The sequence below is a fragment of the Chenopodium quinoa genome, unplaced genomic scaffold (assembly GCF_001683475.1).
Source record: "Chenopodium quinoa cultivar QQ74 unplaced genomic scaffold, ASM168347v1, whole genome shotgun sequence".
Lineage (NCBI taxonomy): Eukaryota > Viridiplantae > Streptophyta > Magnoliopsida > Caryophyllales > Amaranthaceae > Chenopodium > Chenopodium quinoa.
Genome location: NW_018742484.1, coordinates 1,664,980 through 1,803,636, shown reverse-complemented (window position 1 = coordinate 1,803,636; position 138,657 = coordinate 1,664,980). Strand labels below are relative to the sequence as shown.

The 138,657-nt window shown below is 36.4% G+C and overlaps 8 protein-coding genes across 11 annotated transcripts; 5 read left to right on the top strand and 3 right to left on the bottom strand.

The window, feature by feature from the left end:
* The first annotated feature begins 24,432 nt into the window (after positions 1-24,432).
* On the top strand, positions 24,433-25,341 carry LOC110719738. The gene is made up of 2 exons (XM_021898728.1): positions 24,433-24,780; positions 24,880-25,341. Exons 1-2 carry the CDS (start codon positions 24,433-24,435, stop codon positions 25,339-25,341), a joined length of 810 nt encoding a protein of 269 aa, XP_021754420.1.
* A 23,508-nt stretch (positions 25,342-48,849) lies between these two features.
* Positions 48,850-50,776, bottom strand: LOC110719353 (serine/threonine-protein kinase TIO-like). Of its 2 annotated transcripts, XM_021898266.1 has the most exons (5): positions 50,549-50,776; positions 50,215-50,441; positions 49,782-49,874; positions 49,277-49,340; positions 48,850-48,994 (listed from the first exon to the last, which is right to left on the bottom strand). In XM_021898266.1, exons 2-5 carry the CDS (start codon positions 50,239-50,241, stop codon positions 48,912-48,914), a joined length of 267 nt encoding a protein of 88 aa, XP_021753958.1. In that variant the 5' UTR covers positions 50,242-50,441; positions 50,549-50,776; the 3' UTR covers positions 48,850-48,911. The 2 variants fall into 2 exon arrangements, 1 of the variants encoding a protein (XP_021753958.1); XR_002511080.1 differs by lacking the exon at positions 49,782-49,874 and having other exon boundaries at positions 50,549-50,770.
* Positions 50,777-63,139: 12,363 nt separating this feature from the next.
* LOC110719256 (NDR1/HIN1-like protein 12) lies at positions 63,140-64,906 on the bottom strand. Its single transcript, XM_021898152.1, has one exon. It carries the CDS (start codon positions 64,265-64,267, stop codon positions 63,653-63,655), a length of 615 nt encoding a protein of 204 aa, XP_021753844.1. The 5' UTR covers positions 64,268-64,906; the 3' UTR covers positions 63,140-63,652.
* Positions 64,907-75,945: 11,039 nt separating this feature from the next.
* LOC110719352 (pentatricopeptide repeat-containing protein At1g77360, mitochondrial-like) lies at positions 75,946-78,414 on the bottom strand. The gene has a single exon (XM_021898265.1). It carries the CDS (start codon positions 77,724-77,726, stop codon positions 76,242-76,244), a length of 1,485 nt encoding a protein of 494 aa, XP_021753957.1. The 5' UTR covers positions 77,727-78,414; the 3' UTR covers positions 75,946-76,241.
* A 6,610-nt stretch (positions 78,415-85,024) lies between these two features.
* On the top strand, positions 85,025-91,357 carry LOC110719351 (probable anion transporter 3, chloroplastic). Its single transcript, XM_021898264.1, has 8 exons — positions 85,025-86,231; positions 88,145-88,371; positions 88,869-89,226; positions 89,319-89,363; positions 89,454-89,600; positions 89,719-89,856; positions 90,923-90,956; positions 91,045-91,357. Exons 1-8 carry the CDS (start codon positions 85,809-85,811, stop codon positions 91,212-91,214), a joined length of 1,542 nt encoding a protein of 513 aa, XP_021753956.1. The 5' UTR covers positions 85,025-85,808; the 3' UTR covers positions 91,215-91,357.
* Positions 91,358-92,500: 1,143 nt separating this feature from the next.
* On the top strand, positions 92,501-98,589 carry LOC110719350. The gene is made up of 5 exons (XM_021898263.1): positions 92,501-93,104; positions 95,426-95,503; positions 96,013-96,094; positions 97,280-97,422; positions 98,015-98,589. Exons 1-5 carry the CDS (start codon positions 92,823-92,825, stop codon positions 98,222-98,224), a joined length of 795 nt encoding a protein of 264 aa, XP_021753955.1. The 5' UTR covers positions 92,501-92,822; the 3' UTR covers positions 98,225-98,589.
* A 21,336-nt stretch (positions 98,590-119,925) lies between these two features.
* On the top strand, positions 119,926-120,831 carry LOC110719737. The gene has a single exon (XM_021898727.1). The coding sequence runs from the start codon at positions 119,926-119,928 to the stop codon at positions 120,829-120,831; it is 906 nt and encodes a 301-aa protein (XP_021754419.1).
* A 3,864-nt stretch (positions 120,832-124,695) lies between these two features.
* LOC110719349 lies at positions 124,696-131,497 on the top strand. 3 transcript variants are annotated; one of them, XR_002511079.1, is made up of 7 exons: positions 124,696-125,085; positions 126,851-126,895; positions 127,777-127,967; positions 128,058-128,171; positions 128,383-129,170; positions 129,275-129,391; positions 130,984-131,497. XR_002511079.1 is itself a non-coding variant. In XM_021898261.1 (3 exons), the coding sequence occupies exons 1-2, from the start codon at positions 127,550-127,552 to the stop codon at positions 128,159-128,161; spliced, it is 522 nt and encodes a 173-aa protein (XP_021753953.1). In that variant the 5' UTR covers positions 127,541-127,549; the 3' UTR covers positions 128,162-128,171; positions 128,423-128,834. The 3 variants fall into 3 exon arrangements, 2 of the variants coding, with proteins under 2 accessions (XP_021753953.1, XP_021753952.1); XM_021898261.1 differs by lacking the exons at positions 124,696-125,085; positions 126,851-126,895; positions 129,275-129,391; positions 130,984-131,497 and having other exon boundaries at positions 127,541-127,967; positions 128,423-128,834; XM_021898260.1 differs by lacking the exons at positions 124,696-125,085; positions 126,851-126,895; positions 129,275-129,391; positions 130,984-131,497 and having other exon boundaries at positions 127,541-127,967; positions 128,383-128,834.
* Positions 131,498-138,657: the final 7,160 nt, after the last annotated feature.

Below are 138,657 nucleotides of genomic sequence, written 5' to 3'. Positions count from 1 at the left end.
AAAAAGCTCATTTACCTTCTCTACATTCCAAGTAGCCGTCGGAAGATGAATTAAATCACAGAATCGCAACTCTTCCTATGCATTACCCCTAGGCGAGATAATATTTCTCGATTGAGTACCGAGAATCCAAGTACTTTGCCAAACCGATATGTTCATACCATCTCCCACTCTCCACCGCATTCCCTTTTGTATCACCCACCTTACCCCCCAAATCCCACGCCAAGAATAGCTTAGAGCATTTCCCAACACCGAGCTCAAGTAATCGCCATGGGCAAAAGTACTTCGCCTTCAAGACACGAGCCACCAAGCTAGTAGGGTATCGTAAAAGCCGCCAAGCCTGCTTACCCAATATAGCCGAATTGAAAAACTTAAAGTCTCGAATTCCGAGCCCCCCTAAGCTTTAGGTTCACATAATTTCTTCCAAGCCACCCAATGAATTTTACGTTCACCCTTCTTCTTGCCCCACTAAAAATAGCCATCAACAATCGCAATTCATCACAAAAAGAGGAGGGAAATTTGAACACACTGATCGCATAGGTCGAGATAGATTGGGGCACTGCCTTAATTAACACCTCCCAACCCGCCTTAGATAAAAATCTCCCCTTCCATTGGAGTCTATTCCACAACTTATGTCTGACTCCTTTAGTAAGTACCTTTTTGATCCACCTATAACCTTAGATAAACCAAGATACTTATCATGCACATCAACCACCTTCACACCTAGCAAATTCGCCAACTCCACTCTTCTCTCCATCGGGAACCTCTACTAAATGCCATAGTAGTCTTTCCTAGATTCACCATTTGACCCGACGCAACCTCATAAGTGTGCAAAATCTCTCTAATCGTACCCACCTCTGCCGCACTAGCCTTAGCAAAAATCACACTATCATCCGCAAATAATAAATGAGAGATGGTGGGAGCCATCGGAGCCACTCTAATACAATGCAACCGTCCCGAGTCAATCGCCTTTGTCAGAAGACCCGACAAAGCCTCAGCACATAAAATGAAAAGATATGATAGTATTAAATATATGTATAACTAAAGAAAATATATAATTAATTAAAAATAATTACAAAACTATAATACTACCTCCGATTCTTGTTACTTGCAACAATTTCCTAAAACGGATGGTTCACATTACTTGCAACAATTTTTTTCTTTCCTTTTTTAGTAAGTTTTTGGGTGGAAATTGACCAAAATACCCTTACTTTTTTTTAAACAACCTTATTAAACTACAAATTTGATTTCATTAGATTAAACCTCAAGCTTAATTAATTTCACCCTCATCCCCATTATTTTTCTCTCTCCTCCTCCAACCCCATTCCCATGGTGACTTCGTGGGTTAAGAGCGATGAGTTCGACGGTTGTGGGTTAAGAGCAGTGAATTCGACGGTGAGTTCGACGGTGGTGGGTTAAGAGCGGTGAGTTCGACGTTGGTTTGTGGGTTCGTGGTTGGCGGCTTGTGGGTGCTTTATTCCAGATTTGTTGGTTGTAGATCGTCAGTGGTAGGTGGTAGGTTGTGGTTTTAGATTGTGGGTGGTAGGTCGTAGGTTATAGGTTGTAGATCGTGGGTGCGAGATCGTCGGTGGTAGGTTGTGGGTTACAGTTCGTCGGTTGCAAATCGTGGGTTGCGGTGGGTGGTGGGTTCTTGGGTTCGTGGGTGCGGTGGTGGGTGGTTTCGTGGGTTTGGTGGTGGTTTCATGGGTGTAGTGGTGGTTTCGTGGTTGGTGGGTTGTTTCGGTGCTGCAGGGTGGTGCTAGTTAGGGGTGTCAAAAACTTACCCGACCCGAAAGGTTTACCTGAAACCGAACTGTTTTCGAACTAGTTGGACTCAGGTATTTTTTATCCGAATTCAATTTGGAGTCGACCCGACGTTATCTTGAAACTGACTCCATCCGGTAATTTATGATCCAAACCCAACTTGGAATCGACTCATATTTAATCCAAAACCAATAAGACCCAATGATATTAAATCGAATTCGATCTAGCCCGAAACAAAATCTACCTAAAACCATTTAGACTTGAACAATACCTCTTTTTACCCGACCTTTACTACCCTATTTGAAACTTCCCATGACCCAATTAAAACCGACCCGAAATTACTCATGATCCAATTAAACCCGACATATTATTAACCTTACTAAAATTTTCCATGACAATAACCCGACATGACTAAGGTAATTGGTAATAGGGCACCAGTAATAACTCATGATCCAAGTTGTGAATTGTAGAGAGAACAAAGAAGGGAGACAGAGAATGGAATGGTAATTAGTAATAAAATGGTATTAAAACTTTAATGTATAGTAAACATTGAGATACTATAGAGTTAAAGAGTGGTGTGACAAAGCAATAAGAGTGTTTGAATGGAGTCAACATTATAGGGACGGTACAATGACCGATATATTAGTCCATGATTTTAGTACTCTAAAGTCAAACAATCCTAAATTATCATTATACCATAGAATATAAGTTCCTAAAATGTATAAAATTTGAAATAAGTTCCTAGAATGTATAAAATATGAAATTTATAACATAAATATGTATATATGATATATTAATGTGATTAGGTGTGTTATATTCACCTAATTTTGACGAATCTGAATCTATTTCAACTTAATTGAACTTATATGAATTTATATAAACAATTCTAAATTTATCTGATTTTATATAAACATATTTGAATTTATCTGAACTCATATCAATCTGAACCTATGTGAATTTATTTGAATTTATCTGAACTTAGTTGAATTTAAAAGAAAATATCTGAATAATCTGAAATAATTTGAACTTATATTAATTTATCTGTACTTATCCAAATTTATTTGAAATTATTTGAACTTATATTAATTTATCATTAATTATCTGAACTAATCTGAATATTTCAAAAATTATCTGAACTTTTCAAAATGTATCTGAACTTATTTGAACTAATTTGAATTTATCTGAACTAATCTGAATTTGTATAAACCTATCTAAAATTATATGATATTATCTGAACTTATAGTCTTGAAATAAGAGAAAATAAGGTAAATTGAACAAATCCTTATTTGAACATACTTTAACTTTTTTTTTGAATGGAATAGGGAGAGGTGATTTCATTCAATAATAATAGTCATTCGGCACTTACAATCATCCCTTAAGAGATCTAAATTCTCAATAACTTACTTTAACTTATTAGACCGTAATATAGCTTATTTTAGTTGTAATTTATTTAAATTCGGATAAGCTTTATTAAAACTTAATTTAGTTATACATCAAACTCAAGTAACATTTATTCATTGTTGACCCTTAGTAATGTGGCCTTACCAAATAAGGTGTTAGAATTAGTATGAAACCAACATATAATAAATGTGTTGCGATTATTACGAAATGGAGCGGTATAACTTCATTAACAATAACAAAATTCAAACATTACTAAAATTTTAAAATCTTGTATTCTTAATCACGATTTAGATGATAATATATAATAAACAATCTTAATACTTATAATAATCAAGTTGCCAATGAATTGACAATGATAAATAGCCGCAAAGACGATGATAAACGCAAAATAGTAAGGAAAAAGACATTTTACAATGATGTGATAATCACCCGATCAAGGCGATAAATAGTCATTTTCTGTAATAACTTGAGTTGTCAATCTTAAAACAATTCTAATAAGCCAATATGAAACTTAATTAAATGAAACCCAACAGACTATATATGAATGAAAATCTCCAATAACAAAATGACATGGCGTGTATTTTAATATAGCTAAAACGACTTAAACTGAGATTGACCCGAATTCAAGTTAGTCGACTCAAAACCGAAACTAGCTAAAGTAAATTTAACTGAGAATGAGGTAATAATCGAAGTAACCATATTCAAATTTTAACCGGAACTGAATTAATTTGAACCGAGATCTAATCGAATTCAAAATGACCCGATCCAAAGTCAAATAATTCCAAACCCTAATAAACCCGATAAAATACGGATGCAACTTCATCTTAACTCGATATGACTCGACCCGAATTTGACTTGACCTAAGTTCGATATTTATCCGACTATGCCTAAACTCAACTTTAACCCGAATCTGATTAAGCTCGACCAGATTTGATTTGGTTTGTTAGATTAAAATGACCCATCATTACCCGACCCTAACATCCTGACCCATTGTGTGTCAACCCGAATTCCATCTGGGTACCTGATTTAACACCTCTAGTGCTAGTAGTAGTGGGTTATTAGTTTAATTTTGGTTATTTTTTTTTTTAAATTTTTTTTTGGGTTGGATTTATACTTAAGTATATGCCCCTATTTTTCACTAACTATGCTTTTGATATTTTGCCTAAGAATCCGCAAAAACACCTCTTTGTTGCGAGTAACAAGAAGCGGAGGTAGTAATAGTAATAATAGAGATATTCACATTGACGATCACGTGATATTGCTCACTTTTCTAATAATAAACAATTCTAAAATTTCTTTAACTTAGTGATCGTAAAATAGAAACTTAGCCGCATTTCATATAATTAAGGCTTAATTTATGTAATTAAGTATTAATTTATGTAATTAAGGCTTCCGTAGACACCTGATTGTGTCTCTCCAAAAACCGAACCCGGTAATGAGTATCTTTCACGTCTTTGATTATCGAGTTAGGTGAAGAGTTGAAGAGTCTTGTGAAGTTCCCTTTAGCCTTGACCATTTCTAACCTTTCTTTAAATGCTTTAAACCCAAAATCATTTATTTCGTGCCTTTAAACCCAAAATCATTTATTTCGTGTCCCTTCAAATCATTCATTTTGTGTCATCTTTATAAAACGTCCAAACTAGTTTATTTTGGTCGATAATCTGGGTCAATAGTTTTGTATTTGGATGTGTCTTGAAAAGAGCTTTCCAACGATATATTATAAGCCCAAATCCGGGTTATAACGAGAAAATTATGGCCAAAATACTAAACCGAGCCCAAACCGACCCTTACCTACGACCCAATGACCATGTGGAGGGTCCATTAACCTTTAACGTCATTCCTAAATCCCTTAGGATTTATTATTAGCTTCTAGAATCCTCTAGAAGGTTATAATTTATCCTGTTTTTGAAAAGATAAAAATTTTAGAATTTTACTTCGGATAAAACGCTTGTTTTTCAATAGATTTAATTTTGATAAAACTAGAATACGTACGGAAATACGATTAACCCAATTTGATTGGAACTCGAATCCCTTATGGATTCTATCTTCCAAAAGTATCGCTGAACGTTGCTAATATCGCGCAGCGATATAAGTATCGTGCCGCGATATAACAGGCATTTCGCGATACGATGAGTTTTATTCCGAGTCGAATTTTGACTCTTTTTCTGATCTTTTCCTCGTTTTTCTCTGTAATTAGAGGTCGTTTTCCTTCGTTTTGATTCACGAACAATCATCATTTTAATCCCTCTCTAAGCTATAAGCTTCTCTCTCTCTCTCTCGTTTTTAGCCTTAGCCTAAACAGACCCCCAACACCATACATCCTTTGCGAGACTTGAATACTCCAAGTCCTTCTCGTAGTTGCCTTCGACCTCGACGTGAAAGGTTGATATTTCTGAGGGTTTTGTCCCAAATCTATATTCTTATTTGATTTATTTGCTTGATTGATTACTTTCTTGAAGTTACTAACGTGTTTATTGTTTTGATAGAAAGAGATACGAGGCATCAAAGTGAGTAGATCTACTATCCTTATTCCTCGTTTTTGATATAGAAATCATGCTTAGAATATTATTTTAATTCTTAGTATCATGTTAGGATGCTTTTTTTATTTCTAGTACCATGTCAGGATACTTTTATGATTTCTAGTATCATGTTAGGGTGTTATTTTTAATATTCCTAATATCATGCTTCCTAGTATCATGTTTAGGCTAATGCTTTGATTATGATTTTTATTAGTGACATGCTAGGGGTTTGTTATTAATCTGTATAGTATCATGCCTAGGATCTTGGTAATATTATTTTGGAGATATTGGTATTATGATGATTATGATGATGATTTGTTATGTCAATTAATAATTATTACATTCCTTGATTATATATGTTGCTTCATTGTTATTGCTTGATCATGCCCTTTCATGTAGGTTTTAAATGGAATTTGTACTTGAAATCACGTCCAATAAGATAATTAATAATTTGATTTTAGGCTTAACATGATTTTAATTCAAGTGATCGCCAATAATATTTGTGCATTAATAATCAACCAACGTAGATTAAACAGATTTATGATTAATTTATTGTATGTATGTTAATCGGAAAGCGCACATGAATATCATAAGAATTAAGTAGAGGCCGATTTAGGGTGAGTTCAATCTCTTTTAGGTTGGATTCGAACCATCATCCCCGAATATCCAGTCATGGTTCCGGACCACTATGGAGTTAGCGATCTCTGTGATCGTGAATGGGGTGGAACCTTCACACCCATGAACGGTTTACAAGTTCCTAAAACTTGTTGGCAACTCTTTTATCTCTAGCTTCTTTCCCTTTGGACGCCAACATGCTTAAATGCATGATCACAGTGGGGCTTAAAGTTGATGTTTGAAATATTCCCTACAGTTTTATGGCGACTCCACTAGGGAGGATTTCTAATTTTGATTCCTAAAATTTATTTGGCAATTGACTTTAGAGTTTTTGAGTGGATGAGACTTAAAAAATTCTAGATATTCATTGTGCGTAATTTTGATTAACATTGTGGCATAAGCATAAAAAGGTCCGCATTGGAAATACCATCCGAGATGCGTCAAAAACATAGGAGTTTTACATGTAGGAAAAGTCGGAAATATCTTTCACAACTAGAATCGAAAAAATACTACGAAAATCGAAAAATCCGAAGAACACAGAAAATTGCCTCGAAGCGTAGGAAATGTCGCGAGGTGATAGGATCCATCGCCATGTGACAGTTATATCGCGAAGCGATATTTCTTTCGTTGTGCGATGGCTGCTGTTTTCTCGCGCCGAGTTCTTCCGACATTGTGCTAGGAGTCTGCCTTCTTGTTTTGATCGATTCTAGTATTGTTTCCCCGATTCTACTTCTTGATTGAGTTTTTCTTTCTTTTTTGAACCCATATGTGTTCTACATATGGTTTTAGCCCCTGGGAATTCAGGCTCCATCTACCCAATCGAACGCTCCATGAAACGTTGGGTACATCCGAGTTTGTGAATTCACCAAACCATGGAAGCAAGCCTAACTTGCGGGGTCCCATCCATATGCGCCAACCCTTCCAAAGATAAGGCTTTCGCGCGATGCATTCGGACTTATAACCACGGACCCTCTTTGACTACCATAATTCTTGAACTTTAGAGAACTAGAGCCATGGTTAGGTTGCAAACTCATTGCATCATGTTGTGATTATTTGACTAGTTGTGCATTCCTTACTTGTGCATATCTTGCTTATGATTAAACTAACCTTTTGTGTTAACTTGTATTTATAAAGTCTTCATAAACTAATTAATGATTAAAAGGGACTTTGCTTAATTAATTAATTAATTACATTCGATTAATAAAGTCTAAACATATCAACCTACTAAGACTATAGGCTTTCCTTTTGAAAGAATTACCGAAAACAAGTTAAACTGACGTTCCAGTTCTGTCGCGAAAGTTTGGCTTGTAGCGCAGAACGTTAGTTCCATCGCGACGCGATATTTATATCGCGATGCGATAGTTCCATCGTTTCACGACGGTTCAGTTTTCCTTTCTAAGTCTTCACGTTGAGTCTAAACCTTTTTTGATTAATTAATTTAATAACCAAGGTCTTAATTTGGTTTTTGATTGAGCCTAATCACATAGTCCCATGGTCATTACACGAGTCTTGAGCATGTCACTTTCACTCACTAGTCAATGCACACACTTTGTATTTGTCTTTCACCATGACCATGTCTAGAGTCTTGTGTACGCTTTTCTGTCATCTTTTTTAGGGGGGTAAGTCGGATATTATACTCCCAACATAAACCATGTTGCTTAAAATTTGATAAAATCCCCATACTTGATTCCCAAAATATGCACCCATTTTTTGCTTTTTCAACCTAATAGAAAATAAAAGTCAATTCGAGTCAAGTCATTAAAAGAGTAAATGGTTTTATTTACAGCACTTGGTCAAGGAGAGAAGGGCGTTTAATCAAAGACAACACCTTTGTTCAAGTACTACTCTTCGTGAAATCGATTCAACGCAGAAAAAAGTTCGTAATAATGGCCAATCAAGAAGAAGTCGACCAACTTAAACAAATCGTCAATGGATTCGGCGAGATTCTTAAAGGGCTTACCACCCAAGTCAACGACCTTAATAAGCAAGTGCCAGTCGAAACCATCAAGAGTATGGAGGATAGCTTGAGTCAAATCTCTAATGACTATAAGTACCTTGGAATTAGTTCCAAAGGGGTCTCAGTAGACAAGGATCTTCTTCAGCAAAAGTTGTCTGCTAATGACATCCCTAAGTTCAAACCCATCGACAATCCTTACTTTCATTTGAGGGCTTTCGAAACAATCATGGAAATCAAGGGGATCGACTAGAAGGTTTTCCCTTCACTATTCTCACTTTCTCTTAAACCCTTGTGCCAATAATGGTTCTTCTCCATGGACAACCAGAAGACCGCTACTTGGGAATCTATCACGCATGCTTACATTGATAGATATAAATGTAATATTCAAGTAGAAGCTGATCATAGGGAACTTGAAATGCTAAAACAGAAGGAGAATGAAGGTTTTACTGCTTTCTATAATAAGTGGAAGGAAACTTCTGCTAGAATGATTGAAGTTCCTAATGAGAAAGAATCTGTAAGGATGTTCATTAAGAACCTCCAAGACAAATATCAAAAGCATTTAAAATATCAATGCAATCTAAACACTTTCAAGGCTATCTACAATATAGGCATTGAAATTGAAGATGATCTTGCAAAACCAAAAGCTGCTAACAATAGTAACAACAGTGGCTGGAAAGGAAAGAAGAATGACAATCCTTCTTCTTCCAAAAACACCACTCTAGTAACAATGTTAGTACCTTTGATCTAAACCATGTCCTAGCCATGAACAATCAAGGACAGAAGAACTAATTTAGAAGAGAGTTCACTCCCATTGGGATGAGCTACGACACCGCCTTTGATCGTCTTCATGCAAAGGGACTTATTACTCCTATTGGACCCATTCAAGATCCTGCACCTGAAAAGAGGTCACCCAATTGGAATCCAAATGCACACTTTAAGTATCATCAAGGCAGGGGCCACTCTACTGAAAGTTGTTGGAAATTGAAGGAAGCTATCCAACACTTGATTGATAACAACAAACTTCCAGTGCCTCCTGCTAGCAAGAAGCCAAGCATCAACAATTCTCCACTTTCTGATTCCTTGGCAATTTCTAATGAATAAGGTCCAATAGATCCCTCACTCCTCATTAAACCAGTCGAAAATCCTCCCATGGAAGAAGTTCATGCTATTGAAGAAGAAGGGGAGATTTTCTTAGGTGCCATGAGTGATTTCCAAGAAGAAGCTACTAATAAGAATGTTGGTAGCCAAGGTCCTACTAGGGCGGAAGTTTATGTCCTAATTAATACTCTACAAGAAATAACTCTTGAACTTCAAGTTCTTTACAAGAGGATAGTGAAAATTGAAAATAAGCATACTCTTGAAAAAGAGAGTGATGTTTCTCCTTCAGACACCGTTGGAATAAAGCCCTTTACTTTCAACGTTGTTAAACCACCCACGAAAAGGAGTAACAAAGCTTACACCCATAGGCACTACTTATGAAAGAGCCTTTGACATGCTCTTTGAAAGAGGCATGGTCAAGCCTCGCGAACCAAAACCATTCGAGTCCCTTAAAAGAATGGACAAACTCTACCGCAAGTACCACTAAGCTAGAGGTCACACAATCGAAGGATGTTTCGGATTCAAAGACTATATCCAAGGACTTATAGATGATGGGAAACTTTTCATCAACCTTTCAAAAGTGGATGCTAGTAAAATTTGGGACAATGACACCAACATCTATGGGATTTGGGACAATGATGATGAGTATGTATACCTCAAAGACATGGAAGAGCCACCACTTGCCGCACTCTACCCAGTTGACGACATTTGGGATGAGGAGGAAGAATCCCCAATCACTGTGCTTACAAGGTCCGAAAGGTTGCAACCACCAGTCACGAATGCGTCTATCCCTACAACTCAACCAATCCTAACACCTCTCATAGAAGATAATGACATTGTCAAAAAACTCAAGAAGAATAAGGTTGAGATGAATGTTTGGAAACTCCTAGCCTCGTCTCGTGAACACCGAGTCGCAGAAATAGATGCTCTAGCAAAATTAGGGATAGATTCTGAAACTACTCCAGAGGGGTTAGCCAATTTCCTTACAAGTGACCTCCCTAGCCCTATCAACTTGATCATCTTTTCTGACAAGTATTAACTCCCGGAAGATGATAAACACAATAAAGCCTTGAATCTCACAGTAGTTGCAAAAGAATGAATGTGCCCATGACCCTTATAGATAATGGTTCAGCAATTAATGTATGCCCACTTCGTACTGCAAGAATATTGGGAATAAAGGATAAGGACTTGTCTCCATCCACACAAGGTATAACGGCTTACAAAAATACTCGTCGCCAAGCTCTTGGAACCATCACCATGAAAGTCACTACAGGAGTCATTGAACATAGCACTACTTTTCAAGTAGTAGACATTTACGACTTCATTCAACTTATTGTTGGGACGCCCTTGGTTTCATGACCTTAAGGTTGTTCCTCCATCCCTCCACCAACAAGTAAAGGCAATAGTTGGAGGAATCCCTGTCACAATCGATGCTTCCCCTATGAGGATCAAAGCGATTGATAAACCCATCATTAATGTGCAGCATGATGAAAACGATGAAGATTTATGGGGCTTTATCGTCGAAGAGGTCTCTTTTATTGAGGAAGATGAAAAGACCCCTCTTGACTATAATCCCCACTCAAATCATGTGGTCAACGCTATCCTTAAAAGATAAGGATACTTTCCTGGAATGACTTTAGGAAAGAAGAAAGGAATAGCTAAGCAAATGGGACTACTTGGCCTCCCAAAAATGGATAATTTTGGACTTGGTTTCGAACCAACTCTAGAAGACCTTAAGCGAGCCCGAGAAAAGTCTAATGCACGAAGGAAAGCTCTCACCCAGAAAAATGCAATGCCAATGGAATATACCCTCTCACCTTAAATGGACAATTCATAAAAGAAGAGGAAGATTATCCATGCTATGAATTCCCAGAGCCATTTGTTAGAAATGGGATACGCCAGCCTGGTTTCGAAATTTTCCTGGATTGCAATTTTCTAGACAAGATCCCATCTCATGTTTACAAGGAACAAGCACCTCCATGCTTTGACTTTAATGTCATGGGACTCCTACTTGGGTATGAGAAGAATGAGCCTAAGAGTGTTGACGACAACTCCGCGCTTATCCAAACAGTGCTACAAAGTGAAAACTTTGACCCCTCCAAGCTCATCACCCTGGTAGAAAGACTAATTAAGGATGGCGCAAGACCGTGAAGGTGACTACACCAAGTGGAAGGAAGATATCCATAACCATACGAGAAGGACCCATGTTTGATGAGTCTGATTCGTCCGAGTCAGAATCTGTGTTTGAGTCCGAGTCTTCCGTCGATAAGTCTCATAAGTCTTTAGCAGTTGCACCTTCTTCTATTCCACCTAGTTTAGCACCTGCTCCTAGAATAGTTAATAGTCAAGTCCCAACAAACCTGTCTCTTTTTAACGTAATTGAAGGTTCAATGGGCACTCAAGAGGGGGGTGAATTGAGTGTTAAGTAATCGTTAGCGATTTTTGCTTCTTTTCGGATTATGTGTAAGGAACCAGTTGTGCTGGTTCCCTTATGCAGCGGAATAAAACAAAGCAATAAAGAACACCACAGATTTAACGAGGTTCAGCCAACTCTGGCCTACGTCCTCCTATCCTAAGTCCTTTATTAATCTACTCCGAAAAATAAAGACAAAGAACACTCTACTGTTTCCCTACTCCGGGAACCAGTAAACCCCACACTCTACTCCGAATGTGCTCTAAACTTACCCTCGTAAGTTCCTAGTGTGTTTGAACTCACAAACACTCACCAAGTCTTCAACCCCTCTGTCAAAGACTTAATACAAGATCAAGAACTCTCTAATGATCTAACTCTCAAAAGTCAAATAGAGAAAAACGTTAAAACACTATTATGCTCTTATGTATCACTTAATAATTGAATTAGTGCTTTTAGCTCTCAAAAATAAAACTCTATTAAAATGCGTGAGAGCCGTATCTGATTATTCAGAATAAGATGTATTTTATAGGTTAGTTAGCTAAACCCTAGTTACCTTAAATCATGCATATAAGATATATACGATTTATGGTAAGTATTTATCTTAATTGATTTGATCACAAGATAAAATCAATTTAAGATAAAATACTTCCTAGTTTTTAGCTAACCAAAAATATCATCTTTATTCTTAGCTGCTTGGATATATTTTAAATCAATATTTTTCGGAAAATATCTTTTTATAAAATCTTTGTAAAAACGGCAGCTTGAATAATCTGTTCAGTTAACCTGGTTCCCTGGCCTGGTTCCCTGAACTGAATATGTTATGAAATTTGTTCCAAACCTTGTACCAAATTTCATAACGATATTTAATATACTAAAAGCACTTTATATACTCAATTATATAAGTTATACTACGGAGCATTTACATGAAGTTCCTAAATAACTCTTTGAGTGTAGTCTTCCTTCATGCATTCGTTAAGTCTTGAAAGCTTCCATGAATGAACTCAATTATTGACCAAAGGACCTTCCTTTAAGTTGATCGAAAATTCTTTCAAGCTTCCAGTCTTAGAAATCAACTTAGATACTGCACATTCAACAAAGTTAATGTACAATACTAAATAAGTAACTGCCTTTCATAAAAGCAGTTTGAGAAAACAGTTTATACTGGTTTCCTACCAGTGCATAGCTCATTCATCATCTAAGTGTTCCCTGTATAAAGATAAGTTAGTTCAACAAATATCTCATATAAGTAATAACTTATCTAGGGAAACAATGTTCTATTTTAGCTGGTTCCCCCAACTGTATTGAACACTTTCAAATACCTGTTTCCCTTAGCTGTTTGTCATCATTCAAAACTATCAATCAAAACCTAAGGGACTCAACAAATTCCCCCTTTTTGATGATGACAAACATTTGAAGTTTCTGCACCTGTGAACATACTCAAAAGAAAGTAGTCAAAAACTTCAAGGACTCAAGACTCAATGGAACAAGTCAGTTAAGCCAACTGGTTCCCTAAACAGAAACAGAAAATAAAATAAAGTCAAAGTAAAAGTGAAAAGACTCAAAAACGACTCAATCTAAACTAGTAAAGACTATAGGCTTCAACTTCAACTATTTTCCCCCTTTTGGCATCATTAAAAAGATATGCAAAAGTAGCCTCTTATGCATAAAGTAACGTGCTAAACCATCCAATGGCATCAACCATTATACAAATAAAGTGCTGCAAAAGAAGGTCAGATTAGTCAAAGTAAAGCCATGCCAACAATAAAGATCATAGTTTAATACAAACCATCAAAAGTAAACGATAGAGCCCAAATCCATATCAAAACAAATTCATGGATTGGGAGGAATAAAAACAGTCCAACAGAATCAGTTATTCAGAATATAATATAATAAAGGTAGGCTAAATGAAAAAGAAAACAGATTCAATCATCATCATCATTTTCATCATCTTCTTCCTCTTCTTCAGTGTCAGCCTCCTCAACTGCTTCATCCTGATTCTCCTCCTCTTCATTGTCATCTTCCTGCTGGTCTGTTTGCTGGTCCTCCTCAACTTGTTCCTTCTCAATTCCAGAACTACTAGCAACCTGTTTCTCTAACTTGCTCATCCTCATAATAAACGAAGTAGATAAACTTTCCACTAAGGTCACTAACTTGCTAAGTTGATCCCCTACAGCACTCATCTTCTCTTCCTGACTCTCCAGCCTCTTAAGAATAACCTTCTGACCTGCTGGTTCCTCTGCCTTCTGTTTCTTCTTGGCAGGCTTAGGAGTCTCTACTGGTTCCTCCTCCCTAAACTTCAACACCCCAGCACTTATGATCAACCCCTTTTGTTTCAGAATACCTTTGGTAAACACTATTACAGGAGTAGTTGATCCACTAAGAGAAACATTATTCTCTTTAAGAAGCTTAGTTATGTAAGAACCATAAGGAAGAGAATGGTGGGAGGAATTATAGCAATTCAACATATGGTTTATCATTAGGGAAGGGAGATTTATCTTAATCTTATTCATCAGCAAATATATAAGCACCATTTCCATGATGCGCACAAAACCCCTACCTTGTGCTCGAGGAATAATCATCTTGTTACACAGAGAATGAAGAACCAGCATCACTGGTTCCTTCAAGCTACCAGTTTTAAAAGTTCCAGCTTTCTTTGAAACTTTCCCTCCAAACACAAAGTCATGCACTTCATCTGGACTGACCCCAATAAGTGTGGGCCATCCATCTCCAGAATACTCATCAAAACCATCTCTGGGTATATTCAACAACCCAGCCAAACTTGCAACAGACACATTTACTTCAACATCATTCACAGCTGATCCTAACGACCTATCCACCATTTGTTTCAAATTTATATAAAACTTTCTAACACCATCAATATTAGCATCACAGACATCAAACAAAGCCATCCAACCTTGATATTCTAACAACTCTTTCACATCACTTAAGGCACTTTCATCAAAATAACCAACTTCTGTTTTACAACCAGATAGCACAACCCTAGAACCTAAATCAGTCATACCAACAGATGGAGATTCTACTGACATACCTCTTGTAGACTTCTGTGCTGTTCTCTTTCGTTTGGTACCAGCAGAATCCATCGATTGTTCCTCCACTACTACTTCGCCAATGTTTTTCAGGGAATACCTAGTCACTCTGCTGTGAACCAAGGGTTTTGAAGTCCCCTTTTTCTGCCCAATAATCTGTAGATCCGCTTCTTCACTTCTAACTTCCTCCTCTTCCCTTTCTCCAACAGTATTCAAGAATTCTTCAGCGCTTTTGGGCTGGTCCCCCTGAGATGAGGCAGGTTCTTTGATGATGGAATCATCAGCCTCAGGGGTTTTGGGTAAAGGTGCATTTTTGGGAGGTGAAGGTGAGGGAGATTTAGAAGATGGAGACGGAGTTGGTGATGGGTTCTTTGTGGTAGTAGGAAGTGAATTGCTCGATAAAGTCGGAGCAGGGTTAGTTTCAGTGATGGTGGTCTCCTTCAATTGAGTGGACTCACTTGCTTGAGTCTTCTCCTTTCCTTTCTTAGCTGAAGCCTTGGCTGATTTCCTTACCATTGTAGCAAACAAGCTTCAAAATTTAGTAGGAATTTGAGAGAGATGAAAACGGAGTGAACAGTGATTAGGGTACCACTGTTGAACGAGAGAGAGGATGAATTCAATGATGATGTGATGTGAAACTGTATCAATGTGTTAGTGTGTATTTATATTAATTGCACAACATATGAATTCCAAAAACTAGCCGGTTGAGAATCAAAATAAACGGAAAAGATAATTTCAAAAATTGAAAATTTAAAATATGGTAATTATCTTTTTACCAAAAAAAAATCAACCAACTATAAATTAGGCAATTAAATATATTTGCCTCTTTGTAGGATAAGAATAACTGAAATAAGATAATTCTTTGCAAAAAGAAATTATCTTATAGTAGTCTTCCAAAAATAAAATATTTTCGGATGACATATCAGAGCTGAACTGCTGTTTCCTCTTGCTGGTACCTGTACTGAACCAATCATTCTATTCTCAGCATGTTTCAAAATAACTTCTCCTGTTCTTATACAACAATAATCCACTTAGGTTATTTACACAATATTTGTAAGTAAGCAACATAGTTATATACACAATCAGTACAAAAGCATACCTATTCTAGCCAATCATTGAATGAAATAATTGAAGCCAACTCCTAAAATCTAACTAGACCTAAAAGGACTCTTAACCTACAAAAGGACTCTCTACGTAAAGGCTTTGTGAAGATATCAGCTATTTGATCTTCACTTTTACAAAACAACATCTCCACCAATCCTTTTTCCACATTGTCTCTTAGAAAATGGTGTCTTATCTCAATGTGTTTGGTCTTGGAGTGTTGCACGGGGTTCTTTGAAATATTGATTGCACTAGTGTTATCACAAAAAATAGGAACACTTTTATAAATAACACCAAAATCTTTCAGCTGGTTCCTTATCCACAGTAGCTGGGAACAGCATGAAGCTGCAGCTATATATTCTGACTCTGCTATGGATAGGGCCACTGAATTTTGCTTTTTAGAACCCCATGATATAAGACAAGAGCCAAGGAAGTGAGCCATACCTGATGTGCTCTTTCTATCAACTAGGAAACCAGCATAATCTGCATCTGTATATCCAATGAGATCAATGGTACTGCCTTTGGGGTACCACAAAAACAGATCTGCTGTTCCCACAAGATACCTAAGTATCCTTCTAACAGCCTTCAAGTGAGATTCCTTTGGATTGCTTTGAAACCTAGCACACAAACCAACAGAAAACACAATGTCAGGTCTACTAGCTGTTAGGTAAAGTAGAGAACCAATCATTCCTCTATAAAGCGTAGCTTCAACATTTTTTCCCTTAAGATCAGCATCCAACTTTGTGGATGTGGGAACAGGTGTATCATAAGCTTTGCTGTTCTCCATGCCAAACTTTTTCAGCAGCTCTTTTAAGTACTTTTGTTGATGAATCATTATACCATCATTTGTTTGCTTAATCTGCAGCCCTAGGAAGAACCCTAGTTCTCCCATCATACTCATTTCGAATTCACTCTGCATAAGATTTGCAAATTCATCACACAAAGTTTGATTAGTAGCACCAAATAAAATATCATCAACATAAATTTGTACTACAATCAAGTGTTTCCCCCTGGTTTTTATGAACAAGGTCTTGTCTACTGTTCCCCTCTTGTAATCATTTGCCATCAAGAAATTGGACAGTCTTTCATACCAAGCCCTTGGAGCTTGTTTTAAGCCATATAATGCTTTATCCAACTTGTATACATGCTGGGGAAACAGTGCATCTTCAAAACCAGGTGGCTGCTCCACATATACTTCTTCCTTCAAATAGCCATTAAGGAAGGCAGTCTTCACATCCATCTGAAACAGCTTAAAATTCATGTGAGCAGCATAAGCAATTAAAATCCTAATAGCCTCTAGCCTAGCTACTGGTGCAAACGTCTCATCATAGTCAATTCCTTCTTGTTGATTGTACCCTTGCACCACTAGCCTTGCTTTGTTTCTGACTATAGTACCAAGGTCATCTAACTTGTTTCTAAAGACCCATCTAGTACCAATGACTGATCTTTCCTTTGGACGGGGAACCAGGTGCCAAACCTGGTTCCTCTGAAACTGATTTAGCTCATCTTGCATAGCTAGTACCCAATCAGGATCAGTCAATGCCATTTTATAGTCAGTAGGCTCTACATTAGACAGGAAAGAATAGAAGGCACAAAAGTTTTGAAAAACACTTCTTCTCGTTTGAATCCCCTTATTTATATCACTAATTATTTGATCAGTGGGATGAGAAGATTTATATCTAAAACTTTTGAAATTAAGATTGTTTTGTGCTTTCTCATTAAGTTGGGAACCAGCATGTTCATGAATCTCTTCTTCTTCTGAGGAGCCAGGAGGATTCACATTCATGTTGTTTCCTCTATCATTACTTACCTCAGGTTCAGGGGTGGTACCTTCTTCTGTTCCCCCTGAACTCATTACTTGTCTATTATTTGAGGAACCATCAGGACTTGGTTCCCCTTCAGAGTCCTCATTATCTTCATTTTCTTCTCTAGGCACTTCATCATTATCATCTGGTGGAGTATTTGGTAGGCCTAGATCTGCTTGCACTTCATCTGTGGGACCAGTATACTGGTTCCCCGTGAAATCCATAAATCCAATCACTTCATCAGGTTGTACCTGCGCAATCTCAGAAGACATGTTAAATTCATCAAAAATGACATGGACACTCTCCTCAACACAAAGAGTCCTTTTATTGAAGACTCTATATGCTTTGCTGTGAGAAGAGTATCCAAGAAAGATTCCCTCATCACTTCTAGGATCAAACTTATCAAGTTAATTCTTCCCATTATTATGCACATAAGATTTACATCCAAAGACACGAAAGTATGTGATGTTGGGCTTTCGACCTTTAAGAAGTTCATAGGGAGTCTTATTTAACTTTGGTCTAATGAGACCTCTATTCAATATATAGCAAGCAGTGTCAACAGCTTCTCCCCAAAAACTCTTTGGGAGACCACTCTCAATGAGCATCGTCCTCGCCATCTCCTCAAGAGTTCTATTCTTCCTTTCTACAACACCATTTTGTTGAGGTGTTCTAGGGGCTGAGAAGTTGTGATTAACTCCATGTTCCCTACAATAATCAATAAAGTTAGCATTATCAAATTCAGTACCATGGTCTGATCTTACCGAGACTAGCTTGTGGGTGAGCTGGTTCTCCACTTGTTTCACCAATGTTACCCATTCTTCAAACGTTTCATCCTTTGTGTGTAACATCATTACCCAAGTGTACCTGGAATAATCATCAACCATAACACAGACATATCTATGACCTCTTCGACTTTGTACTCTCATGGGACCACACAAGTCAATGTGTACAAGTTTGAAGGGTCTGCTGGTACTCAAAACAGTTTTAGGCTTAAAAGAGATTTTGACCTGTTTCCCCCTTACACATTCAGAACAAACTTTATCAGCTTCATACTTAATGTTAGGAAGACCTACCACTAAGTCATGTGCTTTAAGTTTGTTTAGAAGTGTTAGGCTAGCATGTCCAAACCTCTTATGCCAAATCCATTGATTATTGTCAGAAACAGCTCTCAAACAGATGGACTTGTCTTGAGGGATTTTATCTAAGAAGGTGATGTAGACATCATGCTTCCTGGTTCCCTCACATACAAGTTCTCCTGTTTGTGAGTTAACTATGTGACATAGGTTGGCTTGAAACTCAACTCTATTACCTTTGTCACATAATTGAGAAATACTCAAGAGATTATGTTGCAAGCCTTCAACATAATAAACATCATTTATTGCGTTAGAAAGTGTCTTACCAACCTTACCTAAACCAGTGATGGTTCCCTTGCTGTTATCCCCAAAGGTGACACTTCCTCCATCAAAGGCCACTAGTGAAAGGAATTGATCTTTATCCCCGGACATGTGTCTTGAGCAACCACTGTCCAAATACCAATAGGTGTCTCCCTTCACTCTAGCCTGCAAGAGTAAATCAAACATTAGTTTTAGGAACCCAAACACACTTGGGTCTCTTTTCAACAATATTAACATCTTGTTGATCCTTTCTTCTCCACACATACATTACACTCTTGCTGTTCTTATTAGCACTAATTTTCTTAGCTGGACATTCATGTATCTTATGTCCATTCTTACCACAATGAAAACACACGTGCATCTCTTTAGTCATGACATACTTACCTCGCTGATATTCTTTGATCCAGGTGGTTTCTCTGGGAGACCAGTTAGTCCTGGTTCTCTGTCTAGTATAACCAAGACCAAATTTTCCTTTGTTTCCTCCTGATGAAGTCAGATGGTCCAAGGTTCTTTGTGCATTCAGTAGCTTATCCACATGTCTATGACTGTCATGCAATTCCCTTTCTTTTGTTTCAAGTGTCTTAACTAACAACTCGTTTTTCTCTTTCAAAAACTCAAAGTTACTTTTTAAAGTTGCAAGTTGTAAGTTAAGATCTAAAACCATAGGGTCATTAGACATGTCAATGACTACTGATTGCTTTTCACTTTTTAGTTGATTAAATTCAGCATGTAACTTACAGATAGTACTTTCATATTCATTAATCATACTGCTGACTTCAATGCTGGTTCCAGTAGGAGAACCAGGGGGCTGAACAGCTTTAAGTGAAGCAATTTCTTTGTGAGAATTTTCTAAGTTGAAAGCCAATGTTTCAAAGGCCTTCAACAGAGAAGTTCTATTGCAAGAATTTGCTTTACTTATGACTGTTGAAAAATCAAGGACTTCACTAGTAGTGGATAAGTCTCTGGGGAACCAGGAGATCAAATCTTCTTCACCATCACTCGGATAGTCAAGTTCAGAAGATCTTGCCCTTCCTAGTTCTACCTTGCACTTGTCCAATTCAACTTCTAGTTCAGCAACTTGATTTTTCAAGTTATGGCAAACCATCTCTAGGTGATCACAACTAGCAATAGCAATTTTACATTCATTACGTTTTTCTTTTAATTCTCTTTTGCCAATTATATAAGTTTCACCTAATTTATAGCATTCATCCAATAAAGAATCTATACAAGCGAGCATATTTTCTCTATCATATTCATGCATATCTATTCTAATTTGTTCAAGGTTTACCTTATGTTTTTGTAGTACATCCTTCTTAGCCATCAAGCATTTCTTGAATGTACTGGTTCCCCCTCTGGTTCCCGGACCAGTGCTGTTCTCCTTGATGTTTGTGAAAGCAGTTAAGCAAACATCAGAACTAGGTGTATCTTCCTCTTCATCAGATCCTGAGTCAGATTCTCCCCACATAGATGCTATCATGGCATTCTTGAAAGCCCTCTTATCTCCAGATTGAGATTGCTTGTCCTTCCATTTTGGACAATCACGAATGATGTGTCCTTTCTCACCACACTTGAAGCAACCTGAAGGTGAGGAAGAGTTAGATTTTTTTGTATTTTTGAAATTCTTACCTTTGAAATTCCTCTTTTGATCACGAAGAGATCTTTCAAATCTTTTTGCAATCATGCTGATCTCATCTTCTTCTTCTTCTACTGTTCCCTTCAGTGCCATGCCTCTGGCTGGTTCCTTGTCAGACTTAGAGTCAATCAGCATCTCATGAGTCATAAGGGAACCAATAAGCTGTTCCAAAGACAAGGTTGACAGATCCTTTGCTTCATATACTGCTGTTACCTTAGCTGTCCATGTATCTGTTAAACTACGCAAAATTTTTCTCACAAGATCCTCATCAGAAATTTTTTTACCAAGTGATCTAAGATCATTAACAATAGTCATAAACCTACGAAAGCAATCATTGATTTTTTCATTTTTATTCATGGCAAACAATTCGTATTTAGACATGATTAAATCAATTTTAGATCGTTTTACCTCACTGGTTCCCTCAAACGCAAGTTCAAGGGTGTCCCATATCTCCTTAGCACTACTGAAACCAGAGATACGATTTGTTTCGGTCTCACCTATTGCTTGTTGTAGAATTGACATTGCCTTAGCATTTTTCTCTAGCAACTTGTAATCAGCAGTGACCAATTCGCTATCCTTCTTGGGAACCTGTTTCCTATCAGCTTCTGTCTTGAGAATGATATTAGGACCATTTTTAACTACGAGCCAGCATTCATAATCAATACCCATGATAACATTCTGGATCCTGTTCTTCCACCAAGCATAATTATTTCCATTAAACTTTGGTGTCTTGTTGTCATAACCAATTGCACTTAATTCTTGAGTACTCATTCTTAACTCCTCTAGATGTTACTCTTTCGAGAAGCTTAGGCTCTGATACCAATTGAAGGTTCAATGGGCACTCAAGAGGGGGGGTGAATTGAGTGTTAAGTAATCGTTAGCGATTTTTGCTTCTTTTCGGATTATGTGTAAGGAACCAGTTGTGCTGGTTCCCTTATGCAGCGGAATAAAACAAAGCAATAAGAACACCACAGATTTAACGAGGTTCAGCCAACTCTGGCCTACGTCCTCCTATCCTAAGTCCTTTATTAATCTACTCCGAAAAATAAAGACAAAGAACACTCTACTGTTTCCCTACTCCGGGAACCAGTAAACCCCACACTCTACTCCGAATGTGCTCTAAACTTACCCTCGTAAGTTCCTAGTGTGTTTGAACTCACAAACACTCACCAAGTCTTCAACCCCTCTGTCAAAGACTTAATACAAGATCAAGAACTCTCTAATGATCTAACTCTCAAAAGTCAAATAGAGAAAAACGTTAAAACACTATTATGCTCTTATGTATCACTTAATAATTGAATTAGTGCTTTTAGCTCTCAAAAATAAAACTCTATTAAAATGCGTGAGAGCCGTATCTGATTATTCAGAATAAGATGTATTTTATAGGTTAGTTAGCTAAACCCTAGTTACCTTAAATCATGCATATAAGATATATACGATTTATGGTAAGTATTTATCTTAATTGATTTGATCACAAGATAAAATCAATTTAAGATAAAATACTTCCTAGTTTTTAGCTAACCAAAAATATCATCTTTATTCTTAGCTGCTTGGATATATTTTAAATCAATATTTTTCGGAAAATATCTTTTTATAAAATCTTTGTAAAAACGGCAGCTTGAATAATCTGTTCAGTTAACCTGGTTCCCTGGCCTGGTTCCCTGAACTGAATATGTTATGAAATTTGTTCCAAACCTTGTACCAAATTTCATAACGATATTTAATATACTAAAAGCACTTTATATACTCAATTATATAAGTTATACTACGGAGCATTTACATGAAGTTCCTAAATAACTCTTTGAGTGTAGTCTTCCTTCATGCATTCGTTAAGTCTTGAAAGCTTCCATGAATGAACTCAATTATTGACCAAAGGACCTTCCTTTAAGTTGATCGAAAATTCTTTCAAGCTTCCAGTCTTAGAAATCAACTTAGATATTGCACATTCAACAAAGTTAATGTACAATACTAAATAAGTAACTGCCTTTCATAAAAGCAGTTTGAGAAAACAGTTTATACTGGTTTCCTACCAGTGCATAGCTCATTCATCATCTAACTGTTCCCTGTATAAAGATAAGTTAGTTCAACAAATATCTCATATAAGTAATAACTTATCTAGGGAAACAGTGTTCTATTTTAGCTGGTTCCCCCAACTGTATTGAACACTTTCAAAGACCTGTTTCCCTTAGCTGTTTGTCATCATTCAAAACTATCAATCAAAACCTAAGGGACTCAACAGTAATGGTTTAAGAATTTAATAATATGTCTTCTTCCTCTTACTCCTCGTGCTATTCCCTTACCCAAGATAACGAGCAATGCTTTGATAATAATGAAAATGACAAAGAAATAATTAAAGCTATGGAAACACTTGAGAATAAAACAACAATAATTGAGGAAACTGAAACAGTTAACAACTCAAAGGATCCTACCATTGAAAGAGAAGTTAAAATTGGCTTAACTCTAAATCAAGAAGAGAGAACTCAATTAATAAACTTACTTAAAGAATTCATCGATGTTTTCGCTTGGTCTTACGAAGATATGCCAGGAATAAATAGAGAAATTGTTCAACACACTATACCACTAATTTGTGGAATGAAACTTGTAAAATAAAAGTTGCGCCGAATGAAACCCGACGTAGCTCTTAAAATAAAAGAAGAAGTTCAAAAACAAATAACAGCAGGTTTTATAAAGGTATCTAAATACCCAAAATGGGTCGCCAATGTGGTACCAGTTCCCAAGTAGGATGGTAGAGTAAGAATGTGCGTCGACTATAGAGATCTTAAAAAGGCAAGTCCAAAGGACGACTTCCCTTAACCACACATCAACATCTTAGTAAATAATACAGCTAATCATGCACTTTTCTTGTTTATGGATGGGTGCGCAGGTTACGACTAGATTCTCATGGCGGAAGAAGACATGGAGAAAACAACCTTCATAACACCATGGGGCACTTACTGCTACACGGTGATATCGTTCGGATTAAAAAACGCGGGCGCCACTTACTAAAGAGAAGCAATTGCCTTACTCCATGACATGATGCAAAAAGAGGTCGAAGTCTATGTAGACGACATGATGCTCCGGACACCAAGTAGCCTTAAGAAAATTCTTCGAAAGGCTCCAAAAATATAACACGAGGCTAAATCCTGCCAAGTGTGCATTTGGGGTTACCTCAGGAAAGCTCTTAGGCTATGTCATTAGCTCTAGAGGAATAGAGATAGTTCCCACTAAAATTAAGGATATCATGTCCATGACATCGCCCAAAATTGAGAAGCAAATTCGAGGAGTTATTGGTCGGTTACTATATATTAGTAGGTTCATATCAAAGCTCATCACGATATGTGAACCAATTTTCAAGAAACTCAAGAAAAATGTACCAGTAATATGGGACGATGAATGTCAAGAAGCCTTTGATAGGATCAAATCCTACCTTGAGAATCCTCCTGTATTAGCACCAGCACTACCAGGAATTCCTCTTCATCTATACTTGAAGTCACCAAGGAAACAATGGGGGCTATGCTCGCACAAGAAGTAGAAGGAAAGGAAAACACCATCTAATACCTAAGTAAAAAGATTCTTGAATAAGAAGTTCACTACACACCACTTGAAATAGCTGTGCCTCGCACTCGTGTGGGCCACAACCAAGTTAAGATATTACATGCTCGTCCATATAGTCTATATGGTATCTAGAATGGATCCCCTTAAGTATCTCTTTGAGAAATCCACATTCAATGGAAGAATATCCAGATGGATAGTAAACTTAGTTCAATTCGACCTAAGATTCATGCCCCAAAAGGCCATCAAAGGATCTGCGGTCTCGGATTTCTTAGCAGACTTTCCAATTGAGGATTCAACACCAGCACAAGGGTATGACTTCCCAAATGAAGAGTTGATGGTCACTGAGGATGATACTTGGACATTATACTTTGACGGCGCATCCAACCAGAAAGGGTGTGGCATAGGAGTCTTATTAGTATCACCTAAGGAAGAACATGTCCCAATCTCAATCAAGCTTGACTTCGACGTTACCAACAATGCTGTGGAATATGAAGCATGTGTGGTAGGCCTCGACACAACCTTAGCATTGGGAGTGAAGAAACTTCGAATATTTGGGGATTCATCCTTTGTTATCAACCAGATTTCCAAAAGATGGAAAATAAGAAGTGAAAGTCTAGCTCCCTATCAAACCTATTTGAAAACATTTACTGACCAACTCGAAAAGGTAGAATACACATATCAACCAAGAGAAGAAAACCAGTTAGCTGATGTTTTGGCAAGACTAGCCTCAATAGTTAGGATTCCTAAGGAAATTGAGCAAATACCTTTAACTACAGAAAAAAGGCATAAGCCTGCTTATATTCAGGCTATTGAGGATGAAGAAGTAACCCAAGAAGAAGAAGAAGAAGAAGAAGAAGAAAAACCTTGGTATATAGACATCCTCAATTATGTCACCAAAGGGGAATATCCACGTATTGCTGACAAAAGTGCAAAGCGTGCTTTAAGACTCTTAGCCTCACAGTATGTGCTCATAAATGATGAACTCCATAAAAGAGTACCTAAAGGCAGAGCTCTCCTATGTTTAGGCAAAAAGGAAGCTTAAAGAGTGAAGAGAATCATCCATGAAGGAGCATGTGGGACACACATGAATGGCAAAATGCTAGTTCAGAAAATCATGCGTCAAGGTTATTACTGGACTACCATGCAAAAAGATTACCATCAATATGTGAAAATATGTGCAAAATGTCAATTATATGCCAATTTACAACATGTTCCACCATCACTCTTCTACACTTATACATCTCTATGGCCATTCTCAACTTGGGGAATAGATATCATCGGAAAAATCACCCCCCTGGAACGGGAGGTCATGAATACATTCTCGTTGCTATTGATTATTTCACCAAATGGGTTAAAGTAGCGTCCTATGCAAAACTCACCGTAAAACATGTGGCACTCTTTATTGAAAGGAACATCATATGTAGATACGGAGTCCCACATGAAATGATAAGTGACAATGGAACTCACTTTCAAGCGGAGTGTGAAGACCTGCTTAAAAAGTATGGAATTTAAATTATGGAATTCAACATCACCACTCCTCTCCATATAGGCCTCAAGCAAATGGTGCAGTCGAAGCAGCCAATAAGAATTTAACAACGATCATAAAAAAGATGACAAAAAACTACAAGGATTGGCCTGACAAACTCCACTTTGCTCTTTGGGGTTATTGCATGTTAATCCGATTATCCACAGGAACTACGCCGTTCTCTCTAGTTTATGGAATGGACGTCGTACAACCTGTAAAGCTAGAAATACCTTCTTTGCGCATAGCACTAGAAAGTAAGCTTGGCGAGGTCAAATGGACAAGGGCACGATATGAAGAGCTAATTCTACTCGATGAAAAACGACTAGAAGCCTTACATCATGACCAATGCTACCAAACCTGCATGGCAAGACACTTTAACAAAAAGGTCAAGACAAGAAACATCAAGGAAGGAGACTTGGTGTTAAAAGAACTTAGAAAGCATGTTCTAGACCCAAGAGGCAAGTTTACGCCTAATTGGTCTGAACCACACATTGTAAAAACTATCCTATCTGGAGGTGCAACTAAACTCACAAACATGGATGGTGATGAATTTTCGAATATGTCAAACCTTGACCAACTCAAAAAGTTCTACCCATGATTTAATTGAGTTTTATACTCAAGAGAGCTACGTCTGGTCTGATTCCTTAAAAAAGGATACGTATGCAACCCTTTTAAAGGGTGCGGCCACTTTAATTTTTCAAAATCCCGCCTTTTTACGACAACACTTCAACTCAGTATCGCAAAAGTCAAGTATCGTAGCCAATCAGGAACCAACGTGCCATGATAACACCATCGCGCCGCGTCAGCAATATCGTGCCGCGATGGATATATCGCACTGCGATGGAAGCCGATTTTTTGTCGTTTCAAAGCTGCGATTAATCACAACTGTTTCAGATACTTCAGAGATTTTCCGACTTCCGTACTCGGATTATTTTCGAAATTACTCAAGTTGTTTTCATTGCTTAAAATTGTTTCTAATAATAAAGGAATATTGAAGACAAGAAGTTAATTTTAAGCTAAAATTGCATTAATAATTGGAATAAAGAAAAATTACATTATTGATGAAATAAAAGCTTAAAAAATAAAATTAACTTGAAATTTAAAATTGTTTAATAAATTGAAAGCAAAGCAATGCTTTAATTTGTCTTCTCCTTTCTATCTCTCTTCCAATTATTGTCTGTATCTTCTTCATCTTCTAGCTCCTTTACCAATAAGAAACCATTAGATGATCTAATTGAACCTTAGAAGAAACAGTTTCCCCTTCAGCAATAACGCTAACTTTCTTTTCAATCCAAGCCTTCTTTTCCTTAGAGTCAGCCTTCCTTTTCCCTTTACCCTCCGCAAAATTTTTCTTCTTAGGCATGATAGGAGTCTTGAATTCAACTCTCAAACCCAGACGTTCTTTAGGAGGAGCCTTCTTTTTACCTAAGCGATCTTTTACGTTAGTCTTCTCTGCACCCTCGAAGCTTGTGTTTCGAACCTTGTTCTTATCCTTTTGGTTTTGACCAAGTAACCATTGTTTAAATTCCCTAGACAATGGAAGAGGAACCCTATTAGAGACAACATTCCATAAGGGTCTAGCACACCAATAATCATCAAATCGTTCAACATTCTTTGATACAGGGTACTCCTATGGTCGACGATGATCTCCAGAAGGAATGGTTTGAGCAAGACCATATTGTCTCATCACCCTAAAAGGGTAGTAAAAAGTTAACTTGGACAAGCTTGGAATACGGCAGGAAGGTTGAGTGTTGACCCCAACCATCTTCTCAATTTTCCACCAAGGAATGACCCACTTGATGGAGAAGTCGCGAGTTTCAAAAATTCTACTCCACTCCCGGCGTCCCATCTTTAAAGAAAATCGCTTCTTCCTTCTTACAAGGCAATTTGGAGTATACTTCTCAATATTGTCAGGAGGACTGATTAATCCAAGTCTTTCCATTAGCCAAATCTGCAAGAATAGAAACAAATTATTATTACCTTACTAATTAAATATATTTTTGATTTCTGTGATTAAGAGTATTAATTTTCTACCTATAATAATATCGGAGATCCTCGAAGTGGTGCTTTGGGATCCTTCTTTAGTTCATCTAAACTTAGCATTGTTTCTCCAACAATTAATGGCATTGGGTTTCTCCCAGCGTCAATTTGTTCCATGACAAATGCTAAAATAGCTTGACCCATATGCATAATACCACTAGTAAGCTGAAATTGGCTAAACATGCAATAAAGAAAGGCTCTTCTTCTATATATGTGGAATGAGTCAGACTTAGGTCTATTAAAATAAAAAGATGCAAATTTTCTAAGATCAACTTCACTACCATCAACTATAGTTTTCAAATCATTTTCCCTTAGATTATAATAGCGCTCAAAATCTTTGTAGTAATATTCAAGCACCGTGGGAATTACTACAAGGTCTACAGAGGGAAAACCAAGAATAGCACCAAATTCTTCCGGCAGGGGGCTAATTTCATAATTACTTAGCCAAAAGCAATGGGTGTTGCGGTCCCAATATTCTATGGCGGTCTGAATAAATTCACTATCAAAATCTACCCCTTTAATGCTAAATAAACCCCTCATATGAAGAAAGTCAAGCTCTTTTCTCTCCTTAGCGGTCAAAGACCGACACCACTCACGAGTTGTGTCACAAAAATTCCTAGACATGATGACTAATTTGATGAGAATGGAAAATTTAGAAGCTAATGACTCGAATTATGCTGATTATAGCGTATTTGGGGGCTTTTTATATGCAAAATCGAAGCAGAAATTGAGTCCCATTCAGACTCGGTTTTCCCGGATCCGTCGCACCGCAATAATTTCTAGCGCTGGAGATATAAAAGCGCATTGATTTGATTTTGACTCGGATTTGTACTTTGATTTTTTCCGAATTTCACTTAATCTTAACCTTTTTCACTTTTTTCACCCTTTCCTACAAAAATTCAACCCTTTTAGCTAAATCCTAATTGATTTGGGGAATTTCTTTTTAAAGGAATTTCAAAATTAAATAATTAAACTTATTTTTACCTTATTTTCTTCTTTTCATTTTTTCTTTATGGGGGAGAAAGTCAGATACCCTCCAATGATAACAAAAATGATGGAATTTTTGCGCAAAAATTCAAACTCATGCACATAAATAAATGCAAGAAATAAAAAGACTAAAAAATGTACATAAAAGTCTAGTGTATACACATAAGTCTAATAAAAGAGTTAATAAAATATACAAAATATGAGCAAAGTCCTAGAAAGTAAAAAAAACTACATGCAGGAGCAACTATGGCGCTGGAGGACGTAAATACCAAGGAATACCAAAAGTATCATAGAACTCTGCGCCACGTGGAGTCCACGCCGATCAGTATCAGCACCACCAGTCGTCGGGATCGTGATGGTAGGACCTGTCCACTAAGTACCTTTGTGTGGCTCGTACTGCTGAAAACTCCCGCCAGCAAAAGGAGTAGGCTCTGGCTGCTGCGACGACGAGCCAACCTCATACGTCCCACCACCGGGCCGAGATGACAGACCAGCCACAAAAGCACTCGGGGACTGGTGAGGACAGAGCACTTGAGTACCATAACCAAGTGGCCTCGCATTCCCTGACGATGAGCTGCTACAATCCTCAACCACGGCCTAGCTGCGTGCTTCCTCCCCACCTGGGATCTCCAAAATGGTGTGCCGACGCCTCGATTCCCCTCGCTCCATCGAGCTCTCTGGCCTCGAACGAGTGCGAGGCTGAGGAGCAGGATGAAATAAAAACAACAAAACAAGTCAGGCGTAAAAAGGCAACAATGAACAAATAAAAGCAAATGCACAAAGGCGTACCAACACAACGTCATCCGTACATCGACACGACGCTCGGCGAATCCATCTCACCAGCTGGTACCAGAAGGCATCCATGGTTGCTTCCATCCGCGTTTCCACCTCGCAAGAGAACTGCAAAAATAGACAAAGTCAGGGAAACACAAAATATATACATGTACACCGAATAAGCTGAATAGTGAGAGCTCACCCAGGTCAGGTGACGAGGAATAGACTAGGACACTAATCGCCACTCCTCAGGGGCCGGAGGAATCATCTCCTCAACAGGTCCATAGGTCACCTAATAAGTGATGGACATGCGGGGAGACACAAACTCCGCAAGCTCCTCCGACTCCTGCAAAAAGTAAAGTCCAATGGTAAGACATCGTTGGGGGCTACAAAAAAGATGAAATGGATAGTTAAGAATGACAAACCTCCTCCTCGCGGTAAGGTGGTGGAGCTAGCCGAGGAAGCAACACCTCAGCGTAAGGACGGTTGGGGTAACTATATATCAGCCAGTCCTCACCAATCGCTCCGGTGGCAGCATGAATCCAGAGCCGCTTCTGACTCATCATCTAAGCAGGAGGATCAACATGAACTACATGAACAGTCCAGGAGTGCTGAATGGCCACCCTCTCACCTAGGTACCATACTACATCGTAGGTACCCTAGAAAAAACGCCTCTCAACAGAGAAGCCAACATGAAATCGCCCAAATCAGCCCATGGGCGATACTGAACATCAGGGTGCTACAACAAAGGAAATAAGTTATGAACTCACGATGAAATCCTAAGAAACAATAAAACAAAAGATAGAATCTTTACCTTAAGAATCGCAGCCCTAACAAAAGCAGTAGTAACTAAGCCAGCACGACGTCCTTACCAGCTGGCGGTGATTGGGAGCCCTCTAGCTTGAGGCCTCGCCAAAGAAGAGAAGTACTCGTAGAGTCAGATTTGCAAGGAGATAGAAAACCTAAGACTCGATAAATTTCGAGAAGAAAACTAAAACTCACCAAAATAGAAGGACACATACCTCTACGATCTTCCAGAAACTAGAATGAGTAATCATTGAACTACACTGTCGCTGACGACAGTCCAACCGCAATCCCAAAAGCAAGTCGACATAGCTAAGGCTAGCCCAGTCGTACGTGCTGATCAGCTGAAGATCGCACACGGAGGAAAGATAATGCAACAAGACACGACTTCCCCTGTTAGGAGAGAAAGTCACCGACAGGAGAATGAGAACAAAGATACGCACCCGCTGCTCCTGGGTGGTTGCATCATCATCAAAAGCCTTCGCAAGTAGTGCCCTACGGGCTGACCTCATGCTGGTGTTTAAATTCTGAGCCTCAGCAGCGGATCGGTGGACAATAGGGCCTAGCAGCTCCGCAGTCTCGAGAGAAATTAGACTATGCATCCCGTCTGTTGGAAGTGGAGTGGGTCGAAACTCTAGGCCAGTGATAATAGTGAAGTCGTGGGGAGTGATAGTCATTTCACCCCATGGGAAATGAAAAGTGTTCGTGGTGTCCCAGAAAAACTCCACAACACCCCGAACAATACGACATCTCTCCCGCCAAGGATGAACAACCATAGCGACCCGAAAAAGGGGAGTCAACCCGCATGACTCCTGAAGAGCCCTCACCGCCTCATTTCTCTCAATGTAATTGCGATAGATGTACAAAATGGTATCGTTGCCTGAGCCGTGACAACGAACGTTTACATCGGTGATACCCAGTCGGACGCGCTGGGAAATGTGATAAACTGGCTGAAAAGCAGGGTGTTCTCGTCCCACTCAGGGAACGACCACCCTCGGCTGGTAGAAGCACCGTCAACGTCGCCTACGGGTTCGTCCTCTCGGTGGGACGAGCGAGAACGTGAGCCAGAGACTCGACGTTGGGCCAAACTAATTGTTGTTGACATAAAAAAAGTAAATTAAAGGTTCTATAGTATCTAAGTTTGCCTAGCCGCTTGATACTATGTTCATCAAAAACAGAGTAAAAAGTACAAAAACAGACCATGATTTTGATCCGCATAATAACAAAAATTTTGAGCAACAAAACAATTTCTTGCAAGTTTATGAAATTTTTTGCAACAAATTAAGTATAAAGAGCAAGAAAAATCATGAAGAACAAGCTACATTGTACTCACGAACCTCGAATGTTCAACAATGGAAAAATACTCGTTTCTTCACCAAATCTAGTAATTCTGGTCTCAAATTACTCACAAAGCAATAAAAAAACATATACAAGCATTTAATTGGCAAAAGATTCAACCAAAATGAAACAAAGAAGCACAAACATGTTCGAATTTCCCGAAAAATCGCACATAAAACGCTCGGAATTTACCAAAATAAAGAGGAGTTTGAGCGAAACTTACATAAATCGGTAAATTAGAGTAAAAATGAAAAGATTTGAAAAATATTTGAATGAATTTGGTCAATAAACGAGCAAGAACATACAACTTGAAGTTCCGCGAGCGAACGAACAAAATGGAAGCAGTAAAGGGAAAAAGGAAGAAGAAAGGGTTTAAATCCGGAAAATGCGAATTTATTGCGACGCGATATGCATATCGCAAGGCGATACTCCCAACGCGGCACGATACAAACTGGCGTTGCGTGATGCGTTTGTTGTTGTCCGCGTTGGACTTTGTGAGTCTCATAGGCTGACTTTGTGGACCACATTTATCCGTTTGAGCTCTATGGCGCACCATTTAGTCTCTAAGCAGTTGATTTGATTGATGTTCGGCCCGATTACGGTGATATTTGATTGATGATCGGCCTAATCACGATTATATTGATTGATTGAGCACAACATATCATTTGAGTAGTGATTGCTCATAATCAAGAATTTCCTAAAATGGAAGATTTTTACGGAAATTGATTTAAGCTTGGTAAAATCTTGAGGAGTAAGGTTTTACGGTAGGTTTTCCAATGCGTGACAAGTTATCACTTCCAAGGCGTGAAGACAAGAGAATTTGAGAAGATGGCTCGAGGCGTAGTGGTCTTTGATAGTGCTCCCAGAGAATGTGGAGGTTTTCAAAACAAAACAACTAGATTCACTACATCGCAAGTTTCTCGTGGCATAGAGACACGTAATTACTAGATAAGTTATCCCAAGGTGTGGAAAATTGTAGATCATTGTGCACTTATCAAGGCATAGAAGACGGCGAATGTACCCCAAGGCGTGGATGCTTAGTGTTATTCCCGGAGTATGGAATTTCACTTGTGAATTGCTCAAGGCGTAGGAGTTCACGATAGGGCACTCAAGGCATGGAGACTGTCCCGGATTAGACTTCCCGAGGCGTGGAAAATAATCATTCAATAGGTTGCTCGAGGCGTAGGAATCTACGACATGTGGCCCGAAGAGCGGAAACTTGTTATCTTTCACTTGTGAGTTGCTCGAAGTGTAGTGATTCACGATGGGGTTCCCGAAGCGTGAAATATATCTCATATCAGTCTTTCTAAGGTGTGGAAGATTATCATCCAAGGATTCACTCGAGATGTAGTGGTTCACGGTAGGATTCCCGAGGCATTGAAAATTATCATCCGGTGGATTTCACAAGGCGTGGAAAGCTTCCAAAAGTGTTTGCTACCGATACATTGGTGTCAGATACGCTTTTTATTTCCTTAAACTCCTTTATTTGTAGAACGGACGGTTTTTGTAGGTATCGGCGTTAAAAAGAGTGATTTAGGATCGCAGAACGTTCTGAATCATTCTTTGTCCCTATCGATCTACTTTGACTTTTGTTTTCAAAACTTACGTTTCTCCAAACTTAGTTAAAGTGGGGGATTCTGTAGTCACCTGATTGTGTCTCACCAAAAACCGAACCCAGTGATGAGTACCTTTCACGTCTTTGATTATCGAGTTAGGTGAAAAGTTGAAGAGTCTCGTAAAGTTCACTTTAGCCTTTACGATTTCTAACCTTTCATTAAATTCTTTAAACCTAAAATCATTTATTTCATGCCTTTAAACCCAAAATCATTTATTTCGTGTCCCTTAATATAATTCATTTCGTGTCATCTTTATAAAACGTCTAAACCAGTTTATTTTGGTCCATAATATGGGTCCAATAACTATGTATTTAGATAGGGCTTGAAAATAGCTTTCCAACGATATATTATAAGCCCAAATCCGGGTTATAACGAGGAAGTTATGGCCAAAATACTGAATCGAGCCCAAACCCGAACCTTACCTACGACCCAATGACCATGTGGAGGGTCCATTAATCTTTAATGTCATTCCTAAATCCCTTAGGATTAATTATTAGCTTCTAGAATCCTCTAGAAAGTTCTAATTTATCCTGTTTTTGAAAAGATAAAAATTTAAGAATTTTAATTTACTTCAAATTTTAATTTACTTCGGATAAAAGCTTGTTTTTCAATAGATTTAATTTTGATATAACTAGAATATGTACGGAAATACGATTAACCCAATTTGATTGAAATCCAAATTCCGTACGGATTCTATCTTCCAAAAGTATCGCTGAACGCTGCTAATATCGCGTAGCGATACAAGTATCGCGCCGCGATATAGCTGGCGTTTCGCGAGACGATCAATTTTATTTTGAGTCGAATTTTGACTCTTTTTCTTATCTTTTACCTCGTTTCTCTCTATAAATAGAGATCATTTTCCTCCGTTTTGATTCACCAACAATCATCATCTTAATCTCTCTCTAAGCTATAAGCTTCTCTCTCTCTCTTTCTTAGCCTTAGCTTAAACACACCCCAACACCATACGTCCTCTGTGAGACTTGAATACTCCATGCCCTTCTCGTAGATGTCTTCGACCTCGATGTGAAAGGTTGATATTTTTGAGAGTTTAGTCCCAAATCTATATTCTTATTTGATTTATTTGATTGATTTATTTCTTTCTTGAAGTTACTAACGTGTTTATTGTTTTGATAGAAAGAGATAAGAGGCATCAAAGTGAGTAGATCTACCATCCTTATTTCTCGTTTTTGATATAGAAATCATGCTTAGAATATTATTTTAATTCCTAGTATCATGTTAGGATGCTTTTTTGATTTCTAGTATCATGTCAGGATGCTTTTATGATTTTTAGTATCTGTTAGGGTGTTATTTTTAATATTCCTAATATCATGCTTCTTAGTATCATGTTTTGGCTAATGCTTTGATTATGATTTTTATTAGTGACATGCTAGGATTTGTTATTAATCTGTTTAGTATCACGGCTATGATCTTGCTAATATTATTTTGGAGATATTGGTATTATGATGATTATGATAATAATTTGTTGTGTCAATTAATAATTATTACAATGCTATTGATTATGTTTAAATGCATGATCACAGTGGGGTTCAAAGTTGATGTTTGAAATATTCTTTACAGTTTCTCGTGGAGAAGCATTTGGGGAGCTTTTAACCTCTTTAGGGAAGGTAGCCAGTGGAAGGTAGGTAATGGTAGGCCGTCGTCGAGCTTACCAAAGAGAAAAACCTAACTTGGTCTCTCTATTGGGTAGAAAGGGCACGTAAGGGTTGAACCCACAAGGACTAATAAGGAGAGCACTAACAAAAATCGATTTTTGATAAGCTAAGTCAAGTCTTTTTTTGGGTTAATAGTTATAAAGAAAAGTTACAAATGATAATAAAAAGGATCTTGGTAAGGTATCCACCCATCAAGTCATTCACAAACTACAATTTAACATACAGCGTATAGCAATTTGGGGATAAATTAGGGGAAGTCAACTAAGGCACCCAATGACAGGAATGGTGTCCTTCGAACAAGTGTATTATTCTGATAGAGAGTTCGGAATTAATTAGAAAGCTAATTATTCAGTGAGGTCAAGTGATCGAAATGCCTAGCTGGAGGCCGCTTTCGATCAATAATATTAATGCATAATTAATATTACAGCTTAATCTTGACTGAACCCCTCGGATCACACCCAATCGTGTGGCCGAACCAAAACGACGAATTAATCCGAATGATTAAATGAGTCAATAGAGTATTTACGAACAAATACGTCGGATTCCGAACTTGGAACGTCGAAACCGAGCGTCGTAAGTCGAGTCGAATTTAGGAATCGACGAGACACAAAAATCGACCAAACGAAAAGTCCTTGCTAGGGAAAGATGGATAGCATGGCTAGCCAAGGGCCACTGCTGCAAGGAAATGCTCAGCCGCAAGCTCAGCATGCCTAGCATGGCCGAGCATGCCCTGCGCTCATCGCAAGGCCAGCATGGCTGGTTGCGCTTGCTAGGCAAGCTAGCAGCCAGCCCCGCACCATCGCAAGGTCTGCAGCAAGCAAATGCTCGTTGTGCCTCGCGCATGGTTGCATTAACTAGCTGGGCACAACCTAGCACAAGCAATGCAACAACAATAACAGCCCGCGTTGCGTACGTGGCCTGCTGGCTGTGTGTGCGTGCATGCGGGCTAGTTGGCAGGCCCAGCCATGGCTTTAGGCGCCAGCTAGCGTATGCTCATTGGCTTTCTTTGATTGTTGGGATTGCTTGGGGAGCAAGGGGTGGATGGTCCTCCCATGTGGTCCTCACCTAACCACTTGCTCTCCCCTTGCCACTTGTCGTTTGGTGATTCATTTCGATATTTAATTTAATTTAAAATTAAATTAAATTCCATTTTGCACTTTTTCCAACTCTCCCACATTGATGGGAGATGATATTTCAAGGGCTCATTTCCCTATAAATACCAATCATTTGGCATTGAGAAAGAGCACTTAAGTTGTGAACTTTAAGGGATCTCCAAGAAGATAAAACCTTTGTTCTAATACTCCTAAGTTATTTTTGGCCTAGCCCCGACTAAGCTTCGGGGTAAGGGTCGGGTCAGTTCAGGGAGTGAGGGTGTTAGCCGTCGGAGGTTCGCGCATTTGCGGGACTCTACGCTTTCAAGTCTGAGGTCTGAGTAAGAGCGAAGCACGCTTCAAGAGTAATGATTCTTTCTCTCTCCTCTTGTTAATTATGTGATTATGGTTTTAATACATGCTTATTTACTTTAATTTGTGTGCGGATTTTGGGCGGGTTTCCTTCCACGTGGTGTTAGACATCACGAAACCCAACAGCGGTATCGGAGCCGCGTGCATTTAGTTATTGTAACTAATATATCAATTTAGATGATTTAAATGGATTTAAATTTCTTGTCTTGCTTTCTAATTGGATTAGAGGCTCGTTTAAATTAGTTTTAATCTCGTATTTATACTATTTTAGCTAAAGAAGCCAGATTTCGACCCAAAACAAGTGAATTTTGGGTGGAATCGATGTTTTTAATTGTTTTTTATTCACTGTGTGGGTGCTCCAGAAGCCAAAATCCACCCAGAAACATGTTTTTCGAGGGGTTCTCGTTTTTGACGAAAAATTTTAAATCTTTAAACCTTGATTAATTATTGCATGTTAATGTTAGATTGGTGTTTGGTTACACCATTAATATACTACAATAATAACCCTTATTAAGCATATTTACGAAGTCATAATTGGTGCTTAATTTGGTGAGTTCATTTTTTACATAAACTTGCAATTACACATTTTTGCAAATTAATTTCTTCAACTGTGAATGTTTATGGTGAATTTCTATTTTTGAAGCCCCTAAAATGTTAAAAATCCAATCTTTAATTGTTTATTTGGTTGAAACTTAACTTTCTAAATTCCATGTTGAACTAAATTTTGATTTTAATTAGTTTTGAGTTGATTAAAGTCTTAAAAATTCAAACTTGTGATTGAAATTTGATTACTCTTCATATTGGAAGGATGTAACTTTTCAAGTTTACACAAGTTAGTGTTGGAAAAATTTTCATTGGATGATTGTGTTTAATTTTTCCAACTCCTTTTATTTTGTCAAATCTCATTATTAATTTATGTTTGGCTAAATTAATTGTGAGAATAGCCATCAATTTTTGTAGAATCAAGTTGAGCCAAAAATAATTTAAAGAATGGTTCTTGAATTAATTTTGGTTTGTGCACTAAAAATTGAATTTATTTAAGTTGGACTTGTTTTATTTTTAATTTGCTCAATATCGATTCTAAAAATAATTTAGAATTAATTTTATGTCACATAAAGAAATCGGGATAAAATCTCGAGGCACAAGCACGCAAATCGAGGCACGAAGTCTCGAGCACATCTCTCGGCCAGCTAGGCTGCTTGCGCAGCCCGCATGTGGCTGCCGAGGAGTGCGAGGCTTGTGCATCGATGTGTGCGTGAGTGTGTGTGTGTGCAAGCATTGGTGCGCTGCTTGGTGCTGCATTGGTGCGATGCGTGGGCTGCGACGTGTGACTGGGGCCAGCACTGCATTGGTGCGATGCCTGGGCTGCGTGGCTGGGGCCCCCACTTGATGGCGTTGCAAGCGTGCTGTTGTGGCCAGCATAACGCACATAGTGCGATGCTGTCAGCCACAAGCAGGCTACTTGGCGCAGTAAGTGGCTGTGCAGGGGCAGCAGCCACGCAAGGCAGCTGAGGCTCAGGCCTAGCAAACCAAGCCTCGTTGCTTTGTGCTAGGCACTCGAGCATCGTAGGGCTATGCGATTTTGCGATTTTTGCCGTTTTAATTATTTTATTTAATTAATAAAACGAGGCTAGGCCTCGGGTTTTCCCGGCACTTGCAAAATAATTTTTGGCAAAATTTGAGTAAACCAGCTTAATTAAATTAATTGGATTAATTATATTTAAGTTGGATGCGGAATTTAGTGGGAGCTTCATTAATTATTTGAGCTAATTTTATTGCGTTTAATCACATAATCTATTAACAACTTTGATTAGTTTAATTAGGCGCATTAATTGGATTAACCACCTTAGTTAGTTACTAGTTTGCACGTGTTTTGCTTTATTGCTTGTTTTTCTTTGTAAAATGCATGGGTCATTCACGTTAGTGAATGGATGAATGGAATAGATATTGTAATGCAGGTTTTACAAAATGGCAACTAGTGGAGCCCGACTAGGATATAAATACGGACAACATCCCGTTTTGTATTTTTGTAAATCTAAATATGTTCTGCGTATCGTTGTGTATTTTTGTACCTTAATATTTAGATTAGTCCTAGTCTTAATTTCTAGTAGTTGCATAATTGATGGTGATGTCTCGAAGATGGCGTTTCTAAGAAGATGAGCCAAGATGATGCTACGAAGGCCCTTGAAGAATTGAAGACTCAAGTTCAAAGGGTCATGCTTGTTGCCAAATGCATCTTTAATATGCTTTATATATTTTTCTTATATAATTGCGATGTTAGATGCTTGTTTAGGATTTCGAATTTTGAGATGATTAGTTTAGTTCACTTAAATCAACCAACATAGAAACCCTAAGTCCCAAAGAAAATTGAGTTAAATTTGTCATTCCAAAATGACACTTACGGAACTAATGAGAATAGTAATGGGTTGTGTCAAAGAACATCATTACTACTTTCCTAGGGAAGTGAGGTATGTTGGTGCGCTTTCCAAAGCAAGGCATCGCATACACGTTAGTTTTGGTTAGACTCATCGATATCAGTAAGGAGTCCTTAGATGTCGTGGCAACGGAGATAAAACGTCAAGAAAACATTAGATGCGACGTTTTATCGAACCAAGAGTAGCTTAGAGCTATTAGCAATTGAATTGCTTACCTTAAAATATTAAGTGTTAAGACAAGCCAAAGCTTGCTTAATCAATTTTTGAATTTCGGGGTCTTGGAATCATTTTATTCTCGCCTAAATGAGACAATTTTAAATGTGTGGATAAAACGCTCAATAAGATTGAAAATTTTTGCATGTATGCTTTAAATTTCAAACTTATTGGTTTTATGAATGGTTTTTCATTGCAAATTCTTTCAATTGTGGAATCATGTCTGCAACTAATAACAACAACAGCTTAATGTGCCTGGAACTCCCCGACAAGTTGTCTTTTAGCCTAAACTTGGTCAACTTCAAGGAATGGGAAGAGGAACTCCAAAAAACTCTTTGGAATTGTTCCATGGAGTACATTCTTGATACTCCCATTCCAAGCTTCTTCTCGAAGGGAATCATGAGTGATAAAGCTCATGATGCATGGTCTTCCGATTGCAAGAAAGTCTCATGACTAATGGATAATTCCATCTCGGAAGAATGGAAGGAAAAGTTATCCTCCTATTTTCCGAACATGTTCCTCAAAGCACTTGAGGGCATTATCAATGTGAGAGTCAACAAGAGTCTCAATGGAAACTATGATGGACTTGTGTTTGATGTGACTAGGTAACTGTCAAACATGAAGATAAAGCCACCAAAAGAGGGTTGCCTAGCTAAGGAGAGGTACTGGCTTTGGTCGAAGGTCTGCAATACCAAATTGAGACCCGGTATGCCTCTACAACCTCATGTGCTTAGAATGACTAGACTCTTCAGGCACATGGAGCTTCTCGGAATCCCATTGGAGGATGAGATGGCGGGTCATATCTTGCTTGCCTCACTCCACTCAGGCTATGATGCACTTAGGATGCATATAGCTGCGGGAAAGGAGTCACACTCTTTGAGAGATGGGTGCAACTACTTTGCAAGGCCAACTCCTATGGAGCAACCAAAATGCCCTTGAGAGCAAAGAAGAAGGAGTTCAAGAACAAAGCGAAGATGCGATGCTTCTATTGCGGTGGGCAAGGCCACTACAAGAGGGAATGCAAGATCTTCCAAAGGGATGAGGACAAGAAGAATGTTTCATCTACCTCAGGTATCTTCATTAACACTTGTGTATAAGCTATTCATAGGCATTGGATACCATGTATCACTCACTTTATGCTTCCATTTTCAGGGACCAAGTGAGAGGGCTTCACAAGTCAATGTGCAACTACAAGCGGATAATGAAGATGGACTTTTCCGTCATGCTTGTAGGCACATCATTTTTCTTTGGCTTGTTATAGAACTAATTCTTGTTTTATTATGTTTTGAACATATTTTAATCAATGGCGTTGGACACTGGGTTATTTGATCACAAGACTATAACAATGGTTGTTTTTTAATGTCTTGCTTATATGTTTTATGAGATCACACATTTAATACGTGACTAGACAAATGTTAATGATACCACAAAACGAGCTAAGACCATTGAGTCGAATCAAACCTACCAGTGGCATTGTCGTCTTGGCCACATTAACATCAAACGCATCAAGAAACTTCTTCATGAAGGGATTCTCGATTCATTCGACTTAGAGTCGTTTGAAAATTGCGATGAATGCTTACTAGACCAGATGATAAAGTAGCCATTCTCCAAGTTGGGAGAAAAGGCTAGTGACTTATTGGGTCTTATACACACAGATGTATGTGGACCAATGAGCACAACCGCAAGAAATGGTTATCGCTATTTTATCACTTTCACGGACGACTTTAGTAGATATGGCTATGTCTACCATATGTCGCACAAATCTAAATCTTTTGAGAAATTCAAAGAGTTTTAGAGTGAAGTGGAAAATTAGGTTGGCAAGAAAATCAAAGCACTTCGATCGGATCGAGGTGGCGAGTATTTGAGCTATGAATTCGACGATCATCTGAAAGAACATGGAATTCTCTCAGAATTGACACCTCCTAGAACTCCACAATGGAATGGAGTGTCCGAAAGGAGAAACTGAACTTTGTTAGACATGGTTCGTTCAATGATGGGTCTTAGCAATCTTCCTATCTCTTTCTAGGGACACGCACTTTTAACCGCAGCACTCACTTTGAACCGCACTCCGTCAAAAGCTGTCGAAAAGACTCCACATGAATATGGATGAAAAAATCTCCACGATTGTCTTTTCTTAAGATTTAGGGTTGCGAAGCATATGTCAAAAGACTCATATCTGACAAGCTTGCACCAAAATCTAATAAGTGTTTCTTTGTGGGCTATCCAAAAGAAACTAAGGGGTATTACTTCTACAACCAGTTAGAGAACAAAATATTTGTTGCTCGAGACAGTGTCTTTTCGGAAAAGGAGTATCTTTCCAAAATGACGACTGGGAGGAAAATCGAACTTAAAGAAGTTCGAGAAGATGAGCAACAAAGTCAACCTGACAAAACTGACAATCAAAGTTCTTTAAAAGCAGCTGTTAACATTGGTCAAAGTCAAACCGATAATGTGCAAAGTCAAAATGACAATGCAAATGGTCAGCCTATTACCCTGCGTAGGTCGTAGAGACCAAGATCTCAACCAGATAGATACCTCGGTGTTGTCTTAACCGAGGATCAAGATATCCTAGTTGTGGATGGAGATGAGCCAGGACATACAAATAAGTTATCACGAGCCCCGACTCTACAGAATGGCAAGAAGCCGTGAAATCCGAGATGGACTACATGTTTGAAAATCAAGTCTAGGACTTGGTTGATTTGCCTAAAGGTTACACACATATCAGTTGCAAATGGATTTTCAAGTTGAAAACCGACAAAGATGAAAATGTATATGTATACAAAGCTAGATTGGTGGCAAAAGGTTACAGGAAAATTCACGACGTTTATTATGATGAAACTTTTTCGCCAGTCGCCATGCTTAAGTCTGTCCGGATTATCCTAGCAATTGCCACATATTAGGATTATGAGATATGGCAAATGGACGTCAAAACCGCTTTCCTTAATGGGATTTTGGAAGAAACTGTGTACATGACACGGCCGGAAGGTTTTGTAGATCCAAACAATGCTGTGAAGGTATGCAAGCTTAAGAATTCCATTTATGGACTAAAGCAGGCAAGCAGAAGTTGGAATCTGCGATTCGATGAAGCCATTAGTGAGTTTGGTTTTATCAAGAATCCAAATGAGTCTTATGTTTACAAGAAGGTCAGTGGGAGTGACATCGCATTCCTCGTCTTAAATGTCGATGACATATTGCTCATTGGAAACAACATTCAAATGTTAGAGTTTGTAAAGGCTTGGCTTGGAAAGTGTTTCTCGATGAAGGACTTGGGAGAGGCACAATACATATTGGGCATCAAGATCTATTGGGATAGATCTAAAAGGATGATTGGATTGAGCCAAAGTACTTATATCGATAAGATACTGGCACGATTCAATATGAAGGAAGCTAAGAGAGGCCGCTTACCCATGTCACATGGCATAAATCTCAGCAAGAAATAGTGTCCAAAGACACTTGATGAGCGAGATAGGATGAGTCTGATTCCATATGCTTCGCTTATTGGATTGATCATGTATGCCATGATATGTACTAGGTCGGATGTATCGTATGCCTTGAGTGCTACGAGCCGATGCCAATCAGACCCAGGAAAGGCGCATTGGACTGCGGCCAAGAATATCCTAAAGTACCTGAAAAGGAACAAGGATAAATTTCTGATCTATGGTGGGAGTAAGGATTTGGTTGTTGAAGGTTATACCGACGCAAGCTTCCAGACTGACAGAGACGATTTCAAGTCACAATCAGGATACGTGTTATGTCTTAATGGAGGAGCATTTAGTTGGAAGAGTGCTAAGCAAAGCACGACTGCAGACTCTACAACTGAAGCCGAATATTTAGCAGCTTCAGAAGCAACTAAAGAGGCAATTTGGATTCGTAAGTTCTTGGTGAACTTGGTGTTGTCCCCTCAATAAAGGGACCAATAGACCTCTACTGTGATAATAGTGGGGTTTTTGCCTAAGCTAGAGAGCCAAGGGAGCATCAGAAAGTCAAACATGTCATGAGGTGATTTTCACATGATAAGGGAATGGAAGTCCAAGGGTGAAATCAGAAATTGCAAGATTGGAACGGACGACAATGTAGCCGATCTACTCACTAAACCCTTACCTCAAGTGAAACACAACAAGCACGTTAAGGCAATGGGAATTAGGCACATTGGAGATTGGCTTTGATTTCCCTATTTGTGTGTTTTAATTAAGTTGTGGAGATCTTAAAGTAAAACACCATGATAAACCATTCATTTATGGAGTAATTTAATGTTTTCTGTAAATTATTATTATTCCAGTTCTATTTAATTGTGGTTTAGAATTAAATAATGAGTCCATTCGATTTGAACAATCCAAATAGGGTATCAAGACCATGTCTTGAATAAATAAACACCTATTAAGTGAACGTTGAATATCATATCGAAATTATTCCTAATTGAGGTCATTTGAAAGTTGGACGACTAATGACCACGTGAGATTAGTGTGTAGTATGATTTATAGCACCATTTCTTGTGCTACAAGGACATGATTGTCATAAATCATTTGCACAGGTATTAGTTTGTAACTATACCGGATCGACCTATGAGAATACTTTAAGAGATTTGACAATCGTCATAAGTATATTATTCATTATGGCTATCGGAACCTCTTTCCTCGACCATGAGTGTTGTTAGTTCTCTTGTTTGAGTACTACTCCACTTTGATGTTGTCAAACGTTTGCCGTACAAGGGGATTATAAAGGAAACAGTTGGGCGTTTAGGGCCTCTTAGTAAGGGAAGTTGACGATGCAAGACTAGGAATGTCCCCCTATTAACAGTAGGGAACATGTCTTTGTTGTTTACAAGGCCTCTCGAAGAGCGAGACTATGAAAATGCATGGTCGTGCTCAGATGGATTTTTGAAATCGTATGCTTATTGACAGTTGAACTTGGAAATCGAGAAACTCTTGTGGACGTAATGAGGATGACGAAGAATCTTACCTTATACTTCATGAAGAGACATTAAGTGACATAGGAAATAGGCTATACACAATTAGCACACTTGTCCGGAACGACAAGTTGGAGATTGAAAGGAATGGTGTCCTTCGAACAAGTGTATTATTCTAATAGAGGGTTCAGAAATAATTAGAAAGCTAATTATTCAGTGAGGTCAAGTGATCGGAATGCCTAGCTGGAGGCCGCTTCTTATCAGTAATATTAATGAATAATTAATATTACAACTTAATCTTGACTAAACCCTACGGGTCACAGCCAATCGTGTAACCGAACCAAAGCGACAAATTAATCCGAAGGATTAAACGAGTCAATAAAGTTTTTACGAACAAAGACGTCGGATTACGAGCTTAGAGTGTCAAAACCGAGCGTCGTGCGTCGAGTCGATTTTAGGAATCGACGAAGACGAGGAAAATAATCAAATAATATATCGTGCTAAAAATTACGAGGATAGCATGAGCCCTAGTCATGTCTCGGATCGAAGGTAGGTGGCTAGGGGCCGCAAGCATCAAGGCACCAAGCCATCGCAACCCCTCAAGGCCCAGCTAGGCTGACCGTGGCGTATGGGGCTTGTTGGGGATGCTTCGTGGGCCTGCGCGCCATAGCACCCCAAATCGAGGCTGCCCAGCAAGGCCAGCAAGCAAGCCGAGCTTGCGAGGCCACTGCTGGGCCTATGCTGCTGCTGCTCGCTTGCGGGTGCTGCTATTGGGCCTGCGTGTGCGCGTGGGCTTGCGAAAACAATCGTGGGCTTTCGGCCATGGGCTAGCATGGCTAGCCTTGTGGCGCAAAGCTGCCGGCAATGCTGGCCTTGCTGCCTAAGGCCGGGCAGCTGCCTGAGCTAACCGAGTAGGTGAGGCAACCCTTGCCTTGCTCTCCAAGGCCAAGGCGGTCCTTCCACCTACTCCCTCTTTGTGGTATGACATTTGTCATTTGATTATTGTTTCATGGCCATTTAAATTAATTTAGAATTAAATTAAATTCTATTTTGCTTTTTTACCAACTATCCCACATTGAAAGATGATGGGATTTCAAGGGCTCTATTCCCTATAAATACCAATCATTTGGCATTGGGAAAGAACACTTGAGTTGGTGAACTTTAAAGGATCTCCAAAGAGAGAAAACCTTTGTTCTAATAACTCTAAGTTGTTTTTGGTCTAACCCCGACTAAGCTTCGGGGTAGGGACCGATTCGGTTTTGTAGGAGGGTGTGAGCCGTTGGAGGTTTTCGCACTTGCGGAACTTGAAGTTTTCAAGTCCGAGCTCAAAGGTTGAGCGAAACACGCTACATGGGTGAACATTATTTCTCTCTCTTCTCTCTCTTCTCTTATGTTTATGTTTATTTTGTATGCTTTTATTATGTTGTAATTATTATGCATGCGATCCGTTTATCGGGTTTTGTTTCCGCGCAGTGTCGGACACCACAAAACCCAACATTTGAATCACTTCAAAATGTTGAGTAGATCAAAAGTTATGGTAAGTTAAAGTTTGCCTTTGCACAAACAATTCAAGGCTTTCCAAAAGCTTTTCAATTCTTTTTAAGGTATTCATCCTTCTTTCATAGAACTATCAACCAAGCTTGCCCTTCTCCTTGATCAATCATTCTTGATCACCTCCATAGTGCTAAAAAGTGCTACATTACATCAAAAACACAAACAACCCGTGAAGCATGGATGATACAAAATTTGCATAAAAGTAGGATAATTAGTGAACTTTGATGCCGAATAATAACGAAAACAAGGTTTAAAACCACCTAAAATCATACCAAATAACAAGTTATCAGACAATGGATCACAAATTCGCATTCGGCAGGACCCTTGGGTTATGGATGGGGAAGGCGTTTTGGTGGAGGGCCTGAATAAGTTGCAGGATTTAACTAATTTTGATTTGAGGGATTGGGACATAAGGATCATTTAGGAGGCATGTAATGAAAGAGATATGAGGTGTATCCTTTCTATACCTCTTAGTTTCCAGGAGCAAACCGACCAAGTTACCTAGGGTTTCTCTAACAATGGTGAATACTCGGTGAAACGGCTTATACTAGCTTTTGGTAAGGGCTACAACTTGGATTCTTTCCACCATGCTTTGTCACCATTTAGGGGATGGATGTCACACCAAAGGTATGTCACTTCATTTGGTGTTTGTGTGATAATACTTTGCCTGTGCGAAGTCTTCTTCACCACTAACTTGACAATGTTGATTGCCCGTAGTGTCAGGGGTGGGAATCCATCTCTTTGAATGCACTCGGGTGTTTAATTTGTGGGTGGATATGGGCTTTAGTGAGATGACAAAGTGGAGGGAGCTTGATAGTATGTGTGATTTGGTGGAGAACTGGAACAGCCTAGATCCTAGGATGAGGTGGCAACGTGGTGCTTTTCTTGTGTGGTGTATTTAGGGAGAGTGGAACAAGAAGGTTTTTGAGGATAAGGCTACGCTTAATTTTGTTCTTTTGGCGAGGGTGAAGCGTATGGTGGAGGAACAATACATGGGGAGTACGCTAAACGCATCTACATGAAAGCTTCACATAGTAGAAGTAGCAACAGCTTGGCCTAGGGTGGCTCCCCCACTTGGAATTATTAAAATCAATGTTGATGCTTCTCAGGGTTGGGTGGGTTTTGGAGCAGTGGCCATAGATCATAAGGGAGTTGTACTATTTGCTACCACCAAGAGGACACGTGCTCATTGGACAGCTTAAGTGGCGTAAGCTAAAGCCATTACTATGGCAGCACAGTTGGCAAGAGGTATTGATACACTAATGTGATCCTTGAGACGGATTGTCAAACGATCACCCGCAAACTCGCTATTTTGTTGACATTTTTAGACCCCGGCACGAATTTAGACTCCATCCTTAGAGACAATTTATCTTTTTGTATTTTCTTTAATTCCATTGTTTGGTCTCATGTAAAGAGAAAGGCTAATTTTGTTGCACACCACCTCGCTAAGCTAGTCTTATTTTGAGATGAGCAAGTTTGGGAGATCTTTTGTTCACATGAGATTACTCTTTATGTTTTGTCAGACAATTTAGCTGCTTAATTGTTCTTGATTAATGCTAGCTTGATTTTTCCCAGAAACAAAAAATTAAAAAAATAAAAGCAATAAAACATGTGTAGCAAACAATATTGGAAGCAATTAATAAAGCATTTATTTGAAACAACATAGCAATCAAAGCAACCTAAACATGGTACTAACAATCAATGTAGAAAAATATAGGGTTTTTCTTGAGGTTGTAGAGTTTTCAAGGTGTGCCCATACTTTTTAAAATTTACAAGTTGTGTCCTTCCACTTCAGGTGTTTAATCAATCGTACCCTCTGACGTTAACTCGACGTTAGTAATTGTAAAAAAAATGGGAAGTAATAAGAAACGAATGAGAAAAAAGAAGTACATCGAGAGCTTGATATATCAATGGTTGCTTTTAGAAGAATGAAGAAAAAGTCGATAACAAAATGTGGAAAAAATGCTTAATATTAATTCCTTTATACAACTCTCATCCAAATTGGGCGTGAAATTTTTCTCCAAAGTGGGGTAATTAACAGTTAACATAACTACTAACGTTGGGTTAATATCAGAGGGTACGGTTAAATAAACACCTTTAGTTTGAAGGCACATCTTGCAATTTTAAAAAAACATAGGCACAACTTAGAAACTCAACAACTACGGGGACTTAGATTAGAAAAACCAAAAAATAAAATATTTAAATCTATAGAAATAAAGTTAAATACATATTTTGAACACACACTTTGAAGGCTATGTTATGAATAGATAGTAACTTTAATAAATTATGAACCAAAATGTATTAAATTTAAAAATTAAATTGAATGAAAATCAACCTCAAGACTGTACCTTTTAACCTTGGTCTAAAGGTAGAACCTCGAGTTTTGTTTTGAAAAGTTGAGTTACTTGAATAAGGGTTTGAAACTGATTTAGAGGTCTAAGAGTATCTTGCCTAGGCTCTACGGAGGTTGATGGATGAGGCCTTTGAATAAACCATAAAAAGGTCAGGGTATTTATAGTTTAACGAGTCGAAAAAGGTAGACTAATCAAGGAATTAGTGTGACATACACGTGAAAGATTATTTGCATGGCGCGCCAAAGGGTTAACATGCCACGCCAAGTGGGGTGTCACGCAAATTTGGAAAATAAAGTAGTTGTTCGTATATAAATTGTGGCTAGCTCAAAAGAAGAAGTTGATTAAGCAAAATAAAACCCTAAACTCCGGCGTCACCCGATTTATTCGTGTGATACGCAAATCAAAGGAGTGTCACACGAGTCTTAAACCTCCATAACGATTACTTTTTAGATATAATATTCGATTTTCATAAATCTAATATATATATATATATATATATATATATATATATATATATATATATATATATATATATATATATACGGGAGGTTCTGTTGAAAACAAAGCTTATGGTGAAAACTAAAAATAAGAAATCTTAGTCATTGAATGTTCACTAGATAATCTGATGGTGTGAAACAACCCAAAGTTCACTATATACAAAAATAAGGTAATTATATCAAGTTATATTAATTTTGATGAAATTTACACCGAGGTCACTATATATAGAAATAAGGTAACTATATGAATTTTTACAATATTTACTTAGACGTCACTATATACAAAAATAGGGTAATTATATCAATTTTGACCACATTTACATAAATATCACTATATACAAAAATAAGGTAATTATATCAATTTTGACCACATTTATACAGAGGCCACTATATATAAAAATAACGAAGGTCACTATATATAAAAATAAGGTAATTATATCAATTTTGACAACAAGTCAGCTCTGTGATTGTATGGCTGTTCGCGAACAAGCTTAGGAGCCATGTACAATGGAGTACCTGAAACAGTCAGATGCATAAACTGAGCAAAAGTGTTAACAGTAAAATAATTTGTGAATAAAAGACCAACTTCTATAACTCCTTTTCTTTTTGCATTCTTTGGACCTGATGGAGAGTTAACAAGGGTTTTGACAATGTAAAAGAAAATCATCTAAAGAGCATAAACAGAAATTAAGTCCACAGAAATTAAGTCTACGGAAATACAAGAAAAAAGTATTTGCATCAACCATAATGAACTTGGAAATTAGATTACTAGCAAAGCAAACAAATCACAAAGCTGACCTTTGATGGAGCGAAGTACAACAATGTTCATTAACATGGCACGAGCAAATCCAAAATCACAAAGCTGGAGTAAAGATGAAAAAATATAAGATAATGCAAAGTTCATAAAGGAAATTGGCAATACAGTCATTACTGAACATCAAATGTTACCCAATCTCCTATGCTTACAGCTAATAAAATTATGAATTGTTTTCAATTGACCTTTAACATGAAATTCAATGACAATAAAAGGAACAAAAAATTAATGAGACATTCCAAACAAGTACATTATGAGCAAATAGTAAATCTTTGTCTCCAAATTGGACAACTATGGAGTTATAGTCATATCCATTAGACTATGAAAATATAAATATAAACTATGAAAAGCTCAGAAAATAATGATTCTTCAACAATAAATATAACTATTACCAAAAGAAAATGAGGGTGGAAATTATGGATAGCCAAAGAGCCAAAAGTAAATATCATACAAAAAGTGAAGTAAACAGATAGCTCCTGAATACCTAACCTTAACAATGGAGCCTGAACCAATAAGAATATTTTGCGACTTCATGTCCCTATGAATAATTCGGTTGGAATGCAAGTAATGCAGTGCTCTCACTTGAATATTTGACCAACAAAAACAATCATAAACCTATTCATTCACTTCGAGCAGAAATCTATCAAGCATCACAGGGTACTTCAGTTCTAGTGCTCTCACCTGATTATTAATCTAGCTACTTACACAGATCGAACATAACAATCAACATCAACTAATGTTCAACATTCATTCGAATTGAATCAATCAAGTGGCTTACACGATTCATATATACAATTCTAGTGCTACATTGATATTAATAAACATTCTAATAAAAAAAAATTCAGCAAAATATCTATTACAGAAAAGCTCAAGAATATTATTTGAAATAAGTTATTAGAGAGAGGAAGATTGAGAGAAAGACCTTCAAGCATTGCGATGAAGACTTCATCGGCAATTATTTCCGGCAATTCAGGTCGGAGAATTGAGCGTGAATTTGAAGGATTATTTTCTTCGATTTGTTCTTGATCAATCTAGGTTTTGTATTTGCCAAATTTATACTCAAATCGCTCAATTTGATTTGTTTTTATTCAAGTTTATAAACAATTTACATTGAAATTCATGCGAAATTCATGAAATCAAATCCGAAAACTGCATAAATCAAATCGCAAAAATCAAATCACAAAATTTCAGAAAGCATAATCAAGAAAAAATAGTGAAATTACTCAAAAAAAAACAAATTAATACGAATAACTCACTTGGTAGTAGATCGTAGAGCTAAGAAATTGCTGAAAATCAAAGTAATTGAAGCTGGATTTGAAGAAGTAGCATGAAATTGGCAGAAATTAGGAGAGAGAAGGTAGAGGAGTAAGAAAATAACGTGCAAATGAAGGAGGAGAGAGAGATTGTAGACATTTCGCATAAAAATTGGGGGAAAAAATCTCGACCGTAAGATTTGATGGATCAGCAATCTTAATGTTTTTAGTTTTTAGCTTAAAGTTGGTTTTCACATGATTCAACTCATATATATATATATATATATATATATATATATATCATATCACTAATAAATAAAGCCGGTCTCGCAACCAGGTCACGAGACAGCGACACTTGGCATTCCAGTTTTTTGCTAGGTATCGTGCCACGTAGGCGACAAATAGGATGCTAAATTATCGAATTTGGATAGATTTTTGAAGATAAAAATGCTTTATAGAGCTTTATTATAGATACAATACTAATATTTTATATATACAAAATTAACCATAACTATTAATAAAAATCTAACAACTCAGTTTTATTTCCATTATAAGATTCGTTTTAAAAAAGTTCTTTAAAATAAAATCCAATTATAATATATTTAAAATAATAGAGAATTAGTTAAAATAAGTTTTAATCGGTAAAAGAACTTTCGGTTTAGTTAAAATAATTCAAGTATGATATCGCATGTATATATATTCTGCATTATCAAAAGTGATTATATGATCGTATTTAACATTTTAGCCAAAAGGTTTATCCTAATATTCAATAAACAACCTTGGCATCACCCGGGGCACAAAATTGTCATATCACTTCACTAATAAATAAAACCGGTCTCTGTAATACCCTGGAAATTTTCTTCTTTTAAAAATATTCATTTTACTCTAAATAAAACCCTTTTTAGGAAATAACCAAAATATTACCGCCACCGTGATAACGGCTAAGGCTAATTTTCAAAGTCACACAACAGAAGTTTAAAAATAAAAACCAACTTTAAAAAAAAAATAAAAAAAAAAAACTTGAGTTCACAACCTCAAAACAAAAGTAGAATAAAACATTCACAAGTTGGAAACAATAATTCAAACATGGGCCTTCTTAAAAACCAATTAAAAATAAACACAATATTGTTAGTCCATAAACAATAACCAATAATTCAAAAATATCAAACTAAGAAACATAACAAGTAACTCTTTGCACTCTTTCAATTCACATCATGCTCTTCATGCGTCAAGTACATGTTACTTCCTCTTTATTTCAACCCTCTACTCGCCATATAAATGGGTCATAGTAGGGTTAATCCAAAGGAAAGTCAAACACAAACACAAAAGTAAAAATCAACAAAAGCTGAGTACATATGCACCACACTAACATGAATATCCACTAGGCGAAAATTGCTAATCAGCACCGGTTCAAAACCCCCATTTCGCATCGATTTTGAACCGGTTCTGATTTGAGGGATGCCAAATCCCAAGACTTTTCGCACCGGTTCTTGATGTGAACTGGTGCGAAAAGTCCCCAAAAATATTAAAAAAAAACTTTTAGCACCGGTTCGTGCTGTGAACCGGTGACTAAAGTGGCCCAAAAAAATTTTAAAAAAAACTTTTAGCACCGGTTCTGTTTCAAAACCGGTGCTAAAAATTCCTCAAAAAAATAAAATAAAAAAACTTTTCTTTTTTTGCAATTTTTTCACTTAAATTGATATATAAACACTAACATATATATAAATTTACATATTTTCATTAAAATAGGCTGTAATATTACAATTTTCGTCCAAAAAAATAAAATCATAGTTTGTCTCATTACTAAAATCACCCACAGCTACCAAGAAATCCAATCATTTCCAACTCTTCTAAAACTGACATCAAAGTTCAGACTACATCCTTAAAACAGTCACAGGCTCACAGCAACAGAATGAAAATAATACCTTTTGAAAATGTTCTGATATTTAAGGGAGTGTTACATACATAGTTACAGATCATATGGAGCTTGTTTCATCTATTCTACATAGTTAAAAAAAATAATTCAAGATGCTACCTTCTTACACTTCTTGGCAAGCCTGGTTGGCATCGCAGACCTCTCTCAGTCTCTCTTTTGTTTATTGTTTCATTGTTATCGTTATAGTTGCCACCCATGCTTGCTGCAGGCTTGCCTTGAGCTTGCAGTGCGACTTTTATATAGAATTCTAGCCTCCATAATGTGGATTCACTCTATATGTCAATGGAAAAATATTCCTAAAATGATCTGACAAGAAGCTAGCCTGTGGGGCAGACAATATATCCTGAAAAAGACTACGTGAGCATCTATAGCGAGGTCCACCTCCTCAGCGCATTAATACAAAACCAGGATTGCTCAGGACAACAATCTCTAGTGCCCCACTGAGAACATCAGTGGATAGCCTTGTGACTTATGAGCGCTATGCCAACCTGCCTTTCCTCTTCTGCTGACATTTTCCTAAAATTTAATGATTCAAATTTAGATTAAAAAATGCAGAGAGCAAATAGACCAATGTTCAACCAAAAAACTTCAGAAACGTAAACCACTTTTCTCTGATGAAAGCTTAATTTACAGTCAATTTCAGCTGGTAAGCAACAAGAAAGCAACCAAAAACATTAGACACAGAAAAAGATGATTCAATGGCTATTCGAAGAGAGAGTTCAGGTTATATCCTGAATGAGAAATTTTCTAACCATAAAAGATCTGGGAGACATGTCATATTCATAACTTGAATATCATGAGTCATTTTGCATTTTGACATTAGAAACAGCATGGACATCCTCTGCAACACAGACACCTCTTTGAGGGATAATTATAGGGTCATTTGCTTTAAGCGTTGCTTACATGGGTTAGGAGCAAAAAAGAATTCAAGCTTCTTACATGAAATAGATAGCTCATATTAGCATATATCGGCTCAGGAAACAAACACAGAAGCATACCCTTAAGAGTTAAAATTAGACACAGGAACTAAGTAAATTAGTATAATGAATCCATATCCCTGGGTATTTTAGATATATGAACAAAAATCTAAAGCTACAAATTCAAATGAAGGAGCAAAAAACCCATCCAAAGATAGACCCAAGTGCAGAAACGAAAGGTCACCTTATTGTGTAATCCTCAACGGTGTACAAAGTACTCCACAGCTTCCGCCATAGCTTACTTTGTCATCCTTCAGGCTCAAAAGCTCGGGGGGTAAAACTCCTTTAGCTCATGGAAAACTGCCCCATATTGGTACTTGAAATCATGTAGAGATTCATTGAGAGCTCTTCAATAAGCATTGTGGATGCCATCTTGATAATCAAAGCATAGTATAACAAAGTTTCACTTAATGAGAAGAAATTTCACATGGGTTATCTACACAAGAGTGACCCCAGAAGAATGACATGAACAAAATTGCAAGTAACACTCAAAAAAGTCAAAACACAGAGGACCACCAAAAATTGAAGAAAAGAGTATGATAACAATACCTAGAATCAGTCTATAGGTAAAGTAACAAATAAGACAGAATTTGGGGGATTTGTTAAACATCGCCCGCAAATCTCCACATAAAGCCCACAAATTAGACATGGTTTGACAATTTTGCCCATTTCTAAAATCGTACCCAAAGTGAACAAATCTCGATCTAACAAATGTGGAGTCGTACTGGGTTGCCCAGGAAGACTGGAGGGGAGGCCGGAGAGGCGAGGGATGCCGGAGATACGTCGTCTTCGACGGAAAACGAGGTGGCGCCTAGTTTGGACGCCGGAACCATGGCAAGGACGTCCAGGCAAGGCGCCACAACCAGTGCATTGGCGTCTAGGCCAGACGACACAACCAGTGCACTGGCGTCCAGCCCAGGCGCCTCAACCAGTGCACAGGCGTCCAGGCCAGGCGCCACCACCAGTGGACTGGCGTTTCTGCCAGACGCCGCCTTAATTTTTATTTTTTTTTTGCCTTTTTATTTTGTTTTTGTTTTTTTTTTTTTTAAAAAAATGAAAATCCTGAATTCTGTTAAAAACAGTTTTTTTTTTTGAAATTATGTTTAATAAATTTATGTTTTGATTTAGGATGTGGAAATTATGTTTTTTATTTGATTTTATAAAAAATATATATATACTAGACTTATAAAAAATAACACATAAAATTATTTAAAAGTAACACAAATTTTCTGATTTTCCAAAAAATATATATATATATATATATATATATATATATATATATATATATATATATATATATATATATATATATATATATATATAAGGCAGGTGGGGCGCCTGGCCAGGACGCCCACCCATTGGCGGTGGCGCCAGATCCGGCAGCCATAGCCAGTGGGCAGGCGCCTGGTTTGGACGCTTCTACCGTTGGCTGGGCTTCCAAGCCACACGCCATGCCACCGGCACTGGTTGTCGGAGCTGGCGCCACCGCCAGTGGGTGGGCGTCCTGGCCAGGCGCCCCACCTTCGCCGCTTATTTTTTTTAAAAAAAAATAATTTAAATAATGACCTTGCCACCAAGTCGCCGCCTTTCCTCCGCCGCCGCCGCCGCCACCTCTTTCCCTTGCCGCTTTTAGAGAGATGTAGTGAGTGGTTTTTGTTAAAAACGAAAAGGGCAATAAGGTCACTTCAATACAAATTTGTGGGCTTTATGTGGAGATTTGCGGGCGATGTTTAGCGATTCACGAATTTGGACACCTAAGTTTGAAATTCATAATCACATTCACAAATGTAAAAGTAATTGAACACCATAGATTGTCTACTTATAGAAGCATAGATGAGTTGCTAGATAACATGTAGCTGTCTAGTATTCGTAGGAGAGTGGCTGGAAAACAATAAAATATTGATTGTCCTACCAACTAAAAGCATTAGTCTCTGATCCAATAACAAGGGGAGGTGGGGGGGGGGGGGGGGGAGGGTGGGAGCGGGGGATATTTATATCATACTCCTTACTTTAAATACAATCTCTCCCTGACTGCATTGTTTGCCTCTTCATTTAAAATTTACATTTGTGATCCCATGTACTTTCATAGTCTTTGAAAAGTACTTCCCATTGACCTTGTTGAAAACATATATGTGCAAAAGCAATGAAAAACAAGAAATTAATAAACAAGCAATAATGCTAAACTTAAACTATGCAATTCATGCCTATTAAGGTATTAAGTATAATTTTGCTCATACATTTTGCTCAACACCTATTTACACCAATATTAAAATTTCATTGAAAAAGAAGGAAGAAAAATAGAATTTCTTTATATAAGTGGTGGCAAAAATATCAACACTTTGTCTTCTTGAATTGAATATATCAATATATCATTAATCACAACAGGGGAGAAAGCTAATTAACTATAAACATTGCCCACCTGCACCAGAAGAGGAAACAGGGAATGGAAACCACGATCAAAACTTGTACAGTTGCACTCGTATATGATAATTTAAACAATCAGGGTAAGGTAATCGGAAACAATATCATGTGGTCAGCCAAATTGTCACAAATGTTGAGACTCTTAATCTCCCCGTACTTGTTTAGTTCCTCGAATAAATCCTCATAGAAATCCTGCACATTTAATTTAAAAAACTATCAATATATCATCTATCTAATGATCAACTTAAAAATTGAAACAAAAACAGACAGAAGTCCTAACAATTTCAAGCATAAAAAAGAGCAAAAAAGCAGATTGATTACTAACTTAAGCATCACCAAATTAAAGTTTACTAAACCAAACACAAAAATCTAGCAGTGTAATAATCTCACCCATAAACTGAAATACAAACCCCAAAATCTCAACGGAACACGAAAAGCTAAAAATCGGACAATTCAATAACACAACATCACCAGCATATAAATTTCATTACTGTTCAACCAAAAACAGAGAAATCTTCAAAACTTAAAACTTAAAACTCGAAAAAAGCACATATTTTTAGGGTTTTTTTATTCAATTATCAAATTATGCTCGAAAAATAACATATTTTAAGGGATGTTTGATTCAATTATCAAATTAGGGTCAAAAATTAAGAGGGAAATTTGATTCAAACATAAAAAATAGTTGAGATTTCGAATCCTAAACTTACCGCATTGACAATTAAAATGAATCAGATAAAACATAAACCCTAGATTTGTGGTGCTGCATGTAATTGAGTGATTTGCGGTGCTGCATGTAATTGAGAAAGGAAAATTTTCTATGGAGTAATATTGAATTAAAATAGAAAATCAAAAAACCCTTGGGTTCCGAAAATATGAAATTGTAAATTTGAGCAAAACAAAAACTCAAAAAACACGAAATAATGAAATTATTTAAAGAGAAAAGAAGAAAAAAGCACGAACCTTCAGGAAAAATCATTTCAGGAGGGGGAAACGACGAGAGGTGGGTTTGTACCAGCTCCTTGCGCCACTGCCGCCGTTGCTAGGACCGACCGACGCACCGACAACATGAAAGAGGAAGAAGAGAAAGAAGATAAGGAAGGAGCAGGATGTCGTTGATTAGGGTTTGTTTGAGGAGAGAGGAGAGAGAAGAGAGAGATAAAACGGCGCTAAGGAAACAAAAAGAAATAAGAGGGGAATGAAAAGAGAAAGAAGGCTCAATGGCATTTTTTTTTTAAATTTTGCACTGGTTTGAACCGGTGCTAATAACATCATTTCGCACCGGTTTGGTCTGAACCGGTGCGAAATCCCTTTCTCCCTTTTTTTTCTCTCTCTTTTTTAATTCGCACCGGTTCAAACCGGTGCGAAAAAGATGATTTCGCACCGGTTTATTAGGAACCGGTGCAAAAAGTATTTTTCCAATCCCGCCCATTCTTTCCCACCGGTTTTCAAGAACCGGTGTGAAAAGTGCGGTTCCTATTTAATTTTTTTCTACTAGTGATCCTAGCATCAAAATAAAATAATTAAAACATGCTCGCCATACAATCACAAGTTAACTACCTTTGACTCATAACTAGCAATATTAATTATTAATAATAATTTTGGATTACGCATCGAACGGGTTTCCTTCCTTGAAAATAGTCCATTTAAATATTGAGCTTCCAATCAGGGAGCTACCCCAATTGCCACCTACTATGTCACACTTCTGACGGAATTCCAGCGCATTAATAATAAAAGAAAGTATAGCATCCAGTACCCCCTGTAGAAGCTATGGTTAAATATAAAACCCCATAACTCCCCCCATATGTTCATACTCCAAGTGTATACGTTCCAAGAATTTTGGTGTGTATCCTCTTACACTTTACATGATTTACCAATTTAATTTGTAATGACTCCAACCAATCAATCAAGAATAAACATGACAACAATCAACACATACTTCCAATTCATTCTTGAATTAATTAGTGATCACATACTATTTATTTTAATTAGGGTTACTTGCCTAATTTTGTGCACAACATTGCACGATTACTACCTTGGTGCATAAAATGCACTACTAAATTTCCTTGACTCAAACTCAACTTACTTGAGCGAGTAAATAAATAAACTAACTTCTTGACTCAATACCGATAATAAATGGGTGAGAAATAAATTCATGAATCATGCTCAATAATTCTAACTTTAGCTCTTTTAAACATATATAAATCTTGCTTATTAAATACATGCCTTCTTGATACTTGAAAATAAAACATACTTCCATGATTCATACATATTCAACTTGTATCATGCCTCAAATAACATATTCACATGCTTGCATAACAATTCATGCTCAACCAATCAATTCCAAGCATATAATCAACCAAACATGCTATTAATTCATCACTTAAATCATACTTTACAATCCTAGCATGATACTATGCATACACAAATATTCTTGTGCACATACGTACCTTGAATAATGCCAAAACTCGGCGACACTCGCTAGAAATCACCTAGCTCGAAGCTTCCTACAAATAAGAATACATAACTATAATTAATCCACTATTTTCGCTATTTCAAGCAACTATAATATACTTTAGACCTTACTAATCAACCCAATTTAATGACATAAAAGCCATAAAACCTTTTCTTTAAGTGGGTACTCCAAATCCTTTCAAAAAGACTTAGTTTTTATGACTTAAATAAAATTCCAGCATACTTATTTAATATAAAACATCACTAATAGACTAGGAAATCATATTTAATCATTAAAACCTTTTTCCCTTTTATGGGTAATCAAACCCTAACTCAATAATTAAAAAGTAGTATGCATAAATAAACTCAAGCATTAATTTGAGGGCTTTTAACTCGTTAAAACCATGTTTAACCATTAATTAAACAATAACAACAACCTAGGATCAAACCCTAACCATAAACAATAGATTCCCAATACTAGGGTTTGTAAATTAGGGTTTTTTATTGAATTAAAATCTGAAAATTATATGAATAATTTAACAGCATCAAATACCCAAAATTAATACAAAAACACAATCAAAATCATGCTTTAAAAATAACAAAACAATAGAATTAAATTAGGGAGAGAAGAGTTTTTTTTAATAATAATATCGAACCAACACCAAAAAGAAGAGAGAAGGAGGCCGGCCGCCGGCGACCGCCGTCGGTGGTCGGCGACCGTCGTTGGTGGTCGCCGGTGGAGAGGGGAAGAGGAGAGAGAGAGGGGGAGAGAGAGAGAGAGAGAGAGAGAGAGAGAGAGAGAGAAAAGAGAGGAAAAAGAAAGAGAAAAAGGAGAGAGAAAATAAAGAGAAAACTTTTGGGATTTTTTGTGAAATCTGACAATTATGATTTTTGAGTGAAAAACCTTGAGGTTTTAAAGTATTTATACCCCCCTTTTAAAACAAAAACTCATAATTACAAGACTGTCATTACTAAATCCTATTTCCCCTTAACTTCTTCCTTTGGGTCAACTTGTTGGGCTCTTAAGTGCCCTTAATTTCCCAACAAGTTGATCCAACTATTTAAATAAGATGACCAATTCAAAACACTTTTATTGCCTCAATTAATGACTCATATTATTTTATACACACTTATATAATATATAAATAATTAATTTCTTTTAAAATGAAATGAATTAGTTTGATTTATAAAAAATAAATAAAATAATATATATATATATATTATTAATATACAGAGTATTACAGTCTCGCAGTCAGGCCACAAGATAGGGACACTTAGCATTCCAGTTTTTCGCCAAGTGTCACGCCACATAGACAACAAATATGTATTATTGCGACACATATGATGCTAAGTAAGCGATTCTTGGATAGATTTTTTTTTAAGACAAAATTATTGTATAAAGTTTTATTATCACTATACTTTTAATATTTCATATATACAAAATTAATCATAGTTTTTAATAAATATCGTATAACTCGGGTTTGTTTCCATCATAAAATTCGTTTCAAAAAGTTCCTTAAAATAAGATCCATTTATTATATATTTAATTACAATAAAAAAAATAGAGAACCAATAAATTAAATAAGTTTTAATCAATAAAAATAATTTTGGTTTGGTAAAAAGAGTTTCGATTAAGTTTAATAACAATAATTACATAGATATCTATTTACAAACAAAACTACAAAAAGTATATTATTATATGATATCCTATGTCTTAATATCTTGCATTATTAAAAAGGATTATATGTCCATATTTAACATTCAAGCCAAAAGTTTATCTTAAAATTTTATCAACAATCTGGGTATCGTCCGGGCACAAAACTATCATATCATATCATATCATATCACTAATAAATAAAGTTGGTCTCGCAGCCAGGCCACGAGACAGCGACACTTGGCATTCCTGTTTTTTCGTTAAGTGTCGCGCCACGTAGGTGATAAATAGGTATTATTGTGACACTTATGATGCTAAGTAAGCGATTTTTGGATAGATTTTTTAAGATAAAATTGTTGTATAGGGTTTTCTTATTGTTAGAATTCTAATATTTCATACATACAAAATTAATCATAAATTTTTATAAATATCCTATAACTCAATTCTATCTCCATCATCAAATTCATTCTAAAAATTTCTTGAAAATAAGATCCATTTATAATATATTTAATCACAAACTTTTATATGCAGCTAGTCAAACCGTGTCACCAACTATTATAAGAGTTACTTCGGGAGTGCTATAGGTGTCACTTGGTCAGTGTTATATTGGTTACTCAATTAATTAGTGTTATATATATATAAAGGGGAGTTTTTTCTCGAGTTTATAGAGAGCCACGTAGGATTAAAATTTCTTAACGCGCCATGTAGGATTATAAATTTTAGTTATAGCCAATTAAATAAAAGATTTATCATTTCTTTTAAAATTAAATAATTCAAATTCCACATAAGAAAAATTGGCGAATGAGATTTTAAAATTTAAATTAATTAAATATAAATTATTATCTTTGATATTAGGAATTTTATCAAAATATATAACGAAGGACATGAAATTCACAATTTATTTAAAAATAAAAATATTAAATGATATACTATGTATAACAAATAAAATAACAATTTTTATCACATACATATAAAAATAAACATTTGTTTAAAAAAAATATAAACCACTGTGCATCGCACGGGCTTCATCTAGTTTATATCTGTTTAGGCAAAGTTGTTAAAATCGGGATTCTACTTTGAATTGGAAGGGGCTCTCAGAATCGAATCGTAAAATTGAATCGTAGAATCGTAAGATTCTACCGACATGCATAATCAAAGACATTGTACTTCAATAGAATTAAATATATTTAAATTATGCGTTTGAAACCTAATTATTAATAGAAAATAGTTATTTACCGATTATGCAACCAATAATTGACAATATATACTTAAAAACTATATATGCATGTCTAAAATTTGTAAGGAATTCACTAGTTAAGAGAAATACATAAAATCGGGTAGAATCGTAAATCGAATTATATGACATACGTGAATCGTAAAATATTAAGATTCTAAGATTAAATCGGGTTTTAATAACAATGTGTTTAGGTCTCAAATGAGATGTGAATCGATCATTTCTCATTGGACCCTACGAGAGTATTATTGGGTTGGATATGGATAATGGGCAATAATAAAATGTTTTGGGCTATAGAAAATGGTTTGAGTTAACAAGGAATGCTAAAATTGATTGATTAGAAGGCTATTAGGTTGGGCTTAAAGACTTACTCCCTCCGTGTTTTTTAAGTGTCCATTGGGAATTTTGACACTATTTATTAAACATATTTAAACTAATGTTTGTGAATTATACATAAGAAAAAAATATAGTCTTGTGGGTACTTGTTAAAATCGTATCAATGAGTAGATTATTAATATTCAATTATTATAATTTTATAGTTGATGATGAATAAAGATATTATTGGTTAAAGTTTTGCATCGACATGCGTGAAATGTCAATATATATGTGGCACTTAAAAAAACGAAATTACTGGATCTATTATATATGCAAATCGAACCAAATTAGGTGGTGATGTATATTTCATTATCGAGATTTATTTTATGTTGGGGAGACACAATTTATTGTCTATTAGTTAGGGATGTCAGTGGGGCGGGTCAAGTAGGAGATCCGCCCCACCCACCCCATCCCCACCCTATAACCATATCTATATATTTTTAAAAATAAAATTATATACTTTTATATTAAAAAAAATTAAGTAAAATAAAGTAGTAAATAACTAATAAATATAATATACTGTAATAAACTTATATTTTTTTTTAAAAAAAAAAGGTGTAATATAGTAACAATGAATTTGTTTTTTTTTATTGTAATCTATATTAGTATATTACGTAGTATTGTTGAATTTGGGAGGTGGTGATTAGGCGGGTCTTGGGTGGAGATTAGGTGGGGGTGTATATACAAGTGGGGGGTGGGGCGGGGATGGGGATGAATTTTGGACCCGCCACGGGAATGAGGATGGGGATGGGAATGAGAACGTTAGGCGGGAATGGGGATGGAAAATCCAAAATCTACCCCGCCTCGTTAACATCCCTACTATTAGCATGTCATCAAGTGATGTGTCCATAATGTGCGGACACTTTATCCTAAAAATTTTAAACATAATTAAATTTGACAACAACAAAAAATTTAACATCAACTTGTTATATTATGTGTCAAAAAAAAAACTTGTTATATTAGAGGTTAGTCAAATGGGTCCAATTTCTCCCACTTGATCATAGATGATATATACTAGCTTTATGTTCTGATTTTAATAGTGTGTCGAGTCTTTTGTCAAGCGAAAAGTAAATAGAGTAGCATGCGAAATGACTCATTTTCAACCTTAGGAACTCGGTCAAAGAGTTGAGAATAATGTAATTCCTACTCGCATCTTAAATGTTGCTTTGAAAGATTTATTAATATAATCGTTTTGATGATTTTCCTTAAAAAAATGTTGCCATCAACTTGTTATTTTTAATGGACTTGATAATTAAATGAACAAAAAAGACAAAGAAAACAAATTTTAAATTAAAAATACCTTACAAAAATATGGGGCCATTTTTATAGGTAATAATGGTGATGTATCAATAAAAGTTACCCGTTTATCAAATAAAGTAGCCGCACTAAGGATAAAAGCATGTCAAAATATTAAAAGAAGAAATTAAAAGAATTGAACGTAGTCCCACGCAACTTTGTCATGGTTTTTTGTCATGGTTTTTACAAGATATTATTTTGATGTACCACTATTACTTTGCTACAATTGAATATTCTTATTACTTTTTAGATATTATTGCAATTCGTTGAGTAATATCACAAAGAAAGTCAATTGTGGAACTAAATGAAGTGTTTTACTGGTTAAAATCTACTCCATAAATAGAATTATATTTGTCAAGTGGTAAAATATGGCTTGATATTGTTCTTATCAATTAAACTTTATCATCACTTATAATGAAAATGTGAAATTTAAAGGTAATGACAACCTACTTTCATCATTGTTCCTCTCCTAACAACTCCTAGAAAAGTAAAAATTAATAAATAAATAAATAAAATTGAGGCATTTTCAAATATTAAAAGAAAAAAAAATAAAAATAAAAGTGCTAAGCAATTAACCAATGTAACATAATTCTAAATGGAACAAATTAAGAAAAGAAATGTATACACAAAAGTATACCCATTAATTTACACCAACCTACTTTAAAATTTTTTGTATTTTTTTTTTTAACAAATTTTCAAAGAATAAACTAAGAAAGAAAAAAAAAAAAAAAAAAAAAAAAAAAAAAAAAAGGAAAAACCTGTTTTATTTTGATTTAGAGGTACAATGAGAATCCGTAGTATAACTCCCATCACCCTGAAACTTGAGCTCGCAACTCAAACGCAACCAGAATTTGACCGATTTAATTGGTCCAACCCTCCATCTTGTTCTTGTATCCCCCATTAATTCAAATGAAATTCTATTTTGCTTCAACGATCGATCTACTATAGCCGAGTGTTGTGGATCCAATGGTATCGAATACGATTTAACATCATAGTTAAAAATCGCGCTATCATTCTTGTCTACGTTGAAAGGTAGATTTTTCAACCTAGCAATTTGTATACCATGGAAGCTGAGGTAGTACGTAAAATCCGAAAAGCTAGCGCGTGCTCCAGTATTATCATTTTCGGCCTGAAAAATTATGTTCATCTCGGTATTAAGGACACCGGCTTGACTATACTCGAACTTATCTAGGTGTGCATACGTAACTTTAACAAAGGGTATACTTGGACGTAGGGCAAGGTACCCTACGAACACAACAATGCCCAAAATAATAACAATGATCGTGCAAAAGGTGCAGATTATAGCTGCACACCATATCAACGGGTGGGTGCGGCGTTGGTGGTGGTGGTGGACGTGGCCGTGGCGGTAATAAGGCATTGATGACAAAGAATGGCGGTGGCGGTAGAGAAATGAATGGTGGGAAATTTGGTAACGTTCGGCATTAAGCCAACGTTTATAAGAATAAAAAGGATGTTACGCGACGTCGCGACTTAGTTATGTAGGGATGGTGGTGTGATGTTAGTCATGCTTTGGGAAGGAAGGAAGGTGAAAGGAGGAGGAGAAGGTTGAGGTATGAGAGGTTCCTGCTCTTAATTGGCAGGGAAGGTTTAGGTATCTTCTTTTCCTCAAGGTAAAGTTTGTGTATAGTTAAGGGTCGGTTGGAATGTTAGACTACTTTAGAATATTATATTTTGGATCTTAGGAGTCTCCATTATGGTATGTTTTTATTTATTAAAATGATTTTAAATAATAATCGTACGTTAAAAGAATATGGATTTAGGAGGGAAAATTTGTTCTTTATTTGTTGTTGTTGGTGAACATTTTTTATTTTTTTTTAGTGTTTTGAGTACTAAAGACAAGAAAATACCATGCTTGCTCTAGAAAATGTTAGTGTGTGGTCCTTCTAAATTTTTATGTTTATAAAATCTTTTTAAGTGAAAAGATCTATTTTTGGTTTTGCAAGTACTTCATTGGATTTTCTAGATAAAGTAAATACATGTACTAAGGTAAGGAAAATGATTCTTTTCAATAAAAAAATATATATATAGAATAAAAACATAAATAAATAAATTTAAAAAGCCAAGGAAAATGAAAATTCGAAGTAGTATTTTCATTTATGTAATCATATCAAAACAGCAATAATGATCATGTTATTATAATTTTCTTTTGCTTAGTAGCCAAATTAGCTATAATATATATCAGCCTTGATTAGTAAAATAAATTTAAATTGAAAAAAAAATTATCAATGAAATCTATTATATTAGCCTAAATAGAAACTGTAAGGCATTATATAAGCAAAAAAATCACTAATAATTAACTTTGTGTTGTAATCATCTCGGACGTAGGTGTATTATTATTTTAAAACGTCATTAGTTCATAACATTATTAAGGTGTACTTTACATTTCATATGTACTCAAAAGCAAATATATTAAAAATTAGAAGTATAAAGACGTAGAACAACTTTCTAGATGTAGAAGCATTCTTTTTCATATTAAGTCTAATAATCAGTTGCTGAAATGTCAAATGTTAATTTTTTTTTTTTTTCTGTTTTTTTTTACAAGAAGCTCTAACAAGGAAAAAAAAAAGGAAAAAAGGACCAACAAAGCAATTGTCGATGACGAGCCTGAGTCAACCAGTGAGGCGGGGCAACCTACTGACGAGGAACCTTGCAAAGCTTGCAAACAGAGAGTCGTAAGAGAGTTAACCGAATATCATGAAGCAACCAGTGGCAAGAAATATCTCCATCACGACCATCCCGTAGAAGGGAAAAAGAGTCAAACAGTCGGAGTGGATAAGAAGACGACGAAAGCCTCGACGACTGGCAGCCTGAAGAGCCCACAAACAAGCCTATAACTCAGACTGAAGAGCCAAAGAGGCGTTACAGGCTCTCGAACAACCACCCAACACAGAATCTGAATAAACATCCCTAAAAATCCAACCTGCTCCCGTGCTAAGATCACAAGCACTCCAAGCTCCATAAAAAAGAAGGCAAACATCAAAGGTAGAGGAGGAGTCACCTTACAAAAAGCAAAAATCAGAAGCGACCAAAGTAGGGGGAAAAGGTCTCCCTAACAAGAGAATAAGGGACCTGAACCCTTGCGCTGAAACACTCCTAGAGATCCATTCCTGCACCAAATGGAAAATCACTCCAGGAGACAACACTGCTTATCAAAAAATCTTGTGGTTACGCACAAGCCACACTGCCCAACAAAAGGAGACAAAGGAGGTCAAACCGTCCCAATTCCGAGAGAAACGAAACTCAGAAACCGTGTCAACGAACCAATCAGTAAAAGGTTTCCCATGCAAAAGAGGAGGGTAGCCGACAAACGGAGCACAAGCCCAAAGATGGGAAGTGAAGACACAATCACGGAATAGCTGGGCTGATGTTTCACGTTCCTAGTGACAGATTACACAAGTTGGATCTATCGAAATACCCCTAAGCTGCAGACTCCCAAAAAGAGGCAAAGCATTGTGAAGCAATTTCCAGCAAAAACACTGAATTTTTGGCAGAATAGGAAACCCCTTGAAATGCTTCCACCAAGAGGCTGGAATTGTACCCGAGATCCTTGAAGACACTAAATCACCTAGTAACATAGCATAAGTAGACTTAGTAGTGAAAGAACCATCCCTAGAAATTTTCAAGTAGACAAAGTCATCCATCGGTTGAATAGGGCGATCCATAGCTAGGATGCGAAGCGCCGTTGAAGTATCAAAAAGCCGATGAATAGAGGTCTAATCCCACGCGTAAGAACGCGGATTAATAATAGAAGAAACATGTGTCGGAGATGCCGACACACCAGAACCGTTGCGAAAAACAACCCCCCCCCGGGACCCAGTCATCTTCAAGTATCCAAACCTTAGAGCCCGAACCAACTTTCCAAGCTATTCCTTGACCAAGAGTGGATAGACACAACAATAGGCTACGACAACTCCAAGAAGCCCGAGGAATCCTTCGAGTCTAAAAAGAACGCAAGGAAGGATACTTTGTAGTAAGCAGCCTCGAAACCAAAAGATAAGGGTGTTGGTGAATACGCCTGCACTGCCGAACGAGAAGCACCGAGTTAAAGCTTTCTTACCGACGAATACTCAAACCTCCCAGACCTTTAGGCAAATGAAGAAGAGACTTTGAACGCATCACTAAACCCCGAGACTGAGAATTGGATATCCACCAAAATCAATCCAGCAAATTGTCAATGCGAGAATAAACCGAAGGTGGGACCCTAAAAACCGACAGGATATGATTGAAAGAAGAAACCAATATCGAGTTAATTATAACCAATTAGCAGGAGAAGACAAACCAACAATCTTAAAGTCAGAAAGCCGCTTGACCACTTTGTCAATTAGAAAGCCAAAATCAACCACTTTACTACGACTGAACTCAACCGGTAACCCCAGATATGAAACAAGAGAGGGCTTGCAATGAAGTTTCAGACTACGAGAAAGATAATCCCGATAATCTTCTGGAGTGTTCGGGCTAAACTTGACGAACGACTTTTGCAGGTTAATCACCTGTCCCGATAGTCCGCAAAACTCATTCAGGAAAGCCACGAGATTGTCATAAGCGGAAGGAGAAACCTAAAGGAACAACAAGGAGTCATCCAGGAAAAACAAATGAGAAATTGAAGGAGCACCCCTGGAAATACAAATCCCCCGAATCAAAAAGTCCCTCTCGGCCTTCCTGAGCATCGTAAGAACTTCCATACATAGCACAAACAAATATGATGAAAGTGGGCCCCCTTGACGAAGCCCACACTGAGGCTGGAAGGCTGGGGAAGAATTACCATTGATTAGAACCTGATAAGAGACTGTCGAAACACACTGACTGATTATATGAATCTAGTAAGGAGGAAAACCATAAGCTTGTAGAGCCCAAAATAGAAACTCCCAATGCACCCAATCATAGGCTTTATTCATGTCCAACTTAAGAGCTGCAAAAAACCTCTTCTTGGCCTTTGAATTGTTCATAAAGGAAATGACCTCATGAGCGATCAACACGTTATCCGATAAAAAACGACCCGGAACAAAATTGTTCTGGAAATCAGCCACCAAACTAGGTAGGACCAAACGAAGGCGACTTGTGAGGCACTTCGCAATACAATTATAAATCACATTACAGAGACCAATCGGCCAAAACTGAGAGATTAGTTCAGGATTTTCTACTTTTGGAAGCAAAACAAGGAAGGTACGATTCCATTCTTTTAGCATATAACCATGAGTAAAGAAGTGTTGAACCACCAAAACAACAGACGAACCTACATCGGACCAGTGAGCTTTGAAAAAAGCTGAAGAAAACCCGTCAGGTCCAGGAGATTTATTGTCGTCGATGTAAAAAATGGCTTTCTGAATTTCCTTAGCAGAAAAAGGAGTCATAAGAAGTCATTGTTGAGTTGAAGAAAGAATCGGTAACTGTAATTGCTCCCATTAATCAGAGTGTTGAGAAGAATCATTACCTAAGATTGAATAAAGCTCCTTATAAAAGTTCAAAGATAAGGAGGCAATGCACTCAGGATCTTTTTGCCAAACACCAAATGAATCTCTCATCCCGTAGATCTTATTTTGACGACGTCGGGTCTGCACCAAGGAAAAAAGGAGACGGGGATGAGAATCACCTAAAGCATCCTATTTAATTTTACCAAACACCAAATGAATCTCTCATCCCCCAGGCCTTTTTACGAGAAACACACCAAGCTAGAGAATTTCCGAGATAAAGAGAACATCGGTGAGCCCAGGTAAAACAAGGAGATAGCAGAGTGTACAATTTCACGAACCTCGGTAGCAAACAAACACCAGTTTTCCACCCTATAAGGACGCTTTACATATCCTAAATCAGTTGTATCCGAGAGAATAATAGTTGTGTGATCCGAAAACAAGATAAGCTAGTGTACAACTTTTGTATCGGGGTAATCATGAAACCAAGAGGAAGAGGCATAGGCTCTATCCAGTCTTTCAAAAATCGGTTCTGAATCAATTCTATTATTAGTCCAAGTATACTTTGGACCAGATAATGGAACATCCACCAAATCTAACCCCAAACGCCAGCTAATATAATCCATCCTTCCTGGAATACAAGAACTACCACCCAATTTATCCTAGAGGTATTCTACTTGGTTGAAATCCCCAATCAAGACAAAATTTGGAATGGCTTCAAGAATATTGGTAATCAAATTCCAAACCTCCGAACGAAAAGAAATATGAGGCGAACCATACACAAACATCACATGCCTTATTTCATCTGATCTCCTTGCAACAATATACAGAGAAACACATTCTGAGAGCGGAATACAGGAACCAAATCCAACGGAGTGAACCAACATATAAACATACCACCACTTAGGTCTACAACATCCGCACCACTACAACCTAAGAAGGATAAAGATGGTAACTTTTGTACAACAATATCAACAGACACCATAGTTTCAAAGAGACAAACTATATCCAAACTATGAGAGCAGACTAGAGAGGAGACATAAGGAATTTTAGGGGAGTCCGCTAATCCTAAACCCCTACAATTCCAAACGCCGGCCTTCATGTAGACATTGGTGACCGAAAACGGGAGGTCACCGATCCCTTAGAAGTTGTTGTAGCCATTGAAATCGAATTTTCTTTGCGTTTCTTATAAGGTAAGAAACACGGAATACCACCAGATGCACTACATTTTGGAAATTGGTCCTCGGTTAATGGGATGCAAAAGGTTCAACTGCACCATGCAAGCGTTTCTTAAGTCCGTGATGCTTAATCCATTCCCACATTTTTCCTCCGCTCCCCCGCAGCTTCGTACCAGAACATGCGAGTCTTGTAGAAGGATGTTTCGGTTGTTTAAGAGGATGTGATCTTCATGAGGAGAATGGCACACTATTCATCCTGGGCGTAAAATTGGGCATGGATTTTGTAATAGGTGGGAAAGTGAATGGGTTGAGGTGTGGATGGGTTTTTTAACAGGAATGCTAATATGTTTGGTGGATTCAGAGTGCAGCCTCCTCTTTTTCAAAGAGAAGGATGGAGCAGCATACATAAGGGGTCTTTTTTTATTGGCTACTCTGAGGTTGGGGTGGTACAATGTTTGTAAAGAAACTCCGAAGATTCACTCTAGTTGGTCTGAATTTTTCAGTTCTTTTTAAGCCAATATTCGAATTGGAGAGATTATGATCGAAATCAGACATTGTTATCAGTCACCAAAGGATTAGGCATATAAGAAGACAAAGGACAAGTATTCTTCTTATGTCCAACTCTATTACACCTAGAAGACAAAACAAACAAATTCTCATATCTGATATTAATCCATTTAAACTCAAAGTTGCCGAGGTCCAAGAAGAAACCAGGTACTAACAGCTCAAACACATGAATTTGGAGCTTTACTCTAAGTAAGCATGTAATTAAGCCTGGTAGGGCTTCATCAATACACAGAATGTTCCAAGCCAAAGAAAGCATTGGTTTAACAACATCTAACTCGCATAAGTTCATATGTACCTCATCAAGGTGTACCCATATAGCAGCCTCTTTGAAGCTTATTTCCCTGATGGAGTCGCCTGGAGTCCAAGGTTTGAAAACTAGAAGAGCCGCCTGGTACGACAAAGATCCCTGCTCCTACATGGCGTCTCTGTCACAGGCATCGTAGTGACATCGTTATAGAGAAACATAAAGATATTATTGAACTTTTGTACTTGAATTTCCCCGAATTTAATCCACTGGTTTGACACCCATTCTTGGATTTAATGCTCTGAAAAATGACGATAGTCTATAAACTTGCCGAGAACTAGGTGATGAAGGAAATTGGAATTTTGGGATTTGTAACAGGACTATTTCCGGCTTGGGTAGTCAGAAAATTGAGGCGAATCCATTTCAAGTGACAGTAGAAATGAGAGATTAGGAAGATCGTGATCGAAGAACTAGGGTTACCAAAAAGGAGCTAAGAAAATAAAAAAACCACTTAGTCAAATGTTAATTAATACAAGTACTTGAGTCAACACTTATACTTTGCCATTATTATAAGATGCTAGTTCTAGACTTCATCGTTCTTTAGCTTGGAGCAATGTCCAATATATAACAAGGATTCAAGGCAATGGATGTTTCGGCGTTTCGCCATCCACCTAATAGGCTGATACTTGGCCACTATACTCTTACCTATAGTACTTGATTGCTAGAATATCAGATATCACATTTCAAAATCTGAACTGAATTCCAGTTTTCACAGCAACATTTCTGGAACAATGGCTAAAGCTAATAAAAAGAGAGAAAGACGTCCAAATACATAGATAGAGAACGTAAACCTGTTATTCATCAGTCAAATTTGAGTTATCAGGACAGCTAATACCAATAACACAGGAAGAGATGCTCTGAAGGCAACTTAAGGGAAGATTAGATGCAAGCAAGTCGGAACCTTACTACAGTCATACATAAACTTTCTGAATCTCCATAAAACAGAAGCTGAAATTTTGATGAGGAATAAAGAAGGTAGCAGAGCAGAATACAAATCTGTTACCAGCAGTTAGTCTTGATGCTACAATAAACACAGACGCACAAAGCTGCCTGATGCAACTCCAACATAATACATTTATAAGACAAAATTGCCAGTCTGCCAGCCAAGTATATGTATGATAAATAAAATGTCTTACAGAATATGTCAGCCACCTGAGGAAACAATTCAATCTGATTATGATCATTAATTACCAGCAAAAATTTAATTTGATTTATCGAGTGCAATCACAATCAACAGGTGCTAATCACAAGGTAATATATTTGTTAATCATATAGTACTTTCTTATTTCCTACTATAATATACACAGATGGCATGAATGAAATTCTCTGTCTTCTGTCGTGCATATGTACCTACAACAGTCCTAGAATTCTCACCAGGTGGGATCTTCTCTTCTTTTATCCTTTTTTCCAGCCAAACAAGCCCAAAACTTCTCAAACACCACAGTAAAGAAAGGAAGAAGTGAGCTCCAACATGGAGGATAGTGGATAGACGCAACTCCAATTCTAAACTATCATCAATTAAAGTGCTTTTAGGGTACTCCCACAATAATCGCATCTCATGCAGCTTCATCCACAGCCCACAGGAGCTTTGTTAGCACAAGAATCACAGATAATGAATAACACAATAGTGATAATCTGCTACAGGAGATGTTTCAGGGTAGCAAATTAAAACCATGATTAACCCACGCTTCTACGAAGTTCCGACTCTAAGAAGGGTAGGGGTGGATGTAAGTAGTCGTATCTCCACAACTACACATATTTGTCCATAGTTCTACTCTACATGCAATGACTGGCTTCCTCCTCCAGAATGTATAAGCAGTGGAGGCAGATATAAGCCATATAAATGTTTTATGGTGAAACGCCAACTATAATTGCCACCTGCCACGGTCAATTCATGACATTTTCGCTCTCCTACATCTTTGTCCTTCATTTAATACTTCAAAATCCAATTTGCTATACAAGCCAAAATGCTTATCTTCTTCTTTGGAGCAGCAATTACCAAACCTTCAAAATTTACATCTTTAACTTTCTCCACTTAGTATCCTTTGATGGTGCAGATAAATTGCTTTCAAATCAAAATTAATCCGACAAGTTCTGCATATCATAAATAGATCTTGATGCTAGTTCATTCCCATAACTGAGGAAATCCTGCAGGAGTTACTTCACAGAGGCAATATCAACCAATGACATGCTGTAATCACCTGTGTGAGTTCTTACTTCCATACCATCTTTGTCTCTTGTCAGTGGATATAATCATATAACTTTTAAATTCCAAAAAAATATTTAATACAAACAAGACATCCACACAGGCACAAAACAAATATATCTTCAATGCTAAGAGCTGACTATATGAGTGGTATAAGTATAGCGTGTTCCTCTTCCAATATCTGCTTTAGAAAATTTCCTAGAATACGAAAAAAAACCAATCTATGGACTCAAAGGAGTCACTTCTCCACTTTCTCTTTCACACCAGCCCTATTCTATGTCAAAATGTCTTTGTAACTATCTCACAAGAAAATTTTTCATAGTTCCCCAACTTCCTTGTAACTATCACAAATCTGTTCTCGAAAGTTTTAAACATCTACTGTTGCACAAAAAATCAGGCAATTAGAGTGATGGTATTGATGTGGTGAATAGGTGTAAGAAAAGGCAGAGAGAGTAAAAAAAAAAAAAGTGGATAAGGTAAGAGAGAGTGATTGGAAAGGTGTAAATATTATGGGGAAAGGTAGGATAAAAGGAGTTTACCAAAAATTAAAATAAAGTGAAAGTGTTAAGAACATTCTAAAACGGATGAAAACGAAAAGTATTAAGAGCTTTCAGAAACGGACATAGTATTTGTTAGGTCATTAGGCATAGGAGCTTAAAAGGCAAGCACTCAACAGGGTAAATACAAAGGAAGAAAGAAGCCAGAAAAAAGAAATATTGGAAAAGCTTACGTCAAGTCGTCAACCAATAAAATAAATCTAAAGAGAAACACACATCAAAAAATACCGAGATTCTACACCCCACAGTTATATCAACCCAGCAGCATATGGTTACTTACAGAGTCATAGTAGAAGCAATTGCAAAAAATAGCCCAGTACAACCATTAATAAAGAACCATTAGCACAATGTTAAGAGATGAACACTAGAAATAATTCAATGTTAAGCAACAGTCTTAGTAGAGGCACCTACACTTTCCTCTGTGCACAATTCACACTCCAAATATTTTGTTTTTCTACAATTCAATATCAATCCTCAAGTTTTCAACCCTTTCCTACAATTAATGACTTATCATTATCACCTGTGCTGGACTCATCTACTAAAACAATATGAACGGAAAACACCATGCACTATTGTCACCAACTCAACATGACTCATCTAGCGTAGACCATCTCAACTTATAGTTGAAATTTGCAATGAGGAAAGCACAACCTGATCAAGATATTGTGTAACTAGATGGGAGGTAAATGAACAATGGTGGGTGTTTTAAGAATTTTTACAGTCTATCACATAGCAACCTAATTCCCTATTCCCTAATTGCCCAGCAAACTGCAAATCGAAAAGGGCAAATTAATACGTGAATGCAGTACATATTGGCCTTATTTAACAATACTAGCCTACTAGGTATCAATGCTATCAAATTATTTACCCGGGACCAATCTCGTAATGGTGAATCAAGTAACAATGGTCTATCATCCAGAATATTGGAGATATAAACCTAGAGGTTCTACAGGCAAAAGAGATCTTTTCTAGGAAGGTTGTTCGTCTGACTATGCCACACAGATGGAAAGTCAAGCTCTCCTTGAAATGAAATTACATTCCCACACTCTCAACTAATAATTGATGTGCAAAAATTGTCCCCAAAAGGGCCAACACAATTTGCTGGTGGAATTGCATTACCAAGAAGTTCATATTTTTTAAATGTTGTCAACACAGACTTTACTGTTCTACTTTAAATCTCTTTCATGAACAAGTACACAGAACACACATCAGTCATGACTCATGAGAATCATGAATTCATGACTGGCAGAAAGAAAGATCTCCAAATCACAAGATAGAATTCAGGATGGTATGAACCTTAAGCTATACAAGAAAAAGTGAGAAGTTATAAGCATCAAGTGACTCAAGTCTCTCAGTATGAAGTGGACTAATTACTAAACAATAAGCCGCCAAACATAATCAGCATTTTAATGAAACAAATTATAGAGGCGCACATCAGTCAATTTTTAAAAGTTTATACAGTGGAGTCTCGCTTCAATAAGGCCCACCAAAGCCCACCCAAGGAGCGCCTAGGCGTAATAGGATCCCTATTGCATTTGTGTGTCTGGATTTTTTTTGTACATTGAATCAACCATAGAAAAAGAAAATAATCATCCCAAACAAATGTTAAAAACATTGCAGTAATGACATTAGCAAGTCCAATAACCATGGATGCAGAGAGAAAGGGAATTAAAAAAAAAATTTAAAAAAATTGTAAGAAAAAAATCCAAAACAATCACAGAGAAGCTATGATAGACAAGCAATATGATTCTATACTCCATCTGCCCATCCCCTTAAATTTCTTGCGATGAAGATCAAAAATAAAGAATATTTTTGAAAGGGAAAAAAAAAAAAAAAAAAAAAAACAAAAAGAGGGTCTAAGAATTTTAATCAGCCTTAACCCTTGACAGCACGGTGAAGTGAAAATAAGGGTCAAAAGATCACCAACATTAGCCTAGGGTTTAATAAGAGACTTCAGGTCTCTTTGATGCAAATTTAACGTAGAATTACAGAGTTCACAAAAGTTACTATAAATGATGAGGGAGGTTGCAGAATTTCTCATCTTCTAGATAAAGGAGGCAAAGCCAGATTGAAAGACAGCAGCAGCACAACAAAGGAAGATCGAGATGCTCTCATCTTCTAGCTTGGGCCTGGGCTTCAAAACTGAGGAGAAACCTCCTAGCATTTGAACAGTGCTTTCCATCAAGAACAGCAATATATCATCCACCTGTAGCATCAAGATGGCCTTCATACTCACTGTTTGGCTTTCCTCCCTTTCCAGAAAAAAGAAAATTCAACCAACTTTCAGATATTATGATGAAGGGAGCTTACCTTGTTTGATAGGGTTTAAATGAAATCTCCAGTCCAGGATTTGCAGCAACCCAGGAAAAGATGCTTCCTAAACAAGTGAGTCCTTGGGAAAAAAAAAATTGGCCAGCTTAGGCAGTTGGAAGACTTGAAACTGTCAACTAAAACAGTGGGAGTATGATGGTGGTTTGCAAGCTTCAGCATCTTTAGTTCCTGCATCACAAGAAGCTGTTCTGGACTTGGAATAACGACATCCAGACTCCAAGTCAAAAGGAAAAGGCTCAAGGATTGTACTACAGAAAATTTGTTTTCTTTCACAGAAGATACCATGGAGGCTAGTTGAAAAGCAGGGGTTGATGCAGAGATTAAACAAGAATTTTGAAAATCTGCACAGCCGACTGGCAACAGCAAACATATAACACATGCTTTCACCAGGGAACATTACTACAGAGTACACTATCCGTAGCTAAGGAAAGGTATGTTCAAGACAGAATAGTTGAAATGAACAGCATGACTGAGGAGCAGAAGGTAGTTGTAAACATACGTAAAGTATAACCTTTCAGCGTTCACGAGTAGAATTTGAATAGAAAAAGGACAAAAAGATAATTAGGGGGAGCAAAACAGGAAAAGTTTTACCAAATTAATAAACAAAAGAAATAACCTTATATCAAAAAAGCCTTTTCAATTACAGCCTCAACTGCATAGAAAATGGAGAAGAACTACTTAAATGCTGCTTGATAGAATAACAGAAGGGGGATGGCAGAGAGAGAGAGAGAGAGAGAGAGAGAGAGTCACTAGTATGAAGCTTTCCACCTCCTCGCAAGACTATCTTAAGTATGAAGCTTTCCACCTCCTCTCAAGGCTGTCGTAAGTATCTCTTGCACTCCTGCCCTCTTTGTAGAAGATCTTTTGCAATGTCCTCATTGTGGATTCATAAATAATAATCCTCTGATCCAACATATCATAGGCAAACCTCTTCAACTCTGAGAAACGGCCAACCTTACACAGCCCCACGAGGAGCACATTAGCACATTCATCAACAGGCATCACTCTATTAGCAAGAACAAAGTTCCAAATCTCAACCCCTGTCTCTGGATCATCACGTTCAAATAGCATCTCAATAGCTGCAGCACAATTAGCCACTGTAGGAGAGACTTCATTCTTTGTCATCTCTTTGAAAAAGCTGGCCACCTCACGAACCTTCTTGCTCTTTACCAGACATTCGAAGATCATATTATAAGTTAGCAAGTCAGGGAAGACTCCATAAAATGGCATCTCATCAAGAAAGCGGAATGCATTGTCCACATCATTGTTGTTGCACAGCAGACCAATCATGGCATTAAACGTGATCAAATTGGGCATTATGCCGCTACCCACCATCGTATCCCACAAAGGTACAGCATGGGTTGAATCATTCTGCTTAACAAGAATATCAAGAGCATTAGTAAAGAATTTCAAACCTGGTAAGCAGCCTTTCCCTTTCATAACTTTGAGAAACTTGACAGCTTCATCAACTTGTGATCCACGAACAAGAGTCATCAAAAAAGCATTGTATGCCGCCATGTTCTTCTCATCCCAACCAACACGAACCACCATCTCCCCAAACGTGGTCTTAGCCTTGGAAACATTGCCCTCTTTTTCCCAACCCTCTAACAAAATAGCAAAGGTATCCCCATCCGGTGGAACCTTCACCTTAATTTTGTCAAAGAAATTGTAAGCCCTTTGAGTTTGATCCTTCTCTTGACAAATAGCACTCAACAAGGAGTTCACTGCAACCACATCAGGCTCAACCCCATACTTCTCCATCACATCAAACGTCATAATAGCATCATCAAATTTCCCAACCGCACAATAGTTCCCAAAAACAGACACAAAGGTGGGAAGTGAAATTAACCCCTCTTCCTTCATAGACCTAATAGCAGCCCATAATTGATCAAACATCTTATTCTTCCCTAGCAAATCAACCATCAAATTCCAAGCATAAACGGACGGTTTATGAGCAAGCCCCGCCCAACGAAAGAAGCTCACAGCAGCATCAGGGCTACCATAGGAGAGCTTAAGCACCTCCTCGACAAGCTCGGGGCTAGGGGTGATGGCACTACTAATCAACGCAGCTTCGATATCCGATACCGGGGTTCCATAAATAATATCACATAGAATTCTAGTTCTAGGGGTCACATAAGGAACATCAAGGTAAGTTGGGAAACTACTTTTCCCTTGATTTCCACGCTGTATGCTTTCTGGGTATTGCGATTTTGATAAAGGAGGGACTAATCTTGAAGTATAATTGAAATTATAAAAATCACCCATGTCACAAAATTTGTTCTTGTTCTTGTTCTTCAATTCAAAGGTTCAAACCCTCATAATATTAGGGCAAATAAACTACTATTTGATTTAACAATGAAAGAAATCATGAAAAATGTTAAACCTTAACTATACCAATCAATCAAATTGCATCAAATGGGCAAATTATGCACAGAAAAACCGAAAAGATGGGTAATTTAGCAGCGATTTGAAGAGTAGAATCGCTTACTAGATTTGCTTCGGGATTAAAATTTGTTCTTTGCTGCGAAAATACCAATGAAAAGTTTGTGTCTTTGATGGAAATTGAACGCCGGAGTTGTGGATTTTGCCGACGACTGTAACTGGCAAATGGCGCTTAGGCTCTCAGGGTCCTTTCTCAACGAACCTCGAAGTATGTTCTATAACTTCTTTTTTCTTTTTCTTTTTTTTTTTTTTTTTTTTTTTTTTTTTTTTTTAGAAAGTGTTCTATAACTTCTACTGTCCCAGAAACTAAAACAAACTCGGAAATTATGTTTTGTAGGCTTCTTTACTACGCTAGCGTGAAGACACTACGCTTTCAAAAATGATGGACTAGGAATTGTGACCAAAGATGGCAAAGGGGTGTGTTGGGTTGTGCTCGTGTGCTCATGTGTTTGACCTGTTCTGCTCTATTCTGCTGAAATATGTTCTATTCTGCTATACTTAAAAATAATAATTAATATTTAATAAAGATAATAATAATTAATATTTTATAATAATAATAATAATAATTAATATATAATATTAATTGATAAATATTAACTAATATTTAATGATAATAATTAATATTTTATATTATTTAACACATTTTCTAATGTTATAAAAAGAGTAAAAAAATCAAATAATAATAATAATAACGTAGAAACTCTCTCGGTTTGGGGCGATTAGGGTTGGGTAGTTTAGGCTTCCACGTCATTTTTTCGGCCACTTCTCCGGCTAGTTTAGGAGGGTGCATCTCTCATGTTGGCGGCTACTTCTCAGGTTAATTTTTCTGGTCCAATTGGTGGCGAATTTCACGTCCATAATCTAGTCGTATTGAAGCTAATTTGCGGGTATTTTGCGTCCTTGATCAAGTTGTTTCTGGGCGTAATAAAGGCGGGTTGCTCGTTCATAATTCGACAGGTTCCACGTCTGATCTTCTGATTATAATTCTCCGGCGAAGGGCTTCGTTTTTAGGCGTATATTGTGCAGTTTTCCAAGAGTATTTTCTGGCGTTTTCTAGTCATATTTTCAGGCGTTTTCTGGTCGTATTGCAGGTTGTTTCTGGGCGTGTATTTTTGGCGTGTTTCTGGGTGAGTGCAGGCTGTTTCTGGGCGTGTTTTCGGCGTTCATTGTGCCGGCGAAGGGGTCCTTTTTCTGGCGTTATTTCACTAGCATTTGGGGGCATTTTTTAGGTGTAATTTGGTCCATCATCTCGTCTTTTAGGGACTGATTTGGGTGTTATTTTGGTGCATTATTACTGCTGTTTTGGGTACTGTTTTCAGGCGATTTTTAAGGGTTGTTATAGGCGGCAACAGCGTGTTTGCAGCGTCTTTTTGTACCCTCTGTTTTTGGTGCAATTTCTGTTACGGTGGATTGTGCAGTGGTTTTTGGTGGTGGATGTGGGTAGCTATGTCAACTGCTGTTGTGAAGTTTCATTGTCCTTTTGTGGGTCTTAGTAGTTGTCAAGATGGAAGTGGAAATGGCCTTACTAGAAGTTCTCTTATAAAGCATCTTTCTGATCGTCATTGTTGTATTGGTGTGCGGGATATCACACGACATTCTCTTACTTCTAATTTGGCTGTTTATAATGAGGCTGAAATTACTTTTTCGCGTATGGGGATTTGGTTGTGTGGGGTTTGCTACAAAACGCATATGCTTCGTTCAAAGTGTCATAGTACGGGTGTGGACGTGTCTCCCCCGGATGAAGGAGATGGTATGGTTCATTTTGTGCTTTATGGTTTTTCAAAGCCGCAAGCTCTCTCTTCTCCACCTCGGCTTGGGAGCATGGGTGGTTTGGTGTAAGATCAACATTGTGGTTTTGATGTGGCTCTCCTTGATCGTTTGTTCTCTAGGGGGTTTCGCACTGTGAAGTCTATCCCTCCCAAGTGTCGTTTGGGGTTTTCTCAGGTTTTGAAAGGTGCTCATGATAAGGTGATCTCTAAGCCTGATGACATTTCTAATTGGGTCTCTTTGTTGGTGTTACCTTTTTGCACCCTTAAAACCTTTCTCCCGCGGAGTAGTCGTGAGTCTCGGTCTTCGGTGAAACGACGACATCAAGAAGAGATATTTCTCGTGCTATTTGTTCTTGGAGTGCACCCGATGGTAGTTTGCAGCTTCTGAGGGAAACTCTGACAGAGGATTCTCCTACTTTTTCCGTCGTTGATGATGGAACCTTGATTTGGAAAAGCGTAATATCAAGCAGTGTAGTTTTGGATTGGATTAAGAGTTTTCCGCGTGGCACATCTTGTGGTAGGGATGGTTTACGTGCTCAGCACCTTATGGATTGCTTGAGTGGTGCTGCTGTGGCTGTCTAAGATGAGTTAGTTAACTCTATTTCTGGGGTGGTTAATCTCTTTTTAGTTGGAAGATGTCCTATGGAACTAAGAGAGTATATTGCTAGTGCTCCTCTCACACCTCTTGTCGAGCCTGGTGGTGGTATTCGTCCAATAGCTGTGGGTACTATTTGGCGGCGTCTGGTTTCGAAGGTCGGTGTTGTTATTATGGTTGGCCAGTCTTTAGGAAGTTACTTTGATGGTCTCTAATTTGGTGTTGGGGTTTCTTCGGGAGGCGAGACGATTCTTCATGCCGAATCGGTTGATTGAGGATCGTGGTTCCGATGTTGGTTTATCTATGTTGTTGGTGGATTTTCAAAATGCCTTCGATCTAGTTGATCGTGCGTTCATTTACGTGAAGCTCACCGTCGTTGTCCGAGCCTTTCGCGATGGGTTGAATTCTGCTACTCTAATCTAGCTAGATTGTATTACGGGGACCACACCTTATGGTCGTCTCAGGGGGTGCAGCAAGGTGATCCCCTTGGTCCTCTGCTTTTTGCTTTGGTTTTACAACCCCTGGTGTGTAAAATTAGAGGGGTGTGTAAAATCAGAGACACTTTTGATGTATGTCTTTAGGCTTGGTATTTAGATGACGGCACTATTATTGGTGACACGTTGGTGGTGGGGAAGTTCTACAGTTGCTTATGGAGGAAGGACCTCGTTTTGGGTTACATCTTAACGTGGAAAAAATTGAAATTTTCTGGCCTACAGAAGACCGTCGAAGCAGGCTTGTGGGTGTCTTTCCACCTAATATTGCTCGACCCTTGCGTAGTGTTAAGTTGCTTGGTGGTCCCGCTAGTTCCGATTCCGGTTTTCGAGGTAAGTTTGTGATGCAGAGGGTGACCAAGACCATTGCGCTTATGGATAGGGTTGCTAAGCTTAATGATCCTCAGTGTGAGTTGTTGTTGCTTAGGGCTTGTACCGGAGTTTCTAAACTCTAATTTGCTTTGCGTACTTGTCCCCCTAGTACTTTTGAGGTGGCTCGGCGCACATTCGACGAGACTTTTCGATCTTCCTTGGAACGTATCGTTGCTGCTTCAGGGCCTGGGTTTGGCGATTGGCAGTGGCGGCTTGCCACCTTGCCTTTTGTGTATGGCGGGCTTGGTGTTTATTTCGCAGGTGATGTTCGTCATTATGCTTTTCTTGCTTCGCGGAGTCTGTTGGGTTGCAGACAAAGCTTCTATGGCATGCTGGCGTTGTTGGCCTTGGTCGAGCCTTTGAGGATGCGTTGAGCTTATTCAATAGAACGGTGGAGTTTGACATTTTGAGTAATCCTAGTGAGGTCGCTGCCCCTAAACTCATGAAGAAATTGGCATATATATATTTCACAAAGTTTACCGATTCTGCGGAACCCACCTTCTCTTATCTCCTCGTCAATTAGCATTGTGGAAATCGCAGCAGGGAGATCACACCTCTACTTGTCTTCGGGCGGTTCCTATTTTGGGGTTAGGTCAGACGATGAACGCAAAGACTTACTGATGTGTGTTATGCTACTGCTTGGGTGTTCCATTGTTCTTTATCTCGATGTCGTGCTCTGCTTGTTCAAGGATTTTTACTGGGGATTTTTTCGGTGATCATGTGGTGTTGTGTCCTGGTATAGTGGGTATTAAACATCGGCATAATATTGTGCGGGATACCCTTGTTAATGTTTGTTATCGGGATTTCAATTAGAAAGGAGGTTGACATTGGGTTGTCTGGAGGGAACGACGGGGCCCTCAGACCCGCAGATGTGTTACTTTATTCTTGTGATCGTGGTCGCGATGTCTGTGTTTACTTGACAGGGTCTTCTCCTTTGACACAGTCTGGGTTATATGACTTTGTTTTTGGTCGAGTTGCGGCTGATGCAGCTCATCGGAAGCGGGTCAAGTACGAATCCAGTTGTCGGGCGATTGGATATGGCTTCCTTCCTTTCTCTTTCTCTACACTTAGGGAATTAGAGAAGGAGGTGGTTGCATTGCTGAAACGGATCCAGAAGTTCTCGAAGACTCAAGACATTGGGGCACGCGTTGCTGCTCATATCTTCACTAGAATAGGATTTGCTATTGCTAGAGGAGTGGGGGCCCAGATTGTATCTCGGCTTCCCAGTAATTATTTGTAGGTTGTATGACTTTGTCTTTTTGAAGATATGATGATGATGATAATAATAATAATAATAATAATAATAATAATAATAATAATAATAATAATAATGTTGTTGCGCTACTGAAGCGGGTTCAGGCGTTCGCTAGGACTTAGGATATTGGTGCTTGTGCAGCTGCTCACATTTTCAACAGGATCGGGTTTGCTGTAACTAGAGGGGTGGGGGCCCAGATTGTATCTCAGTTCCCACTAAATTCTTGCAAATTGATTGACTTTGTAGATTTTTGTTATTATTATTATTATTATTATTATTATTATAATAATAATAATAATAATAATAATAATAATGTGATAGTAATAATAATAATAATAATAATAATAATAATAATGAAATCTCCTCTGCTCTACTCTACCCTGCTGAAATCTGCTCTGCCCTACTCTGCTATGCCCAGAAGCTCAAAAGAACAGGGCCTTAGTGTATGATATATAACTCATTTATTATGTGTATGTTATATTAGAAGAAGTTTTTAATATGACTCGACCTTAAAAATTTGATTCATTTAAAATGATTATATCTTTTTACTCCTTATCAGATTATGCCACATTCAACTCTTCTCTTGTTCCTTTTCATCTTTGAGTATTGTGCAACATTCAATTCCTTGCTTATCATGTTGGAGATGAATTTCCAATTATTGGTTCTATACATAGGCTCAATTCTTATAAGCCGTCTAAATAGTGTAAAAAAAAAAAAAAAAAGTTCTTCAATTTTGAAACAAAGTTGTCCTACTAATTTGAGAACGAGCATTCTACTATACGAACGGTCTATCCAAAGTACGAGAATGAAACATGGTAAACATGACCACAATTTTAATATCTTAGAGCGGCATATGAGTATTAATATGGTATTATGGCAGCCTCTAACTATGGTTAAATGTGCTTATCTTCTCCTAGTCTACCCCGTAAGCTTGGTGATGAATGTTATAATCTAGGAATTTATGTAATTTCATTAGACTTACTCCATAATCTTTACTAATTAGCCTCCGTATGGTACACAGTTTTAACAAAAATTGAAATTCATAATGTGAAATTTTAAGTGCACCAAAAAACAAAAAAAAAGAGAGGTATTTTTGTCATTTTAAAGAAGAGATCATTCAAGTAGCTTTAATGGAAAATGGGAATCTATTAGAAATGAAGAAGCTCACGAGTTCCATCAATGGTGAAAACCAATAGAAGGGGGGATATCAAACAAGCAAACGAAAACACCTTCCCTTTAGGGCTAACCATTCCCTTAATTTCTATATTTTTACTTAGGGTTTTCGTTGGATTCGGCGGCGAAGCCATGGAAAATGGTGGTATTGAGGTTTGGTGTCCGCCATAGATGGAGCTTGAAGAAGAAGATGAAGGTGTGTGGGATCAGAGAAGGAAGAAGAAGATAAGGTGTTAGTTGGGTGGGGATTGAAGGAACGAGGAAGGGAAATCATGGAAAATGGTGGTATTGAGGTTTGGTGTCCGCCATAGATGGAGCTTGAAGAAGAAGATGAAGGTGTGTGGGATCAGAGAAGGAAGAAGAAGATAAGGTGTTAGTTGGGTGGGGATTGAAGGAACGAGGAAGGGAAATCATGGAAAATGGTGGTATTGAGGTTTGGTGTCCGCCATAGATGGAGCTTGAAGAAGAAGATGAAGGTGTGTGGGATCAGAGAAGGAAGAAGAAGATAAGGTGTTAGTTGGGTGGGGATTGAAGGAACGAGGAAGGGAAATCATGGAAAATGGTGGTATTGAGGTTTGGTGTCCGCCATAGATGGAGCTTGAAGAAGAAGATGAAGGTGTGTGGGATCAAAGAAGGAAGAAGAAGATAAGGTGTTAGTTTGGTGGGGATTGAAGGAACGAGAAAGGGAAATCATGGAAATGGGTTATGGATCCCTAAAATAAGTACTTCGTATTAGTATACATCCATACAAGGGAAAAAAGTTTAATTATTAAAGTAATGGTGGAAGAGGCAACAAAACAACCTAAATTAGGAAGAAGAAATGCAAGAAAATTTTTAAATTTTTTTGGGAGTGAGGGTAGTCATGCACTGATCTTATGATAGGTACGTACAATTTTCTAGATTTAAACCTATGGAAGGATATAGCACAGAGGAAAAAGAAAAAATAAAAAAAGAGGAAGATGTCAATACTCATTAGTGTATTTAAATCGGAATTTTTTATAATAGCATTATGCATGCACAATTTGGAAAGGGAATGATATCACCGACTTTTGTTAATGTACATCAATATTAAGTTCAGATTAAAAAAAACAAACTAGAGCTATGTTAAGTTCATCACCTTATATAAAAACTTATTTTAGGTTAGATCACATAAAAACAGGTTCATATCAGAAAAAAAAAAATTTGTATTTAAAATGTATGTTATTGTTTTATGTGCAATTTTTTTTGCTAAATATATTTAATTTCGTAATGAAAGAAATTATGATAATTATATATTTGAAAAATATACGTTAATATTAATTAATATGAATATAATAAACCTCATTTGATATATATATATATATATATATATATATATATATATATATATATATATATATATTTTTTTTTTTTTTTTTTTTTTTTCTTTTTCTTTTTTTGGATTAATGTACATGTACGTTTCCAAAATAAAATAAAATATTTGAGTATGTACCAAAAATTTGGAAACATGTTATCTAATGTTATAGAATTTAATTTGGAAATTGGAAATGTGACAATTTTTATTTTCAAATGTTTTTATTTTTTTTATTTTTTTTTTATTTTTTTTTGGTTCCTCCACTCGGTTCACCCTTTGGGCTAATCTGGATTCGGGGCTCAGTTTTGAGTGGTTAGATTCCAATCTCCTCCCAATTGTTGTTGCGGGGGATCGGATATGCGGTCCTTTCTACCAAGTGCAGCCTCAATCACCACTGCACCAACAACCAATTGGTATTTTCAAATGTTATATGTACCAAAATTAATACATAGTGTCAAAAATTAAAATGTGTCATCTAATTTGAAACGGAGGAAGCAAATATTTCTGAGTCATAGATATTAAATATATCTCTTTAAATGAGTATTAAACTTTTATAATTTTAATTACTAGATTATTTTACATACTTATGGTTGAAGTTTTGTTACATCGATTGATTTGATTGACAAACATTTTTTTTTGGAGGGAAATGATTGACAAACATATTTGATCGAGATAATGCAGGTAACACGCGACACGAGACACACAAATACACAATGTTTCGTGGGCAATTCCTTTTTAAAAAAATAATAATAAAATAAAAACTGGCGAGTAGCAATCACCAAGCTATCAAATTTGGCTCATCCCAAAAAGACAACCATGAACCATCTACTTCTCAAGTTTTCCTCCCAAATTAAACTTAATTGCTTACTCTCAACATTGGTTTTTTAAAATCAATGACCTTATAAAAAAAAAAAAAAATGGCAAGCATAATTTCATCATCTTCTTACAATACTCATCACAAACTTTTACTACAATCATGTCATCATCCATCATCACAAACGTTGATGCGGCAAAACAAGAATCTGATGAGAACTTTCACCAAAACCCGAATGATGAGTATTGTGGAAAAAAGATGTAGAATGAGATTTATGGCGGTAATGGGTGATAAAAAGCACGGCAGAGTAAGGCCGAGGTGGGCGGAGGTGGTGAAGTGCATGGCGGCGGAGGGAGGAGGAGTTAGTGGTGCACCACTGGTGACGGAAAAGTATAGATACACGGTTGTTTGTTTGGTGGCGTTTGTAATGTGTCTTTGTAATGCGGATAGGACTGTAATGTCTGTTGCTATTGTTCCTTTGGCTCATACAAATGGTTGGTCCACTTCTTTCGTTGGAATTGTTCAGGTAACATTAGATTATTCTTATGATCTTATCAATTATTGGTTTAATTTCGCTTTTAGCTTGAGGGTTTGTTAATGATGACTCACATTTATTATTGGGATTTGGGGGGAAATTATTATTGGTGTTATGTTTTATTTGATACTTGTATTTATTATGTTGCTATGCATGTTTGAGGATAGTTTGATCACATATAAGTGTAATTAAAATTTATGTTTATAAATACACAATTGACAAGCCATGAAAGCCTAATAGCAGATATTGCCAATAAATTTAAGAGGTCTTGGCCTAGTGGTTCAGAATCTTAAGACCGATAATTTGTATACATTAAGTCACAAGTTCAAATTTAGTTAGAACAATAGAGGATTTCTAAGTTCAAAGTGGCCTGCATATAAGGCTTATAGGGTTCCATCCTAAAGCTATAATATTAGTTAGAACAATAGAGCACTCCTAGGTCCGAGGTGGCCCGCATATAAGGCTTATGGGGTTCCATCCTAAAGCCATATGGTGATAGAAAGAATAACCCACATGGCCACAACCTTATAAACTAGTCACCCTCCTCCCTTCATTTTTTCATTAATGTGGGACATTTGTTCTAGGAACACACATGAGAAACTTTAACGATAATGATATTAGTAGTAACAACATTAGTTTTATACATCTAACTATATTGTATTGAAGCATGGCTTTCGCAAACTAACATATGTGAGTGTTCCACATTGATAAAGATGAAAGAGTTAAAACACTTTATAAGGTTAAGGGGCTATTGCTCCCATTGCCATATGGTTTTGGGATGGAACTTCCTTTAATTTGTGAAGTGGTGCAACTTAAGCCCGTATTTAACATGGTATCAAATTTAGGCCTACTGCCTATGGTTAGGATGGTTTTAATGTACTTATCTCACATGTGAGGGGGAGTTTTATCATATTGATAAAGGATGAGAGTTATTGCCATATGATTTTGGAATGGAACCTCTTTGGACTTGTGAAGTTTTCTCTTTCTTGGTGACGAGTGCAGTCAGAACTCGTATTGGACTTGTGAAGTGAACTCCCTCTATTGGTGACAGGTGCGGACCCGTATTTAACATGGTGTTCCACATATTATCAAAGAGTTAATGCAATATTGCAATATTTGGTTCAATTCAAGAAGCTCCACATATTCTCAATGTATGGTTCCACATATTTTCTTATTCTCAAAGTGTCGATATGATGAGAGTGAGGGATAGCTCAAGTGGTTAGAGCTTTCCTCCTGGTTCTAGAAGGTCCTTGGATCGATTTTCACCCCCGCCCTTGTGGCTCTCTAAACACCAAAAAAAAAAAAAAGGTGTTGATCTGATGCAGTGTATGGTTGATGTTTTCTACCAAAATTTCTTTACATGATTATTCATGGTAGCCTCCTTGTTACCTCATAGAACCACATGAGGATGCAGGACTAACTTATACTTGCTTGAATGGATGAGCCTTGAACTCGCAGCCTTTGGGTTGTGATTCAGGGAGTAAATTGCTACCCTTCTTCCCAGGCCATTGTCTATCTAGACTATGTCTTAATAGAATTCTTGCCTGCAATGAAGTATAGATTGTGTACGAGTTTGACTTAACGCCTACAATTTCATAATAAAATGTTACTTGTCTAGTTTTATTATCCTTTGATTAATTTTAGGGGATACCCCCATTAACTTGCACAATAATCTGGTTTCTTGGTTTACATAATGAGCTTAGGCTAGACACCTATGCATCCTCTACATTTAAAAACATGTTAGATACGGAGTTTAAGAAGTATTTACTGATTCATGACCAGCCATTGACTCTGCTTATCATGCTAGATAACCAGATGATCAAATCATGCATTATTAAGGGAGTATGGACATGCAAATGCTATATATGAATGTATCCATTTCATATAATTTGTTTTGCTTGCAGTCATCATTTCTATGGGGCTATATAATATCCTCTGTAATTGGTGGAGCAATAGCAGACAGATTGGGAGGAGCACGAGTAATGGCATGGGGTGCTGGATTGTGGTCCTTGGCCACTCTTCTTACTCCATGGGCGGCCAACCATTCTGCTGCCACCCTCTTGGCTGTTCGTGCTCTTTTTGGCCTGGCAGAAGGAGTAGCTTTCCCTTCCATGAACATCCTCTTATCAAGGTAATTCCTTCTTTATCAACGGCCATTATCTTTATATGTGCATAAATCTTATTTTAACATTATGCACATCAGTTAAAAGAAATTTTCAACTTAGAAGTTTAAAAGAAATTTTCAACTTAGAAGTTTGTAGTTGTGTCTGCGCCCCCAATCCCTTCCCCCCACCCCCAACTTTTTATTGTTCCAAATCTACTTGTTTTACTTTCATGATAAAAGGAAAATATTTTGGCCACTCAATCAGCAAAGAAAGTACAGTGATGACAAAATTTATCTGATAAATAATGAAGAAAGACTAGAACAACGGAAGATTTTGGTACTAGTTTGTATACATTCCTAACTGACAAGACATGATTATAGTAGTTTAAAGGTCTATTTTAGGCTATCAAGCTTATGCATTATTCATAGCAGTCACTTTCTATTTTTTTTTTCAGAAAAAAAAATTTTAAGTTAAAATGAAGTAAAAGAAGACAGGTTGCTTTGATTACCTTTACTTTGATTAGGTGGTTTCCAATCCATGAGCGTGCACGAGCTGTGGGAATCTCCATGGCAGGATTTCAACTTGGAAATGTAGTAGGCTTGTGCCTTACTCCAATTTTAATGTCAGTAGTTGGAATATCAGGACCTTTTGTGTTGTTTTCTTCTCTTGGACTACTTTGGCTGGTGGCGTGGGCTTATGGAGTTGGAAGTGATCCTAGAAATAGCCGTTTTGTCAGCAAGTTAGAGGTCCAACTTATTGAAGCTGGGAAGGCAGTTGATACTTCTCACAGCAATGGCAAAAACCATCGTCTTCCAATAGGCCTTCTCTTATCAAAAAGGCCTTTTTGGGCAATCCTTCTTGCCAATATTATCAATAATTGGGTAGGATTATTTTATATTTCACAAGTTCTACAAAACAAAGGAGCTTACAGTCTGATTGAATAACTAATGCCATATAATTCTTGGATTATCAGGGATATTTTGTTCTTCTTTCGTGGATGCCTATTTATTTCAATACTGTAAGTAACATTTACAGTACATGCTGCTCCTTATGTTATTCAAAGGCATCCATTCAGCTTTCGTTGATGGGTTTAGGCTGTGTAATGCAGGTACTAAATGTGAACCTAAGAGAAGCAGCATGGTTTAGTGCTATTCCATGGGGAGTGATGGCGGTATCGAGCTTTGTTGCTGGCTCAGCATCTGATTATCTAACCAAAGCTGGCTATTCATTGGTATTTGTTCGTAAAATGATGCAGGTAGTTTGTCCCTTTCCATACTTCTCTCTGCATTCTTCTGTTTACAGATCATGATTTTCTACATTTTATTTGTTGGCATTTCTGTTTTCAATTGATCATGCAGTTATGATGTTTGCAGTCTATAGGATTTATCGGACCTGGATTATCATTACTCTGCTTAAATTATGTCAAGACTCCAGGAGTTGCATCTGTCGTTCTTACAGTTGCTCTGAGCTTGAGTTCTTTCAGTCAAGCTGGGTATTTCCTCAATGTACAAGTAATGACCCCTTATCTCTTCTTCTCTCACCAAAATTTTCTAAGTCAGTGTATGTTATCTTAATGGATGTCAGCTAAGTCAATTAACAATAAGCCTCAGAGGTGATACTTGTTTAGGTCAAAATCTGACCGTCATATTCGACCAGGTTTCAATAGGACAAAAGCTAGATTAATAAATATGCAAATGCCGATACAGGTTCAAAGAACAAAGATATTTGATTAAAAGGAGAAAAACAAAGGGGAAAGGGAGAGGGAGAGACGATATGATGACGCAGAAAACCCAAGAATAAGGGTAGCGTTGAGTCCACCAATCTACTAATTTGAGAATTAAGTACAGGTACATTGTAGGTTGTAGTTTGATCAAGAATGAATCTGTAATTTGGTTGCTAATTGCTATAGAAAGGAAAGCTTAGGACTCATCTCTTGTGTTTTTACAATGGTTTTTCATCCTATTTATAATAGAAGAGCCTTTTGAAGCCTTGCAACAGCTCCTTTGTTGATTCCTTGAAAATCGGGGTTAGTTGCTAGGTTCACCTCCGAGATTCATGCCATACTCTCCTTGTGCTTATCCATTGCCTTTTTGACTTGTTCAAACTAATAGCTAGTTGGAGTTTATGGTACCTATTTTTATGGAATTTCTCTTGACTCATTCATACTTGGATTCTCTTAGAATATTCCTTGGAAAGATATTCATTTAACTTCCCTTGACTTTTGGTAACCTGGTTATTGACTTTGTAGTAACCTGTAACCTGCAGACATTTGAACCTGTAGTGATAATTTAGGCATAACAATACTCAGGAGTCAAGTATATAGTTTGGTCTCGTACGTGTTAAAAGTGATCTCTTCACATTTTTTTTTTGAGATGGGTGGTATACAAACCTGTATGGTAATGTTATTTTGTAAAATTGATGAAAATGGGTCTTATTGTAAGTTATGGTAAGATTAATTTAATTTAACATGCTCTCTCTAGAGTGATTGTACACCAGCTCAACAATTGGTGTCTGGCGTGGACTTGCATATAAACTGTCTTGAATATTAATCGAGATCTCACAAAATTTGTTGTGCAGGATATTGCTCCATATTCAACAGGGCTTGTTCATGGTACATTATCGATCTCTTTCTATACATATAGAAGTAGCATATAAGAGCATAGTATTGGATACTGATCAGCCAAATTTGTTATCAACAGGTATTACAAATGCAGCAGGGACATTGGCTGCAATAATCAGCACCATTGGTGCAGGCTACTTTGTGGAATGGCTTGGATCTTTCAAAGCTTTTTTGACCTTGACGGCAATGCTTTATTTTGCTGCAATCATCTTTTATAATCTTTTCGCCACTGCAGAACGAGTAGTTTGATATCCGAGCTAACCGAGATCATAAATTGTACAGATATGTTAAACTCACAATATTGCAATGTTGTAATATTTTTTTTTTCTCAGTCAGATGTAATTATTCAGCCTAATTATTCGAAAATGTGTATTTCTTAAAAAAAAAAATAAATAAATAAAGAGTACAGAAATGAAACATCTTGTTTCTTTTACTACCTCCATTTCCGAAAGTTCTTAACATATACTATTGGCACACATTTATGGATTTTTTTAGCGTTGTTTGCTGAATAATCCTTGCATACTGTCTTATCTAGCTTTGTGCATTGAACCTTGATATTTATTTACTCCATTTAAAAAAAAAAAAAAAAGAAATTTATTGAGACATAAGAGGTTGTGCATTAATGAACCTTTATTCATGATTTGGCATGATTTTGGCCTCAATTTATGCCAACACATTGTTGATTTACTTAGAGATTGACAGCTTGAAAATGTCAAGTGTAAAAGATCATCGATTTTGTAGTGATTGTAATGATATATTTTGTTGATTAGTAATGTGTATAAAGACATCAATTATGTTATGTAGTGAGTATGAATCTTTCAAAATTATAATCTCATAAAATGACAATGAAATAATCATGTCGCCACATACCATTCACATCGAACACATGTCAATAAACAATGGTTTTAACAAATTTTAAAGGATTAGTTGTCATTTTTCTTGATTTATTATTGGTGAATTTTAGTAATTTTTATGATCAAAGTAAATTTGTTTTCAAAATTTTACTTGTTTTTGTTGAACTTTTGCTAATTACTTTAATTTTAATTGATACCTAACTTATTTTTACTGAAATTTACTGGAAAATAATTTATTGTGTAAAAGAATAATTTTTATTTTGGATAAAAACACAACACAAATATATATACTTTGTAACATATACCTAGAGTTGACAAACATGCCATATTATGTCGCGCGTGTATTAGTTTTTAAAGTAATATAGGTTAGGTATCCCTCTACAAATTTTCACCCAATTATAATAGAATTTAAACTTATGACCTTGAACTCACAATCCGCAACGTTAATCGAATAAATCGAGTCATAAAACGATACTGTGGGAGATTTAGTTTCGGAAGGACACGCTTGCGACTTGAGAGTCTCCCATAGGATAAAGACACAGCGCAAATATATATACTCTGTAACATATAACTAGAGTTGACAAACATGTCATATTGTGTCGCACATGTATTAGTTTTTAAAGTATATAGGTTAGGTAACCCTCTACAAATTTTCACCCAACTATAATAGAATTTAAACTTATGACTTTGAACTCACAATCCGCAACATTAATCAAAGAAATCAAGTCATAAAACGATACCGTGGGAGATTTAGATTCCAAAGGACACGCTTGCGACTTGAGAGTCTCCCATACTTCCGTTACATTCACGACTTCCAACTCTCACTATCACACTCACTCCACACAACTATTACAAAATTACAAACTACTTTTAACAAACTACTAAATTCCCAATTCTCTTCGTTCATACTGATTACTCCCCGGAAAAAAAAAATAAAAAAAATAAAAAAATAAAATTCAAACTCAAAATCACAAACTTCATTACTCCAGTTTTCTCAACAAAAATGAAGACTCTAAAGCCTAATTTCACACTATCTCCAACTCCACCCCTCTCAAAATCCTCATTTTCTCAATCAAAATCAACCCAAAATCTAAGGAAATGTTCCCATTATTTAAGGGTATATACCCTTAATCCCATTTCATGTTCTTCTTCTAATAAGGTATCACCCCCTTCTGCTCGAACTTCATCTTCTTCTTCGACTTCTTTAGTGGTTTCTGGGGTGGGTCCCACAAGGTTCAAGGGTCATTCTTGGAATTCTGAGATCATGGAGGAATTCCTAGAAAAGGTGTGTTTCTGTTTCTCAGTTTTAGACCTTTTTGTGCTTTTTAATTATATAAAGTTATTATTATTATTTTTTTTGTTGTTTTTAATCTATTTAATATGATCATGTACGGATTTAATAGTCGTAATGATAGAGTAATTTGATGATTGAAATAGTAATGTGACAACTAAATCAAAAGGACGTTACTGAGGTATAAGTCATTTGTATCCTTAAAGGATTCAGTTGAACTTGGTTAGTATTGTATTGGTGTTGTAAAATGGAAATCAATATTGTATTGGTCTATTGGATAATATTCCGTACAATATTTGTTTGGTGCAAGTATTGGATATTAATATATTATTAAACATGTTACAGTATATATATATATATATATATATTTTAATATGTTGTATCATTAGAATTGTAATACTTTTATTGTTACACCATTTTGATTATCTGCTTATACTGGTATGACATAAACAAAAACTATATACAAAGTATAAAACATCGATCCTTGGATTAGTTTAATTGTACATTTTCGATGTATCAATTGTCAAAGTTGTATGTCGTTAAATACTCCTAATCTTGGTCTAGCTGTTGCAAAGTAGATTACCAAGCACACAATCAATATGTACTTGCCACAAATTTCAGGCAATTGTGGATTTTGTTTTATTTAGTTGGTTAAAAGTAGGGGTGTTAATTCGGGTAAACGGTTCAATTTCGGGTAGGGTTTATCGGTTTCGGGTTATAACGGGTTGAAATTATTAGCGGGTCGGTTTTGAAAATTATCGGGTCAGTTCGGTTTGTTTTTTTTTATTTTTATTTTTATTGCGGTTTCTATTCGGGTGGGGTCCTAATCGGTCAGGTTGTAATCGGTTCAGGTCATAATCAGTTTGGGTTGAACCGGATCGGTTTGAAAACGGGTTTAATTAATTAAAAAGGGGTTTTGATTCAAAACATTTCGGGTCCTAATCGGGTCGGGTTGTAATCGTTTCGGGTCATAATCAGTTTGAGTTAAATTGGGTCGAATTGAAAACGGGTTTCGGTTCAAAACAGATCAGGTGAAATCGGGTCGGTTCATTATTGGTTCGGGTCATGATCGGTTTGAATTAACCGGGATCAGTTTGAAAACAAATTTACCCAATTTGAAGCGGGTTTCAGTTCAAATCATATCCGGTTAAAATCGATTCGGATCATTGTCAACTTAGATTAATCAGATAATGGGTAGGAATGGGTCAAGTTATAATCGAGTTAAGTCTTAATATGTTGGGTTTATCGAGTAGTGAGTTGAAATAGATCAGATCATAAACATACTGGGTTACGGGTTGTAAACGGTTCAGTCATAATGGATTACGGGTTGTAAACGGTTCGGTCTCAACGGGTTACGGGTTGTAAACGGTTCGATCTCAACGGGTTACGGGTTGAAAACGGTTTAGTCATAACGGGTTACGGGTTATAAACGATTCGGTCACAACGGGTTACGGGTTGGAACGGTTCAGGTTTATCGGAATTTATCGGATTTTTACCGGGTTTAAACAGTTTTCGGTTTAAAATGGGTTGGGTTACTATCGGGTTCGGATGTAATCGGTTCGAGATGCTTTCGGTTTCGGGTTGTAATGGTTTGGTTTGAAAACGGGTCGGCTCATTAACGGTTTGCACAAATGCGATTCAGTTCAATTTCGGGTTGGAAAAAATTGGGTCGGGTCGGTTTTCGGTTTTCAAAAAACGGGTTTTTAACGGTTCAATTCCTTTTCAGATCGGTTCAAAACAGTCGGGTTTAACGGTTCGGGTTAGAAACTGACAGCTCTAGTTAAAAGTTTTAAGAGGTGGTACACTAGTACTTAAAACTTGAAATCAAATTCCGGGTATATTACTCCTATTTATGACTCTCTGTACTCCAAAAAAATTGTAAAAAGTTTTCCCTTGCTCTCACTATCACTCTCTTTAATTGCGTTAACACCAACGACATCGGTAAATTTGCTGTCCTTCATTAATGTCATAATGCATCTCTTAAAACTTCCAATGACTTTGTAACTTGTCCTTAATGTTGTCTTGCAACTCCTTAAACATGTATTGTGCACAGATTATTTGTTTGTTTTTTTTGTCTGTTTATTTGTTGTTGCAAAATGTATATTGATATTGTAGAATGACTTAAAGAAATTGGCTAAATGATATTATATTTAGGATCAAATTCATCAAAAGGAGTGAAACAAAACTATTTGCACTTTTTTCCTCACTTTGGAGGGGTGGGGGTGGAGGGGTTCAGATTGTTGCACTTTTATGTTAGATTTTAAGTCCTAAAACTAGTTTGTGTTATTGATTGGTTATTTTGGGTTGATTGATAGGTTATCTATCGATGTCGATTCGTGACATTTCTTGGAGTATTTGGTTCCTTGATTGGGTCGATTCTTTGCTTCATCAAGGTAAGCTCTAATTTATGCTCTATTGAATGTTGTTCTTGAGAGTGCATCAACATATGATACGTATATGCTTCAGGCTTTGTAATCTAAAATATATCTTGTTTTTTCGTCTCAATGAACGATAATATGAGTGGTTCCGCCTGCCATATTTCAGAAGGCTTTTACCAAGTCTGTAGGGTGGTTGTATATGATCAAGGTTTCTTGCATGGGTTAAACCAATTCTTAATTGTTTAAGCTTGAAATTTGTACACAGTAATATATTTTGTTTTTTCATTAGCTTTGGTATCTATCAGACGATACAGGGTATTTAATTTTAATATCCTAAAATGTTGTTTAATATTTCATTTTTGAGCAATAAGTCTATAAGTTTAGTTAAATGAGGTCTTGCTTACATGTCTCTCTGACTTTCAGTTATTGATCATTTGGTAGTGTTAGGCCTGTAAGCTTAATTTCACTTTTAACTTCTAGAACCTGCCTACTTCATGCCACTGATATAGTCTTCTTGGATGTAGGGTTGTGGTATTGTGGCATCGTCTTTCTATGAATACTTTGCACAGAGTGGGAAGGTGATTGTCTTGGTGATTGAGGCCATAGGTGTGTTTCATGAACATCTTCGTTTGTTGTTTTAACAGGGTTATTGTGACAATGTGATTGCTTTTATTGTGAATTTTCTCCTTTCTATTGTTCAGGAGTAAATGGGGAACCAGTACTTATCAATAATATTACATTATTTTAGCATTCTAAAATCAGTCATTCAATAGAGTTCGGGAACTTCAGGAACACAGATATATATGATTTGTGAGGTCACCTATCTCAATGTAGAATGTTAAATCTCATAATTTGGATTGGACCTAGGAAATAACTCAAATAAGTACTTTCATGCCCCATCTACTGGAGGTCATTTTTGACGAGTTAACGCCCTTTCTTTGAGGATAATTTATGAGGTGATGGGATTCATTACTATTAGACCAAAACACCTCATGAACAGTAACAACAACTAAACCGATGACTCTAGAGAAGCTCCTTCCAATCTGCCATGTCCAGGTTATAAATTGTCAGACATAAGCAATTTTACACCTGAGGTTATGGAAGAGGTGTTTTCAATTAATCCTTAGCTTCATTCACTGTACAACAGCTATCAGTTGCTTCAGAATGAATAACAGGCTTTGCCTTTTTAGCCTTTGTCATGAGCCCTTGTAATTTCTAACTTCATTAAAAAGAGGTAGCCTGCACTGAACTACTTCCACCATCCTTTTCTGATTTTCTTTCGTCTTCTTTCCTTTCCTTTTTTTTTTAACGAAATTTGCTTTGGATATGATGCGAAGTGTGAAGTGGTTGGCAGCCTATCCCATTTTTTTGGTTAGGTTGCATGCATTTGAGCTTACCAGAGCCCTCTCTTGGTAATTGCTGTGTAATAAACATGAATCCTATATGCAAGATACTTTTAGGAAAGTTACTTTTCCTATTGTCATAATGTCTTAATCTACGAGCTTCCATCTAATAGTCCTTTTCTTGACATTAGACGGAAGAAAGAATAAAAGGTTATTATATTGATCTCAAGTTAGTAGACACTGTGCTACTTCCCTTAATTGTCGACAAATGCTTGTGTATGACTTGCTAATTTACGTTTAATGCTGGTTCCTCCTGTTACAAGTCTTACAACGCCTTAATTTATTTCATTGCTCTACATGCATAAAACATCAGGCCCTTATTCTGAATCAAATTGCACTTTCATTTGTGAGGCTGGAAGTTTACTTTGTCATATTATTATTGTACCAGATATTTATCTACTGGGAACAGTGATGCTTATCTTTGGAATGGGTCTCTATGAGCTCTTTGTGTCCAACCTTGACATTGCAAAGTCACTGTCAGAAGCGAAGCATCAGCATCGATCAAGTTTATTTGGCTTATTCCCTTTAATGGTAATTATTCTGTACTTTGGTCTTTAATATTGTATTTAGCTATGCCGTAAACAATTTGGCTTCACGGTAGAGATATTATTCATATTGATCAGCAAACTTCACAGTTGCCTATGAATTAAAAGGCTGATGATATTAATGACTATTCAAATCATAGGTAGGTAAGGAGAGGGTGTGGGGGGAGGGGTTGAACAGTAGATAATCTTTTTCGTCTAGTGCTATGTTTGGTTTTGAAGAAGATAAATTGAATTGGATTTTATTTTGTAGAACATATAACAAATATCAATCTTTATTTTCCTTTATTTTGTTCTATTCCCAAATTATTGAATGGGATGGAGGGTTGGGGGAAAAGAGAGGAGAGAAAGAGTTAAGGCATGTGTCGGACAACTGCAACATCTTAACGTTAGCATCGTCTTCTTCACCCTTGGGAAAACTATTTTCAGGCAAACAAATTCTTTAATTTCTTCTAAACAGAGGAGAAATCCTGAAAACTATTTTGATAAAGGACATCTCACAACCAATCACAGCCTTAAGAGTTAAGACTGCTCTCAATCTTGCTGCCCTGGATTTAGTATCTTTCTCCTTCAACGTGCAGGAACGACCAAGATGGCTGGAAATTAAGTCAGTAAGCGAGCTGAAGACTAAGGTAGGACATGTAATTGTGATGCTGCTCCTGATAGGGCTGTTTGACAATAGTAAGAAAGCAGCTATCCACTCTCCTACTGATTTGCTTTGCTTCGCAGCTTCTGTTCTCCTTTGCTCTGGTTGTCTTTTTATGCTCTCTAAGCTTAACGACTCAAAATAAATTTGGTACATGATGTTGTAACTATAGTAAAAAATGGCATATTAGCTATTAGCAGCATGCTTATAGGAAATGTTTTACCCCTTAAAGCTGTACTGGAATCATATGTATATATATAGGCTGTTATGGAATGGGAAATTATAATAATTGATCAGATAACCCAGCATAAGCTGTGCATTCCAAAAATTGGCCATATATTTGTTTTCCAACCTTGTGATGTTGGTTGGAAAAATTGGGAGGGGGGAGGATATTTGACCCTGCAACCTATTGTACACTTGTTCTCGAACCTTTAGCATTAAACCAAGACTTGGTCATTGGTGTACATAGTATGTAGCTTATATGTATACATGTGCCTTTTAAAGTTTTTATCCCTCTTTTGATATAATCAAGTTAGGAGCTTGATTTGGATCTTTTTTTTTTTTTTTTTTTTTTTTTTTTTTTTTTGGGTAGTAAATCATTTTCATGTTTTTCCTATAAGTACTCATTTTCATATATATGTATGTGGAAAAGTTAAAACTATAAAATAAAGGTAGGTGCTTTATATAATCCTATTCAAAAGTCCCTCCATGATTGGTTTACTCAATTAAAAAAAGAGAAAATTAAATGAAAATTACTTGTAAAATGTTGAAAATCTTTACTTAATACTAGTATAAAATGTTGAAGAACTAAGGATACACCCCATCTAGATTCTACTTTACACATTTGATATGGCTCGAGGATTAAGAAAAGGAGAGTGGGAGAAAAGATCTCACCATGATATACTTTATGCGGGCCCAAAAATGAAATAAAGAGAGCAATTGAAATTTTTTTTAAGGTGTGTGGGGTTAGATAATGTTGGTGGGTAGATTTGTTATTTTGTTTTTTAAGAGTATTGTCAAGCTATAACCTTTGTAGCTTTACACAATATACAAGTATTAGATTTTGATACTACCTCTTTTATTAACAAGTAACTTTGTAATTTAAGTAGGTTCCACATGTTCATCATTTTTTTAACATATTTTTATATACTACTTGCATTCTTTTTATTCTCCTATTTGCTTATGTAGCTTGATTTTTTAGGCAAACTTGGCCTATTACACAAACTATGATTTGGCTACAAGAGTTGATTTACATTTCCAATGGCTTTTCAATATTATGGTTGTCCAATCATTGAATTAGCCGCCCTATAAAAAATAAACTCACAACCCAAGTTGACTAGATAACAAAGTCATATATGGATAGTAACTAGGTTAACTTGACTTTGAGATTGACTAGATCCAATTAAACTCAAACCCTTTTGCACTAGCCAAAATTTACCGAAAATGATCTAATACTTCCTTCGTTTCTATTTAGTTGACACGTTTATTTTAGGCACACATATTAAGGAGAGGAGAGAGAATAAGAGAAAATGATAAAGTAAGTGGGGTACACTAAAAAAGTAAGGTATAAAACTTACTCAAAAAGGAAATGTATCAACTAAAAATAAACTTTCTAAAAAGGAATACGTGTCAACTAAAAAAAAACGGAGGTAAATATAAGATAAACCAAACTTGGAAATGAATAATCTGGCCTAAGATGACCAAAACTTGAAAATGACTTGATTTATTTATAACACAACTCAAACTCAAAAATGTTGTAACTTAATATGACTTTAATCCGTCACTTATGACCCAACCTCCCTTGAACCAAACCTAAATATGACCTAACCAAAGATTATGCAAACTTGAAACTGACCAAATCTTGACGGCCGTGGACATGAAAATTACCCATCAAAGTTGATCCTACAAACCTGAAACATCACGAATTTATCTGACAAAATCTCACCTAAATGTGAACGGACTTAACAATGACTCAACAATAATGACCTAGACCCGAGGATAACTCGATCTGGCAGTAACATGTGTTGTCTTGGTCTTTCGTTGGTTAACCGAAATTCGATCTCAACACTCGTTTTGACAACCTTGTGTAGTACCATTTGTTTTTAGGATGGAGCCTTGCCATGCATGAATGTGTGTGATTAAATTTTGCTCATGCATACGTGGGCTTCATTGATTTAGCGCAATAAAGATTCATCAAGAGAGGTATAAGGGAAATCATGAAAATGATTTACTACAAAAAAAAAGTTAATCTTACTTTTTTATTGTGATTTTTTTGTTCCATGGTATGGTTGTGTTTAACTTTCAAAGGCAATAAACCAATGTTCCAACAGAAAAGTCATAATGTTTTTTCTTTTTCTTACTTTAAAAAAAATCGTGTTACAGAAAATGCATAATATAATTGTATTTGGGGACTATATATATTATAATCTCATTGATTACAAGAATTTAAGGCAGTGACTGTCACACCATATGTTTTGGTGTTAGGGCCATGATAACATGGGGTATACCAAATACAAGAGCCACTTCCATATACAATCTCACACCCTAAGTTCAAACTACAAAACTGAAGCACACAACTAAACCAATAAAAATAGCTATAAATAATTTTGATATAGTAATTTAGCAGTAAATTTAAGAAAAAAAATGGTGAGTAGTACACTGCTAAACCATTAACATCAACGTGAGCCTGGAAGAGATGTATGTCCTGCTCCGGGGCTACGACCAGGAGAAGTTGGCCGATATCCCTCAGTCTCAGTCTTCTTGTAGCGGTTCACCTTGTAACCTATCGAGACTGCACTTGGAGGCCTCACAATGAACCTCACTGAAGGAGGCCTTTGCATGTTATGAACATGTGTAGGAGTTGGCCTAGCAGCCGCCACCACGTTAAACTTTGGTAGTAGTAGGATGACTACCAAAGTTGCAAATAACAAAATTGTGATTACACTCGTATTCTTATGTAAGTTAGCCATGGAACGATACTCCTTGGAGGCGAGGAACGAAGGAGGTTGGTTAGGTCAAAGTGGTGTAGTGTAATGGTGTGATGTACAATAGTGAGATGTAAGGGGTATTTAAGATGATAATCAAAAGGTATTATACATCAAGTTGGCTTAGTAGTTGATTAGTTTGATGCACATGGTTTAGAGATTAATAAGTACATTAATGTACTAATTTATAAAACCTAAGAGTGGGGAAGTTTAATGGTACTAAGCTTAGAGTAAGGAAAGAAGGCAAATAACATGCGAATTATTCCATTTTTGGAAAGTATATTAGTATTGACTGATATCATTTCCTAAACTATACATCTTACATTTTTAAGGAAAAAAAGATTGGCTTTATTGATTAGACAACACTAAATGTCTTTAAAGTGCAATTTGCCATTTAATTGTATATTTTTTTTTTAACAAATATTAATTGTATATTATTACATGCTTAATCTAATACATATACTCTAACCAACAAGCTAGAATTTATTGAAAAACTCAAGTAAAGGAAAAAGGAAGTTATTTTTAAACACATATCCTACATAGAGATATGTACCTGCGTCAAATATATACATACTCAAAATGATTCTTCCGCTTAGTTGTTGAGAATCCCTTGTGTTATTCCAAAGTAGGACGTTTCGGCTAGATGAAAACAACGCTAGCTTCTTTTTTGATACTCTTGTTCTTGAGGTTTTGATGTATAGACCTAGCTAGGACCCTTTCTAATATCTTTTCTCTTGTGATTCGGTCGCCAAATAATATTTCAAAGTGATTCTCATTTCGATCAATGTTCAATTTGTACAAATCTTTGGATGAAATTGTTTTGTATTTCTTCCATTCTCTTTGACTCGTAAGTGGCTTACAACAGTTTGTCAATTGCATGATTCAAAAACCTTTCATTCAAGCATCTTTGGTGGTTTATACGTGAACTATGCACAAACTTATATATATTGAGCATATTTGATGGTTTATATGCTAGACAAAATATAATTAAATGAAATCTTGTTAGATTCGATTTAATGTATATTTTCAATATACTTTATTTCTTGCTAATTAAACATATGAATAATTAAAGTTATGCATTGACAAGCGTGAAAATCAAATTATAACAATAAAAAAATCACTGAAAAGCAAAAAACAAAGACAAAAAAAAAAAAAAAAATTTGCCATCAAATTATAAATATTACAAGAATCAAGTGTATACTACTCGCAATAAGTTATTGTAAAACCGTCTTAAAGGATGGAGAAGACTATTTGCCTCACTTAAGATTGATCAATATTTTCACCTCCAAAGGCCAGCCACGAATAAGCCCTCCACTCTTTCTCATGCATGCGCCACTTCTACCATGCAACATGTTTAGCCAAAGCCTCGCTGCGTTATTTCTCACACACCCTATTAACCAAGCTCTATGCTCACACTTTCAAAGCAGCTTCAAAAACCTTAAACAAACCCAAAATAAGGATCAAAATTCTTCCCAGCAACGGTCATATAATTAGAAGTTTGGAACAATGTTTCACATAATCGCCACACTATGTCAATGAAACGGGTAACTTATACTCCCTTTATCTCTAATTTTTTTTTGTAACCTGGCCCATTGGTAATTGAGTTTTTTTGTACTACATAATTTACTACGTAGTTCAACGGGTTTGATGGGCACGTATGTAATGAATAATATGGTATAACGGCAATATTTAATACGAGACAAGCTTGTAAACCAACAAAGTGTAAACTCACTTGACAAGTTCTTTACTTTAGATCCTAGAGGCAGCTAAGGTTCGAAGACGTAGAGAGTGTGTATACAATAAGAAAATTTAAGACCGGAGCATGAGAGTTGGGATAAAGTTTTTTGACAACATTCAAGTATTTAATTAGCGGACTACATTATTCCGCAAATAATTAATCCAACTTTACATGGTATTAATCGAAAAAAAAGTATATTCTATAGTACAATGTCTATAGTGCGCCGCCACTTTCTGGCTTTATGTTTGTCTGTTTGTTTATTTATTGCCGTAAACGGACAGAAGAAAGTCTGTTGACTGCTGTCAAATTATAAAAATAATACCAATTGTAAAGGAATTTCTTGATGTCTTTCCAAAGGATTTACCTCCAACTAGAATACGACTACTTATACAAGTACGGACTTCCTCTAGACTTGATGTCCAATATCACCCCAATTTTGAAAGCACCCTAAGAATGACACTAGTGTAAAAATGTGATAGAGTATATATATAAAAGTAAAATTTGAAAAATACTACTAGAGATTGTTCACATTTTGTACAATATCACTTCAATTATTATTATTTTTTTTATTTTTTTTAAATTTTTTTTTATTGTATATTATCACCTAATTTTCTCAAAAACAAAAAAAACTCCCACCCAACCCCCCTATATGACGTCATGGTGGGTCCTACAACCAATTTTCCTTTTCTCTTCCTTCGAATTTCACCTTTCTTCTTCCCTCTTCTTCCTAATTAACCAATTATCAACTAATTAACCTTACAATCAACTCCCCAAATTTAATTTATAAACCCTAATTTCAATTGAAAAACCCCTAAATTGATTTTATAAACCCTAATTAAACAAAACTCTCTATAACATGATTATGCCCTCGATTTTGCATTGTCGTTTGGCTTGAAAAACAAATTAGCGAATTAAAACCCTAAATAACGCCTAACTGATTCGCAAATTGATTATAAAATTAGACAAAGAGGAAGAGTGAGGAAGCTGAAGAAAGAGCATAGGTGAGAATCGAGGGAAAAGAAAGGTACAATTGGTAGTGGGACCCACCGTGACGTCATATATGAGAGTTGGGCAAAAGTGGTGGGAGTTTTTTTGGTTTTTGAGAAAACTAGGTGGTAATATACACTAAAAAAAACTTGAAGTGGTATTGTACAAAACGTGAACAATAGTTGGTGGTATTTTTCAAAATTTCCTATATAAAACAATTCTTGGCTTCAACCATTAGTTTAAGCTAATGACTTGGCTAATGGTTGAAGCCCACGATCGTTTTATATACTCTATCAAAATGGTTAAATTGAACAAGTAGAAGAGTTGCTACATATGGTTTAATATAACAAATTGTATTCTATATAGCGCTAAAAAAGGGTGGAGACGCATGTACATTGCTCAATGTGCATACGTTGAACATGCACAGTGCATACAATAGGTATCAAGCTTAACTTCAAAGAACATAAAGACTAATAACATAAACTCCAATGAAGCACTGTGCGTATATTGAACATGTACAGTGCATACACATTACACCTCCACCATTTAATTATTGGTCTGTATAGTGGACTAGATCAAATCAAGCTTGGATCGAAAAAAAATCCGAGTTTGGGCAAAATTTTTGGACCCAAATTTTTTAAAAAAAAAACGAGTTTAGGCAGCCTAAAAAATCAAGTTTTTGTTAAAATTTTTGGCGCGATAAGCTTGCTATTTTTGGCCCAAAATAGCAGATTTAGGTGCAATTTTTTCGACCCAAAATTAGGCCCGAATACTTGACCCAAAGTGGAACTTTTTTTTGGACAAAGTCCGACCCGGCCCACGATTATCTCTACTTTATAGTGTCATCATAGTGTGCCAATTGTATCCCTAACCATTAAAAAAGTAAATTTTTAAGGTGGAGGCGGATGTACCGCCTTTCATTCTTTGAAAAAAAAAAACAAAACGCAAAGAACATACTACCATTTTTTAAAGAACATCCAATTTTTGAATCTTTAAACTGAATTATTTGCTCCGTAATTGAAGAAGTTTGGTATTATTTTCTATATTAATAGGATCTCAATTTAGAAATTTGATCATATTTTCAATTTTTTGAATTCTTTAAAAATAGAAAACTTAGAGAGAGAAATAGAGAAGTTCGAGAGAGAGAAATTCCAGAGATCGAAGACGATGGATGCGCGCATTAGGGATTTTGAGATTTTGATCTTCGTTTTGTTAATGGTGTGATTGGTGAATTTGTATGTTGAATTTGAGATCAATGTGACAAAGGTTGAAGATGATGTCATGTTCTTTATAAAATATTGTTATGTTCATTATTGTTATTAATAACTCTGAAATCAATGTTAAATTTAAATTTAATTCACATGTTCTGTTTAAATATTACTTATGTTCTTTTTGTATATCTTTTATGTTCTTTTGTTATACCCCTTATGTTCTTTTGTTTTATCCTTTATGTAGTTCTTCTAAGTTTTTTGTTCTTTTTGTTAATCTTGTACTCCCTCCGTTTTTTTATTACTTGCTCCATTTCTCAATGCGCGGAATTTTAAGAGGAATAGTGAAAAGTAATAAAATATGATGGAGTGGGGTTGTATGAAGAATAAAAAAAAATCTAAAAACAAACAAAAGTAAGTATAAATTGGGAAGAGAGAGAATATGATAAATATTACAATAAGGAAAAATTGCAAGGAAGGTCCTTTTAAGGAGTTGACCTTGTGAAGAAGGTCCTTTTATGAAAAAGGTGGCACAAAAGGTCCTTTTATGGACTTTGGGTTGTGAGGAGGGTCCTTTGACTAAACTCCGGCGTTGACTTCCAAATTCCGGCCCAAAAAAAGTCACGCGCGACTACTTTAGATTTTTTTTTCTTTTTTTCCCTTTCCCTGTTCTTCTGCTGGAACAGCCGGAACCACCGCCTGAATCCCGCAACCCATCCCCCACCCTTGCCTGAATCCCGTAACCCTTATACAACCCCCTTGGCTAAAACCCGCAACCCACCCCCCACCCTTGTCCGAATCTCGTAACCCATCCCTCCCTTGCTTGAAACCCGCAACCCATCCCCCACCCTTTCCTGAATCCCGTACCCATCCCACCCCCACCCCCTCGCCTGATACCCGCAACCCATCCCCCACCCTTGCCTGAAACCCATAACCCATCTCCAACCCCCTTGGTTGAAACCCGCAACCCATCCCCCACCCTTGCCTGAATCCCGTAACCCATATCCAACCCCCTTGGCTGAAACCCGCAACCCATCCCCCACCCTTGCATGAATTCCGTAACCCATCCCACCCCCTCGCCTGAAACGGAAACCCTTATCCACCCTCCACCAGCTCTGAAATCCCCATCCTCACCCCTACCAGCTCTAAACTTCACCTGAAACACTAAGGCCGTGACGACCTCCATGTTTTCAATTGAGGAAAGAGCGAGAAGAGAAAAATGTGGTGTAGGTGGCTAATTGGGACTGTTGACAGTCGTGGAGGAGAGAGAGAAAAGAGGAGGAAGAAGGGTGGTGTTCTGGGAAGTAGAGTGGTGGTTTGAAAGGGGACGGTGGTGGTCGTCTGGGAAGAAGGGATGGTGGTAGCGGTGGTGGGTAAGTGGTTTTGTTTTTATTGGTTTTCAATTGAGGAAAGAAAAGAAAAAAAAAGGAACTGATTTAAGTAGTCACGTGCTGTGCACGTGACTTTTTTTTGGCCGGAATTTGGAAGTCAATGCCGGAGTTTGGTCAAAGGACCCTCCTAACAACCCTAAGTCCATAAAAGGACCTTTTGTGCCACCTTTTTCATAAAAGGACCTTCCTCACAAGGTCGACTCCTTAAAAGGACCTTCCTCGCAATTTGTCCTTAAAATAAAGGATTTTTTTGTCAAAAAACTACCTATTAAAAACCGGTCTTTGTGAGAAATTACCTATTATAAAATATGTTGTAAGAAATTACCTATTACACTGCAAAATGTTGTAAGAGACTATCATAGGTCGGAATCTTGCCGTTGACTTTTTCTCCAGCGTTGACCATGTCATGTGACCCTCACGTGACCTTTGATGAACCCTTTCCCACCCCTTTTCCCCCAATTTTCCCCTTCTTCTCCAATACACCCCCTTGATAACCCTAAATCCCAATTACCCTTTCGAATCCACATTTCTTCCCGTCATTGCTGCGAATTCCCTTGATATCCTTTCCAATTGGTGTAAGATTTTGTTCAATTTATGTTTAGCTTGCTATTTTTGTTTAAACCCCTTATTCCATTGCTTGGTATATGCGAAAATTAATTGTTCAACAAATTAGGGTTTTTGCGATAATTGCGTTTGCGTTTTAAATGCAGGTACAATGGCTTCTCCTTCTAATGGCAAGTGCAGCTGTGGAATACCATTGCAAGAGTCACTGCATGGACTCATGTCAACCCGAGGAGAAAGTTTGAAGCTTATAGATTCTATAATCCTAAAACGAATCAAATTAAAAGGGCTGCATATTTTTTCGTTGGGTGGATAAGAATATCATTTATTATTGGAAAAGAGATTTAACAAATTAATTGGTTGTTGAAAAGTATTTGCTTAAATGTGAGGTAGCAGTACATGTTGAAAAACATATGTTATATGGAATAGGAGAAGATGAGGCTTATGGATGAAGCAGAAAACTTGAAAATAAAGTTGTAGAAGAAGACCAGTGGGAAAGTTGGGGGAAAATTGGGTGGGAAAAGGTTATTAAAGGTCACGTGACATGGTCAACGTCGGAGAAAAAAGCAACGGTGATAATCCGTCCTGTGGTAGTCTTTTACAACATTTTGCATTTTATTAGGTAGTTTCTTACAATATATTTAATAAGTAGTTTCTCACAAAAAGTGATTTTTGATAGGTAGTTTTTGACAAAAAATCCTAAAAAAAAAATATAAGGGGACCACTAGTGGGGAGGAAAATAGTAAAATATTGTTTAACCTTTTCGAAAAGGAAAGTGAAGCAAGTAATAAAATACGGAGGGAGTATGTATTTTAGCGCCGATTTTTTTAATTTAGCCCTCATGTTCTTTAAACTTAGCCGTATTGTTCTTTTAATTTAATTATTATGTTCTTTGAGATATTAAGCGATACATAATTTATGTTTTAACATATGTTATTCTTAAATTAGTGTTTAACACTATTTTCAATTGTTAAAATATTAATTTTGAATATTATCTATCAATTCCATGTTTTTTTTAAAATATTAATTATCATTTAATAACTATGTACTTCGCATATTTTTGAGAAATATTACTTATCATTTAATTTTGCAGATCATGTATGAAGGTTGGTGACGATATTATTTTAGGACCTCCTCTGTTGATAATTGATTTCCTTCCAAATCAAAGATCATCTTTAATATTAATAAATAACAAAATAATATAATATAATGAACATTATTTATATTTACCCATCATGATCTAAAGACAAAGTTATGTCACAAATAAAAGTGCATTACACACTTACAATCAAAGAATATTGACATTTACAATAGTTTATCAAAAGATTTAATAAAGATCATAATCTGATATAATAATGGACATGTGAATAAAACATAGTGTTAATAGTTAATTGTACATTACAATAATTTTACTTCCTCTCTCTAAAATTTTAAAACCTCCTCATTCTCTCTACAAAACAACTCTTTCCTTCTCTATTTTCCCCTGCCGCCGCCGGCCAGAGCAACTCTGCTCATCTAAGGTCGCCGGCGAGCATCCTTAAAGGTCGCAAGTTTGAATATTTGGTCAAGGGTATGGTCTCCAAAGCTAACTCGAACGCTTCGGTATTTACGGAGTAAAGTTTGGGTTAGGGTTTCAATTTTGGGGAGATTTCTATGTTCTTCTAATTGAGGATTAGCATCATATCCAAGGCCTAGAGTTCGCAACCAGAAGGTTTCTGGTTTTCCCAACGGTGAAGAGTTTCAAACGTGGAACTTACAGTCAGCCGCTTTCTCGCTGGTGTTCATCATCGCAAAGGAGGTTCATGGGTTTCATGAACCTTGGGGGTCCTCTTTCAAAGCTTTCAAAACCGCTGCCGTTGATAATTTCACCGGTAAAGGTAATGGTTAGGTTAGGGTTTCTTATTTGAATTAGGATTTGGTTGTCATTGGTTTGGGGCTTTAATTCTAATGCTAACTTCATCGCTGCCGTGTGTGTGGTTTTGGAAAGTATACTGTAAAGGTAAAGACTTGGTTAGGATTTCCTGCTTGGAATTTTAGTATTTCTCATTTCCTGCATTTCTCCATGTTAAGCTCCTTTATGTTTAATTAGTTTGTTTATTTTCAGTTTGGTGGAGTTAGGTTTGTGTTTAGTATGGTTTGTGGCTAGTTTCCTTGCATTTCTGGTTCTCTGTAGAAAGTTTGATAAGTTGGATGTTTTTCGATGCTCTTTTTGTTGTGCTATTTAGGTTTGGTTGTGTTATAACATGTGGTTTAACATGTTTTAGGGGAGCTAGGGGGATGTGTTAGCCTCCTCTTACAATGTCTTGGTGTTCGGGTTCAGGTAATCGTGGGGATTGCCCTTTATTGTGGTATGTTTAGGCTCTTAGGATTGGTCTTGGCTTATTGTTTGTATGTTGTTAGCTCTTTTGATCTCTAAGGTCAAGAGAGAATTCGAAGGTTATCCATTAACAACCTTTAATTTATTTCAGCTTAGCAATGGATTTTCAATTCACTGCTTTGAAAAACCTTTATCTTAACCCCACTCTCTAACATGGAGGCTCCTTTAAGTTTCTTTTGGGGGTTTTTTTAGTATGGTAATGGTCTTTTTCCTAGAGAAGAGGCCAAAGGTACCCACAATTAAGGGCACCGAGTCATTTTTTAAAGTGACTCTGAGTGTGCTGTCAAGCCTGAGTCGTATGTTGTTTCTACCCCTGTTGCCTAATGTTAAAGACTATTCGTGTCCTTTTGAGCTCATGTTATTGTTAACCAATAACCGTGTGTTCTATTCTCTTCCGTCCATTGTCCAAGATCAATGGTACATTGGATACAAAGATAACCATGCTAATATTAGGTATCTCCTTAAGCATGTTCGATGGCAAATACTTGGTTTTTCAAGTCGACTGTTTCTTGCAAGGATGATGTTCTGTAGTTTTATTTGTAATGTTTGTACCATTGGAGCTAGTAAATTTTCTTTGGGTAGTTTATAGAACTTACTCCATAGTTTGTAATTTTTATTTTAAGTCTATTTATGAAGCATTTGTCAAAAAAAATAAAAAACGTAAATTACAAACAAATATACTCCCTCCGTGTTTTAATAAGTGTTGCAGTTTGACCGAAACATAATTTTAGGCAATTTGATTTACTTAAATAAAATAAGAGGTAATTTGGGTATTTAGAGTATTAAAAATTGTAAAAGATAAATAGTGAGGTTAATAATTTATTGAAAAGTAATCAATGTGAGAGGATAATAATAATAATAATAATAATAATGTAGTGGGTTTTGGTGGGGACTATGAAAGGAGAAAAATATGATATTAAAATGTAGCTTTTTGCCAAAAAAAGGAAGTGTAACACTTATTAAAACACGGCCGTGTTTGGTAAGTGTAAGACTTATTAAAACACGGAGGGAGTAAGGTACATTATGTTTTCTGATGAAAATATTATTTGATAGTATGTTCTTTCACTCTGGGTATATGTTCAGTAAATTTTAACAGTATGTTCTTTTTACTATAACTATATGTTCATTACATTTCTATATATATATATTTGAAACGGATGTACCATGCACTACGTGGAGGTGCCTCTAAGAACCACCGATTATTAAAAAGTGGATAACCCTCACTTTCCCTTATGAATAGTGATATGAGTCTAAAAAGAGTGAAATTCACAGTAGCTCCCAATAATGTAGCTCAAATTCGTTGTAAATGCTTTACATTTGTTGACTCGTCACCTTCTCTGATATACATCATCACACTTGTCCTTCTTACCAGGTTATCAGCTCGTTCCTTAATATACTGTTCGCTATTGCTTCTCTTCCATTCCCGAATTTGATCTACGCTCAGTTTTTAGTGCATTGATTTACACAGTTTCTGCACATTTGTTGTAAACAAGCAAAAATTTGTTGAATTTATTTTGCAACAACTTCCACAACTTTTTTTATTTTGACAAAGTGGAACAAGAACTAGCTCCCAACTGACTTGAGACTACAGGTAAAATAAGAAGAAAGTTTAATTCTCTTAACCACACTAACACCAGAACTATACCGAGGAATGGGGGTCGACTATCTTGACTTGCTAAGCAGTACAAATAAATCAACAAAATTTACAAAAGTTAGTTCTTTAAAGAGTTTCTTATTTGTGATTAATTAACAAAATTAACATTATCCAGTACTTGTTAACTTCCAAGTGTTGCTCATTTAATCAATTGGACAAATATTATACTCTCATTGTTTTATATAAGTGCATCACTTCTCTTTTTTCCGTTTTTTAAGTGCATCATGTTGTAAAATAATTGTTTTAAAGGCTACAAAAATATAAGAATAATGCGTTTGTTTGATCAAAAGAAAAATGGTGTGGCGTGACATTTCGTCACTGATTTTGAAAACGAATTCCGGCGCAACTGGGGTGCACATTGTATCGCCGATACGTTCCCTAAGGTTACACACCACTCTTACTCAAAGACACTTTTGGGTGAGAGGTGGAGCCATATAAACATATGCCCAAAAGATCGAAGAAGAAATGTGTTTAGCACTTTGTGGATAAGTGTATTGTAGTATCTCGTCTTATGTTTTCTGAAAAGATTCTAAGCCATATATAGACAATGCAAGGAGTATGAAGAGTCAAATGTAATTATCAAATGAGTGATTAAAACAGATTAATGAAGATGATTTAATCACAATAAACAACCACTTGAATGAGGGGGTTACATAAGAATATCAAAAGATCATCAAGTAATCCAAGAGAAAGAGTAGAAAGCCAAAGAGTGAATCTAGACATGGAAAAAGCCTACTCCACAACCCACCAGTGGGCAAACGTGGTAGGCCACAACCTACTTATGGAGTAAACTGATCATACTCTAGAAAAGCCACAAACCAACCAAGATATATGGCTTTTACTCTCTTTATTCCAACAATCCCCCACTAAAGGGAGGAAAAGCAAAACCACAGAAGAATGAAAAATGAGAGACAACATATTGAGCATAAGAGTAGATTAGTACATAACACTTAGATATTACATAAGTAATTTAAAATCTAGTGCTTAGTTGTATGAGGCAATGAACTACAAGTTTAAGGGTGGACAAACCTTGAAACCCTTAAGACTCTTTATCATGGAGTGGAAGAACCTTGAAGCTCTAAGTTTAGTGCATAACCCCCACAACACATACATCACTCAAAATTTATATGAACTCCGCGAAGAGATATGCTCTTTTATAGCCAAGCATATTCACCTTAGGTCTAGTGGAGGCTCTAGGAAATCCGCATTAGTCTTCACAACCACATAGGTGAATCACAAGAACTCAACAAATGCTACATCGTAGTTATTAAACCCACAAGACCATGGATTCATTAAGAGCATAATGCTCAACCTCACAAGTCACAACAATCATAAACATCGGTGATTCCAAAGTATTAGTGCGTCCACTCAAACATTTGGATTCATTAAGAATCTAAGGACTCATCCTCAAATAGTGGATCAATCAAGTGCGTCTCAAATGGCACTAAACCAAATGGTTTATTGTTCCATTAAGAACTCAAAAGAGCTCAACCTCAATCAAGAATTACAACACGTGCCATAGAGATAGGAAAGTAATGCTTTTAATCTTTCCACATGGGCTTAAGGCCTATCTCCCTCGACATTTCAACATGTTATCAAGGATTGTTACATGTCCCAAATTTCCTTATCATAGTGCACAATTATTTTTTCTAGAATACTTTTCCAATAAGGAAACTAACATGTTACCAACATCAATTTAATTTGCACAAATGGTTAGAAAAATATTTCACACTCACCATTAGATGAATAAAGTAACAAGATAACCCAAAACTTGAAATTTCAAAAACTTACTCAATCAAGTCCAATCCTTGAAAATAATATAGCTGCCTTAGTGAACTTACTTTATCAATCACCAATCATCAACACTTGCCTTCCAAAAATTTTTGAACAACTTTTCTCGAAAGTTAGTGTATTTCACAACCTTTGTACTTAAAAAGATACTTAGTAAAGGATGAAGCAAGTTTAAACAACGTTAGCCATTCACTATTAACTTTGTAAAATATTGCACTTCAATTATTTCACAAATATATGCTATGTTAAAATAAAATGCAATGCATGTCACTATCACATAGCTAAATGTATTAGCATAGACCAATTAAGACATACTTTAAGACCTCTTTACAGTATAAACAATTCATGCCAATACAAAACATATCCCACTTGAATGATGGGATGAACAAAAAATACCATGTCACCACAAAAATCCTCCCAATTACGAAAAATGCATGACACTTTGGAAAAATAAAAAACTCATAATAATTATTATTCTCAAAATAATAAAACACATGTCATATTTAAAATCGTGAAAATTGCTTAACAAATTGGAAAGATAAGAAGTTCAAGAATGTTATTAACTACAAATACACAAGTGATTTTCAACACCACCACATTACTCACATTGTAGAAATAACACAAAAATTAAATTACCTTGAAGCAAGTAGTGAGAAGCATACTTAGTCACAAATACTAGATTCTCACAAGGTACTACCCAAACTCTTGTACCATCTCACAGGTAAAAGTCTTATCAAATACTTGAACTTCAACTCACATTTCTTATCTTCAATATGAAACTCCCCAACCAACTCACTTAAGTCACCACTTTGAAGGCTTAACAAACTATAATCACTAGAGGGAAACTTATTATCAAGGACAATGATCCAAAATAATTAAGTCATCTAAGTGAGACCTACATTGTTCCATTAAGACAAGAAAAATAAAGTAACCTTTACTCACAAGTTTAGCCTTGAATACTTCCAACAAAACTTGGTTAAATGATATCGAAAACCTTTAGAAGAACTATTAAGAAGAACACTCCTTAGAAGGTTGTAAAGCTCTAAGTATGTTTAGACAAGTTCTAACTTATTCTCAATGGTTTCTTCCAAGGTAACCGTTCACTCACGGAATTCACTAATTTAAAAAGATACTCTCTTAACATCAAGGCAAACAAGTAATTATCGTCTTTAGCAAAGTTAGTCACTTTCATACTTTGTATCAAATAGAAGAGAAACTAAAATTGATGCCTCTTATTCCTCTTATAGTCAAATTGTTCACTCAATAAACAAAATAATTACATAATAAGATAGGAAAATAGCAATCAAGAGACATGATACTTACAATATGCATAGCCAAATCACTTATTATTTAAACATGGCATAAGCATAAAATTACTAAAAACAAATTATTATAGTAATAGATGCCTTTTAATGTGGTACATGGAGATAACCCAAAATTCACACACAAAGTCATGGAGCATACAAAAAATTACTTCAAAAGAAAAATCGAGATGTTTCACAACCCCAACCAAGACTTTGAATCCAACACCTATTCTCATATTATACTTTTCTCCCACATTGGATGATAGAAGTCTTCAACTAAGTATTGATATTAGACATGGTAAACTCTAGTCCTTTCACATGGGGAACATAAGGACTAAATTCATACTACAAAGTTCTATACAATCATAGAATCATAACCCCTACATGCCAAACTTAAGTATAAAATCAAAACCTAGTTAATTATGGAGAAAGGAATATGCGAACATACCTCCATGGTGCCTCTAATAATTTACCTTAGCGATCAATGATGAACGACCCAATGACCACCACTTGTAATGATTGTGCATCCACTAAGTATTTTGAGCTCTTGAAGCACACATGGATCCATGTTCTTTACTTGAATCATATTGGCATCATGTGGAAATTTACTAGACATAGCATCAAAAGAAATAAAATTCTTAAGAACCACTTTCCACAGATAAAGAAATTGATAATGACACAAATGCCAATACTAAACCAAATTGAACCAAGTAAGAACAAAAAAATGAGCAAAACATGCAATAAGAATTAATAACTCTTAAAAACTCTCTCTTAAGGTGACACTAATGAAATAAAATAATCTAACCATTAAATTGAAAGTAATAATTCAAACATACTTTACTTCTAAATTTACGTCATAATGTTAACACAACTTTGTTAACACATTAAAAATAAAATATTGTCACCCAAAGAATATCAAGAGTAAAATAACTAATAGTAGTCAAGTTTCACCCAACAAGAGTTTGGAAGCTTAACACACCTAAGAGTCTCAAGAGCAACAACCATTAAAATAAATAGTACTCTTAGGGGACAAAGCGTATTACTCTTCACAAATAATATTGCATGATTCTATTCAAACCTTCACTCACTCAAGAAATCGTAAAACTAATACAAGTTTACGAAATATCATGGATAAATGCAATGTAGGCATTCAGCACTGAGCATGAACAAAATTTCCACAAGCATGACATATACATATCAACATATATATTTGCTAAAAAATAATAATCTTTGATATCATACACAAACGTAACACAAAATTCATGGTAAAACTTATAAAATCTACAATTTAACAAGTCTTAAATAACCATGAATTATCTATCAACATAGGCATGTCTACATTAAGTCCTCAACATATTACTAATAGAAATTAATCTAAAACAATAGTCTAACATTTACTTTATCAATGAACAAAACAATACATATGTTCAAAAAATCAACAAACTGGTAAATAAAACCAATTAACATATTTCTAAGTACTAAGTTCAAATCACAAGCATAGAACAAAGAGATAGAAATAATCATACCATGTAATATCACACATATATAACATGAATCATGCTTTAGCCTATAAACTAATAATCATATAACAAATAATACATTATGGATAAAATAATCATCTAACATTATAATGCCAAAAAATCACAACTCATATATTTGTCAAGAGGATTATTAGATATTAAACCACAAGCTAAACATAATCAATATAAAATTTGGTTTACAATGGACCTCCCTTAAATTAATTCAAGAAATGTGAATGAGCATTCTTGTAATACGCCCAAACATCCACTCTAAAAATGCAGCGCAAAGATGTGATCATAAATCCCAAATGTGAGCTGCTATCAACGATCCAACCATTGGAAATGAAGCCTTGCATGTCTTGAACAAGATCCCAAAATTTCAGCCAAAACCGACCACGAATGACCTTTGATTGAGGATCATCTTTGGGACTGCTCCCAGAAAAACGTGAACATAAAATTTTCCCAAAAAATTATTTTTCTTTACACCATACAATCTTTCAATCAATACCCATTGAGTAGCCATTGAAAATTAATAATTCATTTTCAAAATTGTTGTAAAATTAGTGTTTTAAAGGCTACAAAAATATAAGAATAATGTGTTTGTTTGATCAAAAAGAAAATAGTGTGGCGTGACATTTTGTCACTGAATTTGAAAACGAATTCCGGCGCAACCAGGGTGCAAATTGTATCACTGGTACCTTTCCTAAGGTTATACACCACTCTCACTCAAAGACACTTTTGGGTGAAAGGTGGAGCCATATAAATTTGTGCCCAAAAGATCGAAGAAGAAATGTGTTTAGCACTTTATGGATAAGTATATTGTAGTATGTCGTCTTATGTTTTCTAAAAGATTCCAAGCCATGCATATATAGATAATGCAAGGAGTATGAAGAGTCAAATGTAACCATCAAATGAGTGATTAAATCAGAATAATGAATATGATTTAATCACAATTAACAACCACTTGCATAAGGGGGTTACATAAGATTAGCAAAAGACCATCAAGGAATCCAAGAGAAAAAGTAGAAAGCCAAAGAGTGAATCTAGACATGGAAAAAGTCTACTCCAAACCCACCTGTGGGCCCACGTGGTAGGCCACAACCTACTTGTGGAGTAAACTGATCATACTCTAGAAACGCCACAAACCAACCGAGAAATATGACTTTTAATCTCTTTATTCCAACACATCACTTCCTTTAATTTTATGGACAAGATAGGGCATAATTTTAGCATTTGAACTTGGATTGGCATGCAACATCAATAAATCAAGTCATTTTCCAATTTGTCCTCACTTTCACTGTATTTATTATTTCTCATCTTTCACATCTATCCCTTACTCTTTTATAAGCTATTAACCAACAACAATCTCCACTTACATGATATATTTTAGTCCATACATACTATTCCCTCTCCTAGTCAAATCAATGCACTTACATAAATGGTGGCAGTAAAAGTCAGTTTATTTGCAATGGTCGAGTTCATATAATGTTGCTCATTTATACAAGCTTAGTCCAATGTACTTTTTTTAAAGGAAAATGATAAATATAACCATAAGGGCTACATATAAGCATTAAGTTGGACACTTAATGAGTCAACGACCTACAAAATACCATCTCTGTTGCCTCATCATCATCATCATCATCAACATCAACATCAAGAGGAACTTCAATTCATTGCAGCCTACAATCAACCAATTCTTCTTCTATTATCGTCTTATTCGTCCCTAAATCCCCGATTTTGTGATTCAGACTCTATTTTGATTCTTTAAAGCCTTAAACTCGCTCAATAAAACTTATTTTTTTACCCCAAATTCGAGCTTTACCTTATGAATTTTCTAATTGATGCAGATAGCTTTCACTCCAAGCTCTACACTCAATCTTTGACTCAGGGATTTGGTGCTAAGTTTCATTGTTGCTGATAGGGGTGAAAGTAACACGGATAATTTGCAAACCGAACCGAATTAACAATTCGGTTCGTTTTTTTTTTTACTCTTCGATTTGGATCAGTTTGGGATTTTGAAAAAAAAAATGGATTGCAGATCGGTTTCGTTTTGGGCTTAAAAAACCGAAAACCGAAATTTGAAATCTAATTTATAATAAGCCAATTACCTACCCTAATGTCCCCTTCATATATAAACCTCTAAAATAAAAACCCTAATCCATTTTCCCTATTTTCCCATTATTCTCACTCTTTCAGTCACTCACAACCCTAATCTCTTTTCCCTATTTTTTCACTTCCCTTGCGACCACCACTCATCCACTGTATCGACCACCGCTCAGTCATCGCTTCACCGTTCTCACACTCAGTCTTCTCTGACGGTTTAGTGGTCCACCATTCCCTTTCTCATTCTTTGACTCTCACTACGTCATTTGCCTTTGAAGGTATGACTTCAATTTAATTTGTTTTTAATTTAAAATTTGGAACAATGGTGTTAGACTCTTGCTAAGTGAAACGACTTTATGCACTACTAGAAATAGGCATATTTCCGACGGACCAGAATTTCCATCGGAAATTTTGAATTTTCCGAGGGAATATAATTTGTCGGAAAATTTCGTCGGAATACCAACTTTCCGACGGAATTTCCCTCGTAAATTGTCCGACGGAATTAATTTATGTCGGAAATTAATACTTCCGACGGAATATTCCCTCGAAAAATATCTTTCGAGGGAATATTCCGTCGGAAGTACTAAGTTCGGACATAAATTAATTCCGTCGGAACTAATAAATAAAAAACAATGCATCTTATCTGACTTCTGGCTTTTATCAAAATAGAAACAGAAAAGGGAAAGAGAAAGAGAAAGAGGAAGAAGAAGAGAAAAAGAGGACCACTAGATCCGCCGCCGCAACCACTGTTATTCCTTCACTGCCGTTGGGTAAGTGTAGTACAATTTGTTTTTTTTAATTTAATTATTTTTAGTCGGATCCCTAACCGAAACCACCATGTCTACAGCCACCCCTGTTCCTCCTTCATTGGTGCGACCAGAACCACCTACTGCCGCCCCTGACGCCGCTGCGAGGTTAGTGTTGTTGTTGTTTTTATTTTTTTTAATTTTTTAAAAGTACCGCTAAACCCTAACTGTACTACCTCTTCGCAGCCACCACCGACGCCACCTCCACCAAACTACCTCCTCCTCCGTCCCCGCGACCAGAACCACCACCCTTTCCCCCTACTGAAAGTTCCGGTAAGTCCTCCTATTTTCCCCTTTTTTTAATTTTTAATGCATTAAAAATCTTCCTCCACCCCCTTATTTTGCAGCCACCATCGACGCCGCCTCCACCAAGCTTTCCGTGCAACCACCACTGAGCTTGTATCTACCCATAGTGAGTTTCTTTTCCCCTTTTTTCCAATTCAATTATATTTTGGTATAATAATAAACCCTTATTTATTTTTTATTTTTAATTTTTTTGTAGGATTTGTACAATTAGTTGGTTTAATTGTCAAAAAGAAGTGCAGATCTAAAGGTTAGTCACATTACAATCCGTACCTAATACAATGCATGTTAGTTTAGTTTAGTTTTTTTAATATAATGTAGTTTAATTTAGTTTAGTTTTATAAAATGTATGTTAGTTTAGTTTAATATTATGATATGATAGTTTGGTTTGGCTTAGTTTGATATGATGTATGTTAGGTTACTTTAGTTTAATATAATGTAGTTTAGTTTTGTTTAGTTTAATATAATGTAGCTTAGTTTAGTTTAGTTTTATATAATGTATGTTATTTTGGTTTAATATTATGATATTTTAGTGCAGTTTGGTTTTGTTTGATTTGGTTTATTTTAATACTATGATATTATGATATGTTAGTTTTGTTTAGATTAATTATTATATATTTGTTTAATATAATGTATGTTAGTTTAGTTTATATATTTTTAAATGAATCATTTGCATAATCATATGCCTAGATACCCGTTCAAGGTATACACGTTAAGAGTATGTCTTGAATAGTCCCCGGTTGGGACTGTCCTTCTACATTTATTCTCACTTAGGTGGTGAATGTATGCCTTGTTATTGATTCTAGGGAATATTATGCCTTCTCATTTCTCTACAATGTTCTCTGGGTACATATGTAGGTGTGTCTATTCGCCTACATCGTGTACTTGGAGAATTGTAGGGAAATGCTGGCGGATTTTCCATAGAATTGAAAACCTGACTTACATTCACTAGTGGGATTAAACGTACAAGGATGGGTTAGGTTGGAGTGATAAGGACCCTTTGGAAGCATTTCCAATCTCATTTGCATTTCCATAACACTTTGATGGATAATGACTAGGAAATACGCTTTATGACTAATGTGTTTATACATATGCGTGAGTTGTGTAGAAGTTATAATCATGAAACAAACAGAACGTAGCTGGATGTATGAAAGGAAGGTTGGGAAAAGTATTAATCCAGAGTTCGTGAAAGGGGTTGATGAATTCATTCAATATGTCAAAGATAATCTCGAGAGTAGTAACCCGAATGAAGTTAGGGGTCCATATGATAAGTGTAAGAACAAACGGCTTTGGGATCTAGACACGGTTCAAATTCATCTGTTTCGCACGTGTTTTATACCTAATTACTATGAGTTGATGTGTCATGGGGAAGGTTTTCCGAGAGTTCTTGAACGTCGGTCCAATGAATATCGCGAAATGGTTTTCGATGCTTTTGGTCATAGTCAGGATCAAGGGCATTCCGAGCAGGCTAGTGTTTCATCAGAGGAGGAGCCTAATGCACAAGCTAAGCATTTTCTGGATTTGTTGAAGGATTCTAAAAGGCTATTATACGAAGGGAGTTCGTTGTTTGTGTTAGAGATGGATGCTGGAATCACTAGTCTAAAGTGCGAGTATAATCTGCCCCACAGATGTGTTGATGGGTTTGTTTCTTTGCTTAGTGAAGCAATTCCTAACAACAACCATATGGCCGACATATTCTATGAGGTGAAGAGGATTGTGAAGGGCTTGGAACTGCCTCATGAAAGGATTCACGCATGCCCGAAAGGATGTATGTTGTTTTGGAAGGATGATGCTCAGCTGTCTACATGTAGGGCGTGTGGCAGCGACCGATACAAGCAGACTTCCAAGGGTAGTCTAGTGCCTTTGAACGTTTTGTTTTATTTCCCGATCACACCCAGGTTGCAAAGGCTCTTTACAACCAAGAACATTTCGGAGGAAATGACATGGCATTCAAAAAATCCTCGAGTTCAAGGCACAATGGCACACCCTAGTGATAGTGAAGCTTGGAAGCACCTCGATAGTTGATTTCTAGAGTTTGCCTTCGAGCCTCGTAATGTTTGGCTTGGCTTGTGTGCAGATGGTTTTGCTCCTCATGGCAAGTTTGGGGGACAATATTCTTGTTGGCCTGTCATTTTGTCCCCTTATAACCTGCCTCCCTCAATGTGTATGAAAAGACAATTTATGTTCCTTTCGTTGCTCGTTCCTGGTCCTAAAAACCCTAAGGGAAACTTGGATGTGTACATGCAACCGTTGATAGAGGAGTTGAAACAATTATGGGAAGTTGGCGCGCATACGTACGATATTTCCATGAAACAGAATTTTAATCTTCGAGAAGCCATCCTATGGACCGTTAGTGACTTCCCGGCTTATGGTATGTTGTCCGGTTGGGCCACATCTGGTAAGAAAGCTTGTCCATATTGCATGAAGAAAAGCAAAGCATTTTGGCTCGAACATGGCTATAAGGTTTCTTGGTTTGATTGCCAGCGCTAGTTCCTTTCGACAGATCACCCTTTTCGGAATAGTAGAACTGCATTCTGCATAAACAAAGTCGAAAAGGGTGCATCCCACACATTATGTCAGGAAAGGAGCTTTGGGAATGTGTGAAAGACCTTTCGAAGGCTACAGATGGGCCTGAGTCACTTCAACGCCTCAAAAAATAAAAGAAAGGGTGGTTCAAGCAAAGCATACTGTGGGAGCTTCCATATTGGAAGCATCTGCTTATTCATCACAACTTAGATGTCATGCACATTGAAAAGAACTTCTTTGATCAGTTAATTCACACTGTAATGGATGTGAAAAAGCATACGTGTGACACGCCATCTGCTCGAAATGACATTGCCAAATATTGTAAACGTCCGCAACTTCATCTTCAGGAGGATGATAGAGGATAGAGTTCATGCCAAGGGCTCCATTCGCTCTTGACAAGGCTCAGAGAAAAGTTTTGTGTGAGTGGGTTAAACAGCTGCGATTTCCCGATGATTACGCCTCCAAATTGAGCAGATGTGTAGATATGCAAGCATGTAAGCTACACGAAATGAAAAGCCATGACTGTCACGTGTTCATGGAGAGGTTGTTGCCTACTACTCTGAGGGAATTGCTCTTTTTCCATATTTGGAATGCAATAACAGAGATCAGCCAATTCTTTCGCGATTTGTGTTGCTATACAACATCAGTTAGTGACATGGAGAGATTGGAGAAAAACATAGCTGAGATCCTGTGCAAGCTTGAGAAGGTTTTCCCCCCCGCATTCTTTAACTCCATGGAGCATTTACCTATTCATTTTCCATATGAGGGGAAGTTATGTGGTCCTATTCAATATAGATGGATGTATCCGTTCAAAAGGTAAATCAAAGACCCATGCACATCCTATTTCTTACATCAGATTCAATGTCATATCGTGTTTATACATTTACATAACTATAATTGTAGGTTCCTCAATCATTTAAAATGAAAAATTGGAAACAAGGCTCGATTTGAAGGATCCATTTATAATGCTTATCTCACCGAAGAGATAGCAAACTTCTGCAGTAACTACTTTCAGGCGACGGTTGACACTAAAACATGAGATCTCGGTCGAAATGTGAATGTCGACGTGGACTCCACAGTGGACGACGCTGAAATTCCAGAGTTGTTCACGGAAGATAGCGGTCGTGTGTCATATAGGGCAAAACTCGATTTTTAGATGAAAAAGAACTCGAGTGCGCTCATTTGTTCGTGTTACAAAACACCGACATTCTTGGTGAATATGAAAGGTATAATATGTTTAGGAATGAAGTGTGTTCAAAGCTATGAATAACTAAAATGATTACAATGTTGATTTACATTACTTTTGGCCTCGTAGGAAGTTCGAGGACTACATTCTTAGTACTCGACCTTATCTGCGTAGAGAAGAAGTAATGGAGAAATGCGAAACTGAATTCTCTGATTGGTTTCATCGCAAGGTGATATAAACTGTCTAACCGTGACATAATTATGATTTTCTATTCCTTGCTATTCAGCTTACTTAATTAGGGAAGTGTGACGGTTATATTCAAAACGTTGATAGGTTGTTGAAGAGGAACTAAATTCGGATGTGCTGCGAGCGTTGTGCATGCTCCCTTTCAAGTGTGTTCGAACTTGGAAGCAGATTTTTGTCGGTGGCTTTAATTTCCATACACATGCCCATGGCTAGCATAAATCTACGATAAATTATGGCATGTGTGTATCAAGTGAGGATGGTGGAGAGTACTTCGGCATTTTAGATGACATTATTGAACTGGTCTACACTGGTCTCAAAAAAGAGTACAAGACTATTCTGCTTAAGTGTAGTTGGATGGATTGTGGTAGGGGAATGACCATACATGAACAGTACAAGCTTGTCGAAATCAATCATACTAGGAAATACCCCAAGTACGATCCCTTTGCTTTATCTTACCAAGTGACTCAAGTGTACTACGCATCATACCCTAGCCCGAAACGGGATCGAGTACAATGGTGGGCTGTTTTTAAAACACAGGCAAGATCAGTGGTTGATGCTCCGGTGGACTTAGAGTTTTTGCAGGCACCATCCCCACAAGTACATGCAACGCTTTGCCCACCGAATGATATTCCAGACTATGTCGTAGATGATGATGATGATGATGACGATGGTTTTGTTATCTCAAGTGATGAAGGTGATGAATCTAGCATCAATTCTAGTGATAGTGACGAGCATGATGATATCGATGTATTACTAGATGATAGTAGTGATGATTCCAGTAGTGATTGTAGTGATGACATTAATGAATAGGATAATATGTTAACTCTCCTTCGTTGAATTTGCTTGTTATTGTAAAATCAAAAATTAACTTAGTCCTATAATAAATCATTACTTTTACGCTAAAATTTTATTACATTGTACTACACTTGTAACTTATAATATGTTGTCATGTTATTAACAACTATTTCAAGTGATCATGGCTGGCGGTAAAGATTAAGGTAAACGATCAATGGTGGCCGACTCCTCCGATGAGGACATGGTGGAAGCAGATGCACATGATTTGAGTGGTACTCAGGAGCCCACTTCCAGCACATCACGAGATCAGTCACAACAGCATTCACAGTTGCCGGTATTAGACCCTACTGTGCTCTGGTACGTACATACATTCAATGAATTGGTTTTACATTCTTAACTTTGAGAAATTAACCTAATTATTACCTCTAACAAGTTTTATATTACTTTTTGTTGATGATCATCTAACTTCTTGGTTTCGTCTTTAAATGTAGGTTTAACGATAACAAGGTGAGGAATGCGGTCTCCGGGACGCTAACCGGGTACTATCGAGAGCCTTGGAGGAATTATGGAGAGGTGGATTAAGCAACGAAGCAACACTGGTGGAACTTATTCAGCGTAAGCTATTTTAAACTTAATTAATACATGTTTTATGAAAAGTATGAGATGAAGTTGAGTATATGACTTATAAAGTTTATCATTTGTAGAAAGAATTCACATGGGCACCTCAATTGACCGAGGATCTGAAGCACACTTTTGAAAAGAAGTGTGCTACTCGGCTACGTGACATGTTCTACATAGTCACGTACAAGATGAGAGGCGCCAAGATAAGCTGTTTCAATGAGGACGTTCACAAGAAAATGATGGATATTGTTGCCAATGATCCAACTTACACTAGTAGAAAAAATCAAATAGGCACCCCCCCTTTAGCACCGGTTCTTGAAAATTGGTGCCATAAGAAATGGGCGGGATTGGAAAATAGGGAGTTGGCACCGGTTCCATCCAAAACTGGTGCCAAATCATTTAATTAGCATCGGTTCAAACCGGTTCCAACCTTAAAAAAAACAAAAAAAAAACAAAAAACAAAAAAAGCAATAAAGTTGGCACCGGTTCGCCTTAAACCGGTGCCAACTATAGTAATTAGCACCGGTTTGAACCGGTGCCATTTGAAAAAAAATTTCGGTTTAAGGCGCGTCTTCTTCTTCAATTCATTTCCTTGCTCTTTCCTCTTCGTTCTCATCTAATCTGCCTTTCTCTCTCCTCCATTGTAGCGTACTCGAATTTCTCCATTGAAGGGGCTTCTGAGCTCTTCTAACACTCCGTCTCTCTCCTTTGATCTCCTTCTCCATAACCGTCACTTTCCCTTTCCTTTCTTCTCTCTTTCGATCTCCTTCTCCTTCTCCTTCTCTCTTTCTACAATATTGGAGGTTAGGGTTTTTGGGTGCGTCTATTTGAATCAATTCGATGTGCGTGCGTCTTCAATAACAACAAATTCGAATCAATTTCGAACCAAAAATCAGAAATTCGAGGTTAGGGTTTCTGGGTTTTTTTTTCCTGGATTTGCTCCTCTTCTCTTCTTTATTCCTGCATTTTTTTCCTTATTTTGTATTATTAATCTATCATAATCTTATATTTCTGTCAAATTAATATTTTTTAAAATTGATCATAAAATTCTACATTTGATAATGCTTGGCAACATTTAAATTTCAATTTGAAACTATTAATTAAGAATTATTCTTGTGTAGAAATATTAGGGTTGATGTTAAAAATTAATTCCAATTTCAGCTCTAGAAATGAAGTATATATTGGGGTGGAAGAAGAAAAGGAGGTGTTTGTTTGGCTTCTTCATCATAGAATTCAAGTAATGATGTTGCACGAAAAAGGTTTTCTGTTTTATTTCCTTATCTATGTCTTAGAGTTTCTGGTAGCACCGTAGCAGCACCTCGGTCGTTATAAATAGGATTTTGAAGACTTAAAATCAATGTTGGTACTTGGTACCATATAGATACTATATAGTTCTATTGAATGCAGAGTTTATCTTGGGATTAGTATGGGTAACTACTCTGTTTCTCCTGTTTTTGCTGTTTGAAATTTGTTGTGGTAATATGAATTTAGATGTCAATTCGCATAAAATTTCTGAGAACACAGAATACGATAATTTAGCTAAAGTTGAGGTTGAAGATATTGAAAACGAAGTAAATTCTGCTGTTATTTGCTACTTTCTTGAGGCTAATCTTCTAAATGTGTTTGAAAATTATATTAAATGCATATGGGTAGATGGGGGAGTTGCAATCTTGGCAACTTTCTTCTTTCAAGAGAGAATTATATTTTACGTGAATTAAATCTTTGATAGAATCATTAAATCATATAACTGATTTGTTGTAGGTTTAATGCTGCGTAAAGTTGGTTTTAATTAACTATGAACTTTGGTATTTATGATGCAAATCATACTTTGCATATCGCATTGATGAAATGATCAACAATATACCCTTGATAATCTGATATACCAACTCATGATTATTAACTTTTATTTCCTCTTTAATAACTACAGGTGTAGGTTAAATCAATTGTTATATGATTTCTACTCGTTAATCCACATGTTTCAATATAAATGCCTCAAATTGACTTTTACCCTCAAATTGATTTCTACAAGAATTGGTGTTTGTTTTTCTTGCTGGCCTGGTTTTCTGTCTGTTTCTTCTCTGTGTGCCTTGCTGAATTCTGGATTTGGCGTGTGTTCTGGAGTCTGTTTAGCTTTGATTCATGCCTTGAGTCTGTCTTTTCTATCTGCTGGGTTGAGTTGTTGTTTCTCTAGCTCTTGTCTTGTCTATTGTGTGCTGCTGCAGGCTATGTTTTACTGTGATGCTGAGCTAGTCAGTGTGCTGCGGTTGTTTGACTGTTCCTGTTCCTGCTCAAAGCTTCTGTTTTTTCTGCTGGGTTTTAATTGGAAATTAATTATTTGTTGGATCAATGATTTTAGTTCCGTGTTATTTCTATTTCTGGTTGACTGCTAGCTTATCAGGTAAAGTGGCTTATTTGATAAAGTCATAGACTTGTAGTGGTTTTACTCAAGACCTGAGATCGAGTCAGACTACATCATTATCTAGAGTTAATGGGTATTTGCTATTATGTTTAGCTAGATGATGGTGTGCTTGTTATTCTTCTATCTCATAAAATGTTAGTTTTATTGAATTGATAGTTTTTGGCTTTTGTTTGATTTTTGGATATTTGGCTAATGATTAGATATTGTTGATCATTTAATTGCTTATTGCTGTTGTTTGTTTTTTATTACAGGTCCTGCCCTTTTGGTTGATGTACTAAGGGATAGCAACATAACTGGTACCCCTCCTAAAATTCTGTTTGTTCACCTTCTCGTTTTGTGCCTTTAAAAGTGTGCAAGGTTAACTGAAGAGTTTTCATTTCTCTGATGAGCTGGTTACTTGGCATTAGAAAAATTTAGGGGAAAAAAACTATTAGAATAATAGTTTCACTTGTATCCCTAAAGTGTTGTCACTGAATAATAGACTAACAACACCATATATACTTATTTTTTCACAGCGGATGTAATGAAGTCACTACACATTATGATTTTTGATATGTGAGTTGTAATATTACACCCTAATAAGCGTAGGCGGTTTGTTTAGGTTGTTTGAAAATAATGTGAAGATAAAGTATGGATTTTGATCTAAAATAAGGCTAGTCATAATGGCCTACAACATAATACAAGTATTAAAGCAAGACAGCAAGAGGTAGGAAGCTTTGATTCTCACTCATTGATCATCACTCACTAAAGAGCTTTATTTTGAAATTATAGCACTCTTCTAGCAAACACAAGCCTAGAAAGCACAAGCCTATAAGCTCTTTCCCTTGTCAAATTATTGCCTATAAGCTCATCAACAACTCTCTTCCCTACCTTAACCCTTTCCTTTTTTCCTTTTTCGCCTAGTGGACCAACCTTAACAGTGGCTAAAAGTACAGGACGAGCAATAGTCGATGTGCAAGACCCAAGTACCAACTGAGTGTACCCGTTTTGTCTATTGTGTGTTGCTGCAGGCTGTGTTCTACTGTGATGCTAAGCTAGTCAGTGTGCTAGGGTTGTTTGACTGTTCCTGTGCCTGCTCAGAGCTTCTGTTTTTTCTGTCCCTGCTGGTTTGCTATGGTCTGCCTTATAACTTGAAACTATCTTATAATATTTCTTACTATTGTTCATCTGGCTTTAGGTTAGAGAATCGTCTCTCAAAGCATAATAAGTTTCTGCATCATATGCGAGTTGAACATAAGGATCTAGTGCCACCCATGATCATTTCTGGAAATCAGTTTACAATGATCAGTCAACACCAAGTAGCTGCAAGGGAATACTTGGAAGCGCATAAACAAATGCCAAATTCCCCACTGACCAATCTCTGTGTCGGTATGTTTTATGTTTATCTTTATCCGAATCTGATTAATGTGAGTGTGCTGGTGTTGATTCTCCATTTAACTGATGCATCTTACTTTGCAGGGACTGCCTTAATCAATTTAGCCCTTGGACATAGACTTCAAAAACAAGCATCAGTGTGTTGCACAAGGCTTAGCTTTCCTTTACAACAATCTGCGACTTTGTGAAAATAGCCAGGTAAGCTGGTGTTGTTAAATAAGAAAACTTATTCAGGGATGAAGTTTGAGAAGTTTACAAGTCTATTACATTAATAAATATTATCTGATTGCCTAATATTAATGTTTTTTCTAAGTTTGTAATACCAATTTAATAAATAAGTCTTTTACTTTGAGTGCATAATCTTAAAATCACTCATATGAGACTGTAGTACTAATCCAAGTCATTTCAGGAAACCTTGTATAATATAACTCGTGCATTCCACCACGCAGGACTTCTCACATTTCAGGAAGTCTTTTTGGGCTGCTATTTTTTGTTTTGTTCTCCGTAGTTTTGGCTTTGTGTTAGGTGTTGTCCCGGTCCCTGTTTTAAGTGTAATGCAAGAAAGGTCGATCAGAGATAAGTCTGGATTATTTAATTTTTTTTGGGACGAAAATTGTAATATTACAGGCTTTATAGCCTTTTTTAATGAAAATATGTAAGTTTATATACATGTTAATGTTTCTATATCAATTTAAGTGAAAAAAATGCAAAAAAAAAATTTTATTTTTTATTTTTTTGGGGTATTTCTGGCACCGGTTTGTACCAGAACCGGTGCCAAAAGTTTTTTAAATTTTTTTTTGAGACTATTGGCACCGGTTTTAGCCAAGAACCGATGCCTAAAGTGCAGTTTTTCGCACCGGTTCTTGCCTAATACCGGTGCCAATAGTGTTGATAATAAAAAAAAAATTCGCGCGTTTGAAGTTGGCACTGGTTAACCGATGCCGAAGCCTTTAGTTGGCACTGGTTCAAAACCGGCGCCAAATTTTTGAGGATTTGGCATCCCTCAAATCCCCAACGGTTCAAAACCGGGGCCTTAGGGGGGGTTTGAACCGGTGCCAAATTACCTTTTTCGTCTAGTGTTACAAGAAGAGGTCAGCCCAAAACAAGAAGAACAGGAGGGGCGATTCATTGGAAAATGCGGTTGAATCTACCGACTATCAGGGTTCGATGTCAGCTGTACAACATGCTAAACGGATGGTAAGTTTGTTGAATAGGCAGGTAAAATAGAATAGAATTGTGTATTACTATGTAAAGGTGCTCTAACATGGTTCGTTTATCATTTTCTACATGTATAATCAAAGGCGGCGGAGAATTAAGACCAGCTCCCAACAGCTCATGAGCTTTTCCTGAAGATGCACTTCAAGGAAGTGCCTGGGAAAGGCACAGTACCAGCCAACCCCAAAGCACAGCATATTGCGGTAATAACTTCAATAACACTTAGGATTTGAACTTATTTGATTAATTTCATGAATTACTTTCCAAATCGTTCCCAAAACTTAGGGAGTTGGTTTTTTTTTTTGTGATTTCAAGGCATGTCCACCTAAAACTACCTATAATATACATGTTATGTGAAAGAAATGGTTCATTTGTTAAGAAATGTAGAAAATAGGCAAAGAATAGGTCATATAGACCTCAGTTGGTTCTATTTTGGTCCAAATAGTTCCCAAAACTTAGGGAGCTGCTTTTATTTTGTGATTTCAAGGCATGTCCACCTAAAACTATCTATAATAGACAGGTTATGAGAAAGAAATGGTTCATTTGGTAAGAAATATAAAAAATAGGCAAAGAATAGGTCATATATGTCTCACTTGGTTGAATTTGGTCCAAATCGTTCCCAAAACTTAGGGAGTTGGTTTTTTTTTTTTTTTTTTTTTTTTTTTTTTTTTTTGTGATTTCAAGGCATGTACACCTAAAACTAACTATAATAGACATGTTATGAGAAACAAATGGTTCATTTGGTAAGAAATGTAGATAATGGGCAAAGAATAGGTCATATAGGCCTTAGTTGGTTCTATTTTGGTCTATTTTGGTTTTTTTTTTTGTAATTTCAAGGCATGTACACCTAAAAATACCTATAATAGACATGTTATGAGAAAGAAATGGTTCATTTGATAAGAAATGTAGAAAATAGGCAAAGAATAGGTCATATAGGCCTTAGTTGGTTATATTTTGGTCCAAATCGTTCCAAAACTTAGGGAGTTGGTTTTTTTTTTGTGATTTCAAGGCATGAACACCTAAAAATACCTATAATAGACATGTTATGAGAAATAAATGGTTCATTTGGTAAGAAATGTAGAAAATGGGCAAAGAATAGGTCATATAGGCCTCAGTTGGTTCTATTTTAGTCCAAATCGTTCCCAAAACTTAGGGAGTTAGTTTTTTTTTGTGATTTCAAGGCATTTACACCTAAAACTACCTATAATAGACATGTTATGAGGAAGAAATGGTTCATTTGGTAAGAAATGTAGAAAATAGGCAAAGAATAGGTCATATAGGCCTTAGTTGGTTCTATTTTGGTCCAAATCGTTCCCAAAACTTAGGGAGTTGGTTTTTTTTTTTGTAATTTCAAGGCATGTTCACCTAAAACTACCTATAATAGACATGTTATGAGAAAGAAATGGTTCATTTGGTAAGAAATGTAGAAAATAGGCAAAGAATAGGTCATATATGCCTCACTTGGTTGAATTTGGTCCAAATCATTCCCAAAACTTAAAGAGTTGGTTTTTTTTTTTTTTTTTTTTTTGTGATTTCAAGGCATGTTGAATTTGGTCCAAATCATTCCCAAAACTTAGGGAGTTGGTTTTTTTTTTTTTTTTTTTTGTGATTTCAAGGCATGTAATCCTAAAACTAACTATAATAGACATGTTATGAGAAACAAATGGTTCATTTGGTAAGAAATGTTGATAATGGGCAAAGAATAGGTCATATAGGCCTTACTTGTTTCTATTTTGTTCAAAAAGATTATTTTAACTTACATCTGTGTGCACCTTTTCATATGTGTATCTTGTAGGAGGCCTACCAGAAGAAAGTTGAAGAAGCAAGCACCCAAAGGATTTGGAAGAGTCCAAATGAGCTGTATTGGGAAACTGTAGGTGGTTGCAACAAGAAGGGTCGTGTGAAGGGACTTGGCTAAGGTGCAGAGCTGTATTATGGAAACAGGAAGGGTTTAGGTTCCAAGTCTTCCCAGCAGTACACACCTTCCATATTTTCCCAGATGCAGGATTAGGTGGAACAGAGGGTGCAAGCTATGCGGAGTGAAATGGAAGTCGAGATGGAGGCTCGATTGGCCGAAATAGAAAGGAGAAACCAAGAGAGGTATGATGAGTTGATGCGTCGATTCTCCAGCAACGACCCATGTTATAACATTCCACATCAGAGTCGAGACCCCACAAACGACCTGGGTAGCGGCGGTGCAGGGCAAGGTACTTCGGCTGTAGCTTAGAATTTATGTATATAGTATGTACATGTATTTAGATTTAGATTATGTTGTATAGTTGCACACAATGTATACATTATTATAAATAAATATATAAAAATATTTTCGTAATTAAATCATAAATTCAAATATATCTTAAATTAGGTGCAGGAGATATAGGTGACGAATAGTGGTAAATCCAAATTAAATCGTTTAATTTGCTAAATAAACAGGACCAATTCTAACAGAAAAAAATCCGCCGAAAGCTCTTACTTTCTGACTGAATTATTCCTCGGAATCTTCTCCTCTTCCGACGGAATTATTCGTCACAATCTTCTCCACTTCCGACGGAAAAGTTCGTCGGAACATGTCCTTTTCCGACGGAATTTTCCGTCGGTATATGTCTATTATGGCGGAAAATTCTGTCGGAAAAGGACATGTTCCGACGGAAAAATTCGTCGGAAGAGGGAAGATTCCGACGAATTTTTCCGTCGGAATGTGACCTTTTCCGACGGAATTATTTTCGTTGGAAAATTGCGACGGACTCTTGTTTAAAGTCAAAACCAGCTCCGACAGAATGGATTCCGTCGGAAAAGTGGCTTCCGACGGAATTTCCATCGGAATTTCCTGCAAAGGGTATTGCGACAGGCTGATTCTAATGGAAGGTTGTTTTCCGACGAATTTCCTGATGTTTTCGACAGAAAAATTCCGTCGAAATCCAGTTGTTTTCTTGTAGTGATGAAAAATCTGTTGGGGGATGGATTTGGTTGTTATATTTTGATTTTGCTTGAATTTTGATTAAATTTTCCCAAATTTCTTTTTCTTTATAATATGGTAATTGCTATTTATTTTGCTTGAATTAATCTAGTTATATTTTAGGTTTATTTGAACTAATTCTTGATCTAGTTATGTTCATTGGATTGCTGAGTTGTTGTTCTGCCATGTTCACTGGAGTTGTTATCTTGCTTAGTTGATGTTCTGCTATGTTGGGATTTATACAAAGTTGTTGTAGTGCTACTTTTATTGCATTTTAAGACAATTTTTTTATTTTATTTTTTTGTCTGTAACTTGGATTTTAATAGATGGACAGTTTTTTTTTAATTATGTTATTTGCTAAATTGGGCCAATATCAGGCCTTATGGTGAAGACCTTTAGTATGTACTGCTGTAATTCAAGACATTGATTAAGTCTTTTATTTTAAATTGTTACTTTTGTCATGTGATCAGGTTTAAAATTTAGGCCCAAAACAACAGGTCCAAACATTAGGCTCAAATTTTAGGCCCAACAAAATTCGATTCGGTTTGAATTCAATCTACCAAACCAAATTAATACGGTTTGGATTGTATTGGATTGGATTGAATTCAAATTTGTTTTGGATTCGGTTTCCAAAATACAAAACCGAATTAATTTGGTTTGGATTCGGTTTCAAAAATCCAAAACCGAATTAATTCGGTTTGAATAAAATCCAAACTGCAATTTGAACTTTCACCCTTAGCTGCTGAGTAGGAATTTGCTATGATCCTTCTTCAAGTGCTCCAATTGAGTAATTTGTTATTTTCCATTAATAATTTTTTTTATTTAGAGGCGTGATCTTCCTAAAGGTCAAGCTGTCGGGCATTCTCTCTCTTCAATTTCGACAATACGAAATTCACTACTAGAAATAGGCCGTTTTCCGTGGGAATCGTTCCGACGGACCTAAATTCCGTCGGAAAATCCGTACTTTTAGACGGAATTCGGATCTGTTGGAACATTCTGTCGGAAAAGGGTCGTTACGACGGAAAAATCCCTCGGAATTCTTGCGACGGAAATTAATTCCCTCGGAATATTAGGCTTCCGACGGAATATTCCGTCGGAACGTTAGTTTTCCTACGGAATTTATATCCGTCGGAATTTTGCTACGGAATAATCCCTCGGAAAACCCATACATTCCGACGGAAAAATCCGTCGGAACTTTATAATATATATAAAAAAAAAACCAGCACTTTAATGAACTTTCTCCTCTCTTCTCCTTCTCCTTCTCTTTCCTTCATTTCTCTCTCCTTCGCCCTCTCTTTCTCTCTCTTCTTCTTCTCCTTCCTTTGTTTCTCCTTCCTCCTTCTCCTTCCTCCTTTTCTCTCTCCTTCGCGCAACCAACGCCAAGCACCACCGTCGTTGTGCAACCACCACACTACCACCGCCTTCTCAAGGTTTTTCATGTCGAATTCGACCATGAAAACCCTAGATCTAGAGTTTTCATGGTCGAATTTGACATTTAAAACCCAAATTCAAGCTAATTAAGGGGTTTGATGAAATTCAAGGTAAGTTGTCGAATTTTTTTCGAGTTTTTTTAATTTCTGGGTTTTTTTGTTTTGAAAATTTCAGGGTTTTTTGGGTCGAATTTGTTCTTTTTTTTTAATTTCTGGGTTTTTTGTGGTTCGAATTTTTGGGTTTTCTTGTTTTGAAATTTTCGGGGTTTTCTGGGTCGAATTTGTGGGATTTTTTGGGTCGATTTTTTTCGTTTTTTTTTTATTTCTGGGTTTTTTGTGGTTCGAATTTCTGGGTTTTCTTGTTTTGAAATTTTCGGGTTTTTTTGGGTTTATTTTCTGGGTTTTTTGGGTCGAATTCGGTGGTGGTTTGGGAGGGTGTGGAATGACGAGGTGGGTGGTGGTGGTTTGTAGATCTGGCGAGGTGGGTGGTGGGTGGTTTGGGTGGTTTGTAGATCTGTGTGGGGTGGGTGGGTGGGTGGTAGGTGGTTTGTAGATCTGTGTGGGGTGGGTGGGTGGGTGGTGGGTGGTGGCGGGGGTAGGGTGTGTGGGTGGGGTGGGTCTGGTTCTGGGTGGGTCAAGGGTGGGGTGGGGGTGTCTGGGACGTGGTGGGTGGTGTGGGTTGGTGGCGGGGGTTGGGTGTGTGGATGGGGTGGATCTGGTTCTGGGTGGGTCAGGGGTGGGATGGGGGTGTCTAAGACGTGGTGGGTGGTGTGGGCTGGTGGCCAGGGTGGTTCTGGGTGGGGATTGTGGTGGTTTTTTTTTATTTTTGTTTATTCACTTTTCCGACGGAATTTTCCGTCGGAAGAGGTTCCCAACCGACAGAGATTTCCGTCGGAACATATCCCAGTCCGACGGGAAATTCCGTCGGAACCTTGCGATGGAATTTAACTTAAAGTCAACAAAAGCGCCGATAGAACAAAATCCGTCAGAAATTCCGTCGGAAAGGTCTCTTCTGACGGAATTTCCGACGCAATATCTCAAAATACCTACAAAAGGTCTTCCGACAATGCTTTCCAACGGAATTTCTGGGTTTTCCGACGGATTTTTTCCGTTGTTGATTAACTGTTTTCTAGTAGTGATTCATGGAAATTTTGCAGATTGAAGGAATACGGGTAGAAATTCGAGCTTTAATGTAGGCTAGGTTTTTTGAGCTTTTAATGAGTCGATTTCGTCAAGTAATTTAGTATTGGTTTCTTCGTTGCATTGTGTGACTCTGATCCATTGTTATTTGTAGTAGAGAAGGTAGGGGAGAGAGAGGAGAAAGAGTGTGTGATATACAAATACATCAAAATCAGATTTAAATAATTCAATATATAATATATGAGATGATAAAATGTTGATATCAGATATTAAAATGCTGATATTAAATATTAAAGTGTTGATATAGGATATTGATTTGAAATGGTGTTGATTCAGATATTAATAAAAGTATTGATGATTTATTTTATGTTGAAAAAAGACTAATGGTGAGTAGTCCGGTCTTACATAATACCTTCTATTGAGATTGCATCGAGCACTATTAGATTGATTGTTTGTTATTCAAATTTGTATCGAGCACTTTGAATTACTCATTTGTGATTCAAATTTGCATCGAGCTCTATTCAATCACTTTCCATTCTTCAAAATTTGAATCCAATATTGGAATTTTTGTATATAGAAAAATTAATTCAGTAATAGAAAAGTCATAAGACATATATAATAAAGATTATTAAAAATAGCAAATACAATAACAACAAATAAAACTATGTTTCAATTATTATTACACTTTCTCTTTTTATTTGTTGTATATATGTTACACTTTAACACTTTTATTATAGAAAAAACCTATAATTACACTTTAACACTTTTATTATAGAAAAAACCTATAATTTTTTAAAATAAATGTTTCATATGAATGCTTTAACAAAACTACAATATGACATTCTCTCACATTGATTAGAAAGTACTTACTTGTCACATCTACTTTTTTAATAAAAGAAATTAAAACATTATCTCCTTTCACACCTAACTTTCAATTAACATAACAATTGATAATACTAGTAAACAATGTTAATGTAATATAAATATAAAAAAAATAAAAATAAAAATAAGAAGGAACGAAGGAAAGGAGATTGAACTAGAGTTTGCATGCGCATAATTAAAGGCATATATATTAATATATGTAGCCTATTAGCAAATTCACAATAAGAAATGCAATTACTATGCCACATACAAATATACTAGTGCATGCATGGGTTATGACTTATGAGGCCAATGATTACATGGGGTATACCAATTACTAAAGCCACTTTCGTATACAATTATCTCACACCCTAAATTCAAACTACAAACCTGAAGCATAAATCTAATGAATAAATAAAGCCAAAAAAAACTTTGTTATTAGAGAAGTAAATTTATTTTTTTTTTGTATTTTTTTCATGCAAAAAAATATCTTCAATGTGAACCTGGTGGTCCTCCATGCCCTGCCCCTGGGCTAGGCCCAGGCACAGTTGGTCGAAAAGCCTCTGTCTCAATTTTTTTGTAACGGTTCACCTTGTAACCACTTATGATGGGAGGATGCGACCTAACAATCAATTTCATCGAAGGAGGTTTTTGTATGTAACTGACACCATCATGTGTAGGAGGAGGCCTTGCACTTGCTACCAATACGAACGGCTGTTGTTGGATTACTAACAAGATTATGAACATATACATCATGATCATGCTCATATTCTTATGAAAGCTCGCCATGAGATGAATATATATTAAGGACTACACTCAAAATCTTGTCAAAGTTTGCCAAACTTCTACTCCGAGGAGGAGAGGAAGTTGGCTATGTAAGAGTGATATTGTGTGATGTAAAATAAATTATGAAATTTGAAGGCTAATTAAGAAGATATATAAGGGCTTAAGGGGCCATGTAACGAGGCAAATTGGCTTAAGAGTTGATTAAAAATGAGATTAATACATTATGGGAAGAAACATGCGAATATATCCATATTTGGAAAGGATTTAAGTTTTGACCGTTAGCACTTCCTGAGCCATTCATCTTGATTATATTAGGAATGGACTGGCTTTCTTTGATTTGACAACACTATGTTTAAACTTTAAAGGAGTGTATTTTAAACAAACTTTAAAGGATTAAAGTGCATCAATTTGCATATTTCTTGTGCAAACATGCTTAATCTATTTGATTAACAATATATAATAAGGTTCTGTTTTGTTTAACCTATTTTGTCTGATATTATTTTATCGGAACTTATATTGTCTAAAATTATATTATTTAATATATTTTACTTGAAACTTAATAAAAAAAAAAATTATTTTATCTGGAAAGACTTAAGTTTTTTTTTAAAAAAAATTAGATATATGCTTTTATTATTTGTCTTAGCTTTTATTGAAATGGTAAACAAACTTATGACTCCATATTTTTAGCTTATAAGAACTTATTTTGTTTAAAATAAGTTAAATTAAGAGGAAAGAAACAGACCCTTAGCTATGAAACTAAAAAAATTAAAGAAAGAAACACCTTATTACAAAAAGATACCTGTCAAATAGATAAACAAAATGCTTCTTCCACTAATGAAATTAAGCATTTGTCTTAAAACCTCTTTATTTCTTTTATAAGAAGTTCTAATCTTCTAACATACATTGTTGGTAATGGCGTAATGCTTTCTAATTAATTTTCATTAGTGCAAAAGCTCCTTAGCTTAAGTATTGTTAATTTATGATTATAGTTAGCGGTTTAGAACCCTTTGTGCTATTCTGTTTCCCTAATTAGGAAGATTAGAATTGATGTAAAGAACGCTCCAACATTTATACTCTTGATCTTGATGGACCCTTCCTAGAATTTATTCTCTTGCAATGTTGTGACTAATGCCAATTTTAATAAAAAATTAAGTATGGCTTTGATTGTAATCTTGGTGTTATATTTAATCATTATTTAGCTTGTATGTTAGTTGTTTAATAGATTAGCGGATATTGCAATATCTGTAATGTTGCAACATCACTTCTTTTTCACTGTATTATTTTAGTTTGCAACATGCGAAGGATGATCAACCTTGCACATTACAAATTAAGATAGGTGGAAGGAATGATGTCAGACATATGTCTTCTGATATAATATCAAAAGTTAATGTGACAATAAGGTCACGAGTGCATCTCATCTACTGTACCTCTCTTTACATGATGTAGCGTTAGGTAATAAAATGAGACTCATGTTACATCTACACTTAGTAGGTACATTATACACTAACCTTTTCTCTATTACTAAGCACTAAACCTCTTACGTAGTAGCATATCTACGACCGACATATAGGATTATAAGGCATGCGCAAATATATAAACAAATCCAAACCAGTAAATGTATTAGCCTATATATTTCACCTGCGACCACTTGAGTCTTATAACCCAACTATATTTGCTCTCACTTCCCCTAAAATGATTCGGGGTATGTAAACAAATTTTCTACTTCCTTATTTATTTGTTTATTCAACATACTTGGCCCGTAATTTGTTCACTTTTTAAAATTATGTTCAATTATTTGGGGAAAAAAATGACGTAGAGTAACTTCAATGATTGTAATAGGAACTTGCTTGTAATTTTAAATAGTGCCTGACTACTAGCTTGATCATTAGAGCTAGAATATACAATTAGCTTGGCAAAAAAACTAATTCACTTGAAAAAAAAATTGTGAAAAAGAATATGCTAAAAGTAAATTAGTAATTAAGATGAAAATAATAAATTAATAATTTAAATAATAAGCTAACTAGCTTAAGTTAGATCCCACGCGTGTCGTGCACGGTGATCTATAGTTATATATAGTTATAGATTATTGATTGATAAGTATTATAATCATAAATTAGTCGAGGAAATAAAAATGTGTGATAAGTTTATTTGGTATTTGCATTTTTAATTGTAGCTTCTAATACACAACTAAAAAAAAAGTAGGCAAAAAATCTAATCAATCTTTTTTCTTGTTGTAAAATTCACAAATTATTTTAAGAATGTAATTTTTGGTTTATAATTGCCCAAATTTTTCTTG

Coding starts and splice junctions, on each gene's coding strand:
- LOC110719350 (XM_021898263.1), top strand. CDS start 92,823: ATGAAGACTCTAAAGCCTAATTTCACACTATCTCCAACTCCACCCCTC. Junction 96,095..97,279: donor CTTGGTGATTGAGGCCATAG/GTGTGTTTCATG, acceptor TTATTGTACCAG/ATATTTATCTACTGGGAACA. Junction 97,423..98,014: donor TTGGCTTATTCCCTTTAATG/GTAATTATTCTG, acceptor TTCAACGTGCAG/GAACGACCAAGATGGCTGGA.
- LOC110719256 (XM_021898152.1), bottom strand. CDS start 64,267: ATGCCTTATTACCGCCACGGCCACGTCCACCACCACCACCAACGCCGC.
- LOC110719737 (XM_021898727.1), top strand. CDS start 119,926: ATGAAACAAACAGAACGTAGCTGGATGTATGAAAGGAAGGTTGGGAAA.
- LOC110719353 (XM_021898266.1), bottom strand. CDS start 50,241: ATGAAGTCTTCATCGCAATGCTTGAAG. Junction 49,875..50,214: donor CTTCATCGCAATGCTTGAAG/GTCTTTCTCTCA, acceptor TCAAATATTCAA/GTGAGAGCACTGCATTACTT. Junction 48,995..49,276: donor TGTACTTCGCTCCATCAAAG/GTCAGCTTTGTG, acceptor TGACTGTTTCAG/GTACTCCATTGTACATGGCT.
- LOC110719352 (XM_021898265.1), bottom strand. CDS start 77,726: ATGGGTGATTTTTATAATTTCAATTATACTTCAAGATTAGTCCCTCCT.
- LOC110719738 (XM_021898728.1), top strand. CDS start 24,433: ATGGATCCCCTTAAGTATCTCTTTGAGAAATCCACATTCAATGGAAGA. Junction 24,781..24,879: donor TCGACGTTACCAACAATGCT/GTGGAATATGAA, acceptor GTTATCAACCAG/ATTTCCAAAAGATGGAAAAT.
- LOC110719351 (XM_021898264.1), top strand. CDS start 85,809: ATGGCAAGCATAATTTCATCATCTTCTTACAATACTCATCACAAACTT. Junction 89,601..89,718: donor TTGTTCGTAAAATGATGCAG/GTAGTTTGTCCC, acceptor TGATGTTTGCAG/TCTATAGGATTTATCGGACC. Junction 90,957..91,044: donor TTCAACAGGGCTTGTTCATG/GTACATTATCGA, acceptor TGTTATCAACAG/GTATTACAAATGCAGCAGGG.
- LOC110719349 (XM_021898261.1), top strand. CDS start 127,550: ATGTGCAAGACCCAAGTACCAACTGAGTGTACCCGTTTTGTCTATTGT. Junction 127,968..128,057: donor ACTGACCAATCTCTGTGTCG/GTATGTTTTATG, acceptor CTTACTTTGCAG/GGACTGCCTTAATCAATTTA.